At 36.5% G+C, this 101,939-nt stretch overlaps 3 protein-coding genes across 3 annotated transcripts in view; 1 reads left to right on the forward strand and 2 right to left on the reverse strand.

Annotated features, from left to right (window-relative positions):
* The first annotated feature begins 14,182 nt into the window (after positions 1–14,182).
* Positions 14,183–40,662, forward strand: LOC110375726 (uncharacterized). Its single transcript, XM_049840992.2, has 3 exons — positions 14,183–14,300; positions 38,709–38,905; positions 40,194–40,662. The coding sequence occupies exons 1-3, from the start codon at positions 14,238–14,240 to the stop codon at positions 40,660–40,662; spliced, it is 729 nt and encodes a 242-aa protein (XP_049696949.2). The 5' UTR covers positions 14,183–14,237.
* Positions 40,663–43,867: 3,205 nt separating this feature from the next.
* Positions 43,868–75,316, reverse strand: LOC110375770 (protein scabrous). The gene is made up of 6 exons (XM_021334016.3): positions 75,058–75,316; positions 64,094–64,259; positions 63,386–63,553; positions 46,048–46,503; positions 45,586–45,786; positions 43,868–45,120 (listed from the first exon to the last, which is right to left on the reverse strand). The coding sequence occupies exons 1-6, from the start codon at positions 75,225–75,227 to the stop codon at positions 44,407–44,409; spliced, it is 1,875 nt and encodes a 624-aa protein (XP_021189691.3). The 5' UTR covers positions 75,228–75,316; the 3' UTR covers positions 43,868–44,406.
* Positions 75,317–97,527: 22,211 nt separating this feature from the next.
* Positions 97,528–101,939, reverse strand: part of Oseg1 (Outer segment 1) — a 37,720-nt gene continuing 33,308 nt past the window's right edge. The window contains exons 18-21 of the mRNA XM_064036841.1: positions 101,224–101,402; positions 100,668–100,849; positions 99,710–99,865; positions 97,528–97,973 (exon numbers count right to left, since the gene is read on the reverse strand). Coding sequence (XP_063892911.1) covers positions 97,803–97,973; positions 99,710–99,865; positions 100,668–100,849; positions 101,224–101,402 — 688 coding nt within the window. The 3' untranslated portion in view covers positions 97,528–97,802. The remainder of the gene's footprint in view (positions 97,974–99,709; positions 99,866–100,667; positions 100,850–101,223; positions 101,403–101,939) is intronic.

Consider the following 101,939-nt stretch of genomic DNA (forward strand, 5'->3'; position numbering starts at 1 on the left):
GTCGGATTGCCGTCCCATCGGGTTATGAGAGTGAAGGAATAGTGAGTGCACCTGTGTCTGCGCAAATGCTTGTGCACTGGCTGATTTCCTTATATGAGAATAGCCAGGGCTGAAATCGGCCTTGGACGTAGTAAATTACATAGGCTCTTACAGGAATAGGCGCTAACAGCAATAAGTAGTTACAGAAATAAGCACATAGGCTGCGTTCAAACCAAACTGACTGTCAGCCGCCGAAGGTGAGCGAACGTTACGCAGTTTCCATACCTATTAACTTTTTCGTTCACATCTAACCGAAAGAACGTTATTACGCTATGCTTATCGTATTGCAAGCTATAGCGTATTATAGGCGAAAATACCGTTTATTTTCACGTTAACACTGGGGCTCACAGTGAGGCTGCTCACATTCGCCGGCTGACAGTCAGTTTGGTTGGAACGTAGCCTTACAGGTAAAGGCTCTCACAGGGATAACCACTTAAGAACAAGGAACCTGCTACGACTGTGGCATAGCTGGTTAATTGAAAACAGCTAAAAATAGTTGACGCTACGCCGTAGCCAATGGTTGAACGGTTGAACTACCATTAGGACAGTCTAAATACAATAGGAGTCTCGAAGCTCTGAAATATTTTGTAATTTGACTATTATTAACTTTCCCAACTAGTGATAATGCTTTGGAAATTGGTCATACAATGTTTATGTAGGAAAAATAAATTTTCATTCATGATTGAAAATGTTTTGATATTGGATATATTAGTACCTAATCGAAAGTTGTGCGTATTATTTACCAAATATTAATAGCTTTTTGTTAATTTTGTACGCCCGAGTCTATTGTTGATGATAGTGTTTTATTCATTTTAATAGAAATATTAAAACGAAGAACATTACGAAATGAATTCCTTAGAAAATTCAGTGGAGTCATGTAAAACAATGTACTGTGATGCAAACAGCTTAATTCTCGTAAATATTAAAACAAACCACACCACGATTTTGAATACACATACATTCACGGTTATTTACATTTACGTTACGTGTATTATTTAGACACTAATATCAAGTAATGTTAATATGTTTACCTTTCTTTATAATTAAATTAAATAATTTTCTTTAGTTATTTAATCATAGTTTTAATTATGTACTTTGAATTTTTGGTTATTAACTATTTTTAAGTGTTGTGTAATAAATATTTAATTGTGTTTTGTAGTTTGATTTTTTCCTTGTTTTCTGAATGGAAAGGAACGTTGGAGGCTGAACCAAGTAGATTTTATGTCAGTTTTCTTCGATTACGATCACGGAATTTATAATGAAGTCTTGTAAGTATAAAGTTATTTAATTACATTCTGATGTGATAAGGAAATAAAATATTTCGACAGGCTAATCCAAGCTCCTCATAGTGATCAAATCATAAAATATAAAAATGCTATTTTATTCAGATCTTCATAAATAAAATGATAATATTTTCCTTCGTATCGCACTCATTTTTCCACAGGATAATTTTTCAACTTCTCAAAAATCATAATCACCTTGCTTCTCACTTTACTATCTTTGGTGATAACATATTAAGACCAAAGTCTTTCTGCAATCTTCAGTGAACTATATCATCGATATTACAGTATAATTGTGTCTGTTTGTCCAACTATACCGGCACGCTCGAGGTCGGAATATTATCCTTTTCATCCGGGAAAATGAGGTAGTTCTAAGTATTCGAGTGATCTTGTCAGATGCCGCGAGTTAGCATCTCTGTAGGTAAATATATATGATGCTCGTTATAAGTATCTACTATACTAGGAACAGATACAAAAATCTCTTAAAAACTCGCGAAATGTTCCGAGATGACAAAAAGTTTAGGGAGAGCTACACAAATGTGAATTCCATAGTTTAAATATTTAGGGACCTAGGGTGCTTACATAAAGAAACAGGTTACCTGTTTACCTGTTTCTTTAGGATTATTACAATAGGATTGTATTGAAATATTATACCTGCACTAATCGGTACCTACCCGTACAGGTTTGTCTGTACCGGCAACCTGTTTCTTTATGTAAGCACCCTTACTGGCACAAGAATATATTATAAGGCAGAAAAAATGGTGTTATGCAAGGTAAGAAATAACCAGATATCACGGATATCGATGGAGAGCTCAACTATCAAACTCCCTGAAAATAATGACAGCCATCAAAACAATATGCCACATTATCGTCCATGGTGTTGCCCAAGGTTCACGTCTGTGTGAGATATGATGCAATCAATTATTATTGCTGGACCAGTAGCAATATGATCACGATAAATATCGCGTGATTCGCTCCGAGACGCACGGAGACGCACGGGGGCGGTCGGCGGCGGTCGGACCTCAATCTGACGCCGACGTAAACATATTAGCGACCGCATCTCCGCCTAATTGAGCCCACGAATGACTCTTGGGGCTCATATTGATCTTTTTCTTTACTCACGTCTGAGCTCGGTGGCATTATCCCGGATAATACGGCTTTCCTCCCACACAGCTTGAACATGTCAAATCCAATAGACCGCGGTATAATAGATCATTTTATTTACAGGTAACTTGTTATGGGTGTTACCGATTTTTGTGTTCTCGGTCAGCAAATGTTTCGATCATGAAGAGACTTTTGAACAAAAGAATGATAGTAGCGAAGAAGCAGACGATGCGCTCTTTGCACCCAATATGGTGTGGAATCCGGGCGATATACCGTTACTGAATCGAAAGGTAAGTAATATCATAATTCTGTTATTTTTCATCAAGTAAAACCGCCGTTTATCCTCGTTAATGCTCAAGTTATACGAGTGGAGAACGAGAGAAAATGTAAGTAAAACAAATGAAATGATCGTTAAAACTATATTTAATAACTACTTAATAACGTTGACTTAGAAAAATGTGACATGAATGCGAGTTCCATGGAAGATATTATTGCTGGTATAGTGAAGAATTTTTCATAGCTACCATGAATGCCGTTCGTTATAATGGAAAATATAAAATTGCTCTGAAATATCTACAGAGCAAGGAGGTCAAACGTTGTTGATTATCAACATTCCGAATGAAATATTTCTGTGAGCGGAGAAAGATTGAGAGAAGAAAGATATCATAACCTCCGGACGATTGACAAGCGCAATTTCTTTGTGAAAAAGTTCGTCAATTTTGGTAGACGGCGTGTTTTGTCTATACAAAGACTAATAAACTGTATTTGTTGAAGTGATGCAAGTTAATGCAATAGTATTAATATGTACAACTTTAATTTTTAATAAGAAATAAATTAAGTTACAATGATAAGTAAGACAACAAAATACTTTTCAGATATTCAAAGGAGTCCGCGTCGCCATACGAGAACACCCGTACATAGCGAGCATAAGAAGACACATAATGCACTATTCAGTAGCGACCATACTCACTAAAAACTTATTCATTACAGTAGCGCATCCTCTGGTCGAGTGAGTAAATTAATATGATTATTTCGAGACTAGTTCACACAAGCAACTGTGTATGTTTCCTTCACGGAGAACAAAATGTCTAGCGTAGGTGCCATAACGGAAGAACGTAAGAAAGTAGCGCGCCAAAATGCCAGTGTGCGGGGTTACTGTCTTATACGCGTTCTTTGGACCCGCCCATTTTCTGTAATACCAAAAATCGTTGATAGATGTCTCAAAGAACCTGAACGCCTAGTTAGTTCACTTGTAACTGATCGTTTTGGTCATTCCCAGTATTCCCACCGTCCGAATTTGACCTAGAAGAAGACTCCTGACCTACCTGCATTATGGCATCTCCACTCATCTTTCCTTATTCCGTGGTTTCCTTAGATTGAGTTACGAGTATGGCGCCCTCTTTCATTATGTGATGAGGTAGCAAAATCCTTTTCATATTACGACCAGTAAATACAATGTAAAATGAAGGAGATAATGTACCTACGTTTCTTTTGTGGGTAATATTTAACACGGAAGCTTATTGGGCATAAGTAATTATTATTCTACTTATGAGGGTAGATATTTAAAAAAGTAAGAGCATTTATTAGCGGGGTATATTATAGTTTTATTCGTAGAGTATGTTATGTGAAGTACAAGTTGTGTAATGCATCGTGTGATTACATTAGTAAAACAAATTACTGTACGGATCTCATACGGTTTTCATCGAAATATGTATAGAAAAATTGAGGAACTAGGTTTGCGTTTGATTTATAAGTAGCTTTGCAAAGCCAGGTTAGTCAATAGTAATATTAAGACTGCCACTGCAAATCTTTAGTTGGCCGATAGCTTTTTTGGGTCTCATAAGTCACTATTGAAATAAAATCAGAGTTGAAAATAAGTACTTTAATTACTATTCTTCTACAATCGAAATAAGACTACAAGATTATTACTTCTTGATGTCGACGCTTCGAATTCACAATCTCAACTGCCTGAACTTACAATCTACTGAACAAGAAAGCAGCAGTAATCAATACACTTATTGTTTTATTTTTACACAACTTCCTTAAAAATATTAGAAATACATAACAACATACAAATTATTAAAGTATAAATATTTTCAACCCTTTCCACTTATGTACAATTTAATTTAAAAGACTATTCTGGTTGAAAATATTGTAATACCTTTCCCGCCAATATAAAGAAGACACACTTTATAATTATATAAAATATATTTCTTATTCTAAATAATATTTTATTTGTTAAAAATTTACAAATCACAACCACAACTTCCGGTAAAAATAAAATACAATAATGATTGTGGGTTGCCAGTATAATAAATTAGTAAAATAAAATGAATTTGTAATTATATTTCTTATTCTAAAATACACTTTTATCTTAGATATTTACAAATCACAACACTATGAAGATGAATGTGATGAATGTAAATGCACATTACAAAGATCAGGTACTTACCCGGTGCCAGACCGACTAAAATCGAAATAAATCTATCAATTACTACCACAAACTGCATTCTTAAGAAGTCTGATACTTACAGTGTGCCGTTAAGCGAACTAAGCATAGTAGTGGGAGAGAACTACGCAGACAGGGGCGCTACGCTTCTCACCGTGATGCTGGTCATCATACACGAGAAATTCGACAGGTTCTCCTTGAACGGCGACGTGGCTCTCATCAGGGTTTATGAAGACACGACTTATAGGTAAACATGATTATATTTTGCCGTTATACGAAACTAAGGGTGCGTCTACACGGTGCAAGTAGCTTGCGCATGTTGAGAAAAAAAAAATGTACGGCGACTCGCGCATGTACCAAAGCAAAATACCCACCCGCGTGCTCTTGTCACTTGTCACTTGCACATGTTTACTTGCTCCAGTTACCTGCACCGTGTAGACGCACCTTTAAATGTCCCATACTGGGCTCACCAACTCGCATGCCTAGCGCGGTGAGTATGGGCAAATCCCTTCAGCTTCAGGGAGGCCTTTGTCCAGCAGCGGACGTTTGCCAGTGACAATTCTAGATTAGCTGAATCAATAAGCCGCTGAGGATTTTGATACTACTTATGTCAACGAAAATTAACAGCATAGGTATACCTATCATGCATGACAAAAAAATTTAACTCATATATTTTTTGTAAAATCACTCTCAGCTTATTTGTATAAACAGCGAGTGAATCTAAGAGATCGAAAACATTTTTCTTCCTGAGGCGGTAATTAAGGATGCTTACAACGTTGTTTAGGTACAACAAGCCTTTTTTTGTTGAAAACTTTCCAGTACATTCTTTTACTTTTATGTAGCAATGAGTTTTTAAGAAAACTTGTAGATTGGTAATGACATGATGATGATGATGATGTCCGCCGATAATCGGCCGTGGCGGCTGTTCTCATATAAAAAGATCAGCCAACTGCGCAGGACATATTAGAGTTCACAAGCATTCGCGCAGACCCAAGTGCACCCACTATTCCTTTTAGTCTCATAGCCCGATGAGACGGCAATCCGACACGACCGGAGAGAGATCAGGCGACAGTTAACGTGTTCGAATATATGATGTGATATAGACCAAATAAAGGAAGACTTCTTTTATTTGACTACATACAACTCGTTCATAACTATAAAATAAACATTCTTTCTTCAGTTTTGAAAAAATATTTGATTTTAAATACTGATCGATTGAACTAATTAAAATTAGTCGTGGCTACATTAAATAAACTACAAACCCAATCAATAGTACCAAAGTGCATTTTGGATGCCCCGACACGTTATTTTTGGAGCTTTTGTGCAAAGTCCTACTACTAACGTCCATGCATGTTTGATAGGCTTTAACTGAGGCTCTTTACTTTACTGTTTCGTAGTAACATTGTGGCCAGCGAGCGCTAATGTGGAAGCTATAATTTTGTGAACTAGTGCAGACCAACGCTGATGGAATACCTGATGTGTGTGTGATATAATAGCCGTGATACGTTTTTATCTAGCGGTCTCTTAGGTAAATGTGTAGGGCCTTTGATAAATATAAGTAGTTTGTTAAAAGTTAATAAACCATTTCTGGTTTTTGAAATATTCAGAATCAGGGATGAATTAAAATCAAGGATAAAAAAATGGCTCCGAACCTGTTCGAACCTATTTGTAGTAATTAACGTCTCTATATTACCCTATTATAATTACCACTAAATATTCTTAACTACAGTTATTATTAAATACTAAATACATATAATATTTTGGTGAAAATCAAACATGGCTTTTGAACATAATATACCTAATCAAGACCAGATTAAAGTACATGATGCGGAACTATTATAACGAAGTAAAACAGCTAATATTGCGTTATTATACAATAATGTAATCCAGCAAGTCTTCCGTGAAGATTGCTTGAGGTGGAAACTAGTTCCCTCATCTCTTGACGCGTGTGATCCGTGTTTACGAAGATAAATAACATTTTTTTCCTGTTGTAGAGGAATGTCACAAATCTCATTGGTTTTGTTTGTAAAACAGCAAGTGGGTTGAGTACTCTGTGGTTTCAGGTTTCGACAGTTCTATGTTTTTAACACTTTGTGAGGATATAACGGATTTAACAAATGGATGGTTTAGTGGTAATAGCAAATGCTTTTGAAAAGCAAAGCAACTACATGTCAAAACCATCGAATCGAAGTGGATTTTACAACTGCCAAAAAGGGTTATGTTTAGAAAGACATCGATAGTGATTCACCTCGTGGTACAAATGCCTGAAAACGTACATTTTCCCGGTACTTTGTTAACTTCTTTGAAATGGAAATAACGCGATTTATCCAGTTGTCTGTCTCGATGTTTCCGAACTCGAGTAAAGGCTGTCTTCACATGTAAAACATGGAACCTTTTCGGCGTCACTGGCAATCTGCATTTTTGTGAGAAAACAACAAACACTGCCGCGAAAGTTTTCATTTTATTCAGTGTATATTGTCATAATATTATTTTATATATTTTCTGAAAGTGCTGCGAAGAGTGAACGTAATTTTTAATGCCACGTTGTCAGCTCAGTTTTTAATATTAAAAGTATTTAGTTTATTATGAGCTTGCAGAGCGCTAGTTTCTTCGCGGAATATGATAATAATTAATTACCAGTTAAAATTGTGTGTATTTTATCACTTAACATGAATTTTCCTTCAATATAATATTCTTACTACTTGTACATGCTTGTAGCTTATTTGCTTTTAATTAATGCTTTACTTACATAATTTTCATAGGATATATTAACATGCAATATTTTTCACAAAGCAGTATAGCTTTGTGATTAATTTAGATATTTATTACAAACACTGAGCACAGAACAATCAAATTATCATTTTTTCAAAACTACAAAGGAAAAGCAATAAATGTTTTCTAGTTAGTTTTGCAGAATAATAATTAAGATTCAATATCTGTTGTCCAATAAGAGAATAGCAGGAAACTAATATGAACGTATGGACGTCAAATTGTTGAAGTATGCAATAAGCTTATACAAAAGCGTGCCCTATTTTCTTTGTTTTTGAGTTAGCTTTGTCCAATTAAAACAAACCTTTGTTTCAATAAAACACTAATTCCTAAACAAAATATTGAAGCTCAGATATACGTAGGTATAGTAAAATAAAACTGCAGTTATATTCATATCAAATGAGGTGTTCTAGGAAAAAATATTGGAAAATTGGTTGATCAAAGGATTAAGAGTTAAAGAGAAACGTAGTTTTTATCGACGATTTTAATTACGCTTCTTTTGAACGGACATACAATATGTTTACTTATTTGGTAAAAGTAATACTCAACGTGAAATTGTGATAAGAGTTATTAAATGCAAACTTTTACAAGGAATATATACAATCTTTATTTCATGTTAAGAAGTAACCAGCTTATTTATATACACAGCAATTATTTGAAAATTGAATGTGAAAATTCATAGCGAACAGTCGGTGACTTTGGCTTTAATGAGAAAGGGATGTCTGTATATTTTCATCAGCTTAAACTTGGAATATCTTTACTCCATGTTTAATAAAATGTATAAGTATACATACATATAAAAATATACATTGATACATGTCACATTCTAAGCTTGTTACCGTTTGGCGAATGTTCCAGGTGTGCGGTGAAGTCCATTCAGTTGATACACCCTCGAGAGCCTCTGCACGGACTGCGAGCGTTCGTCACGGGGTGGGGACGCTGCGATAGAACGGTTAATACACTTTTATATTTTATACTGATATTATAAAAAAGAAACATTAAAAGAAAACATCTATACTGTCTGAACACTACGGAATAAGTTGAAAAAATACTACAAAATATAGGTAACTGTTGGGAAGTTATAGACTTTGCCTGAGTAACAGGCTGTGTTTTGTCTAGGCAGGCACGGAAAGGAGTTTCCCATTGACGCAGGTGAAACAGCGGGAAACAGCTAGTACGTAATTATAAGCTTGGATAATAATTCTATAGAACTGTACCTACCTGTTTACTGCGTCGTCTTTGTCAATCAGGCGAATCTGTTGGCAATAATTTGCCAATGGCCACACACACAAATGCCTTTTTAAAATGTTACACTATCGTTATTATTCAGTAAATGCAAAAGTTACCGTAGCTATGTATAATGTATATAGGTACGCTATAATACTAATTAAAATAGCTACACAGATAATCTAGAGCCAGAAAACGGATCCGGTTTTTTCCGGCAGCGGAAACTAGTTTCCTCGGGACGCAAGCACAACAGTCAGTTATATTCAGTTTTCTGCAAGCCAAACTGTGTAGTCCACTTTAAAACATAAACAAAACAGATCTATTCACCTGAAAATGTCTCATTAGTAGAAAGTTTGTATTTGTTAACAGTTGATGACAACGAACGCGCTCGCTGATTCTGGTCCAAGTTATAACTAACGAATAGTGAATAGTTCATGTCTAACTCGACTAGCTTTTGTAAAACAGACGCTATATTAACTGGAGAGTTTAAAATGTAACAATGTTATGACCCGCGAACCACGGTCGCGTTGTTTAACGAATATGCAACGTGTAAAAAGTATGGCGGTACAAAACTCAATCACACCACAATTTTGGTGTGTGCTGATGCAAACTATCGCCAAATTGACGGAAAGTGATTTTATAACGTGCGTTTTTTAGTCAGTATTTTAAAGTACTATCATGTCATGCATGAGCTTAAGTGTTCTTTTGCATTTATCAAATACTTACAATTGCACAAACACTTAGCAAAACAACGCGGAAGAAATATACAAAAACCCGGGGATTGCGTCAATGACTAAATATTTAATAAAATGTGCATACCTATAAAAGTAAAATAAAGCCGACTTGTAGCCACGCACATAAAAAAAATTACGTCCATACTTGGATCAAGATACTTTAAAAATGTACCTAATATCGGCCTAACTCAGAGCGATATTTGACAGGACCATGTTTCACTGAGTGCAATGCAGTACCGAACGCAGTGATCCGTCCATCCGAACTGTGCCCTGTCAGAATTACTTCTTGACGCACGTAACATCCCTCGCACCATATGTCCAGTTTGCCAGATTTTTCTCCCTTTGACGTATCAGTGTGAGATTCCAGTGCCATCAGTCTTTGTTACATTTTTGGTATGCCAACTTTTTAAAGTGGTATCGAATGTTTTGTGCCGTTGACAGCTGTCAGATGTCAAGGGAAAAAACCGTTATTTGTACTGACTGTTAGCAACTGTCAGATGAACCAAAAAACGGTCGGGGTAACGGCCCTTTCACACGGCAGTCCAGTTTTTTGCAGGATACCGTTTTTTGCAGGATCCCGTTTGATCGCAAAAGATATTATATGCTAGTGTTCACACGAGCAAACCGCATGCAGGATCCTGCAAAATGCTGTTCCCGTCGATTTGTGCGATTCAGTTTTGTCACTTGAAACTGGATCGTTCGTCCAGTAAAAAGCGGGAATCCTGCAAAAACGGACGCTGTGTTCACACGTAGTTCAGTTTTGCAGGATACAGTAAAATGCCGGTCCCGCAAAACTGGACTGCCGTGTGAAAGGGCTGTTAGGGTATAAAGAATAATAATTTATGTAAGGCATATTGACGTATATCTGCATATTACATACAATAACTGATTTATCCGTTCTTTTGAATGAGAGATTGTTTGTCATCTATACTAATATTATAAAGCTGAAGAGTTTGTTTCTTTGTTTGAATGCGCTAATCTCAGGAACTACTGGTCCGATTTGAAAATTTCTTTCAGTATTAGATAGCCCATTTATTGAGGAAGGCTACAGGCTACTTTTTATCCCGGTACTGGAAGTAGTTCCCTGGTGAAACCCTGGCAGAAGCTAGTAATTTATACAATAACTGTAATTTCAAAATTCAATCTACAGGCGCAAAACAACCGATAGGTTGGATTTTGCTATCCGTGGTTAGTTTTGCAATGGAATGAAAACTCTCATTCGAAAAGATCTATTTATAAGACCGTTTATTAAATAATCAAGGAAAAGATAAATATGTCACCAGATATGTTTATTGTCCATCCATAACAAGAATTTATAGCAATTAATTTTTCAATTGACTTCTAGGAGAAGCTTCGTCATATTTCGCAGATAACAAACAAGTTTTCCGTTCCAAGAACTTCGGTCGATGTATAAATAAATTGGTTTGTTGTGTCTTAAAGTCTTGGAAAATTTCATACGACAGATTTAGGATGAAGTCCTGGATTGATAAGCACTTGGAAAACAAATGAAGGTAGTCCTGTTCTTTCTGCCAGGAATAGCGGAATTGTACGAAGGAGTTATCAAGCCTTGATACCCAGACTCTGGGTTTTACTCAGAAATCTGACACTAACCTTCGCTACGCCTACAGTGTGAGAGGTAATCCGATTTCCCGCATGTAAAAAGTTATGCTATTTTTATTTTTAATCTCCAGTTTTGGAAAATACTCGAAGCTAACTAAGAATTTGATTGTTTTATTAATTGCATATTCTACGCCGTCTTTATAAAGTTACGGTTTTTTTTCTGATAAAATGATAATGCGTCTCAATTTTGTGAACTTCTATCTATTACTATGTCCTCTCAGCTACGTCTCAATCTGTAAAACAGTTGATGTTCTTATATATTCTATTAAACACAGACAAAATCGATAGCTGGCCAGTCTATCGGAAATATATTATTCTATTAACTACTCGCGGTAGTTTGAGTTGAGCGTCGTGAAAAATGCACTAAATTGAGGCAAGGGGAATAGGATCCTTCTTTAGAAATGTCTTTTAGGACTCGCTTCAAAATACTATTAAGTTTTGTACAGACGATGCAATAAGTTACCATCATGAAAAAAGAAAAAAATGGACTCTCCCATTTTCTGAGTCGAATCGTTTAGCGACTGGAGTCTAAAGTCGATCGTAATACATTTTGAAAATTGATTTTTAGAGATCCTAAGGATTCTATTACACTAAGACTTCGCTCGGAGAGATCTTTTACCATTTTTTTTAACAATATTAATTCTTCTTCATGTATTTTATTCTTCATGTCAATCTTTCTCCGTGTGAAAGGAGGCCTGTGCCCAGCAGTATTTTACATGAAGCAATTTGAAGATATGTATGTAATTGTAAGCAAGCAATTCCCGAACAAGCCGGGTGTAATTTCACGTATACACACAAACTATTCTCTTGAATCACTCGTCTCTATTGGCGCGGAAACCCCATGAAATCCCCTTGCGTACTCAGAATGATCTAGACATGCGAAGCACTGGACTGACAAAATTTTAAACTATGTAAGGATAGACATATAATGTTATAGACTGGCTGATATCAGCGGTTTTACGTGCTTTCTTGAGGGAACTGCTTACCGCTCTGTGAAAAAAAAAACATAGCATTTGAAAGTTCCAAATCAAATAGTTTTTTGTTGGTAAAATAATTGAGATAATGGTTCTGTAGTTCCAGAGATTACCATCCAACGTCACTGATTCACTACCTTTGTCAATATTAATTGTTAATATCAACGCCTTGATGACGTGATCAAGATGATTATAGCGCTTTAATCGAGAGCTTTATACCTTAACAGCTTCTCTCAATATAGACTGTAGCTATTTCGTGTATGTAATGACTGTAAACTCGCAATCTAGGAAGCATGGACTTTAGTTAGGCTTCGACCCAAGTAGGCAGCCCGAATGAGTTTGTTTTATTTAGTGATGGCAAAAATCATTAAATGACCACTCCCGCTGTTGGTTTGCAGCGGGGAGGGAGTGTCAGACTTTTACTGACTAAAAATCCATCATCAGGCCTTTTATGTTCCAGGGCCGCGGTCACTCTTTCAAAGAATCCCGCAGCGTTTAGTACGCCTTCGATATATTTTTAATGAAGCATCCATAGTTTGCTAGTTTGGGCTCACTTTGCGCAGTTTGTAGCGTGACGTGCGCCGACTGTGTCAATTAGTGGCCGAATCACAGCAAAACCGGTTCCAGTCTAGAAATTGATCCGAGTTTGCTGGTAACTCAAATTTCCCTTCGCCACAAAGCGGCTCACTCAATCGGCTGCTAACAGTTTGCCGACCGTAGACACAGCTTTAGTCTTGATCATTATGTAGTTGAATATCTAACATTCAACTTCGAGCTGAATGAGCTGAATGAGATCTTTGATCCTCACGCATGGGAAGTCAAAGGGTGTGTCTTAATGGACCGCATCAAAGCCATGATCAGCTATGATCAGCTATTTGCTTTGCTTAAAGCCGTTTAGGTTGTACGCCGATTTGCGTAAGTACTGTTTGTTTTGATTTATCCTGCTTAAACGTTCGCTTTGGTTCAAGCATTGCTGAGCATGTTTAAATTGCTTATTTGGGGCCGCTACGCAATGAAAGGCACAGTTCGATCAAGTGTGAGTAAATTAAGAATTGGTTTTGACAATGGGACCTAAATTCATCTTACTATTATTATAAATGCAAAAGTATTTAGAATATCAATCTGTCTGTCTGTATGTCACTATCACCTACCTATATGAACCAAAACTACTGACCCATTGTATTCATAAAGTATTGTGCTTAGTTAGCAACTCATAACGACGTGTGGACACAAAACAGTTGAATAACGAGTTTTCGACACCACTAAGTATAAGACCCAGTTGTACGTTTCTATTATAATCTAACATTTACACTATCTTTCGTGTACTTTCGCTTGCGTTCCTAGGAAACTTTTCGTGCACCTGGATCTTGATTGCGTCAGCCGCTGCCAGAAATTATTATTTTATTTTTTGACCTACTTTTAATGGTTCCTCTAATTAGCACCTCCTTTCAAAAAAGCAAATAAACTCTTTAGCAACATCTTTTCGCATAAATAAGTCCATACCTTTTTTATGAGCAGCCAATGACCCGCCGCGGCCCGCCGTGGGTGCAGCGTGAGGGAGTGTCAGACTTACTGACCAAAATCCACTATGTTCCTTCTTAAGCCCTCCGTGTATCAAGGCCGCGGTAACTCTTTCAAACAATCTTGCAGCCCCGGCAGGCAATCAAATAAGTACACACCATAATAAGTGTTGGCAAAGAAAATTTTCACACATTCGTGAATAAATTCTTTTTTTTAACTCGCTTATCGCTATTAGCTTCACTTGTAACTAAGTATGTATCTAAGAAAATCTTGGAATCTTAATTTGACCCACTTCCCGACTTCGATCAGGATAAAATGCACACGCTCTGAGTTCTAATGACAATACATGATTAGCTAAGCAACGTTACAAAAAGGGTGTTTTTTAGTTTTTTTTTTTTAATATTTCTTTTCTTATAAACACCATCACAAACACCGACATCATATTATTTTTCTCTTGCAGGGCAGAGAGCTGTGTTTACCGCGGTCCGGGAAGTACACTCCTGGCGAGACGTTTGACCCCATGCTGCGTTTCGTCTCGTTCACGATATCAGTATCGAACCCGTATTGTGACTTCTATAAGAAGGTAAGGACTTGAAGACTTAAGTATACCTAGCATGTTTCTTCTTGTTATTATCCTACTAGTCCTACTACTACTCCTACTTAATATTATAAATTAAGTAGGATTTTTTTTTGGCTTTTGGTTGCTATTTTAAATAGATAATCCTGTATTTATTGTAAATATAAATATATAAAACTCAAAGGTGACTGACTGACTGACTGACTGACTGACATAGTGATCTATCAACGCACAGCTGAAACCACTGGACGGATCGGGCTGAAATTTGGCATGCAGATAGATGTTATGACGTAGGCATCCGCTAAGAAAGGATTTTGATCAATTCTACCCCCAAGGGGATAAAATAGGGGATGAAAGTTTGTATGAAACTTGCCCACGCAGACGAAGTTGCGGGCAACAGCTAGTATGATAATAAAATGAAAAAAAAAATGTGAAAGTTTATGAGAATGTATGGATGTATGTTTGTTATTCTTTCACGCAAAAACGGCTGTACCAATTTGGTTGAAATTTAGTATGTAGATAGGAGATACCCTGGATTAACACATAAGCTACTTTTTGTCAATACAACACGCGGGCAAAGCCGCTGGCGGTAGCTCGTAATTATAATAAGTGTATATTCGAATATACAGGTTATAAATAGTAATTTATTAATAAGTATGGAGTGAAAAAGGCCGTTAAGCTGAACTTCAACATGTATTACATACATATCTGTAAAATACCTTAACATGCATACATATTTTGAGTTTGAGTTTGAGACGGCGTGTGAGTCTTGTTCTCCATGTTTTGATTAGATCTGCTTTGTCTTCAGGAGTTTTCATGGTTTCATATGCTTCAAAGTTGAGATTAGAATATTCTTTGCAAGCAATTTGTTTATCTAGCCTATTCTCGTACATTTATGTATTTAATCCAGTAACTTCAAAAGTGTAAATATAACTGATATTTTTAGGGTTCCGTAGCCAAAACGTAAAACGGGACTCTATTGTTTTCGCGTCGGTCCGTCCGTCACCAGGCTGTATCTCATGAACCATGATAGTTAGAGAGTTGAAATTTTCACAGATTATGTATTTCTGTTGCCGCTATAACAACAAATACTGAAAACTAGAATAAAATGAATATTTTGGGGGGTCCCATACAACAAACGTGATTTTTTTGCTCATTTTTGCTCTGGTACGAAACCCTTCGTGCGGGAGTCCGACTCGCACTTGGCCGGTTTTTTATTTATTTGATCTGCAAAAATAACAATTTTTGTTTTATCAGTGAGATTATGAGAAGTGGACTTAATTATGAGAAGTGGATGATGAGGTGTTATGAGCTCTGGGGACAACAAAGAAGTTGACTCGCTAAAACTGACTCCTTCTTTTGTCTGTGACCGGGAATGCATGACTCGGTTATGCATCCATTCGTAACGCAATGTGGTTTTTCTTCACTGTAGCTAAATGTTATGTAGGAACCCCTTTACGTCTTTCGTTTTTTAGTAACATATGCAGTATCTATACCTAATAATAATGGGTATATTTCTATAGTATAAATACAGGTATAATCGTCAGTTTTGTGTCATCAGCGTGTTGGCTTCGGCCCCACGTTCGCCACCCAAAAATCCGGACTCTATAGTCCCGTGGTCTGGTAGAGACATGCAAAAAAATTATAATAAATTCTTTATTCGAGCATGACTCAATAAAGTTAGTACCTATTACTTAGTACTATGTTAGTAACATAGTTCTGTGGTCAATTCTCAAAATCAAAATCGTTTATTAACGTGTATGTTAGGCCTTGTAGTGTAAGTCTGTTTTTCAGCAAATTTCAATAGGTTATCGATGTCGAACTAATTGAATATGGGCTGCGAACCAAATGTTGGTAAAATAAAGGATAAGATAATTTGACTTTTTTATAATACTACCTGTATTATAAAAAAGTCAAATAAATGTACCTATCATGCCAGTAAAATAAAAGTCGCGTCGAACTAACGCATCGAGGATTCTGTAAAATGTGTATAATATATCATTCTTTATCCCTCATGCTAGAAGATAAAATGAACAATGTTATAATTACTTAAATAAATTAAGGTAAAAAATTGTTGTCATCCAAACTAAACATGTATGCAAAATTAATCGGCTCAATCGGTCGAGAGCAAGTGCCTTAAAATTGAGTTGTATTTCACCCGAACACACATAATTAGTACATACATACATATGTACATACATTGCAAGTTAAATAAAAGCTTGTAGGTAAGTAATATTTAACTATGCTGGGGTCTAATAAATAAATGATAAAACTAACGTTAAATGCTAAGACGATGTGGGCTGTTTCCTTACTTTTTCTTCAGGTAACAGCCAAAGAAAGTACACAGGATATTTACTATAGCAGTTTTTCTTATATGATTTTAATGGGAAAAAATAATGATTCATTTTTATTCAGATATCCTGTTGGTCAATCATTCTGTTAGGGGAATTAAATACGACGGCCTTCATACAAAACCCGTTAGTATGTTAGTACCCGTTTCGTAACTAGATGGCGCTGAGCGTATTGGGTTGAAAGCTGAATCGCGCTATGGTTTCGTTACAAACTCTGCTATATAAGACAAAGCGAACTTGATCAGCTAAGAAGTCAATTCTAAAGTTTTCATACTATTTTTGAACGGCTCTCTCTTATTTTCGAATAAGAGAACCCTGATATAACAATAAAAAGAAAGCTATGACCATCAGGTTATAGTTTAGGTGTACCTACCTAAGCTATAACCTGATGGTCATAGCTTTCTTTTGTCATAGTATATGTTAGGCCTTATAGAGTAAATATAAACTCTTTTGCAAAAAAAACGGGCACCTATGCTAAATCTTCGTTTTAAGGACTTTATGTGTATTTCAAAGGGTTTTAATGATTGTAGTATGTTTCTAGCATCAAAAGAGTTAGTCGAGCATGCGTGAGAGTGTATTCTAAATTTGAATTTTGTACAATTGCTAAGAAATTGGTTAAACCTTGTTTTGGACTAATTGCTAGCAGAAAGTTCGTCGGTGTTTTGAAAAGTTTTCGAAGTGATTTTCAGGAAAATGATAATGCAGTTTTAATTAATGATTAATGTACTTTTTTGGTAGATCAAAACATTTTTGAAAAACTATGCGTATTTGATAAAATTTTCGCCTGCTCTAAATGGGCTATACTGACGATTGATGGCAATGTTAAGAGTTTCGGTATTTTAGTGTAACGCGTTCTATTGTTTAGATATTGTACCCACGTGTTTTAAAATATCGCTTTTTCATAATTAAACACTATTTAGAAGAGTATCAGTACCTTTGGGTGCGACAAAACCAATTTAATGTAAGCAGTCCCGATCACAACTCGTCTCCTATCAGACTTCGACATTTTTAAAAATCTTGAAATTCTACAAAATACAGAAAATAGCGCATAGACTGTAAGCACGAGGTCTTAAGGTCTCGTAATCAATGATTTTTAAACAACCTCGTCTCTTGGGAAACTCCGTAGACCTCTGAAGATCTATGAGTCTGAGCGTTCAAATAGCGTGTTTTCATTCCACGGACATTTTATTGAATAAACTTGCCTACAATGAGATTTTCTGGCATCTACAGCACTTTCCTGCTTAAATCATAACAATAATTGGCTATCTGCTCATTTCTTAAGAAATATACGTTTGGCCAATAATTTTGAATGCTTGACTCCCTTTCAGCTAAATCTCCGTTTAGTAACCCGATACCTATGGAGTTATCGAGAGCTTCAACGCGGCAATAATTTGACTTTTTAGATAACTTTAACCTTCCTCATCATTTTTTATATGGTTAATTTTAACATTTATCACAAAATTTGGTATTTTTTAAATGACAAAGTCCGATAGGAGACGAGTTGTGATCGGCACTGCTTACTTTAAATTGGTTTTGTCGCAGCCAAAGGTACTGATACTCTTCTAAATAGTGTTTGTTGATGAAAAAGCGATATTTTAAAACACGTGGGTACAATATCTAAACAATAGAACGCGTTACACTAAAATACCGAAACTCTTAACATTGCCATCAATCATCAGTATAGCCCATTTAGAGCAGGAGAAAATTTTATCAAATACGCATAGTTTTTCAAAAATGTTTTGATCTAACAAAAAAGTACATTAATCATTAATTAAAACTGCATTATCATTTTCCTGAAAATCATTTCAAAAACTTTTCAAAACACCGACAAACTTTCTGCTAGCAATTAGTCCAAAACAAGGTTTAACCAATTTCTTAGCAATTGTACAAAATTCAAATTTAGAATACACTCTCACGCATGCTCGACTAACTCTTTTGATGCTAGAAACATCCTACAATTATTAAAACCCTTTGAAATACACGTAAAGTCCTTAAAACTAAGATTACGCATAGGTGCCCGTTTTTTTTGCAAAAGAGTGTATGTATGTCCAAGTATAGTATGTATGTCACCGGAAAATAACAAGACTCGTAAGTTGATCAATTTTCTAGGTAGTTCATCAACTCTCGGAAAATAAACGTCATTTGAAATGTATTTCTGTTTGAACTTTTGGGTAAAATGGTTATGCTGTACTTAGCAGATGCGCCTATCTGAAAAGAGAAAATATGTGTGCTGCTACCACACAGTTAGCAGCTGCATGAATTATTAGGTACTATGCTACATATACAACGTTAAGTTTTCACAAAACACTAAAAATAAGGTGCGAGAGTTCAATATTTCATCATAATAGTTGAGCGCAAAAAGTCATCCGCAAAGTAATCGTGTTACACGCCTAAAAGCCGAAGCGCGGATATCAGAAACAATTACTAATTGTACGAAACAAATAAAATAAAAACTATGTAAGAGGTATGTGTTAAAAAGGATGTTACAGGTTTTTATTTACTTTATTTTATTGCTACCTCTAGTTTGTCTTAAGCTTTGGTTTCCTAGGAAAGCGGTGCCGTCATATAGCGGCCGTAATACAGCGGTGAATGACGTCACCAGAACGTTGTCTATGTAAACAAAATGGGGCGGTTTCCTAGAGAGCGGTAACTAACGCCGTAACTTCAAAAAGCGGTGCCGCCATTTGCATGACGGCCGTCTTGACGGTGTCAGATAGTTTGGTGAACGTTTTATTGAAAGCGGTGAAGCTTTTTAATACGTATTTGTGTTTTTTTTTTTCGGAACAACGTCAAAAATTAGTTACAACTCTTGGAGCAGCGAGGACGACGAAATTTTAATAGATTTCGTTCGTAACCACGAAGCAATATATAATATAAAAAGTAAAGATTATAGAAAAAGTCAACTAAAACAGAATTGGTGTCGTGAAATTTGAGAAATATTAAATAAAACAGGTTAGTGATGATGTCCTCCTAGCCGATTATCGGCTACGGCGGCTGTTCTCATGTAAGGAGATTAGCCAACTACGCAGGACATATTATAGTGCACGAGCATTTGCGCAGACACAGGTGCACTCACTATTCCTTCACTCTCATAACCCGATGGGACGGCAATCCGACACGACCGGTAAGAGATCAGGCGCAGGACCGACATTTACGTGCTCTCCGATGCACGGGTGTATCAATCACCAGCTTAGCACGGGTGTATAAAACCCACAAAGCGATTTCGGCCCGACTCGGGAATCGAACCCGAGACCTCGTGCTCAGCAGCCGCACTTGCGACAGCTAGACCAACGAGGCAGTTGAAAAAAAAAAAAAAAACAGGTTAGTAAGTATGATACAACTAACAAAAGTTTATGACGGTGTGTTAAAACGGCCGTGGAACTTTCCACATGTCATCACCGTAAAGACGACCGTCTATTTGCGTCCGTTATATGGCGGCCGCTATATGACGGCACCGCTTTCCTAGGAAACCCAAGCTTTACTTTCTAACAGCCAGTTTCTTCATCAAAAGTAAAAGCCAAAGTACTGTGATAAAGTAAAAGTAGCGGTCAAATTCGTTTTATCTATTAGTTTTGCGTTACTTTAGCCTTGAAAAGACGAATTTGACCGTTACTTTTACTTTATGACATTATGCTGTATTTATGACATCTTGGACTTCAATGACTGATTCGGAGGGCACGTTGAACTGTAGGTTTCAGTTGTCATTGATCATGTTTAGCACTTGTTAAAGGAAGACAGAAGCCGTTATGTCTGAAAACCAGTCTTACGTACGGGTGTTGGGTAGCTCCCTGTAAAACGCTAGTACTCAGCTTCAGCTGCAATACTGAAAGCCGACCGCAACATTGGGTAAAGGCTAGGCAGATGATAATGATTTCACAGGTATTTAGAATAATATATTTAGTCAAGCTACATAAAATCTCGGACATGTCTGTCAAATTGCCTGCATCAACAGAGCACGTCCTATTTTAAAGCTTATTATCATCAAGATAGTCACTGCAGCATTCAATTCAAACTTCTCATTTACACATAGAAAAAATCCCATTGTGCAGCTCAGATTCACGTTCCACCATAAAAAAAAAACATTTTATGAACAACTAAAACTCCTACGAATTTACATAGTTATAGCAAAAGCGCGAATGTACGCTTGAGTAAAAGTTAAAAAAAAAACTACGTAAAGGCTAGCAAACAGCTATGTATATAGAAATGTATAATACAATTTTACCTGGACTTTTTCAGGCTGGTAAAAATGAAAAATGAAGTTACCTACGTCGATAAAGTGATTCCGGGAAAATGTATCAATAGAGATTTGAATCAGTACGAACGTTGTATAGAATTTTAGAGCTTTTGTATCTAAAAGAGGCGTTGGTCAAGAAAATATTTGATCGCTATATTGCCTTCTTGATGCAAAGGTATCAACAGAGATGTTTAAAAAGTGTAGTAGCCGAAAAATTGCAAACGAATCTCAAAGTACCTTTCAACTTTGTTGATTCTAGTTTCCAATCATCATCCCTTTTGGCCGAAACACTAGAAATGGACTAAAAAATGTTAAACCACTCTTAGTTGCAAACAGTAGTTAAGTTTGCACGCTCAATGGCTTTCGGGTTACTTGCGCAGTAAGTCCCGCTAAAGCCCCCAATATTTTGCAACTTCCAGTGATAGTTTATACGAGTATTTTACTTTTGAAGGAACTAAAAGAGAATTTCTTTTTGAAAAAAGTATTTTTACGTCAAAACTTAGGTATTATTTTTATTTCAGTATTTTATCTGTAGTTATCTATTCTGCGGTATTTTATGATTCCGAATTTATTAATTTGTAATAAGTATTTACTTATAGAGAAATGCATAGTGTTTGACATAATTCGGAAAAATCCCATATTTCTTTTTTATCGTCGATGCGGTTTGAATACACAGTAGCGCAAAAGTACCTACTAGTAATAATTCTACCATACAACTCCAACTGAGCGGTGTTCAAGTTTTATCTAACAACGAAATTGTATTCAACTTCATATTTCTACTTAACTTTCAGTTTCCTTATAACAGCAGTTAACGTATTTGAAGTCGAATGTAAATACTAAGTGGCTTTAATAGTTGCAACTCGCTACTGGAAACTCTATAAGTGGTGGTAAATACAAACTAAACTTACTTTTACTTTAAGTTATCACTTAGAACGCTGCACGTTCTGCATTGTAAAATTTCCTTAACTTATTTTACTTGACCATTTGCTAGAATTCGCTGTAGTAGTTTAAAACGCCCCTGATAAGCTCAAAGCATTTCGCTGTTTACTTCAACTTGCTATTTCTTCAAAATTTTAATGCGCACTTTAAAATTTGAGCTCATGAAAATTCTTCCACAGAAGTTTACTTACTTTACTTAAAATCCTGTGTAACCAGAGTAAATGCTTACCTATCAAGAAAATAATTTGCTGTCAAATACATTTCATTAAAACAGTTTAGACACGGCTATCTCAAGGCTGGAGTATTTTGGAGCCAATTTCTTAGCTTAATAGCATAAAGGTGACACAATACTAGTCCGGATGGTATAAAATGCTAAGCTAGCTTGGACCAGCTGACAGCAGTGTTCTCGACGTATAGTCTGTTAACACTTATTGTGATTGGATGTCTGACTTACGATACGAGTATTCCTAGGTGACTGAGCGACGTATTGAGGCGACTGTTCTACAAAAAAATATGTTTTGTAGAGTCGTATTGATGCTTATAATAATAGTCACTAGAAAACATTTAATACTGAAATTATTATTTATTAAAAAATAATGTGTTTATTTTAAAAGTCCTGAAATCATCATATAACTTGGTTTCGGGATTAATTTAGTTGTCTCCTTCTGATTATATTTTATTCATTTTATAACACTCGTTTTCAGAGGTTCAGTGTAGTGACATTTCGAAGATTAGGTACCGTCTGACAATATGCTAGCTTCCTTTGTGCCTTAATTCATGATTTTACGTTTTTTATAGTTTTATTCATCAACACAATCCATGCCCAATTACGACAAGCCTACTAAGTATAATCCATCTTCAACTAATGAGTTAGTTTTGAAATAAAAACAGCTTTGGAAAAATGACTTCGTCGTTCCAAAGTATTTTCAATTGCTGCTGTTTATTTAGGAGAATACTTACCCCCGAAACGGTTTCCATTAAATATAATTAACATACAATTATTTACCACAATAATTTAACACTGGAACCAATATGGCACATACCGTAAACTAATGCGAATCTAACATGGATATGAGGACAAACTGTCCAATTTATATCATGTACTAAGCCGAGGTATTAGGTACAAACTTGGAATTTGAATTCTAATGTCCCATTTCTTGGTAAGTGTCGCAAGAAACTTGGGCTCGGAAACTTATGGGTCCAACGATAACCAGAAAAGCTAAGATTTAACTGATAGTGGATCCTCTAAGAGTTTGTATTTCTGTTCTGTGTAGTTTAGGGATCACAAACTAAGATGAATTATTATTTTTGTGGGCCTTTTTTCAGATTACGATAATATACTGTTTATCTTAAAATGTTGCTTACATGTACAACATTGAATTTATTTTATTTATTGAAAGTACTTCCAAACTACACTTTTAATTTAACTCAAGTGTGACTTCCTGACTCCATTAAACGTTTCCTTTATTTTAACCCTTAAAACAAAGTGGGTTAATTTCATATCGATATACGGAAAAGCACATAATGTCATAATTCAATGTTCTAGATATACCTACATATAGCGCACGTACATAATAATGTTTGTCCATGTGTGAACTAGTTAGGTCCAGGACACAGAAACTCATTTCATGCAAGCGCAGCCGCGTGCAACAGCTTGTTAAACAATATTATATGTTTAACCAGAAATGCGACACGAACACCGGCTTACTGAAAATAATTGCTAGTTCAAAATTACGGATATTTTTTCGATTATACCTCTATTATGTGATAGTTGTGATAATGTTCCTAACTGACGGATTTTAAAAACTTATCTATCTCTTGTGTCGCTTACTAAAGATTGAATTTTGGCTTCAGTAATGTTAAACTATCTGTAAGCAAATCAATCGATAGACAGCATATTGAAACAATCGTTAATGAGATGATGCAATTGAAAATGGAGCTTATTATTCTAATAGTGAAAAGCCCAAAGTGCTTTATATAAAATGCTCATAAGGTGATTTTTTTTTTGTATTTTAGCCTGAATCGATAGCCGATGCAGGTGCTATAAATCTTTTATTTATGACCTTAGTTTAGTTTCCCAAGTGGAAACGTTTTTATAGAAATTATATGAAAATATAAAATAAAGATCACTTCTTATGCATTTATCTGCCTTTTTGCCTGTCATGCCTACGTGTGTGAAGGTGTGTTTATGAGCGTTTAGTTTTTGGTAGACAAGTGTATCTAAAAAGTGTGTGTGATGCCAATTTTTTCAAAGCCAGCAAAAAAAAAATGCAGATGCAAAAAATCCAGACAATGAAGCTCAATGAGCCTCCGAAATAATTTAATTGTCTTACTGCAACGAAAAACAGCACAAACTTAATAAAAATGCTGGGCAACTTTTAATAACAACGTGCAACGGCTAAAAATGTTATTTCAAATTGGTTGTGTTTGTCAGATATATACACGAAATTCTTCAATTTTATTATTCCTGATTATGTATTGTTTTGTGGTTTTGCTAGATTTTTAAGGCGTGTAGTGGCAAATTGTGGCTTGGACGCAAGCCAGGCTGTTGAGATTTGTGTAATTGAGCAGAAACGCGGCTGAACATAGCTATAATAGAAGCATTATAGACGTAGTAAGATATCGGTCTATAATAAGAAACATAATGTTAATAGGCCGTGACCAAGTTACAGGTACATGAAATTTAATTTTTATTAGTGTTATCGACAAGCTTTGTCCGGGTAACTGGATTGAGGAGATCAGAAAGTCAGCCACTCCTTGTAAAACACTGGTACTTAGCTGGTCGGTTAGACTGGAAGCCGACCCCAACATAGTTGGGAAAAGACTAGGCAGATGATGATAAATGTATTGAATATATTTTTTATTATTGTGTAGATTTCAGTTACGAGCGGGTTTCAACAAAAACTAAAAACTCATTTGTCGGTCGATTTACGCCCAACAGGTATTAAATGCAACAAGAAAAATCGTCTTAAATTTTTCTTAAAAGCGTATTTTACTCGCTTTTACTTGGTTATTCCAGTCTGGCTTGTATCGCGAAATAATAACAAAATTACTAATCCGTATACGATGAAACGTCCAAGTTGGTCTCGCCAAGTAAAATCAGATTAAGGTCGCCTCCATAGAACCCCAAGAGAGTGTGAAGTTTTACGTTATCTCGTGTGTCTATCTATGTTTACTTGAAAACGACGGATACGGAAATCTGTATGTTACAACGTCACGTATTCATGCAGCATATTTTACCCCTAAAAAACCAGAAATATATTTTTGCTCCTTTGCAACGCAGTTTATAGTTTTATCGAGTTTTAATTACGGCGTCAAATTCGTTTATAATTTCGTTGATATTTTCACCCATCAAATCACTCTTTCACTCTAAGGTTGGCTGTAAGAGAACCCAACACTGGGTTAAGCTCGCCGTTGTACATAATGTCTCCGTTTTCAGTGTGTCAAATGTATTTATGTGTGCAATAAAGAATAATAATACTAATAATATTTTAGTGTAGCGGCCATTTTGCGTGTTCTTTTGTTTATCGAACACGTAGGTACCTATGTTGTGTGCATACGTGATACTGAGTATACCTCTAAGTTTGTGAGCAACAACAGAGCTAAACAGAGAAGGTTTTGCAAGTTATGATAGTCAACAAACGGAGTTTAGAGCGGAACTGGGGATTATTTCGGCACCCAGAGCTCATACTTGCAGCAATGTTGGAACTTGTTCCCAGAAAACGATAACTTACCACTTTACTGTATATTTTAGTCTTCTAGCTTAGTAAGTTGCATTGTAAAATGCACGGAAATACGTAACTATTCTTTTGTGGAGACTGAAAAACAATAAATTAGCTAGGCTTCTCACTTTATTAAAAAAATGGGTTTTGGTTTGCCTGTGTAACTGGTTTGAGGAGGTCAGAAAGACAATCTCTCCTTGTAAAACACTGGTACTCAACTCCAACCGGACAGACTCGAAGTTGACCCTATCCTGGTTGGGAAAAAGCTAGGCAGACGATGATGACATGTATTTGTATAACCTAGAGTTGCCTAATCTAAGATGCCTAAGGAGAATTAAGAGTCGGAAAACTTTCTATCACAGTATTGAAGCACTGCGCTACTACGGAATATTATATAAGTACCGTGTATGTATGTTGAATTCATATTAATATTCATGGAAAATATAACCTAAGTATTTATATTTTTTTATGAATTCAATGACCCTAAAGTTGAATTAGTTTTTGTTACAAATGACAAAAACACATCTAAAGCCTTCAATTAAAATAAATATAACAAAAATGAAAAAGTATATTCTATCCCCTTATGTATACTTACCTACTTATCAAAGATATGTTGGTACTATTTGTTCATGGTAAGACCTCAGGTCAATCACCATGGGGTTTCATGGTTTACTAGATGATGATGTTAACATGCTGGCTAGAGTACTCGTATACTGCAGACTTAACAGTCGGCCGATAGTTTGTTCGGGCTTTCATGATGTCTTCTAGCCGATTATCGGCTACGGCGGCTGTTCTCACGTAAGGAGATTAGCCAACTGCACAGGACATATTATAGTGCACAAGCATTTGCGCAGACACAGGTGCACTCACTATTCCTTCACTCTCATAGCCCGTTAGGACGGCAATCCGACACCACCGGAGAGAGACTCCTGTGGAAATGAATAGTAGTACGCACATAACAACGATCAGATATTTGGACAGCGTCAGACCGACTAGAAACTTTAACTGAATTCACGACTACAAACAAAATGTGCTAAACTAATTAGCCGACTTTAGTAAACGACTTTGATTTTCTTAATTATTTTTTTTCCAAGCATCGTCGAGCCAACTGTCGGCCGACTGTTTAGTTTTCAGTGTGCGGGCACTCTAAGTTGACGCTATTGACTTAATTAAACTGTGTTTGTGTTGGTTAGTTTAGAGCTGACTGCACCTGTGTTCAATGTCCTATTAGTAGAATTTCGAAGCTGGAATGTCAATAAATAAATTATTGCTTAATCGACCATAAATTAATAAAGAGATTTGCATATTTGCGATATATGCATACTTTTTGCGCGCATCTCAAACTTCTTATGAGCCACTAATTAGCGGTGTATGTATTCGAGAATCATAAGTTTAATATTGGTTGCAAACATTTTGAGCAATAGCTCTCCGGAATCATGCAATTGGTTAATGTATAAATTATAAACGTATCATATCGCAGTAAAGTGGAGTGAGATCCCACCGCCATCTGTATTTCATGTAATATTCATTTAAGTATATCGTTCGAAGTTTCAAAAGTAGTTCATGATGCATATAAGCTCGGTTTACTTACACAAGAGTCGTTTCTAAGAACATACAAGGATGTATTCGCCTCATATCAATGTTACCCAAGCCTGTATCACAACTCAATATAAAGTTTATGCACTGTCAAGCAGCAAGCTGAGAAAGAAATAAAGCTTTTGTTTGAATGAAACCTTCTAAAGTCACATCACATAATGTGTTTTCATCGGCCTCTATGCAGTTTTCACATTTTATTTTCCTAGCAAACAGCATGTTACATAGCTGGACATTTCTGTCAACACCATTGTAGTGTGACTCGGTAGCTAACGGACGCGGCCTTTGTACTTCTGCATGTGCATCGCGTTCCACGTCGAACTTTCTTTTAAAAATGTTCAAAAAGCAAAAACAAATGAAGGCTGTCGAATCTCTCGACGGCCAGGTGAATTCCGGTGGCACTTTGGACGAATTTTAAATTAAAATTGTTAAAATGTTACACATATTTCGCTCGCCGCTTTCCCATTTTTAATCGATTTATTGAAAAAGCCTTTCTTCTTTCGGCGGTCGTAGGTTATCTTTATGCAATTGATCGGGTTAAAAGGATGTTCTTTTAATCCCTGTTCCATTCAATATTAAGTGGCGTATACTTGAATAAGTTTAAAACAATATTGGTTCTTTGTTTAAAAATATCGTAAGAGCTTTTGCCTCACCGAAAATTTTTTAACACAAAAATAGTACAGGTTATAGTACAGGTGAGACAATATTTGGTGTCATAGTGCACTGGTACCTATATTGTGGTCTTAGGGCCGCGTCCATTGTGTCGCCGCCGCACGTTCGAGCGCACGAACCGTATGAAGCGGAGAATCAACAAACACATAACAAGGCTTACCTATTCCATGTTTATAGAACGCCCGGCTGAATTATTATGGATCATGTAATCGCAGTTATGTCAATAGATTTGATGATTACACATAAATTATCCGTTAATTCTTATAGATAGATTCAGTGCGTTATATTTTGAGGTAAGACAAAAATTATGATTTCATTAAGACAGTGCATGCTTCCTTTTATTGATTTATTCCTGATATTGCATCGTTTGAAAGAAGCTGTAAGGACATACCTAGGTATAGGTATTAGATATTTTTAGTTTGGAGTTGCGAACTTCCTTGAAGGCGACTGGTAGTTGGTATTTGTTCAATAAGTTGCACTTCAAGAATGTATGCTTTTGATACTTCGATGCCTGTAAAAACTCTAGCGTCAACATTTTGTTTTCGTCTTTAAGTTCTCTAAACGTTTTCAGGAAATTAATTTTGTTGACATTTTAAAATAGACCAACTGGTATGTTTTTTTTTTTAATAAATAAAATGTAACCCGTAGAAAATTAAAAGTCATACAATTAATCGTTTCAAAATTAAAAGTATTATCAAAAAGGTTTTTTTCTATTTAGGTAGGTATATTCATATTTTTTTTGCAATCAAAGTTGTTTTGTAATCAAAGTTCAGTCAAAAAACTTCTGTATTTTTAGTATTTTAACCTAAATACGCGAAAAGAGGAATGCATTTACAAATAGAAACGCCAAGGATGTTACACAACTGATTGCACTTCCAACGTGTTTCCTGATAAGTCGGGCACAGATGTACTTTGTCCTACATGTTGCAATACAGTTTCTTCCGGATTTACGTGGAATATGAAGACGCCAGCGGATATTTTCTCCGAACCTATTTCAATGATAGTTTTCTACTATACATTCCATCTTGTTTTAATGTGGTCTTCTTGGTACAGATTCTTTTTTAAAATTTGAATGCTCTGGTTGTGTCTGGCAGTCAATTTGTCGTTTTACATTTTTGAAATTAGAACTCGACGTTCATGTTCTTTGGTTTGAAAAATAAATATGTGTAGCTGTGACAAAAAGTGAAAACTAGCTGTATGTGAAATAATTATTACACTTTTCTTTTATCTCCTGGCTAAGGTAAGATATTCATTTTATTAATCACATTTTAGCTCAAGAAGTGCAGTTTTCACATTTTTGGGAAGCTTTTTGGTGGGACTTTTTACAAAATGTTTAACAGCTCTCCAGCTAAATCTATGCCTTGTGAATGCTATTGCACTTGACATTTTTTTTTAAATCGTACGTGTGATTTCTGCAATGTTGCACCTTTTAAATATAAAAGAAGGAAGGTTTCCATGGTAAGGTACGTACCTCTAGGTACTCTATACATCGAACTAGGTAGGTTACTCTAGTTGTCGGATCTCAGTCTGATTCTAAAACGTGAAGTTTGAAGTATGCATTCGTTTTAAGCTGTAGACATTGCGGGGAGAGTAGGGTAAAAAGTACGTAGCAGGAGTATTTCTAGAAAAAAAAAACAAAAATGAATAAAGTAGCATTAAAAGAGAACACATTACATTTGAACTTTAATGAAGATAATAATAATTATAAGAACTGAATCCTCGCTACATATTATTAAATGGTTTTAATATATTTAGATTTGGATTCATTCTCAATCATCTGGAAATTATGGCTGGTATTTTAAGTAAGCTGCCGAATTTGGGTATTTTCCATAAAGTTGTTAGTTTGTTACTAAGCCAGTGAGCTTAGTAACTATAACTGGTACTTCGTAGTCCTCATAGTTACTGGAACGAGACAAATGAAACACGAACGCGGTGATCGTTGCGAAGTACAAGACAACGGTCTACACTAAATTGCTATTGTTGTACAACTTAAATGCATTACTTTGTTAGTCTACTTTATTTCTAATTATATTAAACCATAGCTTCGGTAGAAAAAAATTGCGAATATTCATGCAATATAAGAATGGTTTTATATAGGCCCAGTTTTTAAGCAATCAAAATATTGTTTAAATAAGTAAGGTGAGTGTATAAATGTTTTTTAAGGGTTTCGTATTTCGTATTTAGGTACCTCTACATTTTAGCCAAGTCCAAGTTTCCATCTCTGTCCGTCCGCGGATAATCTCAGTGACTATAGCACTAAAAAACTGTTTCTTACCAATTTGTATAATATCAATGACGTCGAAGTTTGCTCGTGGCGCGTATTTCGACACATTCACTCGAAAAGTTCCTTAAAGAAGATTTCTGGCTGAAGGGTGTTGTGTAAAGGGTTTCGTGGCCGGCTACGTGACACCAGTCAGCGAAACACTACCCCATCACTTCGAGTGCATTAACATGAGTATTTAAGTATTATTGTTATGTATTTATAGTATTTTATATAAAAATGGTATAGTATATATCGATAAGCCTGAAATAAATGGCAAAATAATTCAATAAACATTGATTATTATTTTTGTCTACAAATGCAGTTTATTTTTTACCTGCAGCGTTTTATATTGCGTTACAAATTGAAAAAGGATTTTCGTCATTTGAACACATTTACATTTTTGGCCACATCTCCCCTATCCCGATACTTAGTCCTACGAAGCACTTAGGGGGGATTTGAAGATCATAAAAACTAGCAGTATGGCGACGCATAAACGGCGGCTTAAATTTCTCTTGAAAACATTTGAACAAGCAGGAATATCTTTAAAAAGAAATTATATAAAAAAATCATTGGAAATCTTTTGTTATTATAAAATTGACGTGCTTACGTAGATTGTATAAATTAATAAGCACTTACATGGAATCCCGATAATGCGAAAATATTAAGTAGCTGCCATTTTCATATTTTCACCTTTTAATATTGCGCAAATGAGAGCTTTTACGTGTTTCGTAGAATTCGGACGCACACATGCACACTCATTATGGTTTGAGGTTAATAACGTGAAAAGCTCCTTATTAACATGTGCTGTGTTAAGTTGCATTTCCGAGTCGAAATCCCAATCGCGACTTTACGTTCGTCCGAAACTACTGAAGAATTTTCATACATTGGTTTACTCGGACCTACTTTTGTTGCGACAGCCGCGAGTTTCGGATGTGTACCTTTAATGTATGGCCTGCAGGTCTTAACTTTTCATTCTGCAGTTATTTCAACTGAATATTGAAGTGCTGTCAATATATTAAATGCCAAAGTGAGTATTTGGCTTGCATGATAAAACTGGAGTAACGAGGTTAAGTTTTTATTTTATGCAGAGGTTTTTGGTTTTATTATTAAATCACGGGTAAAAAATAGTTATACAGTTTCAGAATATTTTTAGTAAAACTATCAGAGAAATGTTACAATATTTTATCATATGCTTGAAACATGCTTAAATATGTACCTAATAAGCTTAATAATTATATAGAAACTATATAATTATAATTAGTTAATATTTCGAACACTGATTATTATTAAAGCTGGATATTACCTTCTGTTCGCGCCTGCTTTAATTAAACGTAAAAATTAGCCTCGAGCAATAATAGATAATTTGGCTTAATAATGAGGCTCGAAATACAAAATTATTTTGAATGTGTAATTATTAAATAACTAACTGTTCCACACGGTTTTACCACATCCCGAGGAAACTATTTCCCGCACATGGTTAAAAAGTGTCAAAAATTTTCCTTTTTCAGCCGCTAAATTAAGAAACTAAACATTTAAATCGGTTCAGTATGTGTTTACTGAGTCAGACAGACAGAGTTTCTTTCGCATACATAATTATAGTAAGGAATAAAGGATCTTATGGAATCCCTTCCGCCGTTTCAGATACTTTCACAGCAAACTTAATAACTCAGTTCTAATATAGGTCCCAGTGTTGCCCACCAGGGTCAAAACCTTCCGGGGCGGCGGGATTGTTCGAAAGAGTTACCGCGGTCCTGGTGCATCATCATCTCCCGGGCCTTTTCCCAACTATGTTGGGGTCGCGGTCGGTTTCCCCCTTCATAAGGCGCCCTAGGTCTCGGCCCTGGTACATGAAGGGCTTAAGAAGGAACATGATGGGTTTTAGTCAGTAAAAGTATGACACTCCCTCACGCTGCACCCACAGCGGGAGAGGTCATTTGGTGATATCCTATACAAACCGTTTTCCCGCGGTTTCACCCGCGTCCCGTGGTAACTACTGCCAGTAGGTACAGGGATAAAATATAGCCTATGTTACTCGTGGATAATGTAGCTTTCGAATGGTGAAAGAATTTTAAAAACGTTCCAGTAGTTTTTGAGCCTATTCATTACAACCAAACAAACAAAGTTTTCCTCTTTCTAATATTATTATAGAAAAAACAAGACATGTACTACTTATTTTCGCAATAATCGAACAATAAAAGCAGTTATCCGTAACAAGGTATACAATTTCCATCTCGAAGTAACACAATATAACGTCGCAAGTACGAGGACTCTAGGACACAAATTGCTACATTAATGTTAAACATTAATTTCAGCTACTAGGTTCCTTCGTAAAAGCTGTGGCTCTTCAAGTAATATTGCCGTAAACTTCAAGCAAAACAGATTTGATAAGTCTCGGTTTATGCTTTTGAAAGTTTAAGTTAAGGAAAACATTTTGCATTTCGAGTTTTTTACTCAAAGAAGTAAGATAGTCGCTTTGGCATGTAACCCTGTAGTTTACACAAAGGGTACGTTAGTAACAGAAGCTTGTTCTTATTTTAATAAAAAATAAACCAAAGTTTCTAGACTTCTAAGACGTTGCACAAGGTACATCCTCTTATAAATTTAATTTTTATCCCCCGGTAAAAAGGTAAATAAAAACAGTGGTTGTGCCAACAACATTCAATCCCGGTTAACGGCAATTTGATAATCTCCCCAGGCCCTTGAGTTTAAAAGTGGTTAGATTACTACCGTAGGCATACTAACTTGATTTAGGAAATTGGCGCTCTTGAAAGAAAAGTCTGTGAAAATGTAAGCCGGGAAGACAGTCGGTGTATTATATTATATTTTACCTTAGGACAGCGACTGAAGCACGCTTGTGTGTGTCAATTATACATGCACATTGTCTGTGTATGACTCGGCGAAATGGCCACTACTGAGCATTCCTGAACTTACGCACACAACGACAACAATGCATGTACAATTGCACACACAAGTATGGCTCACCCGCATTCGTTAGATCAAACATATATGCGTGTGAAATACATAGTATTTTCACTCACTCTCACATATCATATACATACGTATATACATATAGGTATGTAAGTACATAATACACTAGTCACGCACGTACATAGAATTCGCATTGACAGCAGGAGCGAGCTTCATACTATTTGCTGTCACTGCAAATCAGTTGGCTTTACCAGGAATCAACTTATATGCCAAATCTTGTCAACGTTTGTATGCAAAAAATACGAATGCTGACATATTTTCAACTAAGCACTTCAAAGGATTTACAAAGCTTTTTGTTTTAAGTTACAAGGATTCTTGGAAACAGCACGAATAATACTGAAAATTATAAGTACCTACTTATACTATAGTTTTATCATTTAATTACGCAGTATTCGAGAAAATTGTTTACCAAATAAACTGGGTACCGTTAATCTTTTCGAGAATAATGCAGCCTTTGTTTTCGTTAATAACACTGATTTAAAATTTGCAGTAAGTTGTGTTTACCTGCAACAATGAGCACTTCATATAATTAAGTAGTGAAACATCTACCGGAATGTTGTATTTAATTAAATATTACTATAATAACATGTGTACAATGGACTTATTGTTACAAAGTGCCTGCCGTGAATTTAATCGCAAAGCTACTGAGAGTGATTTTTGAAGAGAATCGCAGACAATGTAATAATTTTGTTAAGAGTAATGTAAATACCTCTTACATATAGTTTTAAAGGTAACCTTGTGAAAAAGTGTGAAGGGACACATTTTTGTTGTGGCTAAAACATCCGTAGAGTCAGGCCCGCCGCTAGCTGTTTGTTCGCCCGCGTGCAAAACTGATTATGCCGCCCTACGACTACATACGTTTTGTCAAAAAATATATTAGGGGGGGGGGGCGGATCCAGGGGGTCCGGACCACCCCCTCCCCCGCCCATTCATATCCATCTTACAGTCCAACAGAAAAAAATATGCACATGCACCGCTCTGATTGCAGAAAACCCACCTACTTTTGGATAAATAACTATTGCAATACATAACATACATTACACATAATTTTTTATTTACTTGAAATGTTCAAAGTAGGTAACCTAAGCAGTCCTGGGTTAGCACATAAGCAAACTAAGCAATTGCTTAGGGCATCAATGCAGTGCAATCATTACCCAAGTGGCCCCCCTTTGTATTGAAAGATTGTGATTAACTTAAACTAACGCACTTAAATATCTATAACAATGTTTAAAGTCAGTAAAATATGTTATTTGGTGGGTTTCCCGTTGAAAAGTCAACTTATAAGACACATTCTATATGTAAGGAAGCGCGAGCGGAGCGAGCGCGAAAATTTTTTAGTCTAAGGACACAAAACAAATAAAAACCACTGTAAATTAACGTCAAAAAGTAAGATATGCACAGAAGTGAAGCGCAAAAGCCGCGAGCGAAGCGAGCGCGATTTTTTCCTTAGAGATTTCATGAAGTAAACATATCATAAAAAGCCATAACGGACGTGCGCGAAAAATGTTTTTTCGGAATTGAATGCCTCAACAATTAAAAAAAGATAAAATGCGGTATCTGACATGGAGCCGCGAGCGCAGCGAGCGCGAATTTTTTTGAGTATGCAAAGGGTGAAACAGTCAAAATTGATAGGAGACGACCAAAGCTAGGGCGGCTTTTTCTGAAATTTTATTGGTTTAATTTTGCCGCCCCCTAAATAGCATTTGCCGCACGCTACGCCATTGGTTAAGAATCTTTAATTTTGAAAATGTCCTTTCAACAGATGTACCTACCTAACTGAAACCGGCAGTGTAAGTAATATTCTTAGCGCTATTGCTGTGTTCGGAAATATTGAAATCAAATCATTAGTAAAAAGATATTGTATTTTTTAAATATTACGTGATAACTCGCTAGATTTGCCGCCCCCTAGGACGTGCCGCCCGCGTGCTGTGCACGCGCTGCACGCCCGCTTACGGCGGGCCTGCGTAGAGTTTAAAAAATATTGATGTACCGACCAAAGTGTGTACTTATAGGATCAAAGTATATAGGTACTTTGATTATAGACAAAGGCTTTGTTTGATAGGTTGAATAACGTTTTCGATTGAGCTTAATTGGTTTTGTGATTTGAAATCGTTTACTTTGACTTTACAGAATCTTGTAAGATCTACTTTTGTCATCCTAAACACGGCGGATTTCAATAACCTGTATGTTGATTGATGCTTAAAAGAGACTTGCTTCTTTGGGGCTTCCGTCAAGTTTCAATAGGGTTTCGAAACTTTTGAACCGGCTTAAATTATTCTTTCCCTTTTAAGAAACTAGATAATTCCCGAGTAACATAGGCTATGGGTATTTTGACCAGGTAGGTACGGCAAGAAGTGCCATCGAGTAAGACCGCGGGCAGCAGCTAGTCTCAATAAAATATAAAACGCTAGCAACGAGTTTAAGCCCCGCAAACTTTTGCTTCATGGCGAACAATTAATATGGACGCTGAACGATCAAACCCCAAATAATGAATACCTGTGTAAATAATTGCATTTTATGTGGTTGCACCGTCCCCGCAGGCTGCAAAAGTCATTTAAAATTAATAATTTTCACGAACCTCGCCGAACGATTATCGTTGAACATTTTCAAGTCTTTTATCGAAATATTTTAACAGAATATTAATCAATTTAAGAGAACTATGGGAATAATTAAATGAAGAGAACAATTTAAAACTTGAAAAATACCAATTAGAAACAAAACAACCCCTTTTGTCGTTCGTTAATCTAGAAAACTTGCTCACGCAAATGCAATTATCGAAAAAGCAAATAATACGAGTAATAATATTTTTAACAAGGCTTCAACCGCTTTTCACTTCCCGATATTTCAGTTTGACGTTAAATCGATAAATACCAGCAAACGCCTTTTAACATTATTGCTTTGGTTTGTTTAATAAGTTTCTAAATAGGCTTATTGTGGCCCTTTTAGAGTACTCTCACAATGTAGACTTTTTAGTTGGCCAACTGATTGATCGGGCGCTTATTTGGCCAAATACCGCCAACTAAAACCTACGTTTGAATTTACGATTTTCGAATGTTTTATTAAATGCTTTTCCAACCACCGAGGCAACAGTCGGCCGACTATTTACTTAGTCGGCAGTGTGCGTTATTCCCACTTGACATACCTACAAGTCTTATTTTATGAGAGCGTAGACAATGAAGAACAGTTTGTTTTTTTTTTTAACTAATACCTGATGGTCGATTGTTGTTGCTAATTTTACAATTTTACGAGTAGAGACACCCACAAACATTTAACTACTCACAAAAATAGTAGCAAACAGTTTCATTTTTAACATGTACAGTGGATTTTACTTACTAGGTAGGTACTTTTAACAGGTCAGACCTCGACTGACAGTCGTAGAGGAGATAAGTGGCTACATATGAATGTTTGACAATCAAATTGGTGATACGCGAATGTTCGTGACCGCAGCAATTTAAATTATATCGTCTTCAAGACAGTAATGCTTACCTGTCTACTAAATTATTCACAGATATTTCAGATTTCTATGCTATTATTTCTTACTTACTTCAATCTATTCAGTTTGCAACGTGAAAACTCGTAACAATAAACCAAAGTGAACGCTAATATCCTTATTGTTATTATACAGCACTATGCAGTTCTGCCAACCAAATTTCATTCCAAATTCGAAGAGGAAGAATTATATTCGCAAATGTATTTATTTATATCTCACAGAAGCTCTTTTCAGATTGCACATCAGACCTGCACTTGTACGTAAAAGGATTACTTCCTCGCGGCGCGGAAAAACTCACTTTTACATGTCCAGATTTTCCCTCGAGCATAAGATGCAAGCTTACTAACGTATTTACAAAAAGATTTACTTAAAAATGCCTTATTTTAATGGAATAACAATCGCCGCCGTTGAAATAGCCTCGGGTAAAACCTGCCTATTTTTATTATGGAACGAATAAGTAATTCTTTTCAGTTTTCCACGAGCTTAACAGAAATAGCCGCATTAAGTCGAGCTATAAAATAAATGAAAATATTTAACTTATGGAGGGTGAATTTCCCGGGACCAAAAATTGCGTGGCATCGATGAAATCGGTACTAAAAATCATTGTTATAATATTCTAATATTTTTTTCTAAGTAGGTGAAATAGTAATCTATGTGTAGCACTACATATTTTGTTAATAGGATTAATTGGTTCTCCAAAAAAAAAAATTAAACCTCAAAATCTTTCATTGCCGTGTTTGTCCACACGTCACCTTGATGTGTACTAGACCTTCTTGATAAAAATGTATTAGTTATTTATATTAAAACCTACTTTTATTTGATTCGTGAATAGTTAAAGTATTGTTACGGACTACATTTGTTCAAATATTTAAACAATACAACAAATGGTAAATAAAAAATAGTTTGTCCCAGAACTACCATTCATCGCCATGTCCTAAACATATTTGAGAATATTGCTTTTTCTAACGGTTTGCGTCCCTCCCGCTGTGCGCTAAATGTTGCATATTAGTGGACGTCAAGTGTTCGACGTGGAATGACATGTGCACGTGCCTGCGTTTTCGCGCCATAAATGCAAGTATGCAATTTTTTTATCACTGGACATTTTTTCTTTCATCGCCGTGGATAGGTCTTACTTCTGTTTGAATAATTTTGTCCTCTTAATTGATCATTCGGTACAATGCCATCTATCTTATGTTTATTTGTGACGTGTTAATTACTGTGAATTATTAACAGATTTTTAGTTTTTTGATGTTTTTGCCTTGATATTCATTGCCGTGCTCTCATTGCCGTGGTTTCCGTGGTCAAAATTTGCTATGGAAATGAAAAAAAATACACAGCAATGAAAAAATTTTCATTACCATGAATTGTAAAACAATTTCGTTTCATTGCCGTGGCCGCATGTTTCATTACCGTGACTTATGTTTTCATCGCCACGGCATGATTAAGAAAGAAACAATTTGTACTATATAGTCAACTACAAAAAGATATTTCCACGTTCACCTCACAAAATGATAAACTTACACACACACCACTTCAGGTTCGGGTTCACTTAGGTTGTTTTACTAGAGGAGTATTTAAGAAAAGAAAGAGAAAGATATGTCAAAACGATGGCTGCAGGAATAGTTTTCATTGCCGTGGACGCATGTTTCATTGCCGTGCACGCAAGTTTCACCGCCGTGGCATGAAAATTTTAGTCTTGTATATCTCGTTAGTTTTTTAAGCTATCTACTAGATATTAAGTAAGAATACATATCTTATCAAAAACTTTAGTAAACACTATTTTTTCTTGCTCTAAAGTTGAAGTATAAAAAATCCACGGAAATGAAGATTTTATTGGACCTGTTGAAATTCACCCTGGAATTTTGCAGTTGTTTACGTCACAGGTTTACTTGAACTTCAAATTGATTCTAATTATAAATCAGTTTATTATTAAACGTACCTTATATCTGAAAACACACTTTATGAAGTTTCTACGTTTAATCTTCTAAAGTAAATGTTACGTACAAAGACATTACAATATAATTCATACAGCTTTATCAATAATTGTTTCTGTTTTAAAACATACCAACATTATTCACATTATCGAATGCTCATTGCATTCACATTCAAACTATTCTGTACTGAATAGGTATTGAAAGAAGCAATCCGCATTTTGTTCACAGAAGGGTGTCATTTTGAAGCCGGGGATGCTTTGTGTGGGGAAGTCCCGGGAGGAGGACAATGTGACGTCATGCCTGGCAGTCCCGGGCGCCCCACTGGTGGTTGAGGGCCATCTTACTGGCTTACTGTCTTGGGGCTACGGCTGCGGATATGTGAACGATCTGCCACTGGTTTATACCAATATGCAGTATTATCAACCGTTAGTGTTTTTGTTTATGTTGAATCTTTTTTTAGCTAGCTTCATAATTATTCTGAAGAATTTTCACTTATAAAAAATAGCTAAAATAATAATAAAAAGAAACTTGTACTCATAACACAACATGTCGCGTGCATGTGGCATTTCTTTATATTTTCAATTTATTTCTTTACATTTTCATAGTCGTGTTTACAGTTTCATCAATGCGTTTTTCCTGGTCCTCAGCAGTACGATTTTATTTGTTGTCTAAATTAATTGAAATGTTAAAAAGAAAAGCAAAAAAATCATTCAACGTACAGAGCTCCGAAAAATGTGTTGTTTATTTCAGATTCGTAAAAATGTATCCTATTTCACAACTAACTACTGCAGGTTTCTGTTTTTTGTGAATAAGTTAAACCTCGTTAATAAATGTACGAATAAAGGTAGTATCTGTACGTATATCTATAATACTTCTATACTAATATTTTAAAGAGGAAAACTTTGTTTGTTTGTTTGGTTGTAATAGATGAACTCAAAAACGACTGGACCGATTTTAAATATTATTTCACCATTAGAAAGCTATATTATCTGCGAGTAACATAGGCTATATTTTATCCCGGTGCGGGCAGTAGCTCCCACGGGACGCGGGTGAAACCGCGGGAAAACGGCTAGTACAAAATAATATACGTAAATGTACATACAATGCCAGAACCTAATACATATATATATATATAATGTTATCTCCTATTCGTATGTTACAATATTCGATCAGTCAATTACAATGTGTCACAGTTGGATATAGGTAACCTAATATTTCTCTCTGTTACGATCAACTGCCAATGTAAAACAGACTTGACATAGCAAATTAATCAATAGCAAACATTAAACTATAGCGACAGCCTTTAGCAGAAATACTTAAATAAAGTAAAAAGCATAGTAAACTATTGACGAAGTTAATTTCTTCACAATCAACGTCAAGAACGAATGAAGCTTAAGAATTTCTTTCCATCACAACAAAAGGTTGTTATTTATCAAGTCAGAGGCGGCCATGGCATTCCCCATTACGATCAAATAAATCCACATCGTATATATTTATAATTTTCTGTCTTGCAAGATGCTTTTTCAAGATTTTCTCATAGGTGTTATTAGCCATATACATATTAAGTGCAAAAAAGATTGGCCATAGGTATGTTTAATCGAGTTAAGTCGCGAATGATCAGATAGCATATTATCTCAAATGTGTTTGATTCAACCACTATTATCTTACGCAAAATATTGATTCGACACTACAGTAACGTAGCTTTTTTTTCAGATGGTTACTGCACAACATCCCGCTAATACGGCGCATTACAAAGCAGAACTTGACACTTCTCTTCCAATTAAAACGAGCGCACATTTTAACAACATGGCTTAACTTAACCAGAGTAGTGAAACCCGTTCCATTCACTCTATCAGATGAGCCAATGGAGACTCTCAAGTTGGATAGAGAACTGGCTAAGTTAAAGGGAAGAGTGTATGATATAAGGGATTTTATCTTCAGAGGGATGCACCGTAAGTATAAGAAGAGGCTTTACGAGAAATTGAAGGAGAGAATAGCAGAGAAAGAAGCTATAAAGAAGATACACGAGGCATCGGAGATAACGAGTTCTGCTCCATTTCTCGATCCTGACAATCTGTTTCAAACCACGAAACAGGGCACGGGACTGACGTTCATGGAACAAACGCAACCCTTTGCGACTGACGGCGATAATGCGTACTATGAGGATTATGCAGGAGCTTAGATTTTATAAATAAATATATTTGCTGATTGTTTCTATATCTAATTATAATAAATGGTCTTAATTTTTATGGTAAATATAAAAAACAATTTCTTGATACTGATCGTTAACCAGTGCATCAAGATTTCAGTCTTGAATTTTTCTCGACGGTCAGCACTAAAATCCTTAGAAGCAAAAAGCCAGCAAAACTAAAATTCTACGAATTTTCGCATTTGACCCGGATTCATTGCACTTAAGTGTGGAAATAAAATAATCCAAAACCAGAATTAAATGCAACGGAAATACCACAATGGTCTAAGAAAATCGTATCGTAAGAGCTTTTCTTTTCCTGTGTTTTTCTATATTTTTTCACTTCAATTTTGCTGTTTAAAAGTCTGGAAAGGCCTTATGCACTGAAAAAAACAAAACAATATTGTACTGCAGGTAAGTAATTCGGAAATAAGGTACTTTTAATTTAATGTCCTTCGGGCTTGCATTTCAGTCATGTATAGATTCTAGGAAAACCAGACGTTCATGAGATTACGACAGTTCACACCTGTTGCGATTAAGTAGTACTTTCTGCTTCTTTCAAAGTTTGAAGCTTTGACATTTTGACAGACACGGAAGAGGTGCAGGTACACATCCTCCAATGAATCTCAGCAGATCAGCTCTGCTAACTTTGATTTAGTACTTGTTGTTATAGCGGCAACAGAAATACATCATCTGTGAAAATTTCAGCCATCTAGCTATCACGGTTCATGACATACAGCCTTGTGACCTAGACGGACGGACGGACAGAGGAGCGAAAACAATAGAGTCCCGTTTTATCCTCTGAATACGGAACCCTAAAAACGGGAGTTAAAAAATCTTCAATGCGCCTCAAATTATATGATAGCAAACACACATATCTGGTACATTTTGTGGCACAACACTGTAACGTTCATATAAAAGTTTCGCTCGGTTTTAAAATATTTTTCGATGCAGGTATAAATAAAATCTCGTTTTTTCGTAGTAAACTGTCTGTCAAAGTCAAACTTTTAATTCTATTCGTTCATGTTCCTATTTCGGCGAGTTATTATTACCTAGCATATGGTCTGTCGACGAAAATAAGTTCTTTCTATCCTCCATATTCTTTTTTTTAAAGCTAATTCGCGATCTGGGGCCCGATTCTCCTAAGTTAATAATGTCAAAGTTTTAAACATATCGGGCATAGGTACTAATATATATCGTATAACACCAATCGTTAATGTTATGATAGTTTGCTCTACAATCATATTGAAATCGTGAGACACATTGTGACACACAAACATTGTGCAGACAAAATGATTCATTATTTAAGGACAGTAAAGGATAAAAACGTTTATTTCGGAAAAATAGCGGAATGCCACATACGCTTCAAACGTAATTGAGTCGTGATTGAAACTCGGTCGAATGTGAGTCGTATGTCGCTTAAGTAAAATTAGGAGAATTGGGCCCCTGGACGCCTAAAACCCTGATTGGTGGGAACACTCGAAAGATCGAGAGGTGTGGAGACGAAATGGTAAGGCCTTTGCCCAGCAGTGGGACACTACAGGCTACCAAACTTAACTTACTACCAACTACCAACGTTTTTTCTTCTTAGTTTATTATTGTCAAGTTGGTAAATTCCTCTGGATGTGAGTGCAACCGCGTCTAACGGCTAGTGTATGTAACGGATCATGTCAAAGATATAACTTAACCATTAGTTGAACTAGTGTTTCATACTTACAAGTTCAAGTTTATACTTGTTTGTTATATGTTGGATGAACTCAGCATATACATACTTACTTATATTATAATCATCGGCACGGATATTGAGCCCTGACCTTCACCTGCGCAGAAGCGATTTATTGGTTTATTGCCTTATGTGTACAGTGCGCAAAGCGATCCCCACTCTTCCGCCGAGAGCTCAATATCCGTGTCGATAACTATATAAAGCATAGAGTTTGTGTGTTTGCTTGAATGCCCTTGCTTGAAAAGCTTCAATAGATGAAACAACGACATCAGCAAATTGTTTGTTATCTCCCGGCTGAATAAAAACTTCTTCTTTCTATGAAAAGTAGAGCTAAGAACTTTCATGGTCGGCTTAAAAGGGCTTTGCGTAGTTGGCTAATTGAGACTTCATTCTGTACCTACATACCTACTTGGTCTATAAGAATTACTTCAATTTAAATACAAATATGCCAAAAATACTTACATATCTTACTGTTGTGAGAAAATTTTCATAGTAACTCGTTCGTATGTTCGTCGCGCTCTCGAGACAAAACTACTGAACCGATTTAAAATGCAATTTGGCACAGAATACCCCGAGAAAGGGTGTAGGCTACTTTTACCCGATTGCGGGAAGTGGTTCTCGTGTCTATCTTATAGGTGTAAGTTTCTAAATAGCATCAATTGGTTTAGAGAGTGATTTTTGTGTAGGTAGCATAGGCAGTTATACATAGCTTTTGTGCCTCTCATCTCGACTTTGAACTTCATGGTAGGCAATTGATTTTTCAATGCATTTTTAATCGCATTGGTTATAAATATATCTCCTCTCCTGTTAAACGCTTCAGGGAAAATAGGGGGTTGATAATATTATTAAAATGTAATCTGAAAACACACCACGTCCTTGATACAGCGTTAATACCTAAAAATAACTTTGTGTCATTTAAAATTCATGTTAAATATTGACTTCACTATAATATATAATATAATATTTTGGATGAAAAGAAAAAAACTTCCGGGTCAAATAAAACAAGATTTTTCTGTTCATATTTATTTGGTTTAAGTTTGATCATAGGTACATTGCATCAGTTGTATGCATCACTATTATAATAGAGAGATTAATTTCAAAATGACGTTTGTACGTCGCACGAGTATACATTACTATTTGGATTATATGCGATAATATATTGAGAATTATTACTAATGTATCAGTCATACCAATAGAGTACAAATAAATTAAATTAAAATACAAAATTCAAATTATTTCGCCGACAATCTTTTTTCGATAAAACAACATACAGATTGAAATAATATCGTTACCGTAATAATTTTAATCGCCCAATTATTTTTAAATAAATAAATATTTACCAAACACTCCTTGTCCGATGGTATCGAACAAACATCCACAAGCATTTCATGCTCCTTAAGAAAGATTCTTACAATACAATCTAATCACTTACATTATCATTTACAACCCTCTGACTACTCCTGCATGCATGCGAAATGAATATGGCATCTTTTGCCTAATAAAATTATATTTACAAATCCCCACCTCTTCAAAACAATTACAAAGTAAATTATATAAATAAGCTTACAGGAATGTTTTCCAGAATTACTAGACTGATTGTTGGGTACTGATTTGTCCGACTTTTAAGCTCTAACGTTTGTAAAACATCACAATGCATCAGTCCAGATTTACATTTAAATAAAAATAATTTTCAAGACTAATTACCATTTGCTTAACAAACGATATTTCGAACACAATATTCTTAATAAACCAATTGCATATAAGTACATAAAATGGAATGTCTTAATCATCATCATCATCAAACCGGATTCCGTCATTATCAGATTTGAAATCATTAAACTTGAAAAACATCAGAATAATAATTAATACTGTCTATGAAACTATAACTCAATCTAATGGAAATAAAAATACCCTCACTTATATTGATATCTTTGGTATGATTGAAAAGTGAAATAACATTATAATGAATTGTTATGATATTAACTATACGATTAAGAAGCTCGGACGTTGTCTCTTTAAGAGCACCCTGGTCGGCGGTACATACGCATCTCGCTAGTGGCCACAGCGATCCATTCGTTGCGCACGCCATCGAACCAGGTCAGGCCAAGGGTGTACTTGCCGTTGATGTTCACGTGCTGGCAGTGAGAGAACCACCATCCTCCTTCATAGTTGCCGGCGCAGTGAGTGTTAGAGATGTCCCTATCGCGGTCCATGGCTGAGAATTCCATATGGTTCTGATACTCAAATGCATCGCTAGCGTTACCCTTGAATCCGCTCACCTCAAGTACGTAACCAGTATCAGCGCTACCGATGTAGAAGTGTTCATACTCAGCATACCAGAACCCGCCATAGATGTCGCTCATGTCAATACGCATGGAGGAGCAGTTGTCAGCAGTCATAAGGTGCATGGATTCCAAGCCGAGCCAGTACTCAGAGGCTGGGTCACCGAAACCATGGACGTATTCACCGAATTTCCTGTTGAACTCTACGGAGCCGTTGTAACGACGTTGGATGAGGGTGCTGCCATTGTTGCACCAGGTGTCGAAGGGAGCGCGTCCGGGGTGGATGAGGTACACGCCTGCAGGTCCTGAGATGCTGGAGCAGTCTCTAGGGAGCTGGTTGACGAGGTCTTCATACTCACGTTGCACTGGTTGGAGCTCCTTCACTTCACCCATTAGTTCGGGGAGGGGGATGGTTTCGGTCTGGTTGTAGTCACGGTTGGCCTCGCTCTGCGCAAAAAGAGAATCGAATTAGAACAATAGTTAATGTTATCGATAATTTAAATTATTCTATTGAAATCAAACCATGTCGAATCAAGCTTCATTGTGAAGACTAGACGCTTAAATTAACTATTACTAAGTCTTATGTACACAGCCTACATACGCAATCGTTTACTGTGTACACAGTTGAGTAAATTATAAATGAGGAGGGTAAATAGCACCTGAATTCAGATGCAGCTCTACTAATCACTGAATCATTTTCGATTAGTGAACGAACTTCTAGATTAGAGCTCGATTTGATTTGACTCGCATTGCAGTATTGTAAACAACAATCAACGTTTAGGTTTATTATAAGTAGGTCTGATAATTATCGACTTGTATTCAATGATTTGACACACGCAAGGTCTTTCTAAGTTTAATCTGAAATAAATACATCTCCTCCATTCTTCACCTGTAAAAGAACAATAAACTTACCTTCAGAATATGGTCGTTAAGTCGGGAGAAGTGCTGGCGGGATCTAGCTTCGAGTTCCTCAACAGACTCGTTAAGCTGTTTGATGACGAGACGGTCCATCTCAGCACGGTCGATGGCGTTGCTCACGCTAACTGCGATCGCCTTCACAGACTGACGAAGATTCTCTTGGTCTTCCTTCAGATATGAAGATGCCGCATTCAACTAAACAAAAAGAATTAAATTTTTGTTATTTAAAGTAAAATAATGAGCATTTAATTTCATGAAACTAGGCAGTTAAATTTAAATTAGGTACGTAATATTCCTCACATTTGAACAGAATAATTATTAAATTCAAAATTCATAATGAATATGAGACCACGTTGATATCGATACAGTTATATCGATATTGTCCAACGAACAAGTTCGTATTGTTTCGCGTTCTGTTGAAACGTGCTCGATAACATGTAACAATAGAAGACTAACCTGAGCATAGTTAACGTCCAACTTCGATATTTCCTTTCTGAATTCGGGGATAGTTTTGTCAGCTTTGTTTTCGATACTCTCGACGTCTTCGCGGAGTTCGAGAATGGAAGCATGAACCTTCTCGAAGTCGGACACTTTCTGGGTAGTGTTCTTCAGATGTTCGGTCAGGACTTTGTTCTCGAGGTCGAGGAAGTCTACTCGGGCGGAGAGCAGGTTCCAGTTGGGTTCTTCAAAGCGGTCCATGCGGCGTTGAACATCTAGGATCTGGGTCTGCAGGCTTTGCTGCAACTCGTCGAGCTGGGTCTGGGTGCGCGCAAGCCGGGAGATCTGGGCGTGGATCATCTTGTTGTGGCGGTACTTGTGGTTGTACTCAGGGTTCACCTTGGCAGAGCGGTCGTTGTGCGAGTCAAGAATGTCGTTTTCCAGATTCATGTCGGCAACTTGCTTGGCCTTTACCTGCGTCAACGAAAAAACATTTGTTAAAATTGCAATGTGAGTGAAGTTATTGGATGATTCAGAATTTCTTATTTGCAAAGGTTTTCTATTGACTGTTCTCTTTTGAGTGTTTTCCTTTGTTATAGTTCATGGTGGGTGATTGATTTCCTAGAATCTGTAGGCTTAGACCTACATATTCAGTTTTAGAAATGGAAAAATTGAGTTTCATTTTACTTCACGCTGAAGCTTGCTATTTGTTACCACTAACGCTACAAAGGATAGTCAAAAGTGCAGTTGTGATTTGTTTTCTAAGAAATGTTGCAGTCCAGGTCTGTTACCACTTTGAAAACGTAAATGCTAAGGAAGATGATCCTTTCCCATTTTATTTGACGACACAGTTTCAACTTTTCTCTATAAGTTTCAAACAATAGCGAGCAACGCCTTTATACTTTGCCTTACTGAAGTGGTATGTTCATACATTCATTACTATTAGATATTATATAAATACATTCACAATCACGAATATTTCGAAAGTTTTTATTACAAAATTAACTATTAATATTTGCGCTACAATAACGATCCAAATAATTTGATATGCCAAAATAATTACCGATTGTTATTTAAATTAGTTATTGGTATTACGTTTCGTTTGAGTAAATTTAAAATCATTTATTTAATGCTACATTGAGTGGCAGTCCTAAATAGTGAATATTTTGATGTACAATCAAGAACAATGGTGTAAAATGCAATGAATTTGTTCTGCGAATCTGTTTCAGTCTGGCTAAAGCTTCTGTGCTTATCTGTACTACGCAAGGTCGGGAGGTGGTAGGCTTACAAAGGCTTGTGGAGCAAAACTCGTTGGCGGCCGTGTTTGTGGCTGAATAATGCAAGTACCTACAGCATCAGATTTCTAAGGTTCTGCACACCTGATTATTATAGTCTTGGCTTTAGAGAAGGCTTTGGTTGTAATTATAGTTCCTTGAAGATTTTGAAGTTTGACGGAGGAAGGTAGTTAGTTCCTTTGAGTAGTAAGTGTGTGTGTGTAAGTGTACTCAAGGTGGATACCAAAGTTCGTTAATGTAAGGTCTAAAAGTTTTGGCTAAATTATTTTTTTTAGTTTACGAACAAAAACTTTAGCTTGATTTAAAATGGAATTTAATTTACAGATACCTACTTAATTCTAAAAGCAATGCCTTCTGATCCAATCTGGTTGGTCTAGACCGCGTCTGTAAAGTTGCCGCTAAAAGCACCTATTGATTGGTTTGTGCGTTAAGCACCGTTCGTTAACGTCTAGTTTTAATTAAACTTAGCGGCGCCGTATCAAAGGGCAGCCGGCCCCACTACAGGAGCCGGTTCGACGCAGCCGAGAGCAAAATCACTTGCAACTCCAAGGTTCGCGCAAACTAGCCACATTATCTATTCAGTGTGTCAAGTCTGTCCCAAATATTTATATTAGGATATTTCGTCTTGTAATCCACTTTTTTCCTCTAACAAAAACGTGCATGAAAAATTCAGAGAGACAAGGTAAAATTGTAAAGGAGACGAAATGAGAGACAAAAAGGGAGAGACAGAATGCTAATGAAGATTGTGACGGGTGGCGATGTTGCGATGCGGCAACACAGCGGCGCGACACCCGGAATATTCATGCCGTTCGAACAAGTTTTTTCTTCACTCGTATTTGCGTGACCCTTAAGGTTAAGCCCTTAAAGCCTATATTGTAGTTCTGCCATTTCGCGCAAACATACTTGCTATTAGACTTCGCTTGTAACGAAAGATTTCGCATGCAAAACTTCACGCGAATATTCAAACTTGGCGTAGGCCGTATACAACTCGTGCCCCTTCAGCTTTGCATTCACTAATGTTTACCATCATGCGAAAGAATAAGGTCATGAGAAAATGTTAGTAGTTTTTGCCAAGTTAAATCCGAATCCCAAAATATTATAAACGGAAATCCTCTTTAAAACAGAGCTTTGTATGAAGGCTTAATTTGTTTAAAAAATATTTTTCTGGAATCATTAGAAGAAAGAAGCTTTTATTTTTTGAGCTGAATTATTCGCATGAATACAGCGAGCTCTACATAAACATCGGGTATTATGTCCAATTGCGGAGGAAAACAACAAACTCTTTATGTTGAAGATGAGTTATGCAAAGCAAATTGAGTGACCGGCACATCTGCTCAGATGTTCGTCGCGTGTAATTAACGTGGTCCGCCAGAACCTGTTCCGCGCGGGAGCTCGCCTCAATCCTGGCGAGCCGGAGCGCGTCCACTGTCCACTGCATCCACACGTGCAGTTTTTATTCCTATAAAAATACTTTTCACAAATAAACTTTCACATAATCCCGATTCCCTTCAGGATTCAACAAAGTTTAATAACTACTAAGCCGAGTTCTCCTCCACTTTACTTGATGACATGATCGGAGTTACGACAGGACACTCGCTTCATAACAGCTATTATTTTTTCATTAGTATAGATAAAAATGTAATCATTGTCCTTTAAATAATGAAAAAATAATATCTGATACTGCTGCTCGCGAACTTTTTGAGTACCGGTGTTCCTTTATTATTTTCCTTCTGCCGAGACTTGGCTTGAGACTTGTAATGAAAACGTGCCAATTTCGTACGGCTCATTAAATTAAAGACAAAGGGGACTGTTTTTGTTAATTATATCACGCAGACGTATCATCAGCAGTTGCAGTTATACTTCCGTGTTTTTGCTGGGGGCTACAAAAGGTGCTCGTTTTACGATGCCAAGTTGAAAGCTGCTACCGATCTATACTTTGGGCATAAATTAATATACGGCCTGTTTTGGTCATCGAGTGGTGGACACGATAATGGAAACCTTCTCACTTAGGGATGCACGACACCTGGTGTGCACGCTTGGAAACCACCTAAGGACGACATGCTATTTTGTATTTCGAGTGGCTACATTATATTGTAGCAGATGGAGAAACTGACAATTATAATTTTATAAAAAGTATAAAAGTTGACTTTAATATGGTTTTGCTACATTAATTTATACATAAAGTTTATGTGAACTACATTCTTTGGTTTTATTGTATTACTCGTATTCGTGCACCCTGCACGTGTCTGCCACGACTATATCGATCCTACCTAGTTGTAAATGTTGTAATAGGTAAGATTATAGGTAACTTTAAAAGTGTAATTCCGAATTTAGAAAGATATAGTCCCCAGGCCGGCGAACAAATTTTTTTTTGATACATATACATTTAAGACTTTGTGAGTGCCTTCCTTACGATGAGTCCGACAAACTTTTCGAATGCGCAAATTTTGATGCCGCTGCGTTTTTTAATGCTTGACTCCTGAAATTGTCGTTATGACGTCACTATGGCTCTTCGTACATACACGTTTCATTTTTTGAGATTCGTTTAATAAAGCTAACTAGAGAATGGTGGTCAACTTGTCCGATAAAGATCGTGCTGCGTTTGGAGTGTCCACCATCCTGAAAATGTCGGTATGACGTCACTACGACTCTTCGTACATACACGTTTCATTTTTTGAGTTTTGTTTAATAAAGTTAACTAGAAAATTGTGGTCAACTTGTCCGATAAAGATCATGCTGCGTTTGGAGTGTCCACCATCCGAAACATGTCGGTATGACGTCACTGTGTCTCCCCATACATACATGTCAGACAAATACAACAATGATAGATAAGACTATTCTTATTGCAAATATCGACTTGTCCGACAAATGTAGTGAGTCAAATAGTCAGTTCGACAAGAAAATGAGAAAAAAATATTACAATTGGAAGAAGTTTATTCTTTTTGTCAATTTCTGACTTAAATATTCACGTGCATTATTTAAGTATATTATTTGGCATACTACTTACCAATTTTAATTACTATTTAAGAAAAAGTAGCCTGACTAAGACGTATTGTTGATAGTTTATATTATGTTAAGGAATAATATCCCACATCTATTAATGAACTATATATCAATCAAAAGGTCTTTTTAAGCGCAACATTTTGTCTCAACATACCACTTATCAATTCTTAGTATTTTAGAAGATATAGCCCAAATAAGGCGTATTATCGATAGGTTTTACTATGTTAGGGAATAATGTCCCACCTCTAGGTATGAACCATATGTCAATCGAAAGATCTTTTTAAGCGCTATATTCCGTCTTAACATACCACTTACCGATTCTTAGTATTTTGGAAGACATAACTGACCTAAGGCATATTATTGATACTTTACATTGTGTTAAGGAATAACATCTCACTTGAAGTTATGAGCCATATTTCAATCAAAAGATGTTTTTAAGCGCAAGGTTGTATTAGCATAACTCCGACAAATTGTTAGTACTTTAAAAGCTAGAGTTTTTCTAAGAATATATTATCGGTAGGTTCTGTCAAGCTAATCCATTACTTCTTTAGTAACAAATTATATATTATTTGAAAAACCTTTCCAAATGAAACATTTCGTGTTAACATACTTCCGACAAATTGTTAGTAGTTTAGAAGCTAGAGCTTATTTAAAATTATAATTATTGATAGATGTTTTCAATTAAATAAATCCCATCTCTAGTAATGAGTTAAACATCATTCAAAAGACGTTTTTAAATGCAACATTTCATATTAAAAAAACTTCGGCGAATTGTTAGTATTTCAGAAGCTAGAGCTTATATAAGATTATTTTATCGATAGGTGTTTTCAAGTTAATAAATCCCTCCTGTAGTAATCCTTACTAATATTATAAATCGGAAAGTGAGTTTGTTTGTTTGTTTGTTTGTTTGTTCCGCTTTCACGCCGTAACTACTGAACCGATTGCTTTGAAATTTTGCAGACGTAAAGTTAAAAGTCCGGATTAAATAATAGGGTACTTTTTATCCCGAAAAAAATAGATATTCCCGAGGGAAAACAAAAATATTGTTTGCTTGATGGATGGATTGTAGATGGCGCTGTGTGTCGTTTAAAACAAGGTAATATATTGCAAACGAATATAAACATGTAAATTTAGAAGCTAAATGATACGATAATGAATCCCCGAAAATGAGGAATTCCCGAGGGATGATGTACAATTTGTTTAATCGTCTAAACTGTTTTTTTTTTTACATCTACTTATATATTGCAAACGAATATGAACATATAAATTTAGAAGCTAAATGATACGATAATGAATCCTCGAAAATGAGGAATTCCCGAGGGATGACGTACAATTTGTTTTATCGTCTTAACTGTTTTTTTTACATCTACTTATCCTGAAATAACTATAATTCAACGAATTACTAATTGGTATAAGTATTAGTTAAGTTATTTAGTTCTTGAGGTATGCGATAGATGGCGCTGGGTGTTTTTAAAACGTGGTAACGATGTGTTTTTAAAATACGTAAGAAGTGGAATGATAGCTTTTTAAAACGTGGTGACGTTGTTTTTTTTTAAGATACGTAAGAAGTGCAATGATATCTCGCGCTTTAACCTGTAGCTCATTGTTCAATCGCGAGCTTCCCGATAGCTCGATAGATGGCGATAAGGTTGATGGTGTTAAGGTTCGCCGCGAATTAGTCTTAACGTGTTTTGAAATCAGTGGGGCCCAGTAGCGCCAGGGCCAGCCGCGGCTGCGGGTTGTTCGAAAGAGGTACCGCGGCCCTGGTATATAAAAGGCCTAGGACGGAACACGACGATTTTAGTCAGTAAGAGTCTGACACTCCCTCACCGCTGCTAACCCACAGCGGGAGGGGTGAACCGAATTCCACGCGGGCGAAGCCGCGGGCGGAAAGCTAGTGATACATATATCATTCGAAACGACTTTCTAAATGCAACATTTACTATTAACATACTTCACACCAATTGTCAGTACTTTATACCAAATCTTAAAATATATCTATATTTTCCGGACGGTGGACACTCCATATGCAGCATGATCTTTGTCGGACAAGCTTACCACAATTTTCTAGTTAACTTTATTAAACAAATCTCAAAAAATGAAACAGGTATGTACGAAGAGTCGTAGTGACGTCATACCGACATTTTCAGGATGGTGGACACTCCAAACGCAGCACGATCTTTATCGGACAAGTTGACCACCATTTTCTAGTTAACTTTATTAAACGAATCTCATAAAATGAAACAGGTATGTACGAAGAGTCATAGTGACGTCATATCGACATTTTCAGGATGGTGGACACTCCAAACGCAGCACGATCTTTATCGGACAAGTTGACCACCATTCTCTAGTTAACTTTATTAAACGAATCTCAAAAGATGAAACGTGTATGTACGAAGAGCCATAGTGACATCATATCGACAATTTCAGGAGTCAAGCATTAAAAAACGCAGCGGCACCAAAATTTGCGCATTCGAAAAGTTTGTCGGACTCATCGTAAGGAAGGCACTCACAAAGTTTTAAATGTATATGTATCAAAAAAAAATTTGTTCGCCGGCCTGGGGACTAATAATCACTAATATTATAATGACTTCTAAGAAAGTTAATTTAATAATTCATTTATAAATGAATCATGTCGGTATCAACGATTCAAAAATAAGTTGTAAGTAGTAGCTATACAATATTCTAAGTGTTTATGTAGAGGTAACATTATTAACACGTGATCCACATCATTATATCCATTAGGAAAAGCATTTTGGCTTCTGACATAACATATATGTGCGGTGAAAATAATAATGTAATTCTCAGTTCTCTGGACGCCTTTTCCGAGAATAAAGCTAATGCTTGTAACACTCGTAATTACCTCGGTAAACTGTAAGCTAGCTTTCAATATCATTTTGAGACTTTAATAGTATTATTTTAGAGAGAAAAGCGAACGGTAAATTAAGTACGCTCAATTATTAAATATTTTGTCGACGTCATTTTAATAATGTATGGTTTCTAATGCGCTTTATTGAAGTATGAAACCTTTTAATTTTGTCCTTTGTCTTGTCGGAAAACTAAGGCTCTTTATAGTGCAGACAAAGAGATGTCAAAAAAACCTAGGTAAGGAACATTACAAGCATAAGTACTCAACCAGCTTAAAGTTTAATTTTTATTTTAAGTTATTATTTTAAATGACTTTAAAAATTGGCATGAGTAACATTTTAAAAGTTAATAAAGCCTTTAAGTCAGTTACGTCCGTGTCAGCTTACTGGTTGAACCGGTATAAATATTTAACAGAATAGCGCATACTCGACTGCAAAAACTGAATAACTTTTGTAACATGAGGATTTAAACCAAAAATCTAAATTGTAGGATACCCGCATCTAAAATGCATGTTATTTGAGATACAAATAAAATATCGGGTTTTTTTATAGGTACCGTTGTTTCCGAGATACGGTTTTCCCTATTCGCTATATGAAATCCTATATTGAACATCTATTATTTATTTTAAAACCTAACAGCTTTCATGAGATTGGTACAGCGGTATATTTTGGCTACATTCTGTATTTACAGCCAATATTTTGTGTTGTTTTTTGCTTTACTGTTCAAGGTTTTGGAAACCACGGAATTCTTCAATTTTTAAATGAATTAATATGTTAACAAAAAGGTTTTTGTTAAAAATAGATATAAGTATGTAGTTCTATAATGTTACTTATAAGCTTCAGCCACAGGCTTGAGCTAATATACTAGCTTTAATTAACGTAGTTAATTAGACATATTAGATAGTAGAAAATTAATTATAATACCATAATAAATATTTCGCTTTTTTTATTTTTACACAAATAGTGCAACAATAGAAAATAAGGTAAACAAACCTTTTATTGATTGTAACAATAATTAAATAAAAACCTGATTGCTATGTACATTTGGATTCAGGGCTAGCTTGTATCCCACTCCAGCTGTCAATGAATTTTGTAATGAATTAATGCAAAATACATAGTTGACGATAAAGCAATTATCTCCGATTGTTTTTAGTATTCCGTTCAGCTATGAAGTTTGTGAAATGGTTCATAATTGAGGAACGCATTTAACAGACTGCTATTTTATTAATAAATCCTTTTATATCTACTGTATAGGTAAGTTTGTAGAGTCGCACCGAATTTTTTGTGCAGTTTGACAGCTGTCACTGTCAATTTTCAAGGGTAAATAGGTACGGTTTTATGTATGGAATGACGTAATTGCCAACTGCACTAAAAATGGTCAGACAATACATGTGATTATTATTTTTTTATGATAACAGCATTTTTTTTAACCCAGCTGAAAAATACATTTTATTTAAACTTCGAATTAATTTGATTTACTGCTCTGTCAATTCAATACTACGCCCAGCTGTATTGTAGATTTGTACGTCATATTTTGTTTTTTTTTCCAGCCAAACTTAATTAAATCTTGCAGCTGCACCCGTTGTCAAAAGTTATTCATGTTTATCGGAAGTAAATGTAGATACTAGCATGTTTTTATCTGTACTATATTATATATTTTATGTAACTGAATTTATAGTTACAAATATACCTACATGCCTTTAGTATTTTAAGTCATAGCATAATTTTTACCTAGGTATCATTACCACTAAACAAAAGCGCATAGTAGCGATACCTACCATTTATTATCGTCAACCACAGATTTAATTTGTACTTTGTTCCTCTTTTATTTGCATCGTCAAATGACCAGTTACAGACCAATTACGGACATTGCAACAGGTTCCCAGTGCATCGAATTGCACTCACGAAGAATAGTTTTTGACTCGTCGCGACTGCATCCGGCCGTATTATTCACGTAAATCGGCCGACATGTGTAAAGTGTATGCAAATAAAAAAGCAAATCAAAGCATATCCCGATTGGCAGACTGTCCTTCAATGACGCGGAAGTGAGACCAGTTTGGCAAAGTTTTCTCATTCCGATTTGAAGGTTAGCCAGATGTACAAGTGTATACGCTTAGTACTTAGGTAGTCTTAGTCTTATTAATGCGTTTCCAATAGGTTTTAAGTAAGACATTGATTTAAAAAAATTACGTCCTGAATTTCTGCACGTATTTACAAAATAAATAATAACACAAATTACCTAAATGAAAACACAGGCAAACGTTTGCTCGCGAACTATCAACAGGGCAAATAGCAAACTCCGCGTATTGCATTGCATAACTAAACTTTGCAAATTAATAAATGTTTAGCTGTAAACGCTTGTTTATTTACTTTTTGGTAAATTTTGAATGGTTTCAATTGAAAATGTTCTATTTGTTCAGTCCGAAAGTCAGACAGAGTAGGAAATATTGCAAAACTGTTCTCGACATGTTTGTATAAAATGTCATGGGTTCTGGGATTAAAAGTTGGTACAAAATGTTTGAAAAATGCTAGTGCCATCGTATCGTCCAATTAAATTATACGGTGTCGTGTTAAGGAGGTAAAAATATTTATGCTTTTTAAAAATAACGTGACCTTCACGCGAGCAACCTCCTCACACACCGAAGTCAGGAATAGACACATGATATAATTAATAAAACCCGCTGACCGACTAACTTCCCGTTGAAGCTAAAAAAATCTAAAAGAATCATTAACTAAGTTTTTAAACACTTCAAAATTCTCTTTTCCGGGAATTTCATAATTTTAATATAAAAATGCTGAATAAAGATTCGCCTTCTCTCCGAGCAGCTTCTTCAGTCACTCTAAAATGAAATTTTTAAGTCTTTTTTATTGTTGCGAAAGCACGTGTTTTATTCTAATTAATTTACCTACCTACAGAAAGTGTTCAAAGCTCAAAACTTTATACCTATTATTGTCCCGTTAAGCACCTTGCTATCAAACATTCATGATAGGTATCCTATTAATATGTATATGAATACTATCAAATCGTTTAAGCCTGATTTCAGTGAAACAGGATTTTGTCAAAACCACGGTTGTAGCTACCTACCTCGAACGCCATACACTAGTACCTACAGTTTAAAGCAAATTCGATGAATATGTATAGAATCACGCGATTAATATTAATTGAAACAGTATCGAACTCAAGGAATATTCGAAAATGATGAAGCTCGCTTAGTTTATAAAAAGTGCTTTACTTAATGAATTAATCACTTGCGGTGATCGGATTTCATGCAGTACTGTGTGAGGTCCACCCACTTTTTGCTACCTTGAATGTGCCCGAGTGGTTCCCACAGGCTTTTTGGAGTTAGTTTCTCACGGCCTCCCTATACAAATTAAGTGGGTTGGACTACATTATAAGCAAATTGAATTAATATTAAATGGCAGCAGGGAAAGTTTGCTCACTACGTGGCCATACTCATTTCTTGTTAATATAATGTCGTATTTTTACGTAACTGGAGAGCTCGCATTAATTTATGAAGTTTTAGTTGTTCTTTTTATTTTTGTTTTATGTGATGAAATTAATTATTTACCTAGTATATTTCAGTACTATAATCCTACTGATTTAAAAGTACACCAAGCAGAACGTAAGTTCGTATAAACAAAGCACCCGTGTAATCACTTTGGTGTGGCATATAGTCTCGAGCTGCCGTTCGCGACGCACATCGCCTTCACCGCGAGAGCTTTTACTTAACCTTGTAAAAGGGTTAGAATCCATTTAATCCCTCTCATCACTTGATCCTACTCGAGTACAAAAAGCGATCAGACAGCATTAAAAGTTTACTTGCCGTTGTATATTATTAGGGAACGGTCGTCAACAATAGTCCTGTGATTCACCAAAAGCCTTCTCAGATTAAGGTTTCCAATTTGTTTTAGCTGTATAGGAATTCTGTTCCCCTCGTCCGAGCCTTTGTCATGCGGTTGCGTTATTGTGAATTTCGCCGTGAACGGAAAACCATGCAGTGTACTCTCCGTGCCTATTCATGGCGCTGCTGTACAAATACTGTATGGTTCCCGCGGAAATTATCTGATAAATACGCTTTACATTTTTTGTTGGCAGACTTTGTTTTACCACACGTTGTACCGAAGGCCTTTGTGTCAGCTATTTTGGGCAGAACAGAAGTTGCAAAACGTTTTTCTCTCAATTAACGTCGTAGACATGTGTCGATACAAAGGATGAACAATACTTTTAAAGTAAATAATAATTGTATTCAAAATGAAAGTCTCTTTACAAAATTGGTTACAAAGGTGCCTACTGTCGTATGATCTTTATTAAACTGTCTGCTGTGTTCGACATTCATGAAGAAATACAGAACATTACACAATATAATACGAGGTAGGTAATGTTAAGCCGCAAACAAAGCTACCAAATGTAATGAACGATAATATCAGTTTGTGGTTCGAACATAGATAAGTAGTTTAATGTATTAGCTAGATGTCAGCACAGTTACTGGTTTCAGTATCACAGTCCCGCACGCTGCATAATATATTTAATATCCATCAACGACTTAGTGAGCAGAATTTCGGAATTTAATGCATCAGCGGACCACAAAACGCAACTAACAATCTGACAACTAATGTCTGCATTTGTAGCCGCGGCACAATGCTGGCTAAATGATATAATTCAATATAATAGTTTCACTGGATTACGGCAAAACCTCATGAGAAGATCCAGTTGTATGTAATGTGCGATAGTAGTCAATTATTCCTCTACGACATAATGATATCATGCTACGGTATTAACTTCATATTTCGTCTTTTTTTTAAATATTTCAGAATAACAATTAAAGCAGTTCGTAAAACCGTTGTTTTATGTAACAAAAGGAAACAACGATTCATATATTTCAGCGAAAAGCAATTCATGTTCATAATCTTTAATTCCACGTCAACTTAATTCGGTTTCCAATACTCTTGAAATAAAAGCATCGCCGTTATCGTGAAAATACATCTGAAATTCGTGAGAGAGAGTTAAATAATATTCGGACTGTTTTTTCACTGACAGCCTTTAGTCAAGCAGATGCATGTTACCAATTAAAAATCCAATATCAATTATTTTGTACGAAATCGGTATTTTAACATTGTTCTCTGAATATAAATTTTAATAAAACACCGTATTTCGGTTAATGGTTGGAGTTGAAGAACATGGAAATTAAATTACGTCCATTAGCTGTGCAAAAGCCGCCAGCTTTACCGAGTGCCTATATCATATTTAACCATTAAAAAAAAGTAAAAATCACATTATTGTAACATAATAATTCGCAAATAAATCACCCAAAACTCACGAATCTTACCTATTTTTCGGTCTAAAACGCGCACGGCACTCCTATTTCCTCTTTTCCCGATGACCTAACAAGAACAGTGTCACCAAGATTCTGGTAACAAGTCTAACGTAGGAACCTCTCAATGGCCGGCCGAGTTTCAAGATGTAATCACTGCGAATGGTCCATTACTTATCTGTGGGCCTTTCAAGTTGGCTCCGCGCCAGTTTCCTTGGCACGTATGCTTATAATAATAATTTTGAGTAATTAGGACCTGGTAACGAGCTAGGGTTGTAGATAAGAGAGGTCTGTGATGTAGTGTTCTATGTATTGTTTAAATAGTGTTCTGTTTATAAATCATGATGGTTCTATTTTTAAAGCACATGGTTGTGAATTCATTTGTTTTATTACTGTCCATTCTAGTAGTATTTTCTTAACTGAGTTAGATATTATTATCATCATCCTCCGAGCCTTTTTCCCAACTATGTTGGGGTCGGCTTCCAGTCTAACCGGATGCAGCTGAGTACCAGTGCTTTACAAGGAGCGACTGGCCTATCTGACCCCCTCAACCCAGTTACCCGGGCAACCCGATACCCCTTGGTTAGACTGGTGTCAGACTTACTGGCTTCTGACTACCCGAAACGACTGTCAAGGATGTTCATTGACAGCCGGGACCTACAGTTTAACGTGCCATCCGAAACACAGTCGTTGGTGTCTAAGATATACTTAGAAAGTAAGTACATACAAACTTAGAAAAGTTGCATTGGTTCTTGCCTGACCTGGAATCGAACCCGCGCCCTCATACTTGAGAGGTTGGTTCTTTACCCACTAGGCCACCACGACCACTCCGATATTATTAGTCTTACTACAAAAACTTAAACATCTGTTTTACACTCTAAAAAAAATTGTGGCTGCAAAATGTACCATATGTCAACGTCATAATCTGACATTTTTTTAGACAAGTCTTAAACTGACGTTTAAAAGTTTTTGTAGTAAGACGATATAACGTAGTAACTATTATATAATCTGTGGTATAAGTTCTATTTATTATTTGTCACCCGTTCTAGCAATTTTGTAGCTGTATTTGCATGTAAAACATCAAAATAGTAATTGCATGAATTTTACAAAGTTAAACAACTAAACAGGACTTTTGAAAACTGTTGCATATTTTGAATTCTAAATATACAAAGTCAATGAGAAATACATAATTAACATTCACTCGAAACGTACGAAGACTGAATTTACAGCAAATTTTAAATTTAATTTGCGACACTAAAACAATCATAAAACGTTTACAGGTAGCTCATACTTTTTATTCAATTAATTAAATTGAATTGTGAATTTATTAATTGATTTCTGTATCTTTATTGTATTTTAACATCCTTGGGGATTTTGAGACGATCATAAAACGATTGTAAGTGAAAGTGTATATTTTTTAATACTCCATCATTGTTATTTCTTATTTAAAAAAAAAGTAATGAACTCCAATATTATAAAGGTTTTTTTTGTTTTACATGCTAAGGGTAGTTTGGTTTATTATTGCGAGATTCACCAATAAATGTGTACGTTTTCGAGCACAAAGGGTTACAATTTTGTGAACATTTCAGAAATGATCGCACGCAATTTGAATTTTTTCCAAAGACTTGCTGAGTAGTCAGAAAACTGATTGGACTTTTGTGTACGTCAAAGTGCACACTGCGTGGAAAACCTTGACTACTCGTATGTGGCTACTTATAAAACAATAGGAGATCAATTGTGTCACACGTTTAATCAGCGCTCCAATTACATCGGGTAAACATAAAACAAAACACTACATTTTGTCGAATTGATAACGTCAGTTTTTAAAGTTGTTCCAAACAGAAGTTGTGTTACCAGCCTTTACAAACATGCCGGGAGCCATTAGAACCTATTATGTTTATGTTATGTGAACTTTTTCCAAGCGGGCAACTCTCTAACTTTATTCTAAATTCAAAAGCATATCGAGCGGTAAAAAGTGGTGGGCGCAACCAACGGTCGTCAGTTGGCGGTTATAATCACCGAGCGTGAACACATACCACCTGTTATTGTGTTCAACCAATAACGAACTTAATCACGATGTTTGGACCCTTTACCTATGGCTTTAATCAGGTCGTTTTATTTTTAAATTGAGCTTTTTTAATTTTTTGATTTTAGAACACAAAAGCAAAGAGGTTCGGTCACTTATCATTGTTTGTCGTGTAATTGTCACCACATGTCTCTTGTACGTATAAAATATGTTGTCATACTTAAATGTATAAGGAGCTATATATATCCATTATATCGAGCAACTGAAAAAGCTTTTACTTATAACGCGCCTTCATCCGCCACAAACATGATTACCGAAATGTAATAAGCGCCGTCAAACCAACAATTGGCAAATACCGAAAAGGTTCTTTTACAATGTTCACAACCCTCGGTTACATTATGTAAGGCCGTAATCCTCGCTAACCGGACCGTGAATCATCCTAACCAACGATAAATTTAGGGAAAATTGCGCAACTAACGTTCCCCCACAAAAAAGAACTGAATTAAAGATTATTAAAGAAACTCCTTAAGTAAAGGGTTATATTTTTCTATATTCCGTTTACAATACCCTTCTGTATGTATCCCGTAAAGTTAGTTATGAGCTACTCCGGCTTTTGTTATAGAAACTTAATAAGGTTACCGATGAAATAAAGTTATGCAAGGCTATGTTTCCTTTGTGTTCGCCGCTGTAAGAAATACTTACATTATCTACTGAATTACGGCGTACTACACAAATATTAGCTATCTACTAAAACAACCGGTGTTCACTGAGTAAATTGAAACGTAAGTACTTTTGCCTTTCGAAAATCTAACTCACAAGAAAAGCTGGGAAACTTAAAACGGCAGGACATTAAGTAGGACTTTTTATGATGTCCTTTATGAGTCATTGCCTTAATATTTCAAACTTTAGTATTTTACGTAACTAGGCAAGTACCTACTAAATACACACTACCGCATATAACATGTATATGTATCGTGAAGATATTCAGTCTCCTTTCGTCCTATACACGGATTAACAAGGCGTCGGGTCCGTCTGTATGCCATTCACGAAGTACAGCGGCTGAGTAGGAGCGACAATGCCGACTCCATGGCTAGTTCATTACATGGTGGCCGCGCGCCCACAAATTGATATTGTCTTCGTTAGCAAACCCGCTTTGTCCATCCCTCCAAGCTTCCACTGAATGCAAACCACAAAGTGAATGGATCAAAGCCTGAAATTTACCTTAGATATCAACTAGCCGATGCAGTCCGCACTCCAACAATACTTTTAATTTGGGCCTAAAGCACCCCCCCCCCCTCTCCGAGCGCGGCTGCCTAATTTCCTCCCGTACATTTCCACTCGAAGCTTTTTCATTTCCGTCGGCGTCAACAAATGCAGCGAGATGTAATCGCACTATTTACAACGGACCTAATAATAGAATAGACCGCTATTTCAACAAATTCGCAGACACGTAAATACCTGAGTGTCTAGTTTCTCTAAACAAATCCCGGAATAAGTATTTTTATGGTCCAATTTGGTTGCGTGAAGCTCTCTTCAGAAGTGAGGGCGGTACCGTTAAAGAAATTCTGAGAAATCTTAGGCAACCGTAGGGTTGGCGTCGTAATGGAGCTATACCTTTTGCGTGTGATTACCCGAGCGGTACGCGTAATAATATTAAAATGTTATCATCGTACTATTTAGGGAGCAAATTGCTGTTCATGTATATCAGCAGCGTTTATGAAGTACGCAGTGGAGTTCTCGAGGCGGCCGAATTCATTAAGTAATTACTTGCCTGTCGAACTTGCCTAAACAATTTTCCTTGAAAACTTTCAGAGTAAGCTATATTTAGAAGAGATTTTAGAAAATATCAAACGAGAATATATGCATGTTTTCTGTATTATTAGCACCTTTATAGGTGTTGTTACAGAATAAGTAAGTGCAGTAGAAGTTTGCTTCATAACGTTTGCGTTCGCCGGCGGTTTGCGTATCTTCCACAATATTAATATGAGTTCAAATATCACTACGTAGCTTCGTTTGGCTTAAACTGAATATTAAAAAGTTTATATAAGATAAAGTAAATACTATTTATATTTTCTTTCTTATTTTTGATAGCAGTACTAGTTGAGAATGAATCGCTAAGTAACTGGCAATGATAAAATTCTTCTTTGATACACAATTTAAATTCTCATCCTAATCTCATTCTTGAGTAAAGATACCACCAATCTGTGCTGATATTCGAATAATATCTATAAGTGCTTACTCCACAAAGGATTAATTAAATATTTTCAATTATGTAATAGGTAGAATGATTCACCAACATTGGGTTTTCCATCGGTAGTGCTAATTAGGATTCGAGCTTTTGAAATTTTATAACCGAATTCCACAAGCAGTGGTATTCATATTTTGCGAATGATTGCATGGGAACTAAAGTGCATCGGTATGCTTCATATGTCGAAAATATTCATCGGTATTTTTAATATCAAATTATTAGGAAGCGCTTTTCTGTTGTGATATTCATTTGTTTTACGTTCGATGTTCCATTGTCCATTCACCAAGTTTCATTTACTGCGATTCGTAGTCTTTCCTTCCATCCTTTGTGTACTGTACTGAATGTAGCTCATTGAATTATTACCTAACCATCAGATCAAAGGTCGACATAGAACGCTTCCCCTTTTCTAAGTACTATTTGCTGTGGGCTGTGCCCATCAGTGCACATTACTGCTACTATATTTGATATTTCCACCTCATATTGCATTGTAGTATTATACTGTACATCATGGAATGCAATAAACGATATGAATATGAAAGGATTCTCGCTACACGCAGGCTGCAAATCCGCGCAATATACTGAAATTGTAATGTACTGAGACTTACCTCCTTCGACAGCTTGCTGATATGAGTTCGCTGCTCAGCAATCAAGGTCCTCATCTGCTGACCCTCGTACTTCATGCGACCAACTTCGCTATCCAACTTGTCAATGCGAGCTTCCTGAGTACGGGCCAACTGGGCCAGATCCGACGTTTCACTTAACGCTTGCTTTAACTGCGAAAGAATAAAAAATATGCTGAAAGAGAATACTGAATGACCGCCTTAATTATTAAAGGAGGCGTACAACGTTAACCGCATACGAGATGTGGAATCTTAATAAATAATAGTCTTTCTTATGTCTGAGGAAACTTCCTTTGACTGGAAGTATTTCTGACATAATGGACGGTGGGGTGGGAATCAATGGAGTTAATACAACTATATTAATATGGTTCAGAAATGAGGCTTTATGCTTTTATTACAATTTAGTGTAAATAGTATGATTGGTAAACTATTTCCCCGACGGACAAATGATGAGATTATTTAGTACTGTAGAATTCATGAATCCTCTCATCATAGAATAGAACATGGATTGAAACTAACAAGTTGTCTTTCTAACTCATAAATATTTTTTGTACCCTAAATTCTCCAAAACTACTGAACTGATGTTTTATTTTTAAATGTTGTTAAGCCACACTATGCTTGCGTGACTATATATTGCCCAGTTATGGAAGTAGTGTCCGAAACCACGACAAACAACTAATGTCCTGTACTGACCTCATTACGAATGATATGCAGTTGACGCAGTAGTACGGAGTTGTTGACACTCTCTTCCAGCTCACGCATCTCAACGCGGATCTCTTCCATGGAGCGCTTGGCCCATTGCAGGGTCGCCTTCTCATTCCGCTCGTGGTTGTTCGTCACGTGGATAGCAGCAGTTTTCCTGTTGAACAGGACTGGTTAGTAAATAAGGTAAGATGAGTAAATTGGTAGGACTTTACAGAGAAGTAGTCATATTTAAACGTCGGTGAAAAACTGTGCTAAGGCTGAAATTGCGCTTGAGCTGCCTAATATTCGATTTTAAGTTGTAAAAATGTATGCTCATTCTAAGGTGATAACAAAATAAATTCCTACTTTCGCAGCTCAATAAATCTTGGTTCACTTTTATATCTTAGTTCTTATGATGAAAAAAATAAATATTTTCAATAGTTATAATGTTTATACAAGCGTGTCTCATACAGCGTGCAGGATGCAGTGTTATGCAACAGCGCACAGGCATCGCCGTGTCTCCTGTCTGACCCTTCCGCTTCCACTAATGTCCCTAACTAATAATAATTATCTACACTACATCCCATATGGCAACCCTCTGTAAAATAATTAATTATTTAATCCGTTTGTAGAACAGGCTACTAAGGGTGCATTCAAACAGTGGGACTGGCTTCATGAGTTCCGTTTCTTAATTTAAAAACTATGCGGACGTCGGCCTCACACTTGTCTCTCTTTTCAAAACAAATATCGAATGAGAAAATTCTGAATCTTGTGCCAAAGTGGTTGAGTCATATAAATGTATGGAAACACGAACGTTCAGGTTTTTTGAAATAGCGAATTCCAGACGCAAGTCAGTAAAAATTAGCTTGAGTCGGGTGATTGATATTTTTCTTGTAAATACAACACACAAATATTATTCGTAAAGTCGTTCCGAATGTTTGTGGCCGCCCTAAGTTTAAGCCCTTTTCTACAAGGATATTCCACGTTACGCTCCTTGTCTTAAGCATAAAGGGGCGATTAGATTGGTTGAATCTAATCTTAAATATTCTCAAAGGGTTCGGTCAGGTTTTGTTAAGTCAGTTCAGTTCCTATAAGTTTATTTTCTAAACTTATGACGTAGGTAGTTAGTTGATATTATAATTCCTATTAAAATTAAAATTACCTGAAATTGATCAATAGTTTGTTCTGTATTTAACGTGAAATAACTGGCATTTGCATTTATTAATAGGTACCTACCTAGTTTTGATATAATGTTTGTGAATTAATCACGCGTCGACTGATTTAGACGAAATGTACACATTTATATGTACACTGAACGAGTAATATTTACAGGGTGGGAATAGGGTGGAACTGAAAAACTGATTTATTTTGAGAAAAGTACACGTTTTAGAAGATATTGTACATGATCTAGAATGTTTCGTGCCTGCAAAACTGCTGAAAATACTTACAAATGAAGTAAACCACTGAAGCTAAGCTGAGCAAAAAATATGATAACAAAACAGAAGATATATTTTGTTCCAGATATTATATTACACGTGAGCTCGCAGGGAACACTAATTGACAAATAAAAAGCTGACCTATTTAAAAAACGCCACAAAATTCCTTTATCAAATGTAGGTACATCTATATTAGTCAGTCCTGGTTCAAAGTTTTTACTTAGAACTGATATATCGAATTATCGATAGTTTATCAATAAAATATCCATATTTACTTAAAAGGTACCGTGCCGTTCAACAGTTAAATATTTATTTAGTGAAGATAACAAGTTACTTCCCAAATGTAAGCAAAGGTAGGTATTTTTATCTTGCCGTATCAAATACCGGAAATAATAATGTCAGGTGTTGTAGGTAGTTTATCGTTTGCACAACTACTTAACTAGGTACACGATTTAGGTTAATTTTGATTCATGTTGTTTACGAAATCAGCGTAGTGGACGTAGACAAATTATGTTTGCGGAATTGACGTTTGCAATACAATTTTGGTTCTAAAACCATTCAATTTATTGTGAGCTTTTTTCAAATTTACCGACGGAACAAATGATTATCGTAATTTAATATTTAAAAAAATATTAATGCTCATCAAAAGTTCGACTCTCTTCAAGCCAGGAAGTGATGTTAATTATCCTCAAAGATTGATACCAAACAAGCCAACAAAAGACTAACATAAGCGAATTCAATAAACGCAGCTAAAAATAGATTTTATGCTTCACACAGAGATAATTTTCTAGTACGTCCTACTTTTTTATTTCCTTCTATTAGCTATTAACCGTGCACGTGTAATCTCGTATGAAGGTAATATTAACTTTGATAGAAATATTGAAAATGATCTTAATTATCTAGCAGTTCAATTAATTTTGAAAAATAGACTAAAATGAGTTTTTAATAAAGTGTCCAGGAAATTACTGGTCCGTGTAAACAGTTCACAACGTATGTCTCCCTCTCCACGCCGCGCACTTGCAAGCCCTTTGAACATTCGACGTTGCTCTGAAACTACGCTTTGTTAAACTTGACACCCACTTGGCGTAATTTAATATTAGTGACACGCTCATTACGCAAATTAAATAATTAAGACACGCAGATGTGTCAAAAATAAACCGCGTAATCGCTGCGGTGCGCCCTACTTTACAGCCATGTGAGTTTCACTCATAAAAAGTAGTATGTTTCCAATTAACTTTGTCAGCTAGCACTCGTTAGCGCTTGCCTATGCCATAGAGTCGATTTGTTACTTTTGCAGACATTAAAACGGATTGTAGTACAGCAGTTTTTTATGGCGGTAATAATCTCGAAACGCGGGGGATAGAGAGCAGCATTTCGGAGGCATTATTAAAATTAACAATTTGGGGAGAGCGCTGAATTGCTTTTTTCAAAGAAGTTTAAATGTAAATTATATTTTATTGGACTTCGGTTTTCGGTAAGGGCGGGGCAAGGCGGTTTGAGGCACACCATGTGCCCTGGCCGTTTAATTTATACGATTCTTAAAATATCTAAGATTCTATAAAAAATGTAGTAGCTATTTATAGAATTTTAATATATTTTACATGTGGGCAAAAGGCACCGATTGTCTTACGAACCACCAATTCCCTTATTAATGTAACATCTGCCGGACTGCCACAACACGCGCCTATAAACCAAGTGAATACTCTATAATTACCGAAACTGCTTTTTTCTGCGTCGGTATACACACACAATCGGAGAAAGATTATACCTGGCGGCGGAAAAAAACTCAAAAACCTTTCATTGTAACGGCAGATGCAAGGATGCCATGTGCTCGTCAATGGTATTAGAAAAAAAACATGAATTCGAATATCACCCTTATAACAAAAGTGCGGGCGAACTCCTTGATAAGCATCGGGCATAAAAAAAGGTCTAAATTGAGCCTCCTCGGCGCATTTTGGCTCTTGTTTCAATGTAGTCCAGAGCCTCTTTTGGGTAAGTCAAAAACTATTGTCAGTTAGCCAAATGCCTTCGGAACAGAATGGCCGTCATTAGAAGTAGCACCTGCCCTCTTTAGACATTAGAAGTTGAATAATATCCTCCCTCGTCCACGAGGCCGAGTGTCCGGAACCCAGAGACCCGGCGATACTAAATTTTAATTTACGAAAAGAAAGGTAAGATCTTAAAATGATATCTATGTTCTATATTTACTCGAAATCCCGTAAACCCCATTAACTTTTGCAAATGTAAGTATAAAATAAAAGGGAATTTCTCGCTTTTAAAAGATCTACCGACCTCTAACTATTTCCCTAATTAACGGAGATAATTAGAGCTGAAAATGGTCACGAGATTTCTTCGCGAAGACAGGAAAAGTAGACTGTGTAGTTATTTCATTTAGGTCAGTTACAATTTATTTTGGAAGTTTTATATAGTAAGTAAGTACTATTCATTTAAATATAATGAAGAGTCCATATGAAATGTTGGAGGCTAAGAACATTCGCGATGGTATACCTATTTTTAGTTTTATCAAGTTTTTTTTTTCATGTAATGTTAGTGGCCATATTAGGCGGTGTGCGCACGCGTGGCCGGATGGGGGCTGGTAGCACACTAGTTCCGGCCGGGATATAAATAAACATCCCATCATCGCCAGATGTTCGCTTCACCCCCATGCCTGTTGCTGTGTAATACTAATAACTATATGGAACTGATTTTGAGTATTGAAAGGAAATTATTGTTTGTAACTTCAACATATGTGTGAGTATACATGCAGGTTGTATGTAAAGTATTAGGTGCGCTAGTACCCATTTAAATCGGTTCTATAGTTTTCAAAGCACGATAGACAGACTGAGAGAAGAGTTTTTATAAGTTAAGCTTTTAGCCATCTTCATCAAAATTCACACGTAACATAACCAAATCTTATCATTCATTACATTACGTAGGAACGTGTCAAAAAACGTTTTAAGCACACATTTGCGCGAGTAAGTGTAACCATATTTCTCAAACAATTCCGAGGGGCTGAATTCCGAAACAAACCGTCCCATGTATAAATATCTCATTACATGTATTTGTAAAAGAAAAAGCTTATACGTATGTATACTCAAACTTGTTCATTCCCTTTTACGAGCAAAAAGGGGCTGATATAAATATACAGCAACCATAACTAGCTCTAAAATGTTACGTTAGCTTTCCTGAAGCGACGTTCAAATAAAAGCAAGGACCTAGAGTACAAATCTTTTTATACTTTCACATGTAAATTCGGAGAATGAGTGCCTAGTAAAGTTGAGACATGGATCGTAAGCGCGACAAGAAAACGTCCTTCTTACATATATATTAAATATTTTTAGGTTGTACGAGGAAATAAACGCACGTGCCGTTTGAACCTGCCAGGATTACTATAAGGAAAAACTGGATATATGTGTTCGAACATGATAACAGAATGTATGGCGCTTTTTGTTCATGTCAGTTTCGTAAGCTTCGCTGAAGTACGATCTCACAAAAATGTTACTCGATTATGTCAGACATATTGCAATTAGAGTTCCTACCTACCTGCCTACCTCGATTTCGGTATTCCGTGTCAACTTTCGTCAAAAGACCGAAACCCTGCTTTTAATTTGTCTATTCATGAAAAGAGGATAAATAAAGCCTTGTACAGAAATATAAAATTTCTTCGAATTGACTTTGTATTTGAGAAGTCAAAAGAGAAGACTTGAAAAGACGGATGAATTGGCGTCAAAATGGTTCCAATGACGGCACGTTTACAGAATTACCTAAGTACGCGGAACCAATTGCCAATAAAATTTACTGAACGAATTTTATTCATGTACTAGCTGTTCTCCACGATTCTACTTGGGAAGGGAACTACTTCCCGCATCTGGAGAAAAAAATAACCTAAGTTGTTGTTACACTAGCTATCTACTTACATGTGAAACTCCCGTCAGTCGGTCTAGCCATCCAAGAGATTTAAAAATTGTTTTGATATGTGTAGTACTAGTACCCACATGCACTTACTTTAAGCTGGTATTTTAATATTACAAACAGGCACTCCAATTTTATGTAAGTTCTTCGTCTTCGGGGAACTACTTCCCGTATTAGAATAAGATATAGACTATGACACTCAAAAAGAATGTGGCTTTAAATTGATAAACATTTTTTCAAAATCTGTTCAGAAAGAGCGTACGAAGTCAATGTTCACAGTCTATACCTATTTACAGGCAATAATATAAGTAGATTTGGATCTACCCACAGATAATTAGCATCAAGTCATTTAAGCCTATATATTCCATAGCACAAAGTAACCAACGCAGTCGAAACTCAATGTGTATTTGTAGTCAGCTTACTTGAACTAATTAATAGACAATTATCGACCAATCATGTATTAATAGGCACACACTGGGTATGTAACCAATCAATTTGGATAAAGTAATTGGGATCAGTAGTAATTACCTTGTAGGAGTCAGTTAGAACTAATTAGAGGTAGTGTGAGTTACGTGAACAGGCAGAATGTGTTAATATTTCCTACTAGCTGAGCCAGTCTCACACCAGTCTTATCAAGGGTATTGGGTTGCCCGGGTCACTGAGTTGAGTAAGTCAGATAGGCAGTCATCCTTATCATCCTCCGAGCGTTTTATCCCAACTAGGTACGTTGGGGTCGGCTTCAGTCTAAGTCAGGCAGTCGCTCCTTGTAAAACACTGATACTCAGCTGCATCTGGTTGTGCTGAAAGCTGACACCAATATGACGATTTCCTATTAGCTGTACAATGGAATCTCGAAATGAGAATCGGATAACGTAGCCTGCTGTGGGATAATGTAGTTTCCCAACATTGACAGAATTGTCCAAATCGATTCAGTAGTTCGGTCTAAACAAAGAAACAAAAAAATCCTCTTTATTATATTAGTAAAGTATATTTTTTAAGAATAATTAGCGGTATATAATTTTAAAGTCAAAGGATAAAATAATCTTTACTGTTATTATTAAAAAGGCAAGTGTATCAAGAAATTGAAAAGAGTAAAAAACGTGTAATAAGTCGGCTGAAGGTTGAAAATAAGCTCGCTGTCTTGCGGTGACGTAGGTATATTGAAAATAAATTAATACTGCAGATAGGTCATACAATCTAGGCGTTAACTGATATACTACTTTCTAGAGGTATAGATATATCCTATTTATACATACATATTATAAATGCCAAAACTCGTATGTAAGTCTGTGCGCAAATCAGTTAATCTAACACCAAAAAACGATTGCATTAATTTAAATCGGCAGTAATATAGCTTACATCAGAATACCACATAAGCCTAGTACTTATCCATGTGCAAGAAGTAGTTAGCAAGTGAGCGAGCGTAACCTCGTGCATGTGTTAGTGAGCTAATAAAATACATGTTTATACGAACATATTGATATCTGACATGTGCTTAATTAAGCATTCGGCAAACTATGGCCCTTAATAACGTATTCATCTCACAAACGCATTAATTATACAATAACAATTACAATATCTCTACTATTAACTCAATACTAAGACGATTAAACTAAAGGCTGTTGCTGTTCTCCATGTAAAAATAAACTGAGACTTAATAAAAATCGATGAGCAAAACTGATATCTACAGCTGGCTACGTTGAATTTCAAGTATGCAAACGGGTACCTTTGCAGTTCCCAGATGCACACTCATCTGGCACACGAGATGGCGCATTCTACCTATAGCTACACTTGTATACAACATCGAATTTAAACCTTAATTCAAAGACGCAAAGCTTAAATTAATCTGCGATAAACACCCGCGATCAACAGCCACCACTACTCACTAGTCGCAGGTGCTTTTCATAGATAGAGTTTAATTTACTGCCAATTACACGTAACCAACATATGGTGTACCAATCTCTTACCATTCGTAGACATAGTAAAAAATATGTAAGAAAGAATATATTAACATCGCCCAAAAGCTATTACGAAGGGGATGTAAGACGTTTATTTGGGAAGTGGCAACTCGAAAAATGTCCTGTCACATTAGTAACCGAGCGAGTAAATAAGATGCATTGCGGGCACGTTACAAACGGCTTTCGACATTCATAATTTGCGTTAAAGCAAGATTTATGAAAAATGTGTTAAAAAATGGCCGCGTTTTAAGGGGTCTACACACCAAAGCCGCTGACCCGGCGGCACAGCCCGGCGGCACGACTGCCGCGGCATGTGGTGTTCTAGTAATTTTCAAATACTCTATGAAAGCCGGCGGCATGATTGTACAAAATACGGCCGGCGGGTTGGGCCGCCGGGCTGTGCCGCCGGCATCAGCGGCTTTGGTGTGTAGACACCTTAACAAACAGACACCCTTTTTGATCGTCAAAAGTATGCTGCTTTGAGTGCGATATGAGAGCTCGTGTTAATTCCATCAGAGAGGAAATAAATGCTAGAAGCACGATGTAAATGTGAGTGTCGCGACTACCACGATATTCAATCATGGCATTTGACGTTATTTTAATAATAATGCTAAAATGTATTTTTAGCCACGAGTTGGGTCATGACCCTAAGTTAACTCGAGACGTAATCAATTTATCATTTTCCTCAAAATCTTGACATTTCTTCATATTCAATTAAACTTCAGAAATCGAAACTTATTTCCCAATCAAAATTGTGAAGTAACATCTAGAATAAGAATTGAATTCGTTGCTAAGTGCGCAACCTATTGAGCTTCTTTCTATCCTTATTTTCAGTCGCGTCTCAAGAAAGAAATAAAAACGACGATGTCTTTTATAAATCACCCAAGAGACGAGCAAAGAGGAATAATCGTGTCGATCAGATGGCCTGGTTCGCGTCGAGAGGCTCTTGCTTGGCGGCGATCTCGAAGCACTCCTGCGTTTACAAGTTTTATATTATGACACGTCTTGCAGGACTTCAAAGTGTCGGGCGTGAGCTATTACCACTTGTGGGCACGCCGCCGCCTTGCAACCGCGACACCTATTTTGTACACGACATTAGCACGCCCTCGAGCCTTCGAGCCCTCGACACATTTACCGCCCCGCTAACGCAAATTTTAATTTTGTTTTTCTAAAGGCACTCGATTGCTGTGTCCGTTCCAGTAATTCGAAAAATACATCCCGATATAGATCTGATTTTATAATGTAATAAGCCCTCAATTCTATACATGACATGTGTCGGCTAGCGAGTGCCAACGAATTATTTATCAGGATATTCTCAATGAATTCGGTATTTCGATGGGGCGAAGTTGTGATACATTATTTAGTTCGCCATTATTATATCCACGCATGCAGCCATAAAGAACAATCACTTTGTGAAAACCCCAAAACACCTTCTCTAGGGCCATTGTGAATTCCCTTTCTGCCGTAAAAATAACTCTTGACCCATTTTCGATTCAAGAGCTTAACAAGTTTGAGATTATTTGGTTGTTTTGGTAAAATACTAACGAACTCATCCCCAATCATTTCATTATATAAACCTTTTGTTTTGGCCAATAATATTCAGTGTACGTTATCTCAAGCAATCTTCCGTAGACGAGTACTGTTGCTAGCCTTTAAAAATCCAATTACATTTGGATTAATCGTTTCGCAAGTACACCGTCGTACGTAACGCGAGCATTGCTCGGCGAGATATTTACGTGACGGGTAGCCACCCGCTCCACGGCTCCAATTTATATCATCCCTCGTTCGAAGCGTTAAGGAGACAAACACAATTATTTATTTATTACAAGAAGGATCGTGGGAGTGGGGGAATTACTCGACATGACTTGCTTTTATTATGAATAAGGCGATGTCACGTTGTATCAGCTATTTGTATCGGGCCGCATAGACCACCTGCGCGGACGCGACGCACACTTTTGTTGCACGTTCCAAGTATTTGTCAAATCTGCAATTTGTCTTTTGTAACTGGAGATCGGACTGACGGCTGAGAAGCCCCCTTATAAAACCCGAGAATGTGGGTGAGAGAACAGGAAATAGGCCAATAGAAAATGATCGAAAGGTACTCAAGAAAAAGGTTCGAATACTTAAATTGTAAAATTGGTTCAACGTTGAGTTAAAGATGATTCACCCTTTTAATGGCTTATTTTATTTAATGATTTCTTTTCATGTTTAATAAAATCAAAGGCCAATATACTCCATTATTTAGATCTGTGACTTTGGGATGATATGATTGCATGAGGTCGATGTAATTGCATCAGGTCGCTGACTCGTATCCAAATTAGAAGATTGGGTGGTAGACTGAGGATCTGTGACTAAATTAACAGCAAGAAGGTAATTTGATCACTAATAGCTATCTTTGAGTGTCTGCCAGCTTTCAATCAGGAAGTACCTATTAGTGCTGTACTCCTTGGATTATTTCAGTTGATAAATATAATGAGTTGTGAAGATGCCTAAATGTCTATTTCTTCTGTCTCATTATTCATTTCTCCTGTCCGATTTATCGAAGACATAGGTACCTAGCAAAACATACCTAAAACTGCACCTGAGTAATTGATAGACTAGCTCCGAAAATCTAGGTGGTGGTTACTTAGATATTTTTTAAGCCATACTTTACAATGCTAGGAGTCGAACCTAGTACGTCATACATAAAGTAGCCTAAACCAAAACCGAAGATATGATTTCAAAATTAAAAGAAGTTAAAGCACCCCATAGGTCCCCAGCCAATAATAAAAGTGAAGACGGTCAAGTAATCCCGCGCGAACTTCACCGGCTGTAAAGACTGCCTGCCTCATTGCCATACATTTTTTATAAACTCGGTTAATACAAGAAGACTTTTACTACCTGCACCCCAACAATTTCAACGTTTATCAATAATTTTATTGAATTGCGAGATACATTCATAAAAGGTTTGACTACCAACCAAAAGAGAATATCAGGAGTGCTCATAAATAATGCATAATGTATGGAGGACCCAATCATCGGCGATAACCGAAATCGTAAAGACGTTACATTGTGGGATGTTTAAATCTATTGCGGAGACCCTTTTGTCAGGTGCCGGTACATTATACGAGCCCATAATATGTTCTAAGGTGTTTCCGCATGCATGAATTTTCATTAGAAATACACCACTCCATTTTAAGGGTAGGGAATTATAAAGATACCCTTTTGTAAGGATAGAGCTTCGAACTTTAAAGTAAGAGCCGGAATACATTACCCTATATTTTAATTATTAAATTAAATAACTGAGCAGGAAAATCATATTTTAATACTGTAAAATAGAATTAGGCAGTATATTTCACATGGAAAAAACTTTCGAAGTGCGCCCCGGCAATTAAATGAAGTCGCAATGGACACAAAAAATAAATTCGCACAGCATTGTGCAAAAGTTAAGCTGTACAATTTTCATAAATTTTCTGCAAGTAGCAAAGCGCGGGAAACTGCCGCGTCGACTCGGAAATATAACTTGAAAACCGCCGTCAACAAACTTGAATATTTGAGGCGCTTCATCAATTTATTGAATAATAAAAACTTCAAGAAAGTAGGAAGCACGGCGAGTAAATCCCATAATCCAATTCGCTACAATCGGACCTTTAAGGCGTAATCAAATAAAAATAAATTTTCTACTTACTTGAGTTCTTCGATCTCGTTTTTCATCTGAGTTATTTCAGACTTGTGCAGAGTTTTGAAGAGGGAGATTTGCTCCACGACCGCGTGCAGGTCATCCATCGCCTCGATATGTGCCGCGGTCACAAACAAAATGCCCGAAAGAGTCAGTAAAACACAGTTGAAGCACTTCATGTTCACGCGCTCGTAAGTTGTGAGTGCGAATAATCGCAAAAGGGACGTCTGCCTCGGCCGGAGTTCGAGACAGGAATGAGCCCGCGCCGCCACCGCTCCTCCGTATATACGTCGTCAGGGTATGAAGACGCAGATGCGTTCAACAGTTGTCCAGACGCCCACAGCCTACGTTCACAGCCTGTTTTTCAGATATCTTACCTAATCATACATTAAAGATATTTTTTCTCGAGCAATCTGTTCATAAATAGTCGAGCGACAAGTGAGCTTTTTTTTTTAATGAAGCCAAATGATAAGCTTTCCTGATTTAGCTGGCACAGTAGAATGCTGAATACTTATCGGTGTACATTGCAAATTACAAAAAAAATGCTCCAATTAACAAAGTTTATGCGACTTGTGACGCAAGCATTGTGACAAAAAATAAAAAATGCTAGGTACTCTCCGACCATTTTGAATCCTAAAATTACGTCCAGAGTATATTCTAACCAAACCACGTTCAGCTGTGTGATTTTATCGAAGCGGCGAAACTTGTCATGAAGTCAATTTCGGGAGCTGCCCTCTCATTAAGAGTGGAATGGCAGCATCCAGCTAACTTATCCAAAGCTTCAAATAGCAAATTGAGATAGCATTTGGAGGAAATGCAAACTATTCTTAAAGCTAAATCGAGTTGGATATCAATAAATAATACAGTTTTCGATTGCGGGTAGAAAAATTAGAGTTTCGGAACTAACAAATGGTCGCTTTTATTAGACTTCTGAAGCTGTGAAGCCTTTTATAGTCAGTCCGGAATCGAGATTTAAACAAATCGGATCGAAACGATACCTATTATTGTGTCTCCAAACTTATTGCATTTTACAAAACAATACTGCTCTAATATATTATATTTATTTATTTATTACAGAAAATAAGTCTAGATTGTGCTAAGCATCTTCCCTGTCTAAACACGCATCAATATTCATAACATTTTTGCAATAGGTACACACATAAAAATATATTTATATACCTACATTTATTTTAAAAGAAGAACCCAGCTGTCATGGCAGTCCTTACGGGTAGTCAGAAGCCAGAAGGTAAGTTTGACAACCAGTCTTACCAAGAGGTATTGGGTTGCCCGGGTAGCTGGGTTGAGGAGGTCAGAAAGGCAGTCGCTACTTAACTGCATCCGATATCCGAGACTGGAAGCCGACCACAACATACTTAGTTGGGAAAAGGATCGGAAGATGATGATGATATTTCAAAATTTCAATTTCCTGTTAGGTGACCTACATAGGCCGTTAACATCTTTAAACCTCGAATACGTATGTTAATACAAATAAAATGAAAGTTCTTTAAAAGGAAATCCAATTCTTTGAGAATTCTCTCTTGCATCCAATATGCAGTATTGGTTTAGAAATAAATCATATGTCGATAGGGATGACAGAACTGTATTTGTAATAAAGCTGCAATCACTGTGAGATATGAAATAGTCTCCCGATATCTTATAGAGTATACTGTAGACTTTTTAGTCGGCCGATAGTTGGTTTGGGCTCATAAATTAGTATGAAGATGAATGGTACATACGTAACAACGGTCAGGTATTGCGAAACAAGTTTTTTAATAACCAACAACATCAGGTATTTGTCCGGTACCAGAAAGACTAAGAACTTTGATTGACAGAATTTTCCAAAAAAAATATTTTTTTCTCACCACTGGGCCAACAGTCGGCCAACTGCTTAGTGTTTAGTCTACCTATAGTGAGCGGGTACTCCGCCCTTAACCTGATTTTATATTGCTGTAGAACTCTCCTTTGAATCGTTTGTAATTGTTTTGGTTTCAATTTTTTATGTGGTGAAAAACTATTCCATTTACGGCTTCGGTATTATGGTTTTTATTATTGCATGCATGCTATCACCATTGTCATATTTTTTTTATCAACAGATTTTATAGAAGGATTTATTTCGTGCATACCACAATAAGCGCTAACATCACATAGAAATGGCAGACTGAAGCGGTTATGTGTTTTCTAGCACCATTACTTGGCGTACATCTAAAAGTTCATCGTCATCTGCCCAGTCTTTTCCAAAAAATGTTGGAGTCGACAGCTAATCATACCATACTTACATAAAGCTCTACACTTACAAAATGTTACTTGGCTACGCAACTAATTAGAAGTTACAGTTTCGTAACATACTCCTTAAACTCCAATATCATAAAAGCTAACAAATAAAACCTAATTAATACATATCCTCTGATTATCTGGCTATCAATTTAGTACCTACATAGACTTTTTATCCGGGTTCGGAAAGAAATTCCTTCGGGACCCGGGTGAAGTCGCAGCATTAGCTAGTACCACATAAAGATTTTCACATACTATACACTAAATGATACATTCACTAACTACAAACCGATTTTTGATTCCCGCATAAAGACTTCATTTACGTGAATAACATAATGTGATGCACCCATTTATAGTCATTTCAACGTTTAATGTTGAATGGCTATTCAGCAATTTGATATGAAGCCAATCAAACTGGCCATTTTAACAGTTGATTTCCCACGACATGTGCTCTTCGGCCACCTGGCTGGTTTAATACGTGGTTGCAGGGTATGGTTACAAATTCCTCGAAAGTATAGCTAAATACTTTGAGCACCATATTAACGTGAGAGCTTAATTTATGATAAGATCACAGGGTTTTGGTAAACAATCAGTTTTTTAACTTAAAAAATAAATATTAAACTAGGCATTTTTTTGGATGGTCAAAGTTACAATAGCTGAAAAAAAAGTTCTAAAAATACTTTCCTTGACTTATAGAACAACTACTTATACTCATGTCTAGTTGCTGAAAACAACATATTTATTAGTAAAACTAGCTCGCAACTAGTAGGAAGAACTTCACACACCAGGATAAAAAGTTGGTATCATAATCATAGGTACTTAGCCTGCGTCTATGAATGGGCTATCTAAGTATCTAAACTGAAGTAAATTTTCAAATCGAGCTAGTACTTCCCGAGATTAGCGCGATCAAACGAACTCTTCAGCTTCATAATATTAGTGCAAACATCTTCTATTTAATTAACGAACAGTGTCAAGTAAGACTATATTTAACCACAATTTGCTTCTGGTAATTAGGTAATTTACTTTGAGTTGCTCATTATAGTTGCTGATTTCCCTTTGTTTACTGTTAAATTATATTAATTAACGGTAGCTCATTTAAGGAACTTGATAGTCTTGTGTTGTCAGATATGGATATCGCACGGGAAATACGGATTGACCGAGTACGTTTACTGTGCATAGTTTCTTACAAGTTGCGAGTACGTAAGTTATTGTAAATTGATTAAACATGAGTATAAAACAATACAACTATGTGTGTATAATTCCTATATATCGCCACACACGTCGCCTGTCTAAATAAAATGCCTTATCAGCGCTTGACGTTTCCCTATCGAATATCACAAAAGTTGAGCTACACTTGTGTACGCAAATGTAGGTAAGCGTGCATTTATCTCGGGGCGACTAGACCACTACTCGCACTCCCAAGCTTACGTATAAAAACAATGTGCCAGTACATTTAGGTATAAACACAAGTATGACCACCCGCTATTGTAAGATAAAACAACTATATATGTATCATGCCCAGTAAGTATCAGACTCCCTTGAATTGAAGAAGGTGATTAATTATCAAATGTATTGACTTGCAACAATTATCAAATAATAATAGAATAATGTTAAGAGATACTTTAATTTCAAATGCCCTTTCACAATTTTTCCAACGAGGAAACTCGCTATAAAGAAACGTTTCAAAAGTTGTAATAATCGCATCCTAGTTTATTTATAAGCGACTAACAGTTAAGGAGAAAATCTTGCGAGTTAGTTCGATTCTCACGTCATGCTTGAGCTTTTAATGATGTACCATTTGACGTTACGACTGTAAAAGTGAGTGCAAGTTAACAACACAACATCGCGTGCTCGAGTATCGACTACTTATCGAGTTATTGTAGCGATTGGTTCCTTCTTATTCTGAAACAAACTGTCAATTTATATTATTCTCTTCAATCGGACAGAATTGTAGAAGACCTCTATAAATATGTTCGACTGCACCGAGAGTTCGAGATGTTAAGAAAGACTGGCTGTCAAGAGCAATTCTGCTGGCTGACCGACCAATCCGATTGTAAATTTAGATAGAACCTTTGTATCTCAAGACTGAGGAGATGTACTTTTCAGTCTGCAAGGTAGATTAGATTTGTAATATGAACGAACATAGATTTTCATCTGAAACAATTTATACGGACAAACAAAGAAAACGCTAATAAGTACACGATTGCTTGGAATAACTTTATAGATTTATTTCTTGATAAATTATAACGGGCTATCGTATCAAAACTACTGAACTCCTGTAAATAATTTGGTACAATTACTCAAGAGGCTGAAAGCTTATAAGTTAATTAAACCGCGGAAAGCAGCTAGTTTTCAGATAGTATATCGCAAAAACAAACTTATAAACAAACAAGCACTGATTTTATAGTGTATCAACTATCCTCCATTAGCCATTATGCATATGTAACTTTATACAAAAAAGTACAAAATAATCTGCGTTCAATATGATCAAAACAAGCTATATCGGTACTGAATACAGGCTCGCTAGCTGAAGTGTGTAAATTAGCCTCGTGCCGACGGAAGTGCGCAATGCAATGTAGCAAACTTACTTTAATGATTCTCTTCAGCTTCATTGAGTATGTAGGACTTGAGAAATGTCACCTTATAGAAATAGTTGTTAATTGTTCTGCTAGAAGTGTAAACGTGTGATGTTGAAGTACCTGTAGGAGTTAATAATAATCTAGTTATTTTTTTATCTTGAAGGGATAATACCTCCCTTCCTGGATTGTTTTAGCGAGATTCCGGTTTCATCAAAATCCATCCAGTAGACTTTGGGTCTTTGGGACTTTGGTCTAGATGGACTTTGCGTGAAAAAGGAACAAAGATACTTATTTTGTCCACACATCTATAGACCAATGCAATTTTTAATTAGTTAAGCACTTCATTATTGTACTAATATTTTGATACATTTCCATACGTAGATACAAATCCATAAAACTTTCGCGTATCCTACTTATATTATAAAGGTGAAAGTTTGTGAGAATGTATGGACGTATGTTTGTTATTATTTCACGCAAAAACGACTGGACCGATTTGGTTAAATTTTGGTCAGCAGATAGGTGATAACCTGGATTAATACATATGCTACTTTTTATCAACATACCACGCGGGCGTAGCTGTGAGTGGAAGCTAGTATAATAATAACTGAAGGGTAGTATTTACCCGCTCGAAGCCGGGTATCTTCACTAGCTTCTTATATAAGGAAAATAGATACATACTGCGCTACCTCAGACATCATAACTGACACACTTAACTAGCGAATCCATAAGTGCGTATTAATTTATTCAGCTGTATAAGTTACTTCCATATATAGAGTTATCAATCATCACTTATTTGCGTAGAAATAGGCAATCAGTGCCCTATGGGCCTTTAAGCTACGCATAAGTAAGTATTAACGACCGAAAAATAAAACTCTTCCCTTTATAAAAAAAAACATTGGTTTTCATTTTTATTCCGGCAATCTTTGATATTCAGGACTCGAAAAGCACTTTTCAATTGCACCATTTTTTTCTAATATTCGTCAATTAGATTTTTTAATATTGTTATAATATGAAAGAACATTATTTCTAAGTGCAACCCTACTATCAGAGTTCAAACGTGCATAGAAACTCTATTCGTATGAAAAGACGATGCGTGAAGAAGGCAGCTTCCACGAAACTTGCACCAAGTTAAGTCACCATCGAACTTCAGCATACACACGATAACTATTGAACCGATAAAAATAGCTGCAGAAATATACACAAAATGCTTTGTCACCGTCCAGGGTCTACACAAGTTTTAAGTCGGCTTTAGTTTTCTGTATACGACACATAACGTGTACGGGAATATTTTCATTTTATTTTCAACCAGCCGTTTTCCCGCGGTTTCACCCGCGCCCCGTGGGAACTACGGCAAGTAAAGGGATAAAATATAGCCTATGTTACTCGGAAAGAGTGCAACTTTCTAACGGTGAAAGAATTGTTCAAATCGGTTCAGTAGTTTCGGAGCCTTAAACAAACAAACAGACAAAAAAAATCCTCTTTATCATATTGGTATAGATTTTGTTAAAGTGATGACGCAACGTTTCTGTGGTATATTCGAGACCTGTAAAAGCATAGCTGTGGTTGCGTTGAAAAACATCGATGTTTTTGTACCAACACACACTGGTGTACCGTTGCAGTGTTGTTTCGAAATAATTGGTGAATATTTTTGGCGGATTTCAGACAGGACTGCCAACACATATGAAATATGCTTTTGTGTATTTCTTTCGATTATTTTGGAATGTGGATTATTTTTGTCTGTTTGCTGTTTCACCAAAAATCGGATTGACGTGATTTTTTTATGGAGAATAAAATCCTGAGCATTAATATTTCCACAGCATTGGATAACGGTGGGATGTAGCGGGGTGTCAGTCACTAAGTTGACCAAAGTAAGCTTACAAATAAAAAATTACAATCTCGAATTTAAAATAATTTCAAAATTATAAGTTACATAATTTGTATCGCTTATCGATGGTGTAAAAAAAAATATACTCCTGAAACTATTTTTCACGTTCAAAAAGCTAACAAAAGTTTTTATGTAAATCCGGAAAGCTGTTTCAAAAATATGCGATCAAATATATATGATACATCGCAACAGGTAAGTATGTATAAGGTACACCTACATGTTAAATCTGAATCAATTAAATCTGTTAAACCAACAAGTGGAAGGCTTTAGGGAACATCAAAGGAGCTCATTTCAGACTTGTAACTTGTAATATTGGCGTATGATACGAGGTCCCGAATACACGTGCTGTACCAAGGTCTTGGAAGCTTGAACGATTTAATTTCCTTGTCATATTTTAAGTATGCCTATTTTATTCCTGTAAGCAGTCATTGCGGTGACATTTGACAGCTAATAGTGTATTGAGAACACTGTAAAATGATAGTCGGCCAATAATTTAATATAAGTAGCTATTCAATGAGATTTAAAGAGAGGTATCTTCTTAATATTGCTAGTATATGTTTACCCTTTTAACAAAAAATATCAGTTACTCGTTTACACCTTTGCCTATCCTTTAGCTAAAAATTGCAATCGTTCAACAGCCGGGTACCTAAGTAACTTGCAATGGCATTATACCTTAATCAATTGCTTACAGAATTGCCAAACACAGATCTTTACCATGTGCAGAGAGAACTACAAGCAATTGGAACTAAATGTACCAAACAATATAGCGATACGAGTATCTGTAAAATGTTAGTCGGCCAATAGTTTTTATGGACTTGTCGCACTGTGGCCCGTGCTAATTCACCTGTTCCGAGGTCACTTTCCGCGCTCAACGCTCTCTTGGACGGTACAGATTGTGATATTTTTGCCGATGGATGGAAGAAAATCTTGTCTGTGTGTCTGAAGTACTGTGAGAAGTCAGTGTGTTAGAGATGTCCTTAATTAGTGTAATTGGCCTGCGGCCGTTCTAATTAAGTAAATAAATAAATAAATAAATAAATAAATAAATAAATAAATAAATAAATAAATAAATAAATAAATAAATAAATAAATAAATAAATAAATAAATAAATAAATAAATAAATAAATAAATAAATAAATAAATAAATAAATAAATAAATAAATAAATAAATAAATAAATAAATAAATAAATAAATAAATAAATAAATAAATAAATAAATAAGTAAATAAATAAATAAATAAATAAATAAATCAATAAATAAATAAATAAATAAAATAAATAAATGGATTCAGAAATTGGTATGATAGTGCGCTGAAAACCTTGATTGACTGAAAACTTTGATGGAGTCAAGAATTTGTTTAACCCTCTGCAGCTGAGGTGGTAGTCCCACAGACACCGCAAAATACAAAATCAAGTTTTTTAACGTCATTTTTCAAATTCATGCGCCAGCTCTTCGAGTACCTTCCTATAAAGGGCTCGTGCGTCGGTCAGTGTACGGGGGGCGGTCAAAGTGAGCTTACTTTAGCGTGGAGGAAGGAAAGTGTCCACGGGACTATCACGTCAGCGTCAAGGTAAGTTTCCACGAGACTACCACCTCAGTCAAATGGTTATATCTTCATAGTGTCTCCTAAACTACCACGTCAGTAAACTAGTTTAAATGACTCATTATTTCGTGTTATTTTCCAATTTTCATAAAATATTACATTAATACTTTAATTACTAATCAATTAACTTGAATACCAAGCTAACTGGTGTTGAGTACCTAACAAGTTTTTAGATGGACATCTCAAGCAACAACCCTAAACCAGGTTCTGCTCGTAAAAGAACATCGGCTGGAACTCTCCAGAGTCATGAAGGGGAAATATTGAACTAACTGTAACAGGAAAGTGACGATGCCTTTAGTGTTAGGTATTGATGATAAAGATGAAGATCCAATTTTCGAGCCTGAAACCGAACTCGATGAAGATGACGCCATTTCACGTGAAGAAGAGTTTTAGGCTTGGATGGGGGGTCCCTTCATCTCCAGTAGTTCGATTTGTTCCACTAAGTGACAAAACATTTTGTTATATTTTTCCAACTTAAATAAAAAGACAAACTAAGTATCGTTGCTGTGATTGTTCGAAGCCAATTTGCCTTTAGTTCTCTAAACCACTGTGTGATAATTGCCAAAAAAAGGTGTGACTTTGAATCACTCTAGTTTATAATTTGACCAACGAATGTATCTCATTTTTCCAACACTGATTCATATTATTGTGAACTTTTAAAATATGTAATGTAAAATTTGAAAAAGTTGATTTTGTTACTATTTTTAGTTCATAAATGATTAAGTAGAATTTTTCAGACTGATTTGACATATGTAAATAAAAGTTGTTTAATTTTGAAAGTACATTTTGTTTTTTTTATTCCAAGTTAATTTAACATTTAAAATAGGCTATAAATCTAATAAATATCAATAAGTTAGCTGTATAGTTAAATTTTACAAAAATATTTGCAGTTGAAGTGGTGTCTCGTGTACTACCACCTCAGTTGAATTGTAAAAATTTGACCACGTCAGTTGCAGAGGGTTAAAAAAATGTTTACCAATTGAAGCCAACATAGTTGAGAAAGGCTCAGGAGATAATAATGTTTTCCAATCATCAAGTGTAGGTGTTTAGTCGGCAGTGTGCGGTTTCATCTGTTAGTGAATTGAGGAGCTAGGCTACTGGAACTAAGTAAGTTGTATTCGATGTTAGAAAACTTTTGTGGCTTGAAGTAGTTAATTGAAGTAACATTCTTTTGAAAGTACTTGAATGAACACGAGCTATTCTGAATTATGAGGACCTTTGGTTAGGTTCGTGGGTGTTGAGGATTTTTGTAGGTACAATATAAAAGTATGTAGAACCTACTTTGGGTTCTCATTGTGCTTCACAATTTCATTTAGTGAACACTAAAATTATGTGTCCATCGTTGAGTATGAAGTAATTTTTTTGATCCTGTCTTACGTATCTACAGTTATTTTGTTCTTATGTCAGTTTTGACGTATTTTACATCTTAAGGTATCCGTTCTTGATAGTGTAAGATCACTTTGTTGTCCATCTGTCTTGTCCCTCCATTTTGGAGATGCAACGGATGACTGTTTTCTATTAAACTACATTTAGATAGAAGTTGTCAAAAATTAAACTTAACTTTATGTAAAAAGATGCTGTCGTTTTCCTATTCAGTCAAAAGATGCTTTCAACACTCTTAGGGTCGGTTCATATCTGACGGAAAATGCGTCGAGCGTATCGTAAATGTATGAGCGACGCACTAACGCATCATCGGTTAGGTGTGAATGATTGAATGTTTTATCTTATATTTGTCTGTTTTGGCGTTACGCGACCGAAAATACGCGACGTATGTTCCGTCAGATATGAACCTACCCTTAGAACCTATAGCGTACTACCCATTGATCTAGAACAGTGAAAGGACAATGAGCGTTTTGGTCTACCTCTCCTCTAGCATTTAGTGATACATCAATAGAAAGCTTATTTCATGTAGAGTATTTTCTTGTATGGCGGCTACTGTCATTTAGGTAGTATGAGGACGTTATAACGTGTTTAATGAAATACGTTATAATGCGTCTAAAATCTGCTCTAAGTTATATTATAAGTACATAAGGAAGTAAATAAGGTGAATACCTAAGACAGTATATAAGGAAATAGGTATCTACATAAGAAAATTCATATAGGGTGTACATAAGGGGAGTACATGATACAGTATATAAGGAAGTACATAAGAAAGTTCACAAGATAAGTACATAAGGGGAGTATATAATTAAGAAAATAAGGGGAGTACATAAGGAAGTAGATAAGGGGAGTACATAAGGAAGTTTATAGATTAGAAAAAATAAGGGATTAGGTATAATATGGGATTACATAAGGTAAGTACATAATAGGCGTACCCATTTCGCCCATTCTCCTTTGCCAAGAAATTTTGTAGATCACAGTTCACGGTTGAGAAAATTGCATGCAGGCTTTCAGCTTCAACCGTTTTAGCGTGAAGACACGACATAAAGATTTACTTTCATTTGTAACTACGAATTTCCCGCGGTTTCCCTCGCGTCCCGTGGGGACTGCTTCCCGGTAGTTATTCGACTTTTACTCGCAGAAACCATTCTTGGACTTCAAAGTGCATGAAAAAAAATGGGAAAATTGGTCCAAGCGTTGAGTTATGCGCTTAGAAACACATTTAGCGTTAAATTTCTATATTACCTACGTGTAGATATCAATAACGATGTATGTAAAGCGAGAGACACAACTTTATCATGTTCTTTAAATTAAAGTGAAATTACACAATTTTTATTATTTGTTAATGGCTATTTAAATGGAGTACAATGTATCGAGATGTTCGCTCAAAAGACGGGATACGCCCGGTTTTTTTACTGTCGGTTATTACAAGTATTGTGTCAACGGGCAAATGGTTTAAGCACCTTTGGCTCGCGAAAGATTTATATAACAATAGTAGAGGACAAACAATACATTGGCAATCTATTGTAAACACCACATGACAGTCAATTGAATAGGAAATGAACCGCCACAGCGGGCTGACTCGATCTATTTTCTGATTTCACTTTATCAGAATAATGTTAGACTGTATTTTTATTTTACCTAGATTACAAAAAGTAAAAAAATGGATTTTGCAATAAGTAAAATGTTTAAATATCATACAATATAGAAATAAAGTATCATAATTTAAAAATACTATTACTGCACATTATTATCCTATTAATTGTAACTGCTCAATTTGTTTTTAAAATTTCAGTTCGCAAGATGAGATTTTCCTTGGGCTTTTGCTGTTAACAAACATTTTTTTTTATCACCTACGTCTGACTGAGATTAGCAATACGCTAAGCTTATTATTAAAATGGTAATTATATATCTTACCTATTCCCTCAAATAGATCTTCAGTTTTCCAATTAAAATTCTTACTACACTAACAAGACAAGCTTTATTAAGAAACTGTCTTCATTTTGATATCAAAAGAGAATTAAACAGATTGTTATTGTTTCCATTCACAAAATCTGACACCTGGTATGTTCGCTCTATAGGTACCTCTCTATAGGTTCATACAGTTGATACACTTATTTGTAGAAAAGCCGGTCAAGCCTGGACAACAGCACACAGAATCAATTAGGCCTTAAGTTCCTGACCAAACAAATGTATTTAACCGCAAAGCCTACGTTATTTGTAACTGCGGTCGGGAAATTGCACAAAAGGAGGTTTGCAAATGTGCATCTCGCCTTTATTCACGTTATGTAGAGGTAAAAAGGCCACCACCGTCGCACAGAGTAGCATGCAGTTTTCTTTTGTCGGCGAACACTATTATGAAAAACTATATTTTTAGTCGGATTGCCTCATTAGCCTAGTAGGCAAGTTGATAAGCAAACAACAATTGAATATAAAGCTTGGCTATAATGTTATTGTATTCCTAAAAGCATCTAACATGGAATTAATAAACATTTAATGTGCTACTGATTTATTTAAAGTTGCTAGTGTACAGTAAATAGCAGTTACTCGTTTGCACCAGTACCTATCTTAGCCCTTAGCTGAAAATTGTAAACGTTCAGCAGCCGGGTAACTTGCAATGGAATTGCCAAACGCAGCTCTTTGCTATGTGGAAAGAGAACTAGGTACAAATGTATGGAACCAAATATACCCAAGAATAAAGCAATACGAGTACCTTCCTAAGTTCCAATTGAAATTAAATGTATCATTACTTATTTGTATTTTTTTATTAAAAAGTACTTGGTTACAAATTGCGCAATACAAACCCTTAGCTAAGTAAAATGCGCTCTTGATAAAACGTGTTCTCTTCAAAGATCCCAAAAATAGTCTAAAACAAAAAATGTATTATACATTCACAAGTCTTCCTTAATCTTGGATGTTTTCTGAACACGAGTGGGTAAGAGTCATTGTGCAGACACCGAGGACTCGACTTTTCAACATTTTCCGTTTTTAATCAGAGTCCCCTTTTGTCTTGAGCCCTCTGTTCTGGTAAAAGGGCTTGCGTAAAACGAAAACATTGTCCAAGCGTACGTTGCTCGTTGTACCGTATGACTAAATATTCATCTCAAATAACGTTCTAAGTTCAAGGAAAATACAATGTGTGACGTTAATGATAAAATATTGATACGAGATTCGTGTATTTTTAGTTCAGTGACATTCACTTGTTATGCGATTTTATTTAAATTAATATGAGCTCGTGTATTTACCTAGGTTTCTACTTTTATATGAAGATGGTATCCTTCTAAAATGTATTTAAAACTAAACTAATATTACTCGCTGTACTAAAAGAGTTTTCTTTTTTCATGCCCACTCTTCCTAATAAAATGCGCACTTAGTACTTAGCTATAATTTATTAATTTCCATATTGAAGAACTGTGCTTTTGCTGCTGTAGCACAGCTTTTGCTTAATTTGTAATGATTTTATGATTATGTTTCACGAACGGATATCCACGTAATATTCAATTACTGCTGATTGACATAATGAAGATTCATGCATTCGGAATTACTCTGTTGTTTAAATGATCATTATATTAATACCTACACCAAGCAGATTTTGGTGGTACTATGTACTTCATTCTATTAATCGTGTTAATATCTTAATGTAAGTAAGTACTTGAATATATAAAGAAATGATCGGTAACAGTAATTGGCTACAGCAAAAACATCAACAAAAAATCTTCATTGCATATTGCTATCTATTGCACCTTTTCGAGGACGCGTGAGCTTGGCCCGTTCACCCACGTGCTTATTACTTGCTCTTTAAGGAATAAGAGCATTCAAACAGCCGTAAACTGCTCTGCAGGGATTTAACAACTGTGTGGGACTAATGTACTAACACTTACGAAGTTTTTTCGATGATATAGGCAGCTGTGTTTTTGAAGGCAACGAGGACAGCCGGTGCGTGCCCGAAGCGCGCGCTCTGATACTTTTGGACCACATTGTTATTAACGACAGCTGCAGCACACGTCCCTTTATTTTATATGCGACAGTTGAACATCTTCCGTGGATCTCGGGTTCTGCGTACTGAACATTTTTGAATGGGTCTTTGCGTGCGTAGGCAAGCACTCACCTAAATGAATAGTTTAGCTGTGGAATTACAAATGGGCGTTTTAAGAACTATGATGAAAATGGATCAAGTATAAAAAGCTTCTGTCTTTACCCGCTACCTACTTATCTGAAAATCCTGAAGCTGTTAAGACTTAGCGTTAATACTTAAAGCATAGACAGCAAGTTCCGCTTGAATCAATCAAAGCTTAATAAAGTAGGCGCTTTCTCTATCGAGTTTTCTCAACACTAGCCAGTAGTTTACAAAGTCCACAATATTTAGCGGCTGCTCGCTGGCTCGGTGAAGTTGGCATGTAAGTTCGTCTTCACGCAGATACTTACAAACTTGACAGCATACTTTGTACTTTGGACATGCTTCATTACCCGGCAAATCTTCAACGCTTGACAACTTTTGCAACTGACAAGTTTTAATTTTTATTTTATTGGCTTCGTTTAAAGTTTTCATGCTACTGAAGCGTTTACACACCTGTTTTAAGGAACTCTAAAATTAAATAGGCACAGCCGATCACTTCTACCTGAGCCGCATTTTTTTGGTTTCCTTATTTCTGGCTGTACCTTTAATGTTGTTTATATTTCGGCATTAAAGATTCGTTCGCTCTTGACTGCATAATTATTAAAATTATTATTTAATTAACACCTGCCTCCAAATTAAAGATAATAAAATGCATGCTTCACTCGTTTCGAAAAGTAATAAACTTTCATAACTTTCTTATAATATCCAAATTAAGCCAACATATTGGTAGGTAGGTACATGTTTAAAGATATAAAATTGGCACACAAAAAAATTATATGGATAACGACCAACTGCATACACGCGGAGCTGAAAATTGTGTTTCATAAGGAAAAGTAGGTGCTTTATTAGAATTAATATTCAAGGACAGTATGGGTACACTTAACACTTTTCACAGAAACATTTCTCAGATGTGCACTTTTAATTTTCTCCTAGCTTCATAGGTACTTGTCCTTCAGACACATGAGTCATCAAGTCTTAACTAATTTTCCCAATCTTAACCAAAGTTTGTTCTTTGACCGATGTGTATGAGGATGACTAAGAATTTACTTGTGCAATATTCTGTCATCGAGGTTGATTCGCAAGAGCCGTGTAACGAACACATTTTGTATCTCTACAAAATCAACGATCCTCTCAACTTGTCGAAGTCATTAACTTCGCTATCTACCAGGAACAAGTTTGCCACCTTGGCAGATCAACAAATCCGAGCTTCGTATAGATAGATGAGGGCGCTTGGTGGGAGTGGCGTGCGTCCGGCCGGCCGCGCGGGCGCAGCGCATATGCCGCGAAGCATCTGTCCTATCTCGCGAGTCACGTTAGCATAGTACCGCACGGGCCAACGATACAGGCTGTTGCTTTGTGTTCAGGTAAATAGTGGCACGTGGTATATTTTTGGATGCTTTTGGTAATTGAATTTGTGTGACTCATCATAATGTTACCTAATTGTTACTACAGTTGATTATTAATAAATTGTTATGTTTGATAAAGTACAGCTAACAAGCGATGGATGTCGACAATATGTGTCACCATTTACCACTTAACTGTCCACGATGCAGACACAATAGTTAAATAACTAGTGTGTATCACTTAAGATTCATGGGACATGCAGGGAAGTTGTATTTGTTGAAGTTGCTGGCTTCGGCCTTATGTTTGTCTTGGTTGATTTACCAGGTTTTCACTATGATTTATTGCGACCTATCTCAAAAACAAACACACAGACACTTACATTGATACTAAGTAAAGCCTAGCATTAACCATCGAGTGAGAGAATCGATCGATCAACATCAACCTGTGTACCGATATCGGCTGAGATCGCGGGGACACCTGCGCGCGCACCTGCCCGCCTCTGATTCGCCAAAAACGAACACGACGCATCACCTGCCGCCGCATCGATACTCCTGCGCAACCACTATCGATACTTTATACTTTTATATCGAGTGTAAACTCGATCTAAAGTTTGTTAATCCATATTTAAATATGCAATTATGAGTTGTTATTTTTGGGTTTTTAAGAGGGAATATTTTAGGGGGCCAGTACGCTTCAAGTACGTACCTATTGTTGTATAACTTGATAAAACTTTCGCGTTTTGCCAAATTCAAATAAAAAAGCAGCAAAAAGTATTTAGGGAAGGTGCTTACTAAAACGTGCCTTCACGTATAAATAAATATGTTTTCCTGAAAACGTGTTCAAAAGTAAAGAGAGAAATTACCGTTTCCTTAGTAAACCCGGGGCTAAAATTGGCGGTAGGTACATACAGCATCAAAGCAGGCTGTGTTTTGCACATGCCATTGATTTACTATCATACCTACAGCATAATCATAAAAATATTCAAAGTACAAGTACAAGATACAGTTGTAAATTCAGTCGCAAACAGTGCCACTGGGTCACAATAACATACCATTTACGACTCAGCCTTCCAGGCTAGAACCTAATTATCCGCCTTACGTTCGCTCCATCTGGTATACTTTTATGGGTATTCTAATGAAGTGTCTAGAAATAATTGGTGGCTACATGCAAGGTACAGGAACGTAAAATAATTTTATTTTTGCAGATATGTACGTGCATACATACCGTCTCATTACCGTTTGTAGGCTGGACATAATACATTTTTTTTACTCATGTAGGTATGTAATTAAGATTGCAATTTCACGGTCTTTACCATATTTTTTTTAAAAATGCGAAGACCAGTCTTATCATTGACGTATCATAATTATTTAATTCCACCAAGCCTCTTCAATTTATCAAACCCATTGATATACCTACAGATATGAGCATTGGGACATGGTGGATATGTCGCTGTCATGCGGTTGGATCTGCTATTTGATTGAATGACTAGATCTAAGACTGCCTACATGAGCTTGCCGCATGGTATCCCCGCCACAGTACTTTTCCAACAAGGTTCACTCGAATATCTGTTTCCATTATATACTGTGTTACAATACCGAGTGTTACGACAGTATTTTTAAGTACATTATTATCATCCATTGTGCCAACAAACCGCAGATATTGAATACATAATAATTGTCTACAAGAGACAAACAGTTCCTTAAAAAAACCTTACCGCGGCTCATAAAAACAAGCAGCTGACATATGGCAGATTCTTAATAAACTTAAAAAAACCTCTCAAGATGTATAACAGGTGTATGCAAGTATGGATTGCGTGGTTACAAGTCTTTTACGAAATCAGGGCTCGGGGCATTTTAAATAATAAACGATCATTTTGTATTTACATTTATTAAACAGTCGTTGGGACGGTCGCTTTTATCACAAATGTTTTCCATTCAGTTACAGAAATGCAAGTATATTTAACAGCTTATTTTCTTATTAAATATAATTTAAAAATTCAATTGCAGTCCGACAAATAAAAATACTGCAACAAATGTGGTTATTAAAAACTTATTGATACATTTTTGCCTTTTACAATAGAATTCGTGACTTTATTAAATACCAATATTACTAACAATTTCGTTTTTGTACTAATTTTGGTGGGAATTTTAAAATTATTTATCAGTGGTAACATCCCTAAAGTTATAATTATAATACTTACAACACTTTCAATAGAAATAATCATTAGGGTGCGTTATACACACTGTGCTTACTGCACTTGATTGATGAAACTAAGTATATGTTTATAAAGTAAAACTTTCTAGGCTTTTCAGGAAACTTTTCAAATATTGTTCAGGAAACATGGACTTAATCAAAATTAAAGCCTGCTTGTTACCTCGGTACAAAAGGCCCTTTTTTTCCCACGTTAAAAATCATCAAATGACCCCTCCCGCTGTGGGTTAGCAGCGGTGAGGGAGTGTCAGACTCTTACTGACTAAAAACCGTCGTGTTCCGTCATAGGCCTTTTGTGTACCAGGGCCGCGGTATCTCTTTCGAACAACCCGCAGCCCCGGCAGGCCTTGGCCCTGCTGGGCCCCGCTGGGGTTGCTGACATCTCTTTGAGGAGCGCGTGGAACAATGCGCGCCGTCGACACGGGTCTGTCGTCTAAGTAGACAGAGGGACGATGAGCCACCCGAACTCACCGCCCACAGACCCACGTCTACGGTGGCCGGGAGTCATCTCGCGACACCCGGCGCCCATGGTGTCTACCTGGTCCAGCGCGGCGGCCGGGATGAGAGGTGCGAACTCTCTGGCGTTCCGCCTCCTCCTTCTCGAGCATGACCGCTTCGCAGAAGGAGGCGACGGCATCCCATTCCCTCTCGCCCCGGACCATGGCCTGAACCAGGGCCGGACGCGAGAGGTCGCCGCCGCCCAAAGCCTCGACGAGGACCCGGCGGTGCCCTTCCCATGCTGGGCACACCTGGACTGTGTGGTCCACCGTGTCCTCGGGGCTGTCCGCACAATGGTGACACCCGGGGTACAAAAGGCCTAAGCCCTACTTACTGCATAGATATTATCATTAATACAGGCACTTTATAATTGTTACATCATATCGAAACTTATTCAATCTACACCTTATTTAAACAAGGACGGAATATTCATCACGTAGGTCGTGTAACATAATAATTAAATATGTCAAATGGGCCCTAGAAACGTACATTAAAATATTACTTCTAGTTAATACAAATGCAAATGGCTTACTATCTCATTCATTGGCCCTCATTTCGAAAGGTAACTTTTTCGTTTTATTTTAAAAATATACATTTGTGCCAGCATTACGAAAATTTTAAAATAAGAACAAACGAACGAGACTGATTAATTACGATCAAAAAACAAAAAAGTTTCTACACTTAAAATAAAAATTAAAAACTATCTTATAATAAAATTAATCTTATTTTAAGTAGTCATCAAAAAATCATTTGTAAAATATATTCATGACACTTTTTACAGGTAAGGCGGGTGTACCGGCTTGGACTATTAAAGTCATTTCGCGAATAATTATTAAGTAGTTACTGTGGTTGTAAAAGGATAAGGCAAGGTGGTGAAAACCAATTATCAAAGTGAACGTCTGCTAATTAATATAGCAGCTCTTCCAATCGCTCTGGATTCTCGAAATTAAGAGCTTTTATCTCCTCAATAAAAATTGTACATCACTGAATGATGTCAATGGTATTTGTTAATCTTTTTTGATACTTTAACTGCAAAACAATTAAAGGTTTTATTTTTATGGAATGATGTATGCAATTAGCTACAACTAAATTAAAATATCGTGGCTATCTTCGTATATGAATGTTTATTTATTTACGAAGGTAGCAATTGGTAGCAACTAATGGTAGTTGGCAGCAATTAGGTAGCAACTCTCTATATATATTTCAAGGGGATCGGTGAGGAGTGACAGCGAAAGATTTTGGTTTGTAATTTTTCAAATTAGAGCAATGAAATTACTGATACTGGATGCAAGCCCACACGTAGAGAGAAGCTTAACGTAATACGTATAACTAATAGAGAGCGGTGACGAGATCAGAGAAGTAAAATTATGGTTTAGAACATACACTTTCCGCTTTACGGGTATTTTCATAACAACCTGTATAAAAAAACAGATTTCGACATCAACATGTGCGATATCGACGGCCCCTGGGTAAATCATCGAAACTGCAAAAATTGCATTTTCGTTTGTCCTAGTGGTAAGTAGAGATAAAGATCTATAATTCTATATAGGAATTATGTAAAAAAATATTCGTACAGCTAAGCTCTTTTGCAAAAAAAGCGGGCACCTATGCAAAATTTTGGTAAAACGAGTTTTTATATGTTTCAAAAGGTTTTAATGACTTGAGTATGTTACTAGCATCGCAAGGGTTGGCCAAGCATGCGTAAGAGTGTATTCTAAATTTGAATTTCGGAGAATTGCTAAGAAATTCGTTAAACCTTGTTCTGGATAAATTCTTAGTAGAAACTTTGTCTGCGTTTTGAAAAGTTGTCGATGTGGTTTAAGGAAACTGATAATGCAGTTTAAATAACTTATTAATTTACCTTTCTGTGACAGCAGAACAGTTTGAAAAACTCTGCACATTTGGGGAAAATGTCACCCGTACCAAATGGTCTAAGTCGTGGTGGCCTAGTGGGCAAAGAACCAACCTCTCAAGTATGAGGGCGCGGGTTCGATTCCAGGTCAGGCAAGTACCAATGCAACTTTTCTAAGTTTGTATGTACTTTCTAAGTATATCTTAGACGCCAATGACTGTGTTTCGGATGGCACGTTAAACTGTAGGTCCCGGCTGTCATTGAACATCCTTGGCAGTCGTTACGGGTAGTCAGAAGCCAGTAAGTCTGACACCAGTCTAACCAAAGGGTATCGGGTTGCCCGGGTAGCTGGGTTGAGGAGGTCAGATAGGCAGTCGCTTCTTGTAAAGCACTGGTACTCAGCTGAATCCGGTTAGACTGGAAGCCGACCCCAACATAGTTTGGGAAAAAGGCTCGGAGGAAGAAGACTAAATGGTCTATACTGATGATGGATGGCAATGTTAAGAGTTTCGGTATTTTTCGTGTGAACCGTTCTACTGTTTGCATATTGTACTCGCGGTTTAAAATATCCCTTTCTCACAAATAAACGATTTAGAGGAGTATCAGTACTTTGGGCTGCAACAAAACCAATTTAAACTTAGTAGTGTAGATCAAAACCTTACTTGAAAATCTTGTAACATTCGATAGTCAACTTGAACATTTTGTTATAAACAGTATCGAAGCTGGAACATTAGATTAAAAATTAACCAGCGGTAACCAAGCAAATTATCAAATGTGCTAAATTATAACAATTATTGGAAACTTTAGTAGATACTAATAAATAGTCGATATTTTTTATATCATAAATAATCGAATGTTACAAGTAAGTTATAACACAGCTGTAATGTTAAATATTCCATTACAACTTTTAAAAAGAATTTTAATTGAAACTTCAAATTGCTCTCATGTAGAGGTTTTGCAGTTAGGCCAGAGTCACACAAGAATGGCAGCAAATGAAATAATCGGCGCCGTGGGCGGCCTCGCGACCTTTTCAAGCTTTTCAAGCGACACTGGTCTTTTGAGTACAGTAGAATCCGTTTATTATGACTTCGCTTATATTGACCAACTGCTTATTGTGACGTAAGTGCACTTGAAGTTTGGTTTTCACAAAAAAATCCCTAAAAAAGTCGGATATAATGACTTCGCTTACAGTGACATGTCGCTTATTGTGACGCATTTTTAACACAATAACCGGCTGACCTGCATCCTACCTTCAACAATAAGTAGGCGAGTAATGCTATATCCGACGACATGTTCTAATTCAGAGAAAAATGTACAAACATGTGTACTTATTGCATATTATTTCTATATTATCTTTTTTATTGTTTCTGTCTAGTTAAGTAAATACGTACATACTGACAAAATGAGGAGATTTTTTTTATTTTCTATGAAATGCTTCGTATGGCGTCCGTTTAATATGACGTTTTTGTAAAGTCCCTACGATGTCATTATAAACGGATTCAACTGTATGTAGTTAGAGTTTAAAACTATTTCCCACTGAAAGTGCTCGCCACGTCACTGCTGGCCGGTGCTATTCCGGTGTGACTCGGACCTTACGATGATTTACGTGGAGACCGTCGATATTTTGTTTAGGAAACCACCTTAAACTTGGCTCTCCTGGTGGCTTCTGCATCACACCACCAGAAGAGTCAAGTTCACGGTCGTTTACCTAAAGTTCTTCGATCATAACAGACGTTGTGTTGCGGATACATTTATTGCTGTTTAATTGAATGGCTTTTTGAACCAGTTGGCTAAGACATTTGTAGGTACAATTTTACTGGAGAAAGGCCTAATTTCACTATACAAACAACTACTAATTCTCTATTCCAATTTTCATATTACACAGTAAGTTTTCGAAGTATAAGCCAGCCATTATCTACCAAGAACAGTGGTCATTACAAGGGCCTCGTAACTTCTCACCAGGTTTTGGCAGAACGCATAAGTCTATCATCACTAGTAACTAAATTAACTATTAAAAACATCTACCATTTAAAACAGATTGTTCAATCTTCGAAGAACAAAATAATTAGTAGAACATACTATGCGAAGGAAAGTTTTCGAAGAAAGTGCTACCTATGACCAGGAGCCGCGGTTGTTATCAGGACTCGTTCGTGTAAGACTGAAATCGTTTAGAAGCGAGTTCTAAGTTTCCTTTCCATCACCTCGAAGCTTTTCACCAAGTATTGGTAACATTTTGTAAACATCTATAGTCTGTTTTTTAATCTCGTAGACTAAATTGACACTTGCAAAATGTCAAACTTTCTAATAATTTTGCTAGCTCTGTGGTGCAGTGTTGTACTTACGACACCGGTTCGTTGAATCGTAACTTTTTATCTATATAGACGAATTTAATATTCATTCAAAGTTTTATATTTAAAATTCACGTACGTACACATGGCTGTACGACGTGCTACAAACTGCCAGGGATATCTGACCACGCAAAGCCATGCGTTATCGCGTCTATTAGTGCGTCTATTATAGATAAAAAGTTACACCACAGAGCTAGCAAAATTATTAGAAAGTTTGACATTTTGCAAGTGTCAATTTAGTCTACGAGATTAAAAAACAGACTATAGTATCTAGTACTATTTAATTTTATATTTTTGTATTCTTTTTAGTTCTTGACAATTTGTTTGTTTTACTTTGACATTTTAAATGTTTTAGTTTTTTCTTAATTTTTGGAAATAATTGCTAATTTATTGACATTTGAAAATTTCTGTTTGGTTTAAATAATGCCCTTTCGTATTTTTGCATGCTGAATATGAGACGAGATATCAAGAAACATAATTGTATTTTAAGACCCATAATTATGACCACATTTCAAGCAAATAAATAAATTCTAATTCAACAGACTTGTGTGTTCTGTCTTTCGTCACTAGCTACTACATAAACTATTCAAACATCTACTTAATACAGATTGTTCATAGTACAAAATCCTTACGGTGGAATGTTCTCGAAGTAAGCAGGTACTTATCACCAAGAACTGCGGTCGTTACTAGGACTAGTTGGGGTGAGACTGGAGTCATTCAGGAGTGAGTCTTCAGTTTCCTCCTCATCACCTCGGGGCTGTTCCGGTGGGTGACGGCAGAATGGACAGTGGCCTTTCGTCACCACCTGGATCTCGAAGTCTTCGAGGTAGAATAGCTGGAAATTGAAAGGTCTTAATGTAAATTGTGTTCTCTTTTCGTTAAAGTAGGTATAAGACTGGGTTTGTCCGAAAATGTGCTGAATTTGTCATGCGACCCGGCAGACACCCTGCGCTCGCAGATATCCGAGTACTGATGGACGCGCAGGGGTAGGCAACCAGGCCGCTGTTGCTGAAAATGTTGTTGGAAGAATCATCCCAATAATATTTTCAGCTCATCCCGTGGACCTTCTTCTATTAGGAAACGTCACGACCCTGATCTAGTCAGCCAAGAGCAAGATCAAATTGACAGATCTTGGTCTTCAATCCGTCACCTTCAGGCAGGCTGCCGCGAGTGCGCGGCTGTTCGAGGTGGCTGCTGCTGCGAACGGCAGTGCCGAAAAGGCTGTCGCTTTGGCCACCAAGAAGAGGCAGGTCCTCAACTCTGAGAACGTCCGTCTTCTCCAGACCAAGGAAAACTGCAGAGGTGCGGATTGCTGGTCTGGATGACTCCGTGACTTCTGACTGTGACCCAAAGCAGTCTCCGCTACGGACGGACTGCACACATACCAACACACCGACGCTACTAGCCTGGGCATGGTCCGGGTTCGGCGAGGAGGAAACTCCTGCAGCCAGGTTTGCTTCAAGAAATACAGGTAAAATAACCGTCAAAGTTCAAATAAACAATTAAACCTCTTTTTTTCTGGGCTCGCATTTCCCGTTAATATTTTTCTAGAATTATAAAGTCAGACGCCGCAAGGCGTTGACTTTATCAAAAAATTTATGGCTTTCAAGAGTCCACCAATTACGGCTCAAATGTTCCGGGGACTTAGTGAGCTTCGGTAACGAAACCATAGCGCGATGCAAAATTCACCCCTCTTGGATGAACGCCATCTATCGAGCTCGCAGTCAGACTCAATACCGACTGTTCCGCTAGGGCTAGGGAATAATAGTTATTTGTTATACAAGAGTGCAAAGTTGCTTTTTAACCGCGGGCTCAATTTTGATGACCGAGCAAGCGAAGGATTTCAATAATTAGAATCCTGACCGATAGCGAGGGAATCAAAAGAGCACAAGGTGAAAAATCTTTGCACTCGAGTGCAACACGTAACTTTTCATACCACCTCATCGAGGAAATTACTAAATGCAAAAAAAAAAAACAAAATGGCGCGCACATAATATGAATATCAAATTAAAAAGAAGTACCTATTAAAGTTCATTTATTTGAAAACTCAGTTTAAAAATGAAACGAGGTTAAAAATCTATGTATAAACAACAATAAAAATTACTTAATTAATCGAATAATTATTTTAAGCAGTATTTTATTTGTTTAATATGTATTTGTTTGAAAGTCTTATCAAGACACAATGAAGTATTGCACACGATGTTCTAAATTCAAATCACTTTGCGTCTCTAGAGGATAAAAACGGCTTTTGCGCTCAGATATCAAATGGTAAAACTACTCTTTCCGAGATGGTGGGATGAAAAATAACAGGTTCAAAGGTAGAAAGAGAACCCCTCCTTGGGAGCTCGAAGCTTGAGTGCTCGCCAGAGTGTACGACTGGACGGCAGCGCAGAGGGCACTAAACCGGCGCCCAGACCCGATAGAAAATGAAGAGGTGCGTGAGGAGGCAAGGGAGGTAATAACTCTGCACTGTTTCCACATATTACAGTCGGATTAGGGCATGCATATAAGTACGGACGAGCTTTATACTTATTTATATGTTGCTAGTGTATGTTCGATCAGTGTTCTTACATTGTGGCAGTGCTGGCAGGCAGTAGCAGGCAGTTCTGGCAGCATGTTGCGATACAGTAGCGGCGACAGCGGTGGCCGCTGGATCACCACTACGCTGGCTGGGCTCAGTTGCAGCAACGCACCGCGACTGCATACTACCACGCCTAGGTCGTCGTCCTGGGAATTTAGAAAAAGAACTGTGATAAACGTACGTCTACTGTACAGTTATAATAATAAGGCTTTATTCAATTCCACATTCATAAAATTTACACAATCAAATGATTTTGGCTTTCATTTACAAATCCAGTTCTTACGAATGATAAACTTCAGAATTAAATGCTATTTATATAAATTCATTAGTTATTAAAATAATTGATTCATGAGTAATAAAAATAATATACATATAAACTGGACAGTAGAAAATGATTTACTGTCACAAATGAGACTAGATGTTTATATGAAAAACTAGCCTCCTCTGACTAGCCCAAAAATTCAGCTGTGTCTCGAGGAAATTACTGCCCATTCCCGGCTAGGAGTAAAAAAGTGTCCTACATCCATCTTCTGCTTAAGTTTAAAAAACTGTAACTTACATGACGATCGATGGAAGTTGCATTTGTCACAAAAGTTTTGGCGACTAACACAGATCACCATCGACTTTACGACGTTAAAAATGTGTTCGTTTCTCAACAGTAAACAAAAAATAAAAAAACGTGTTTTTTAGTAGCAAATCCTTTTACTCGATCCTGACCCATATCATGGGGGTGCATTTCAAATAGCCAGTCCGCCATTTTGGGGAGGCCGCCATATTGGATTTGTAATGACGTTTTTTACGTGTTGTCATTAGAACTCAGAGCATGTGCAAAATTTTACCAAAATCAAAGACCGGGAAGTGAGCCAAATTAAGATTCCAAGATTTTCTAACATACATAGTTACAAGTGAAGTTAATATAAGCGTGTTAAAATGCAAATAAAATCTCACCTCCTCAACTTTATCTAAGAAAGGATCGCTGCCATCAACGTCCCTGTCTATCCTCAGTATCTCAGCACCGTCCGAGCTCTCTGTGTCCGTCGACTCGGGCAGCGGAGCACGTTCTATGAGATCTAGCGCTTCTTCGTACGTTATACCCTCGGCAGGCTCGAATTGTACGAGGGGTAGCACTTCTGTGGGAAATAAGTAGGGTATTAGAGAGTGATATTGTCTTAATACGTACTAGCGACCCGCTCCGGCTTCACACGGGATAATAGTATTTCCCCCCTATTTGAGGTATGTTATTATACATAATATGTACCTTCCTCTTTAATCACTCTAAATCTATCTATTTAGGAAAAATGAAATTCGATTGCGTAGTTTTGAAGATTTCAGCGTACAAAGGGACACGGGGTCATAGGGACAGCAAATGCGACTTCGTTTTATACTATGTAGTGATGCGTTTCGTCATTGCCCATTGGGGCATGATTCCAAAAGTGTGCGGCACTGACAAGCAGTTCTTCGCTTTCCTGGAAGCGGATGGCGGCTAGGCGGATGATACACTCACCGTGTGTCGCGAGTGAGTGCGCTAACGCGTGCCTGCAGTAAGGACAGCGCGACGCACACAGCGGCGGCGCGTGTCGCCGACACCGCCAGCACAGTGGCGCCACTTCATCATCACGAGACTCCACCCCTGTACTGGCGCGAGTCTTTAGTATTAGGAGTTCTACGCTTTCCTGGAAGTTACAAAAGAAATGTTAGTTGGATAATGTCCTTGTCCTTCCCAGCCGATTATCGGCAGCGGCGTTCATCTCATGTAAGGACATCAGCTAACTACATGGACACAGTTGCAATCACTATTCCTTCATTCTCATGGCGCGATGGCCCGATGGGCGGCAATCCGACACCACCGGAGAGAGATCAGGCGCAGGACCGACATTGACGTGCTCTCCGATGCACGGATGTATCAATCACCAACTTCCAGGCTCCGGGCTGCTTTGTGAAAGTTTCTAAAACGCACAAAGCGATTTCGGCACGATCCGGGAATCAAACTTGAGACCTCGTGCTCAGCAGCCGCGCTTGCGAAAGCTAGACCAACGAGATAATAAGTTAAAAACTTAATGACGGTCGGAAGATCACTATATTAATCAGTAGATTAGAGGGTGCGAGGGTCTAACACTTGCGCGTACTCGTGCTCGGAAGTTAGTGGCGAGCCGCCATAAAGTTTGTGTAGAACTATATGCAAAATAAAATATTTCAAAGTAAGTAAAGTGATTGTAATAA

The sequence above is a fragment of the Helicoverpa armigera genome, chromosome 1 (assembly GCF_030705265.1).
Source record: "Helicoverpa armigera isolate CAAS_96S chromosome 1, ASM3070526v1, whole genome shotgun sequence".
Taxonomy (NCBI): Eukaryota; Metazoa; Arthropoda; class Insecta; order Lepidoptera; family Noctuidae; genus Helicoverpa; species Helicoverpa armigera.

What these genes read in the sequence shown, in the direction of transcription:
- LOC110375770 (XM_021334016.3), bottom strand. Translation starts at nt 75,227, where the DNA reads ATGAAGTGCTTCAACTGTGTTTTACTGACTCTTTCGGGCATTTTGTTT. An exon ending in AACGAGATCGAAGAACTCAA is followed by an intron (nt 64,260 to 75,057) that starts GTAAGTAGAAAA and finishes CCTGTTCAACAG; the next exon opens with GAAAACTGCTGCTATCCACG. An exon ending in TGCATATCATTCGTAATGAG is followed by an intron (nt 63,554 to 64,093) that starts GTCAGTACAGGA and finishes ATTCTTTCGCAG; the next exon opens with TTAAAGCAAGCGTTAAGTGA.
- LOC110375726 (XM_049840992.2), top strand. Translation starts at nt 14,238, where the DNA reads ATGCTGCGTTTCGTCTCGTTCACGATATCAGTATCGAACCCGTATTGT. An exon ending in ATTGTGACTTCTATAAGAAG is followed by an intron (nt 14,301 to 38,708) that starts GTAAGGACTTGA and finishes TTTTGTTCACAG; the next exon opens with AAGGGTGTCATTTTGAAGCC. An exon ending in AATATGCAGTATTATCAACC is followed by an intron (nt 38,906 to 40,193) that starts GTTAGTGTTTTT and finishes CTTTTTTTTCAG; the next exon opens with ATGGTTACTGCACAACATCC.